Source organism: Drosophila mojavensis, unplaced genomic scaffold (genome assembly GCF_018153725.1).
Source record: "Drosophila mojavensis isolate 15081-1352.22 unplaced genomic scaffold, ASM1815372v1 contig_74, whole genome shotgun sequence".
NCBI classification, from domain to species: domain Eukaryota; kingdom Metazoa; phylum Arthropoda; class Insecta; order Diptera; family Drosophilidae; genus Drosophila; species Drosophila mojavensis.
The window spans coordinates 16,420,444-16,528,772 of record NW_025318899.1 but is presented as its reverse complement, the minus strand read 5'-3'; the positions used below and the strand labels follow the sequence as shown (position 1 = coordinate 16,528,772).

The 108,329-nt window shown below is 38.6% G+C and overlaps 4 protein-coding genes across 10 annotated transcripts; 3 read left to right on the top strand and 1 right to left on the bottom strand.

The window, feature by feature from the left end:
- The first annotated feature begins 6,249 nt into the window (after positions 1-6,249).
- Positions 6,250-32,442, top strand: LOC6582756 (dual specificity protein phosphatase Mpk3). Its single transcript, XM_002008411.4, has 5 exons — positions 6,250-7,148; positions 30,260-30,377; positions 31,281-31,482; positions 31,550-31,685; positions 31,759-32,442. Exons 1-5 carry the CDS (start codon positions 6,719-6,721, stop codon positions 32,247-32,249), a joined length of 1,377 nt encoding a protein of 458 aa, XP_002008447.2. The 5' UTR covers positions 6,250-6,718; the 3' UTR covers positions 32,250-32,442.
- A 3,277-nt stretch (positions 32,443-35,719) lies between these two features.
- Positions 35,720-38,182, bottom strand: LOC6582754 (sideroflexin-2). 4 transcript variants are annotated; one of them, XM_015162581.3, is made up of 5 exons: positions 38,165-38,182; positions 37,313-37,668; positions 36,957-37,222; positions 36,284-36,822; positions 35,720-36,217 (listed from the first exon to the last, which is right to left on the bottom strand). In XM_015162581.3, exons 2-5 carry the CDS (start codon positions 37,323-37,325, stop codon positions 36,058-36,060), a joined length of 978 nt encoding a protein of 325 aa, XP_015018067.1. In that variant the 5' UTR covers positions 37,326-37,668; positions 38,165-38,182; the 3' UTR covers positions 35,720-36,057. The 4 variants fall into 4 exon arrangements, with proteins under 4 accessions (XP_015018067.1, XP_043865927.1, XP_043865926.1 ...); XM_044009992.1 differs by lacking the exon at positions 38,165-38,182 and adding an exon at positions 37,759-37,863; XM_044009991.1 differs by lacking the exon at positions 38,165-38,182 and adding an exon at positions 37,753-37,862.
- A 174-nt stretch (positions 38,183-38,356) lies between these two features.
- On the top strand, positions 38,357-41,321 carry LOC6582753 (UDP-glucosyltransferase 2). Its single transcript, XM_002008408.4, has 5 exons — positions 38,357-39,122; positions 39,184-39,378; positions 39,453-39,666; positions 39,726-39,954; positions 40,010-41,321. Exons 1-5 carry the CDS (start codon positions 38,668-38,670, stop codon positions 40,825-40,827), a joined length of 1,911 nt encoding a protein of 636 aa, XP_002008444.1. The 5' UTR covers positions 38,357-38,667; the 3' UTR covers positions 40,828-41,321.
- A 16,105-nt stretch (positions 41,322-57,426) lies between these two features.
- Positions 57,427-107,206, top strand: LOC6582752 (protein naked cuticle). 4 transcript variants are annotated; one of them, XM_002008407.4, is made up of 5 exons: positions 57,427-58,628; positions 98,748-99,247; positions 101,680-102,627; positions 104,431-104,780; positions 105,781-107,206. In XM_002008407.4, exons 1-5 carry the CDS (start codon positions 58,565-58,567, stop codon positions 106,802-106,804), a joined length of 2,886 nt encoding a protein of 961 aa, XP_002008443.2. In that variant the 5' UTR covers positions 57,427-58,564; the 3' UTR covers positions 106,805-107,206. The 4 variants fall into 4 exon arrangements, with proteins under 4 accessions (XP_002008443.2, XP_015018064.1, XP_032587663.2 ...); XM_015162578.3 differs by lacking the exon at positions 104,431-104,780 and having other exon boundaries at positions 105,781-106,145; XM_032731772.2 differs by lacking the exon at positions 57,427-58,628 and having other exon boundaries at positions 97,645-99,247.
- Positions 107,207-108,329: the final 1,123 nt, after the last annotated feature.

Below are 108,329 nucleotides of genomic sequence, written 5' to 3'. Positions count from 1 at the left end.
GCCGTCGTCGCAGCCGCCGTTTCTGTTACTCACTCACACAATATGCCGCTGCGTGTGGGTGGAAATGAATGGCGTGCTGGAAGCAACGCCGGCAGTGGCGTTAGCGTCAACGTCGCCGTCACCGTCAACGCCGCCGCCGCCTCCTCTGCCAGCGTCGCCCCTTGCGCGCCTGACATGCGTGGGCGTGCAATTCCGCAGCGCGTTATCAAAAATAAAGTGTACACACATTTATATACAGACACTTTGCAGGGGTATATACCTACATACATATGTATGTATGTATATAAATGTAGATATGTATGTGTTTGTTGGTGTATGTGTGTAAGTATACGCATTTTGGCCAGGCCAACGGGCGAGGCTGGCGTTGCCGTTGCGTGGGCCGCGCTGCCTTGCGCTCTGCGGCAAATTACAATATCCAAGTGGCAAGTTTTTTGGGCCGTTGATGACGGCGCACTTTTATATGACGCCCACACGTCCGCACGCTCCACATTTGATTTTTACAAATTACGTGGGTCAACATAATTAACGGCCCTGCCAACCAAATGCGACTGCGAATGTGAATGGCGGTGCCCAATGAAGTGAGCAGCGGAAGTGACAGAAAGCAACAACAACAGCAAACACAGTCAGCAACGGCAATTTCCAATTGAAAAATCAACTGGGAAAGTTCACATTTTGGTTTATTGATTCAATTGGCTGCAATTGGCAATGCGGGCTTACGGCCATTTGTTATTGTTATTGTAGTTTGTATTAATTACAAACACACAGTCAATGGAGCCCAAAGCTCAACTCCACACTCACACACACACAGATATACTTAATGATCGTCATCGTCGTCATTGTTGTCATCGTCATCAACTGAATTTCACATTGCGCTCTCAATTCTCGCAATTAATTTGCCTCCAGCTTGACCCCAAAGGTCAAATACAGCCGCATTAACCTTCGTTAGCCCCTTACGGCCCAATTGAGTCAAGCAGGCAAAGCAACATTTTTCCGCTTGACGCTCTAGTTTAAAAATACATGCCCATAAAATGAAAACCAACCAACCAACCAACACCCAAAATGAGAAAAAAGAAAACCTTAAAAAATGGCAAGAAAAACAGAAAGCGAGGATGGCTTAGACAATTATTGACTAGGACTATAAAAGGGCAGTTACAAGAATAAGATTTAAAGTATCGCAAAACTTACATAAATCAAATTCTAGTTAATCATCGATATGTGCTAGTCGATAAATTGCAACTAGTGCATAGGATTGCACACATATATCGATACTTGAAGCGTGACTTACATAGATATGTAACTATCATAGCATAAGCTCAAATCAAATATCGGTTTGCGAAGTAAACAGACCTGCGAATTACAAATCAATTCAATATTTTCTCTTAAGTGCTGAGTAAATCTTATACAATATTATAAACCTTTCACATGCTTCGAACGTCTTGAACAGCTCCCCGAATGACGTCAAAAGGATTTTTGGCGTAGGTGTCTAAAGCACAGCACGTGGAGAAGCTGTTGGGGCTGTTGGATGATTGCGATTGTTCGACTGACTTGTTAAAACTGAGTCACCCTGCGCGACTTTGCTACAAGAACATTCGCACACACACACACACACACACACATTGACAGAAACAAGTTGAAGAAGCCAGAATGTTTCCCATACAGATGCGCGAGTCAGTCAGTCAGGCAGTCAGTTAGTTGGCCAGGTGTAGGTTTGCTTTATATCAATCGCCAGTTTAGCTGACAAACAAATTGTGGCGTCATTGGCTCACACAACAACACCTTAAACAAATCCGCAAAAGTTGTGGGGGCCAGCTGGAGCAGCCGGCTCTGGTCAAAAATCGAAAAATAAAAAGAACGTCAAAAGCGTTGATCGCCGATTGCCCGACTGGCGCCCACAAACATCCGCTGCATGAATCAGTTTTAGTATTATATTGCTGCACCACCACACTAATGCTGGACAGCCTCCACAGAGACACGCACACATATGGAGTGGCCTGGTATGCTGCCGATCAGACCGGAAGTATGCCAGCTTAATGCGCTTTATATGTATGTATGTGGATGTATGTGTGTGCGAGAGATATCTCCTCTCGTATATCGTGCTTTTTTTAGGTTCTTAATCCCTTTGGCGTTACTTTAGGTCAGTTACTGAAACGATAATGCCACATGGGGCAACTGAATTGCTATGGGCGCTATGCCAGATTAGCCCTACTCTTAGTACTATGACTAATTTTAGAGTCGAGAAATCGAAAGTAAACTGTGTGCACACTTATCAATATATAGATTATAGAGCTCATGTAATGCCAAGGATGAGCACATTTAACTATTTTTATAGATTGCTGTAATTGCTGCCTCAATTAATCATATAGCACATTAAGCAATGACTATAGAGCTTTACAATAGAAAGTTTGAAGATTGTGAAATAATATAAGTACATATTAAGAATAGATATGCCTAGATATCCTAGATATATTAAGAATAGATATATATATACAAATTAATGTATTAAATATAAATAATTTTAATAGTATTATAATATGAATCGAAATAGTAGATACTAGATATTATAAACCTTTACTAACTTGTCTAATAGACTAGTTCCCTAGCTGACAGTTGACTTCGATCTTCACTCACTTCGTAGATTATTGTATTGCTGGGCTAATTAATCAGGTATTCCTTTATTTTCTTTATAATCCTAATAGAATATCTGTCTATTGGATAGGTTACCCATTAATCAATTCCAAAGTTGTATTCAAAGTCTGATCTTCACTCACTTCTAAAACAAATTAGTTCCGAGAGATTTTTTTAACAATTCAGTACTATTTTATGGTTAGTCCAACTTGACGAATTGCAATCAAAATAAATGATCATGGATATTAAATATATCATTTTTGGCATCTGCGTATAATTTTTCGCTAAAACGCATTTATTTTCTTTACGTTTCTTTTTCGCTTCTTAGAATTCCTTGTCAGACTTGGAACTATTTTTGGACGGATGGGATCATACTAGAAAGATTCACTATCGTTCCACTGCTTTAGTCAAGGAAAAATTATTATTGTAAGCATTTCGTTCGAGTTCCAAGAATTTAATAGCCCGAGAACAAAATGCGTAAATCACAAAAATTCACCTTCAACTTTTGTCGATATAATTAATTGGCCGATCCTATACCATATACAATACATAACTGACTAAGACTTGGCAGCGATAAATGCCAGAAACAGCTTAGTCAGTCAGCTATTATATTCCTTTAGCATAACTCAATGACAATGACAATGGCAATGACAATAGCATTTTAGCCATATTCATTGATAAACTAGTTCGCATTGTCTAGAACGGATTTGGTTAGAGTTGAGTCAGTGACGTCATAGCTTGGCTATAGCTCAATGAAATCTGGCTATACATCGAAATGAATATCAATTTGCACATACGCAATTGGCAATATATCGCCCTATTAAAATTCAGTTTTTCAGGTGGCCGGCGAAAATCGAGCAGGTGAGTCACACAAAGCTAAAGCATTAGTCAGCCAAATCTGCTATCGGCCAGGTAAAATTCAGAGCTAGTTAGACAAAAAAAAAAAAAAAAACAAAGCAAGAAAAACCAAAAAAGCGCTATCGGCGTTATCTGTTCGCTGAGCTACTTTGGGGCGCGTCCAGGGACGCACCCCTGTACGGGCTGACCTTGTGGGCGTTGTTTTCAACTTTTTTCTCCTTTTTTTTTTTTGGAGCGTCAAGGCCATGACATAGACTGCACTTTGATGTTGCCAGGTCGCGTAATTTATACCGCAGGGCTTACCTAATTTTCAATTTTCTCTCAACTTGTTTCCAAGTCCCACGCGTTTTTTTTTTTTTCGTTTGCCCAGCTTCTATTTCCAGGCGTGTCGCAGGCTCGCAGAGCCCATGGCTCCCTAGCGCCCCAGCCGGCGCCCCCTTTAGTGAAAACGCGTGGGCCGTGAAGCGCAAGTGGGCGGGCCGGGATGGGCCGCGAAGGGGGTTCGTTCGAGGGCGCTTTGCTGTATTTGCCTTTTGCGTGGGATTTTCATTCATGAAAATATCTGCTTCGAGTCACACTTTTGCAGCTGTCGCCATTGCCTTCACCGTTGGGTACATAAAAAGCACGTTGTGCTGTCTATGAGTGTGTGTGTGTGTGTGTGTAAGAGAGAGTGCCTATATACATATACACATAAGCTTGGGCCACAAGTTCGAATCGCCGCTTTGCCGCTCTGCCTCCCATTAGCAAGACAGCGCCTGCGCTTTGGCGTCGGCTTCAATTGTGTGTGTGTCTCCGTGTGTCTCCATGTGTGTGTGTATGTTGGGTTCTCTGTCGCTTGGTGCCGCTTTTGGAGAAATTTTCTGCACGCGCATAGGCATATCCTTGAAATACTGAGGCTTGTGTCATGTTTGTTGCCGTTGTTGTTGCTGCTGCTGCCTTTTTGCAAATATCAGGGTCACGGTTATAAATTTAAACATTCTGCTAGTCTCCAAAAACGACCCTGTTGGCAACCGATGTCCTTGCGGACATTGTTTGCGTGCTTGTGTATGCGTGTGTATGTGTGCTTCTTCAACCGTGTGTGTGAGAGAGACTTAGCTGAATATTTCAACTTCATTGATGAGTTTTTGGGCGCTGTTCAACTGTTCCATAGTCTATCAACCACTCGAAGTCTGTTAACCGCCCCGCATAACATTTACGCAGTTGAGCTTCCACTTCACTCAGCCAGTTACAGCGCCACTCCGCCAACCCCCACCCCAGCCAACTTTTACTAATGCTCCAATGGGTTCGCATTCATAAGCGCTCGCTGGAGTGTAGACTCAATATATATGCAGTGTATATGTATCTAAATACTTGTGCACATTCATATAAAACATATATAAATGATTTCTATATAACAACACAGCTTGCGGACACACACACACACAGCCACAATGCACACTCAAAGCCATATATTAGGCAGATAGTTTGCTGGGAGCTCAATGAATCAACACACGCATTCAACACATACCAATGCACAAAAAATATCAATGAACTTTACACAAACTTATGAGCGTGTGCTATGCGCACATGCGAGGTTTCTGTTGGTGTTGTGGGAGAGTCAGAGCAAGAGCGAAGCAATTAAAATGAGCGAGAGCGAGAAAGAGAGGCTGTAAAGTAAGCGGAGAGCGGAAAACAGAACCTGTAAAAAGGTAGGTGAGAAATTTGATGAGTATTATATTTATGGCTATAAATACGAATAGTTCAACTATCCATTAATAATTCTCATCATTTCTGCTGCTATATAAATGTATTTATTGCAATTTAAATATAAATTATGATTAAATAAACTTATTGCACAAACCTGTAAGTCATATCCAATTTCCTAGCGGGCTCACTGTGCAAACTCACCTTCTGCAGCTCTCTGCCACGCTCTCTCTTTCTCATTCAACGCGTTTGTGTATGTGTGTGGGTGCTATCGTTCGCTCAGTTTTCGATGCTGCCATCTCATGCTTTAATTTTAACACAGTAAGAAATTTTGAATTAGTTATTTAATTTAAACATCATTTAATAATTACGGGTTTTTATTAAATTTGAAAGAAAAAATTAAATTGTTCAACAACAATATCGCATCATGGTCAAATCTTAATTATTGTTTTATATCACATTCTTTTATCATGTTATTTTCAGTAAGTATGTCGTCTTTGACTTAACTGCTGGGTGTTGGATACCAGTTTTCGCGCTCAGTGTTTCTTAACAGACTCGACACGTACAAAATTGAATTTAACAGTATGATAGCAGTCGACCGCTGAGCACATCAGAGAGAAAACACCTCGCAGAGAGAAATCATTTAAACAACCTGAAGTAACATGTGCGGTAAAATGACTAACGAAATCGAGTCGCGAAAAAGAGAGCGCGAGAGCGAGCAAAGAGTGCAACAGGAGAATAACATTTTCTCAACAGCATGTTAGTGGAATTTTTAACAGTCTGCTTGCTGCAATAGCAAACTGTAAACAATTTTTTCGTTTACTTTTTCATTCTTTCAGCGTATCTGTATCTTGTCGCTTGTAGCCCGCTCGCACGGTGTTCGGTGTTCGGTCAGTGCGCGTTTTTTAGGCTCTGTTTATTTCATTTGCTCAACACTCAACTTCGACATACACATACAGCTACAGTAATACATACACGGTAGTGATTTGGCGGGCTTGTGTGCGTGCGAATGGGGGCCTACAACAAAACATAATAAAAGAATAAAAAAGAATTGAAGTGCGATACAAAAGCACAATAAAAAATAAACGAAGTGTAAAGAAAATATCAAGCAACTAAAAAACAAAACAAAACAAATTGCAATTGTAGTATTATTAAATGCTTTTAGGAAAAACAACAGTAAAGCGTTTGGAAAAATTGTATACAAAACGTAGCTGGAAAAAGATTTCATTGTAAAAATTGTGTTTCGTTGGTTGCTTGCGTGCGCGCGTATGTGATTGTGTGTACGTGTATGTGAATGTGTGTGTCTGTTTTTTTTTGTGAGAGCGAGAAGCACAACACAAAAAGGAAAGCAGAAGCAGCAGAAATACAAAAAATGTGCGCCAGGCAAATGAACCAGCAGCAGTAGATGATGTAAACTTTTTGTTGTTGTAAAGTTGGTGAAAAAGTTATCGAAAAAGAAACGAAAGCGAAATAAATATAAAAAAAAAAAACAACAACAAACTAGAAACGCTTTATTGAGAGTGTGAGAGTGCATTTGTGAGAGCTTTTCAAGATGCCGGAAACGGAGTACGAATGCTGCAGCAAAGAGTGGCTCCAATCGGAGCTGAGAGCCAGCTGCGACCCAGCCAAAAAGCTGATCATACTCGACTGCCGCGGCTCTCAGGAGTACAGCGAGTCGCATATCCGAAGCGCCGTTAACTTCAGCATACCGAGCATAATGTTGCGTCGTCTGGCCGCTGGCAAGATCGACTTGCCATCCACAATTAAGTCGCAGGAGCTCAAGGAGCGCATACAGGCGGGCTACAAACTCAGCCCCTTCATTCTCTACAATGATGTGGGCGTGTCGCCACAACAACAACAGCAACAGCCAGCTCAAGATGTGGCTGGAGCTTTTGCAATGTATGGAAATGGCAATGATGCCACGATCAATGTGCTCTATCGTCGCCTCAAGCAGGACGGATGTCGCGTGCTCTCGCTGCGAGGTGAGTTCCATGAGTCAATCATAAATAAATATATAAATAAATAAGAAATTCCATAAGCCAATTATTAATAAATAAATAACTACAAATATAAAGAATTCACAATGAATTTATGAACCTCGCTGCGAGGTGAGTTCCATGAGTCAATCATGAATAAATTAAAAAGATAAATAATTGCTGCATTCCATAGCCTAGGCCAAAAGTATTTCAACAATCTTACGCACACGAAGAAAATATACAAACATTTTACTCATTTGTTTTATTTTCGTAGCACGGCATTTTTAGCACGAAAAACAAACGCAAAATCAAAACAAAAACTACAACAAAAACAAACAGAAGCATAGATAAATATAAAACAAATCATAATATTGCATATAACAAGCCATAAATAAACATTTGCTGCTCGGCATTATGTATTATTAAAAATATTATTATTAGTACGAAGGCACAGAAATAACAATAGAAGAGAAAAATGCTCGACTGTGATATACCCTGTATAAAATCTACAAATTGTTCTGAGTAGATTGTGACTGAGAATGGATTGTCAATTATTGTAATTATTAGCCAAAGTGTTTTAAATATATTGATTATATATCTTTGATTCTTATATAGCTAAAAAACCAATATACTCTTCCGTCACATTTTCGCATTGTATTTTAAGTGTTATGCAGCCAAATATTCAAATCTACAAAATATATATATTTTAATTGAATAGCATCGCCTTTATAAGGTGTGTTCGATGTTGATAAGCGTAATGCCGTTTCTAAGAATAGATTCAACAGGCAGACAGCCAGATTAATGTATATATGCATATGAATAGACACATACATATACATTCATATATATATAGTTTTAAACGATCTGCCAAATAGCTTTTGAAATACTTAATGTGGCGCCTATAGAAAATAATGCATGTGATGATGCTTTGAACTTGTTTGGCTGGCTAACTTTTATGTCTGATACTTTTGATTGATTTTGACTTGATTAAAATGAATATATAAATGTTTATATAGATGAATATATTACTATACATATGTATATATTATCACACCGATGCGACATATAGTTAACGATTTGAATAATAAATTTCTCATTTCAAAAACCATTCATCATAATTATCTTCATATGCATTGAATTTATATAAATTAATATAAATTTTATAAACTATTTATTTGTATATGTTTATACACAATTTCTTAATATAAACTCTATCAGCTATAATTTCCTAATTAAATATAAATAATATAAATATAAGTAACATATTTACGTTTTGCTTAATTAAAATTCCAAGAAACACAATTAAGTTGCTGAAGAATCTTTATTATATTATTTTGTTTATATACATATAGATTTATAGGAATATATTATAATCTGACTAGTTGCTGATGCTGCTTGACTCTAGCTTCATATTTATTTTTATCACTTCAATTTCCGCTCGCTTACAAGCGCCCAAATATACATGTGTGTGTGTGTATGGTCTCCTTCCGTTGCCAGCTGTCTCAATGCTCCCATTTCCCTCGTCCCCCTTCTCAGATTCTCTCTCTTTCGCTCTGTGTAAAAGCTTGTCGTAGCTTACGTACGCCCGTTCCATTCAGAGTGTGCTAATATCGCAAATTGACAATAGGGCGTCAATAAATGGACCGGTCGGCGTCTCCTCCCGAAAAAAAAAAATTAAAAAAAAAACTCAGTCTAGCTCTCCGTGCCATTGTTTACTCGTTTCATTTCATGAAAATAGAACTTGAAACACTCGGCTGCTAAATTAGCATAAGATAAGGTCATCAAGCGGAAGAAGAAGAGGTAGAGGCCGTGACGTCAGTTGCGTTGTTGCTGCCGAATCCTGTGCCTACCTGTGCTACAGGTAAATTTTGAACAGCATTTGGGTTAGAACAACAGCGAGCGAGTGTTAAGCAGATCAGTTTTACGACTGGAAAATACAACGAACTGGAAAATCCTCATTTGACATTTTGTGTAAAATTCTGGCACCTTTCGGTTCATTAAAAAGGACACCTCAAGTGTCGCCCATTGTCGGACGCTGCTAATGATGCCGGCTAAATAATAAATGCTAAATGAATTTCTAGGCCCTGCTGAATGGAATTGCTGACGTCTGCTTCCATTTCCACTGCCATTCGCAATGCATTTTGTCATGATTATGAATCGCCTTAGTGTTCGTTTGGTTTATTTTATGTTCCCGATGATAAGCGCAATTTGTATTGTAACGCTTTCGTGCTCTTTCATTCCCAATATCATTCCCGATGCCACTTGGCCCAGTTCCAAAATGTGTTGGTGGTCTTATCTTATCTACCAGGGGCTTGAGTTCCCTTCCGTGGTGAATGCAAATGGCAAATGGTATGGAATATACATATACCGTTAGAGCTCGATTGAAATATCAGTTGGATATATATGTAGTGCATGCGAGATAATGAAATGATGGAACGTAAAGGGTGGCCCATTCAAAGATAATCGATGCATTATTAGTTGAATATAAAATAGATTTTGTGTGTAGGAGAATTCTAAAGTGAACCCCAAAAGATAAATATTAAAAGAAAAAAAAAAAACACTAAAAATTATTAATTTTCATAGTATTATTATAATTTTTTTTTATGATTGTAGTTTGTAATCCTTAACGCGTTATAAAAGAAAAAAATCCAAGCCATTTCCAATTACTAGAAATTCTAAAATTCCAACGCCCATTGGAAACATTTACATAGCCTGCAAACAGCTGTTTCTGTCCTTTTCGCACACATGCGGCAACAGGCATTGCAAAGAGAATAGAAGCGCTTACAAGTTGTGACCAAGTTAGCAAACAGTTTAGCGTCCTGTTTGCCAAGGGGGAAATAAACCGATTGTTTAGTTTCCCTTAAAGTTCAGGCCGCTAATTGACCTTGAAATGCAATTATATCGGGCTATTATGCGGCGCTCTCGTTCGTCTCTCCCTCTACCTCCCCCGCTTTTTGACAGGATTGTGTGCGAGGCGAGTTCATTATGGCAGCCGGATGCACTGTGCATTAATGCTGCTGCTGCTGTTGCTGCTGCGAAATTCATTTTAATTAAATGCCACTTTGTATGCATTTCTCGGAATTAAAACAATTAAGATAGGGGCCAAGTGTCACAGTTATGCGAGGAGAGCCAATGCTCGTCTGTCTATGTGCATGTGTGTGTGGGTGTGTCTGGGTATGGGAGAGAGCACAATTGTGCACATCAGTAGTCAAGTTTCGTAAACTAAGCGCTTCCGTTGCATGAAATTTAATTCAATTATTTTTAGCAAAGTTTCAAACCCATCATCATTTACGCTCCTTTTGCGCTCACTCTTTCACTGCTGCTCTCTCACTCTCTCTATCGCTCTCCCACTTACTTACTCACTCGCCCTGGCCCTAGCAAACGTAAAGTCAACGAACGATGCGTTGCGGTCGTCTTCGCAGCCGCCGACGCTGACGCCGCTGCCACCGCCGCCACTTTTATTGGGGAGTTGGAAGTTGATTTAAAATTATAGACAGCGGCGGCGGCGGCGACGTCGGAGAACTTGTCTGACTCTTCTTCTTCTTGCTGTTTGAATTTTTTATAGCCATACGGATACAAAGCTGCTCCACTGTTCAGAGTCTGTGCCTAGTCAGAGTCTGTTGCGTCTGTCTGGCAGCGACTTCTCTCTGCTGCAACGTCGACCCTTTTATAGAAATTGAACTCGGCTGCTGCGCGCATGCGCAGCGACGTCGCGTCGTTGCCATAAAAACAACTCTGTGGTATGCATTTCCACGCGTCGTCGTCGTTGCATTCGCATTTTCCCCAACAAGCTCGCCACTGCATGTATGTATACATAGAAATGCACATATACATACGTACACAGATGCATTTCGATTCATGTATTTGTATTTTGCTGCTTGCGGCTCATTGGAGAGTTGTTTGCCTCATTTGTGAACAAGTTACTTTAATTTTGTTTTTGGGCCTAAGCAATTTTCACAAGTTTTCTACTTGCTTTTCACATACAACAACACGTGGCATTTCACAGCTCAACACACACACACACACATATGTGTGTATGTATCTGAACATACATACAATACACTCTTATTCGTATATTCATTTTTTATTCCCAAGGTCGTCGCTTGCCTCATTACGATTTGATGATAGTTCATCAGAAGAAACTGCGCTGCCTCCCTTCCAGCAAATTCGACAGCTCCTTCTCCTCCTCCTCATTATGCTTCCTCTTTTACTTGCAAGCGCCCAATAACAGCTTTCAACTGGTCTGCCTTCGCCGAAAAAAATTGCCAGCAAAGCAGCTGCGGAGATTTTAAAGCTTTGAACTTGCCAGCAGGCAATATTAACATGTACACATGCACACATACAGACATGCATACAAATGTTTGTGTATTCATTCAAATGCACTGTACTGTACAACAGAACCATAACATTCTGTTGCAGTTTTTAATCTTCTGTACACATTGTACATATGTATGTAAATACATATATTCGTTGAATAGTGATGGATACGTATGTACATATGCAAATATGATATGTACACAGCAGAACCATAACATTCTCTTGTGTTTTTGAATCTCTACAAATTTAAATCTCAGTGTCAACTAAAAGAGATCTTTTTCGTGCAATTGTCACAGTGTGCGGTTCGTTTTTGTTGGTTGGTGTTGACACCAAACAACCACAAAAAACACTGCCCACGTGCAAAATGGACATGAACGTGTCCAGACAGCAACTCAACGTTGGCGTCTTATTAAGCAATCACATACACAACACACACACACACACACACATGAAGACAGGCCGGCAAGCACTCGAAAAAGCATTTGACAACGTTTTGGCGGAGATTCGGGTGGACAGCTGGAACGGAACAGTTGGTTGGTCGAATTAGAAGCGGCCTACGGCTGCACAAAAACAGAGACAAACATTTTTCTGCTGTTGTTGTTGTCGTCGGATTTGGGTCAAAGTTTGTGTGGGTTTTAATTAAACAGCCGCCTAACGGCGAGACCCACATTGAATCTCTGTCTCGAGCCACCTGCGATGGCGGAGGCTGTGAGCAGCACCACCACACACACACACACACTAACTCACTCACTCACACACATGGCGCAGATATTTGCAAGAATTGATGATCGACAACAACAGGAAAACTGAAGAATAAAAAACAAAAATGATAAAGACGACAAGCGACTTCCGGTCAAAGCGCTGCGAGGGCGTTTCGTGGGTCTTTTGTACCGCATACCTCGGCGTTCCTCACATGAATTCAGCGGAAGTTTCCAGGGCGTGTGTTGCACATAACATAAACATAAAAGCGCAAGACGGACTGGAAAAAGTCAAAGAGTCGAAGAATCAGTGGCGCATTGCGAAATACAAACGACGACGACGACGACGGCGACGGCGAAGCTGACGTCTTATATGCTGCTCCCTTTGCCCAACTGCTACCGGTTGACTGCCTTGGCGGGGGAGCTGGACGGGTAAATTGTTGTATTCTTGGAATTAGCAAACAGAAACAACATCAAGCAGCGACAAAGCAAAAAAAAAAAAAAAGAGAAACGAAGACAACGATTGAATTTTTGCTTTGATTCCGTGAGGCGAAAAGGAATAAGAAATGTGTACACATTTATATACACACACATACATAGTATGTAAGTAAAGGCGGCATCGAAATGAAATGGAGCTAAAGGCTGCTGTCGACGTCGGCGTTGCGCGCCTGCATGCATAAATCTACAGTAATAGCAACAACAACAGCATGAACGCATTTCATCAAAGTGCAAATTAGCAGCGTATTCCAAACGAGACAGCAGCAGCGGCTACCAGAAGAAGAAGCAGGCCGACAAACGGATAGCGAACAAGAAGAACGGACAAGGAGAGACCGACAGACAGAGTGAACGCAAGAGAGGAGCTGAATTCCTACAATAATTCTGTTTGTCAGTTGCTCTATGCATGCATGTGTGTGTGCGGTTCGTGTCTTCACTTAATGCGAGCGATGAATGCAGTTTTGAGCCGTTGTTTTTGTTGTTGCTTGCGCTACATAAAATGAATGAAATAATAGGCAAGTTCTGCGCTATGTGCTGGGTGAGAAATATAACGGGAACTAGAGTCAAGTGGGAAAGAGCAGAAAAATATTTAAAGCATTGTGCATACACAAAGAAGAGCAGCAAAATAAAATGTGTCTAAGCTTTGATAAATTTGAAAATTAAAGTCAAACTTCAAAGAGCGCAAAAACGATGAAAGATAAATAAAAAGGAAAACAAACAATATGAATGTTTTATGTCTAGGCAACATTTAATCACAATTATTGAGGATTCGCTACGCGTTTTATAATTTTAATAATTGGAAATTCAATAACGCAATTGATATTTATTCGTAATATTTTGTGACTGATGAAATTTTCTTTTAGCTGCTGCCAGAAGACCTTTGTTGCATATTCGCTTTTCCATTTCTCGTGTTTTTTCATCTTTCTTGTATGCAATATTTATAAATGCCCTGACCCAGCAGCGCCAATGCCCCGCCCCGTTCCGCCCCGCTCCGCCCCGAGCTCTTCTCGTTACCTGTCTTTTGTGGCATTTCATTTCGAAATGAAATTCTGAGCACGTTGCCCAATGGCGGCGCATTCTGATTAAATGTTATAGGGGGAGCTGCTACTGTTTGAATGTTGCTGTTGTTGTTGTTGTTGTTGTTATTGTTGCTTGGCCCTTTGTTATGTATTGACCATTATCCTGGTATAGCTGTAAACAATACGAATTTTGTTGCCCAGCACTTAGCGTAATAAGAAGTTTGATAACATTTTTCTTTTGCTAAAAGTTGAATTGAAGAATATTATGAGGGTATGCCAGAGTCGGTTAGCATGACATTTAATCATTGGTTATACTTATTTAATTATGCTATTTCAATATTTGTTTAACATAGGATATCTTGCCGTCGTTCAATGTTCAGCTCTGACATGATTTCTTGTTGCGCGTGGCGCTCTCTCTGCAACGGAAGTGTCCAAGTGCGTCCAATGCAAACAGAAAATCAATAAATCTGATATAAAATGTAACTCCAACTCTGTCATTATCGCTCTCTCTTTCGCTCTCTCTCCTCTGTCAGGTCTACTCCCTTGCACACTCTCGCTGTTACTCTTTGTCAGTTGGCTGCACTTGTTGCTTACTCGAAGCCGAGAGCAAATCCATCTGCAATTACTGGCGCAGCAGCAGCAGCAGCAGCAACAGGAAGCTGCACATTAAACTTGACCCCATTTGCAAAAACTTCCCCGGTCAAAGGGGAGGCAACATGCCGCTGCGCCCCGCCTGCCATAGCCGAAAATATGCTCAAAATGTTGCTGATACAGATTTACTGCTATAGATACAGATATATATGTATATGTATGTGTACATATATATGTATGTATGTATGTATGAGCATTTGTCTGTATGTATATTCAACAGTTGTACAGCTGTAGATACAGTTACAGTTCTCTCAGCGAGCGAAATTTCAATTACACGCCATTTCTCCACTCCGCTCTCCACTCCATCGTTCCTCTTCTCTCCAATTTGTATGTAATTTTAACAGCCACTGTAAAATTTCTAGTGTGTTCTTTTTTCTGCTTCTCCAATTTTGGTCTGTGGTGCTAGAAAGGAGGCCGCAACCAACGTTGCCGAATTTCATGTAATTGCGTAGCTTGGCAAAATTGTACATAATTAATTAATAATGTGCGGCAGCTTTAAGGCACAACAACAACAAATATAATTTTAAAAAAATATATGCAAAAAGGATGCCTTAGGATACTTGGCTAATACCTGGAAAGCTGCGGCTTGGCTTCTTGTTATTTATAGCTGACGGCTCATAGAGCCCTGTGCCTATTTACATTTTGATTGAATGGCTTATACAGTTTGACAAGCCAAAAAGCCGTAACGACAGCATTGCGAATTAAAAAATCTACCATGCCGCATTTATTCAGTCCATATTCTAACAGTGGCTTCAACTTCCTCGAACAATGAATGTTCTACTCAATGAGTTCATTTAATGTTCGCTCACACTCCCCGCCCACTGAGCGTGGTACGATTAGCATATGCATTAATGTGGAACGAACGCTTCACTTGCTTAGTTCAGCACAGCGCTGGCTATGCGGAAGATGGTGCAGCAACAACAAAGTAACTAAAATTTATGTCGCACGTCCGCTCGCTGTGTGTGTGGTATTTTTGTTATACAGCTACATACATTCCCCTTCCACAATTCACTTCCATTCCCATTGCCATTCCAATGCGCTCAGCAGACTTGCTGCTCTTGTGCAAATTGCATCAAATTGACTAAAAACGAATTTAATTCAATGCATGAATGGAGCGGAATTGAAACGAAATGGAAACGGAATGCAAGAATTGCTCAATATGCTAAAGGCGAAAAAAGGGTATGATTGGTTTGGATTTTAGAGGGTGTAGTAGAGGCGTAGGCATATTAAAAGTTAATATGTACATTCATACATAAGTAAAGATATGTATATATGCACATATTTCATATGTACAAGTTAACACAATCGACCAGCAAAACATAAATGTTCAGATTGATCACGCGCCGTCAGCATGAATGTAGCCGTTCCCAGCGGATATTGCACAACAGCAGCAGTGGCTCCAACGCGCAACAATGTTGTTGCCCGAAGTAATGCGATGCCTCGCGTAAATATGCAATGTCAGCATAATCAGGGTTTAGGGCTAGCTTTGGATATAAGAATTTATGTCACTGTACTTTAGTTGATTTTTGATAATAAAGAACGTCGGTCGTCGCCACGGGATTATTGAAGTCTACTCATTTTGTGCAACACCGCACACTAACATCTAACAACTACAGCAAAAAAGCTTAATTGGCGCCCAACCGAAACGAACCCAAAAAAAAAAAAAAAAAAAAAACGAAATTAAAACTTCGATTAAAACAAGCATTCAGTGAGATAAATACCCCACAAGTGCAAAAAAAAAACAGCAAGACAACTAAAACGCATAACCAAAACGAAAAAAGAAAAAAAGAAAGCAGCATTAGACGAAGCAGTACGCAGCGAAGACACCCACCACGAAGCGGCTCATCAGCGAAGAAACACACAACATACAGTCTACTAACATAATATAAGAACATGTGAGTAGAGTGTTCATTGCAAAAAAGAAATTAAGGAGTAAAAACAAATAAAAATACAATTTCAACCTTTAAATATTAATTATTAATAACAAAAAACGCAGCACGCAAAATTCCCTGTCTTTACTTGCCCTATGAGTGATAGTGAAATACAAGATTTAATAACAAATTTTCGAAAAATTTACAACACAGAAAATTTAAAAATGGCTTTGAATTCAGATCAATTAAAAGCTATAGTAGAAGGCGCAGTCGCAAGCGCTTTAGCTGCTCAAAAAGATAGCTTTGATAGAAAATTAAACGAAATTGAACAACGTATAAATTCAGTACAGGTTAGCGCACCCGAGGTAGAAACTTTCAAGGAGGCAGAAATCAAAATAGGTGTTATTTGCAACGAAACCCTTGACATCATGAAGTCCCTCCCGGACTTTGAAGGAAAAAGCGAAACTTATGTATCTTGGAGAAAGGCTGCGCATATCGCATACAAGGTATATGAGAAATACGATGGTAGCTCAAAGCATTATCAAGCTTTGGGAATATTAAGAAACAAAATTAAGAACGCTGCTGATATGGTACTCTCTTCTTTCGACACTCCTCTAAATTTTAAGGCCATTATAAATCGGTTAGATTTCACGTACTCCGACAAACGACCGATATACTTAATTGAACAGGAGATGTCAACACTCCGCCAAGGAAATTTGACACTACTGCAGTACTACGACGAGGTAGAAAAGAAACTGACTTTACTTATAAATAAGACAATCATGACCTACGACACCACCGTTGCCTCTTCGCTAAATGAGAAATATAGAGCAGACGCCCTGCGAGTATTCATCTCAGGAACCAGGAAGGCCTTAAGTGATGTCCTATTCTCAGCTAGACCAATTGATCTTCCCTCTGCATTGGCATTGGCTCAAGAAGTTGAGTCAAATCATGAACGTTATATGTTCGCCACAAATTTCGCCCGCAGTATAGAAGAAAAAGCGCAGAAGATCGAACAAAGACAGCAAGTCAGAGACAAGACTCTAGCTCAAGACCCAAAACACAACCAACCAGGAAAAAGCCCACACTACAAAAGACCAGAATTCTCACCACGACAAGAACAGGTAGAACCAATGGACGTTGACTCATCTTCTCGCTTCAGACAGGCTACGCAACACCAACAAAACGCGACCTTCTCGAAACAGACTCAGTGGCCAAATCAACAACGACGCACTCAATACGAAAACTACAATAACCAGGGACAGGCAAACAAACGACCAAACAGCGGTAGCGCACGGTTCACAGGACCGAAACAGCAAAGAGTTAACCACCTAGGAACAGAAGATACAGAATACGAGCAGGACAATAGCGAATACCAAGCGATCGCAGAAACCGAGACAGAAGACGTTGACAATGAATTGGACGAATACGACCAGGTCAATTTTTTAGGAATAAATCCCTGCTCCCGTTCATAGAGAGAACGATAGCAGGGAAAACCATAAAGTTGCTAATAGATACCGGAGCCTCAAAGAATTACGTGAGACCATTAAAAGAACTAAAAAATATTACGCCGGTAGAAAAACCCTTTCGATTAAAATCAATCCATGGCCACAACGTAGTTGACAAGAAATGCATAATGCACCTTTTTAATACCAAGACAACATTTTTCTTATTACCAAACCTCACGACATTCGATGGTATAATCGGACTTGACCTACTAAACCAAACCAACGTTTTATTAGACTTCAAAAATAAGAAACTAACAACAAACTATGGTTCTGAGACCATTAACTTTCTAAAATGCCCAGCCGTAAATTTCACAAGTGTCAAAGAAATAGAAGCCCCTCAGGCTATAACAACGGAATTTCAAACAATGCTCAAAGCCCGAGCAGGAGTATTTGCGGAACCAAATGAAGCGCTTCCGTATAATACAAATGTCATTGCAACTATTAGAACAGAGGACGAGAATCCCATTTATTCAAAATTATATCCATACCCAATGGGCGTATCAGAATTCGTAAACACAGAAACTCAAGATCTGTTAGAAAACGGTATAATACGTCCGTCCCAGTCACCATACAATAACCCCGTGTGGGTTGTAGATAAAAAAGGTACCGACGAGCAGGGAAGAAAAAAGAAACGTTTAGTTATAGACTTCAGAAAACTAAACAAAAGACAATAGATGACAAATACCCCATTCCCAATATAGCCTCCATTTTATCCAACTTAGGCACAGCAAAGTACTTTACAACACTAGATTTAAAATCCGGATTCCACCAGATTTTACTTGCCGAAAAAGATAGAGAAAAAAGCAGCTTTTCTGTAGGAAGCGGAAAGTATGAGTTCTGCAGGCTCCCTTTTGGCTTGAAAAATGCACCTAGTATTTTTCAGAGAGCCATTGACGATGTGCTCAGAGAGCAAATTGGAAAATCTTGTTATGTTTACGTAGACGACGTAATCATTTTTTCTGAAAATATGGAAAGCCATGTCAAGCATATCGCCTGGGTCCTAGATAAACTATACGAGGCCAACATGAGAGTTTCACCAGAAAAGTCGCACTTTTTCAAAGAAAGTGTAGAATACCTAGGTTTCGTAGTCTCAAGTAATGGTATAAAGACATGTCCAAGTAAAGTTGAAGCGATTCGTAACTATGAAGTACCAACAACTTTGTTTAACGTCAGATCATTCCTTGGGTTGGCAAGCTACTATAGGTGTTTCATCAAGGACTTCGCGTCTATAGCAAAACCTATAAGCGACATCTTAAAAGGCCAAAATGGCAAAGTGAGCGCCGGACAATCCAAAAAAATTCCAGTAAAATTTGACGAGAGTCAACATGCGGCATTCGAGAAGCTAAAAGAGGTTCTTGCATCCGAAAATGTAATGTTGCTCTACCCTGACTACAAGAAGCCGTTTGATTTAACAACGGACGCTTCATCCTCTGGTCTTGGGGCAGTTCTGTCACAAGGTGGAAAACCAATCACCATGATATCAAGAACATTAAAGGATAGAGAGCTTATCTTTGCAACAAATGAGAGGGAACTACTTGCAATAGTTTGGGCTTTAAAAACCTCCGAAATTATCTATATGGGGTAAAAAATTTAAATATCTTTACGGACCATCAGCCTCTGACGTTTGCAGTATCCGACCGAAACCCGAACGCAAAAATCAGGCGTTGGAAAGCTTTTATAGATGAATATAACGCAAACATCTATTACAAGCCAGGGAAGGAGAACTACGTTGCGGACGCACTGTCACGGCATAATATTCATGCCCTAGAGGACGATGTACAGTCAGACAGAGCCACAATTCACAGCGAAATATCGCTCACATACACCATAGACACAACAGACAAACCAATCAACTGTTTCCAAAACCAAATTATAATAGAAGAAAATAATATAGCCTCTGATCGTACAGTTATCCTATTTGGTAAGAAAATCCGACATACAATTCATTTCTCAAACAGAGACTCGTTAATCAAAAGAGTTTGCGATGTAGTCAAAAAAGATGTCGTAAATGCAATCCATTGCGAGTTACCAATATTAGCATTCATACAACATAAACTAATAGAAACTTTTCCAACAACAACATTTCGATATACAAAGTACATAGTAAATGACATTTTTGATAAAAACGAACAGAAAGAAATAATTGCAACAGAACACAATCGGGCTCACAGAGCAGCCCAAGAAAATGTGAAGCAGATTTTACAAGACTATTTTTTTCCGAAAATGACAAAATTAACGAACGAAGTTGTTTCAAATTGTAAAATTTGTAAAACAGCTAAGTACAATCGTCACCCACAAAAACAAATACTTGGAGAAACACCCATACCTTCCTATGTGGGCGAAATACTACACATAGACATATACTCAACCAATAAAAAATACTTCCTTACGTGCATAGATAAATTTTCAAAATTTGCAATTGTTCAACCCATCGCTTCAAGGACAATAATTGACATACAATCAGCAATTTTACAACTTGTAAATTTTTACCGGCATACCAAGACGATCTATTGCGATAACGAGCCCTCCATAAAGTCCGAAACAATAAAATCTCTGCTAAACAATCAATATAACATTCAAATCGTAAATGCCCCACCACTCCATAGTACATCAAACGGACAAGTCGAGAGATTCCATAGCACCCTCGGTGACATTGCAAGATGCCTAACAGCTCAAAGGAAAATTACTGACACTGTTGAAACGATACTTCAAGCAACTATCGAATATAACAATACAATTCACTCAGTAACGGACAAACGACCAATCGATATAATCCACTCATCCTCCCCAGAACTCGAAATAGAGATAGGAAATAAAATTCAAAAGGCACAACAACTCCTAACAAATAGAGTAAACGAAACAAGACACAATAGACAATTCCAAATAGGCGACACAGTTTTGGAAAAAACAAACAGACGCTTAGGGAACAAACTGACACCACTATACAACGAAGGCAAAATTGACGCAGACTTGGGGACAACAGTCTTAATAAAAGGGAGGGTGGTCCACAAGGACAATCTAAGATAGGCAAAACATTAAATTCCCTTTTTTATCTTTTTTAGGATTTGGACTATACTTCTTTTTGCTACAACGATAACAGCGAAATTGACTGACTATACTAACATGGACTACATACCGATCTTGGACGGATACGTAACCATTTGGACGGATTTCCAATACTTGAAGCACTCAACCAACCTTACCCTATACTCAGAAATAGTAAAAAATACGAAAGAATTAGCAAACCATTTCCCCCGATCACATATGAGAATGTTATTAGACGCAGACATACAACATATAGAAACATTAATAGCTACAGTAAATGTCCACCATAGACATGCTAGGAGTATCAATATGCTAGGCACCGTTCTAAAGGTCGTAGCTGGCACGCCAGACCATGATGATTTCGAGAAACTAAAATTTACACAGAATGAACTTGTAGAGTCAGAAAATAGGCAGATAACCATAAACACAAAAATGCAGGAACAAATTAATAAGCTAACTGACACCGTAAACCTCCTAGTAAAAAACACAAAAGTAAAACAAGTAGACACAGAGCATTTATATGAAACGCTGCTAACAAGAAATAGAATAATTATCTCAGAGTTAAAAACCTTAATACTATCAGTAACACTTGCAAAGGTTGGAATTGTAAACCCCTCCATTTTGGATTCCACTGATTTAAAAAACATTGTTAATGAACACTCTATAAATACCACTATTACTGACTTAATGGAAGTATCTCAAATTAAAGTTTTGTTAAGCGAAAATTTTCTACATTTCATTATAAGATATCCTAAGCCTAGCATAGTATGTAAAAAATTAACCGTATACCCTGTCCAACACAACGGCATCATAATAAATTTCGCCGAAGACTACAATTTAGCTGACTGTGGAAATCATGTAATATCAATAGGAAATTGTAGTACAGCCCTCACAATAACGTTCTGCAAGAAGTCACCCTACACAACATGCGCTCAACAGCTACACTCAGGTGACACCGCACATTGTTCAACTCGGCCCAGCCACCTCGAACCTCTAACCATAGTCGACGATGGAGTAATCATCATCAACGACGGAGCAGCTACAGTCAACGAGCAGATGGTAAAAGGGACGTTCCTCCTTACCTTTGACGACAAGATAAAGGTAAACAACACCGTATACCAAAACCAAAAAAACTACGTGAGGAAATCCCCGGGACCAGCGGTATCTGCGCTCTTAAATATAACAGACCACCAAGAGATACCAAGCCTGCCATACCTGCAGAAGATAAGCATAAAAAATCTGCGGGATATTGCTCAACTAGAGGAAGGGCTAGTAAGAAGGCCAATAGTATCTGGGCTAACCGTGGCCATCCTTTTACTCTCCTGCTACGCTTCGATGAAACTCTATCAAAGACATCAGAGGAACAAACGTCAACGTGATCTTCAAACATTAATTAACAGTTTCAAGAAAGCCGAGGACGTCATTCATCTAAGTGGGGGAGGAGTTAACACAATCGACCAGCAAAACATAAATGTTCAGATTGATCACGCGCCGTCAGCATGAATGTAGCCGTTCCCAGCGGATATTGCACAACAGCAGCAGTGGCTCCAACGCGCAACAATGTTGTTGCCCGAAGTAATGCGATGCCTCGCGTAAATATGCAATGTCAGCATAATCAGGGTTTAGGGCTAGCTTTGGATATAAGAATTTATGTCACTGTACTTTAGTTGATTTTTGATAATAAAGAACGTCGGTCGTCGCCACGGGATTATTGAAGTCTACTCATTTTGTGCAACACCGCACACTAACATCTAACAACTACAGCAAAAAAGCTTAATTTACATACACTTATATATTTTATACATTTTAGACTCACCTCATTGTCAACTTCTTCCAGCTCAACTCTTCAGCTTCGCATAGAGTATTTCATAGTCGCAGTTTTGCAAATGTTTTACTTGTTTTATTACCGCTATGTATTTCGCTTGTTACTGTATACATGTGTGTGTGTACTAGTCACGTTTTCAATGCGAAATTGCTGTTTTACAAATAGTTGCGTGCTAAGCGCTGGCTCTATGTACCATTGCCTGCGCTCTTTATCTCTCTCTCCCACGCTTGCTGTCTCTGTTGTTCTCTTGTTTTTGTTTTTAGTGTTTTTCATTCTTTCTTTCTTTCACCATGTGCGCATAGTTTTTCTACTTTCGCGGCGCATTCATTCATAAAAGCATTTGGCGTTTCGGGCGCCCAACTTTGAAGGCAAGCGAAGCGGCTTATGTAAAGGCAAACTCTTTCTTTCATTTTTGCAATTACATATTTGCGCACGTATATGTGTGTGCGTGAGTGAGTGAGTGTGCGTGTGTATAACAGGTGTACACGCCCCAAAGTCCAATAAGTGCAACGGCAGCAACATAAAAAGCTGTGAGCCGGTTCTTGTCTACGCTAACATTTTGCTCAATTCCGAGCTCAGCGCTCAGCTCTTATTGTCCCTTTGTCTTCGTGTTCTCTCTCCCTCTCTGTCTCTCTGCCTCTCTTCTGTCAGTCAATACACAATACTTAGAGCGCGCGGGCGTTGGTTTATTTAGAATTTTGGTTTACTGTTGTTATTGCTGTTGTCGTTGTGTTGTTGTTGTTGTTGCATTCATTTTAAGCAACGTTCATTTTTGGTTTTATGACCGTAGGTGGTTTAAGCGGCTGTGCTTGTTCTCTTCGCATTTGTTGTTGTTTTTGTTGTCTGCGTGGGCGTTGTTGTTGTCGGCTGCTTCTGGCAAGCTGCTGTTGTAATTGCGCTGTCGACGTCAAGTGCTCAACCGTTGCACAGTGAAGCAAAACAGTCGATAACATAAATCAAATCAAATGAGCTGAGAAATGTTATGTAATTTAATATTAAATTTTAAAGCTAATTGACATCAAGAACTTAATAATGCTACTCCATCATTTTTATTCCCATTTTTTTTTCTTTCTCCCTCTCTCTGCTCATTTAAATTAAATGAATTTCAAATGAGTTTTCTTACGTGGAATTTGCTTAGGATTTAGCTGCACATACTTTGTGTGTTAAAACCGTGCGCATACCACGAATTCCGCTAAAATAAATTTCAAATAACATTCCAAATGGTTTATATTTTGTTTGGTATTTCCAAAGTGCGTTTCTGTTTTGGCTGCGGCTTTCACGTGTTTGTCAGAAGGATGTGTGTGTGTTTGTGTGTGTGTGGCATTCAAATAAAACAAGGAGAGAATTTAATATTACGCATACGCCATGTGTGTGGCCATGTCTATAACATACAACAGCAGCAGCAGCAGCACACGCTCTATCTCCCCCTCTCCTTGGCAGCGCCACCATTTTAGAAATGCAGTCGACCATGTGTTTCACAATGGCGTACTATAAATAAGCGTACATATGTATGTATATACATGCACATATATGTATGTATGTATATACAAATTTATATATAACTGGGTATATAGCACGTCTGTTTTCCAAGCTCCATGAATGAAAAGACAACGACGAGAACATCGCCTGCAGTTCAATGCTGTTTGTCAATGAGTCAGACTCTGACAGAATGGCAGACATTATACGTACATATGTACATACATATACATATAAAAAAAAGAAGCCAACCCCACATTAGTAGTATTTGTGAGTTACGAAAGACACACGCACACACACAGAGAACGGAAAAAGAATCAAAATATATATATATCAGTTAAAATAAAATAAAAAGAAGAACCATCCCAAACCGATGTGGCCCCATTTTGTTTACATTTCCACAGACGCCCCAAATTTTCCAGTTTTGCCCCCGCTTTATTTTTGGAGCAACATTTTTTTAGCTGCTCGCATAAACAAAGTGCGAGAGAGGGAAATATTGTGGGGAAGCAATAATAAAAAACAAAAAGCCAAAAACGAGAACAAATAAAGTACTGGGGGGAGGCCAAATGGAAATGAGTGCCAGCTAAAAGGCGAAAATATTAATGACTGCCACTTCCGCTTTTGATGGGGAAATTATTTAATGCATTGCACAAGAAACTTTTCTGGGCTTAGTTTCAAAAAAGGTTCTCCTCATTCATGTTCAAATAATGTCATCAGAAATTCCCATTAGGCAAAGAGCCCAGTCCACAGACAAGAGACGACAGCCCACAGTCTGGTTGACATTTTAAATACTCGTGCAACTCGGGCTCGAGCTGATTGATTGATTACAACATGATTGATTGAACGCGAACACGAGCCACTGCCCACACAGCCAAATGTCAAGCATGACCTACAGCCTTCCCCGAGCATCTTCTGTTTCCTTTCCTTTTGTTTTACAAGTGCTTTAAAGTGAATGCTCTATGGGCGATCCAGAGAAATTGTAACTTAAAATTGAATTATGGGCAGTGTGTGGAAATATAAAAGGTTAAATGCTAGAGGGAATTATTTTTAGATGTGAGTGAGTTCTATGCGATTCTCATGTACAATGTGTACATATATAAATCATATCTAGTTTATATCTAGTATCTAGTTGATTTCTCTGTATTTTTTGAAGCTCTGCAATTCGATTCTTTATGTTTTTCCCTCTATCTCTCTCTCTCTTTCTCGTTTAGTTTGTGTCTTTCATATTTTGAAAATTGCATAGATAGGTGATATATTTGAGCTATCTATATTTCTTTCTTAGACTCATTGCTCATTTGCTTGCTAGCTCTTTCTCTTTCTCTTGGCAAATTTGACCTTTCTATGCGATTTTCATAGGTTTAATCAAACAAACTAATTCCCTTTTCGAGTGTGTTCACAGTAGCTCAAACGTAACTGTTGCGAATGGCTCAAAGGTCGTTATCTCTTATCGCTCTTCGCAATTGTCTCGCATGCCGACCATTCATATCTTTTGTCTAGCTTCCTTTATAATATAGTATATACAGCATGTATATATATATATATATATATATATATAGCTGTATATCTGTGCTTATCACATCGGCCTTTATATACAACAGAGTGTAAGTGTGTGTGTTTGTCCACGATTCTTTCTGTATTGTTTCATTGATGAGTTCACACAATAATCACAGCAGCGACAAGAGCAACAACAACGACAACAATGACAAGATTCGCGCACAGTGGAAACGACCTTCAAAACGTGAAAAATGTAAACTAAAAAAAAAAAAAAAAAAAATAACAAAAAAATAGGGAAAAAAAATAACAAAACAAAAACCATAAACAAGCGACAAATAACACAATAACAAAAAAATAAATGACACTAACAATTTGTGAGCTAAAACTACTTAAAATACATACAGATTGCCTATTTATTGTCTCGTTCCTTTTGTGGTCTTTAAAACCGGATTTGAACTAAAGCTTAGAGAGAGAGAGCGTTTCACCTCACCTCAGCTCACCTGTGCTTACAACTCTCGCGCTCTGTCAAACACCTGGTTCTACACGCACACACACATATATAAATGTATATGTATATATAGAGAAACACCCACCCATGGCGAGTCTCGTTATTTTATTATTATTTTTTTTTTTTTTGAATATTTGCAGCCACCGCCCACGGGATGTGCTTGTCATGCTAAGCGCAATATTTGGATTATTTATTTATTAAGGCAATAACAACAAAGCCGAAATATCATTATAAATAATACATGCAAGTTTTTACAACTGGCAGATGACAGCAAACAAAAATTGCTCACTTACAAATACCCTGCGGCCACAAGAATGTATAGGGTATATGCTAGTCGTGTCATGTTCTATGCTTGCTGCCCTGGCTCATTCATTCATTTTTTTTCTCCACAAATTGCGTTTTTTTTTATTTTTACAATTTTATTGCATTTATTTTATATTTAATTTTATTTGTTTGTTTTGTCTTTTGCCCTGTTGGGGCTTATCTACCGCGTCTCTCTTCATTTGTTTGCTTGTTTGTTTGACCGTGCGTCGTGTGCTGCGAGCGTGAGTTATAAAATAAATATATAAAATCAAAATGTGTTTTGCATCATGACTTTGAAACACCCTATAAAAAGAGAGCTTTGCAGCAACAATATATTGATATTTAAAAATGTTTTTTAAACTACAAATAATACCATTAATAATACAATTAAATAATACAAAAATATATTTTATAAAATAACTCAAATAAAATAATTTGATAAAAATATAAAATATGTCTTAAATAAAGCATATTTTATAAAAATATAAAAAAGATAATTTTACTCATTTATATTTATATAAAGTGAGTTTTATTTTTTACGGATTTATAAAATATATATTTTATTTTTAAGACATTTTTTAAATTTTTATAAAATCTATTTAATTTTACAAAATATATATTTTATTTTATTTTTTATTTTTTTTTTTTTTTTTTGTATTTAAATAAACAAGACTATATGTTATTAAAGCTTAAAATTAATTTCAATATACTCTCTTTTTCACATTTTAAAATTATTAAAAAAATATTTATTTTATCAAATGAAAATAATTAATTTTGTATTATCTATATGTTTAAAATATAATACAAATTTATTTAAAAACAGATTTTTTTAAATTATTTTAATTTTGGTCTCTAGTTGAGCATAACCTATTTAAACCCTTTTGTAGGGTATACAAAACGTGAGTTAAGTAACTTTTTGCTAACATCGCCGCCGCTTTGACTTGAGATACAAAACACACACAAATACGCACACACACACATACATTCGCACACACTCACACACCCACACAGTCATTGGAGCTGTATTCATTTCATTCACATTTACCTAGTTATTACTCCCCAATGCCAGCGTGTGCCCACCCCTCTCGTAACCTGCCTATCTTCCCCCTCCTCCGCCCCACCAACCCTTTCGTGCTGTTCGAGCGGAAATGACGTAGGCGAGCTTTTGTCGCGTAAACAGTTAGACAAGCGGTCGACTTGGCGGTTTCCAGTTTGAATCGCCAGTGGACTACCCTTTTGGGGTAGCTTGTATACAATTTGGGCGCTTGGCTAATTAATTTGGCTCGCAATTGGCGCTGCGGTCGGGGGGTTTTGCGTTTTGCGCCCTCTCAGCCCGGGCATATGACGCACTGCACTTAAAGTGTGCCCTTTAGTGGAACGCCAATCCGTTGAACCGTGCCACCGGACACGTACGTACGTCCGTCCGTCTGTCCGTCGGTTCGCTCGTTTTCTCGTACGTGGCAACTCTCATGGAGCCGAAAACAGGAAGCGCAACACGCGCAAAATATGGAAAACGACAAACGACAAACAACAAAACAACAATGAAGAAACAATTGAATATCAAATAAATTTCTATTTATAAAATTTCTATTGTCAGCATATACATATTTTTCATGTGAAGTGGGCAGAAAGCACTTCAAGATGGCCAAAGTTAAGAGAGAGCGAGAGAGAGAGAGAGTAATACATAAGACATACACACACATGCATACATATACATATAGCAAAAGTTTGCAAGCCCCTCAGCTAGATTTTAATTTTTGAGAAAATTGAATCGATTTTCGTTTAACCTTTCGAGAGTTTTATGTGAACAAAGTTTGAGTTGCCTTCAATTTCCTGCCTGACCAAATATAGACTCTGTTTGCATAGAATACTTTATATTTGAACAGCGTCCATATAGACATATTCCTCTGTCTCTCCTGTCTGTTTGTCTTTCTATTCTTTGGTGACTAATATCACAGCATTGAAGCTCTCGTCTTGACACTTTTTATAGAATTGGCTTTCCCATGAATTCATTCAGATTACTATGACACATAAGAGTTCTCAAATCTAGTGCCTTATATGAGAACTTTGCTATATTCTGAGAAAACTAAATGAAACAGCTCAAACATCGATTCCACTACATTTATTGAATAGGTATGAATATGTAGCTTAACAGTACGTTTAATTAATGCTTAAAATTGAATTAGTATCTCAGTTCCACATTGTGAAGGTTGTCATAGAACTCGTTAATCTGAACTTTAGCTACCATATGAGAAACTTTTAGGTATTAAGAATTTTCAATAAAAATAATGATAGTATAATTCAATGAAAAACTATTGCGGATTTAAGATTGAAGATCACTTAGCAGAATTTAATATTGATAATGTTATTTTAACAGATATTTTACATATAAAGCAAATCTTTTTAGTATCGCTAAAAATATGAAATAAATTGTATATTATAACTAAATAAATATGTATGTATGAAAAGTATATAAAATACATATATAAATATAATAAAAATAATATAATATAAATATAACTAAATAGTTATGTTCAATAAATAATATATATGATATAAAAATATATTAAAAGTAATATAATAAAACTAAATAAATATGTGTGTTTAAAAAATCAAAAATAACGATTTTCATAGGGAAATTTAATTTGTTGCTAAAGATATATTTTTTAATAAGATTTTCATTTAGTTTTAATTGAAATTAGCAATAAATATTGAAGCACTTTAAAGAACAAAACTCATATAGAAATCTTCTTCTTCTCCTTTTTTTTTTGGTCTTTCATATAACATGTCTTCATATCAAGAAGTACTTTAAGTCTTGGCTAGGTCTTCTCCAATTTGAATATATGCTTTAGCTTCTCTTTGCAGCGGAAATTGCTATCGAATGCATTTTTGAGTTTTGCCATTGCAATTGGCTGCCTCGGCTCTTTGGCTATTGCTGCTGCTGTCAGTTGGGCTAATTTGGTTGCTTGGCCTTTACCTTAAACTGCACCCCTCTCCCTACCTCACTCTCTCTCTCTCTTTTAAATGGAATGCCGGCCTTCTTCATAGCGTATACAACCCGTTGGACCACTGGCTGATAGCAGAGAGTTACTTCTGCTGCTGCTGCTGTCGGTGCCGGTGCCTGAGCCGGTGCTGTAGTAGTCGTTGTTGTTGTTGTTGTTGTTGGTGTTCAATTTCAAATGCGGAATCGCATTTATAATGCGCCATGTAGGAAATTGTGTGCTTCCGTTTTGTGTTATGACAATTCGCAGCGAGCGAACGCAGTCATCATAATATTCAGCCCAGCTCGGCCCAGCTGTGCACTGCCCCGCCCCGCTCCGCCCCCTCGCCCCACCCATTCGATTTGCCGGCTTGCAAACTCGTGCATAAATATAGAAAGAGCATTTCCGTTTGTGCCCCATTTTCCTTTGGCGCTGCGAGTTGCGAGTCGCGTCTCGTATGGCAGCCACTTCCGTTTCTAATTGGAATCTACGACAACGACAACAACAACAACAACAATAGTGACAACAACAACAACAACATTCAACGAAAGTCGTATTTTATGAATGAGCCACGCAAACGGCAAGAATTTCACGCACGCTTCAGCGCACCGGTAGATGGTTGGTCAGGGGCGTGGCTGGGCTAAGCTATGTGTGTCCGTTTGTTGAATAGGTGTTGTCTTACCCATAGAGCAAAAGGACACACTTGGCTAAGCATAACGAAATATTTTTCAAGCGTACAAAAGCCAAACAAAACACGCGCATAGTTCAAAAGAATACTTAAAAGTTGATTTTTTATATCTGTATATATGTATCTGTATCTGTATCTGTACCTGTATCTGTATCTGTATCTATAGTTTGCATATGTATCTAAAGTTTCATATTAATAATATCTCCCTCTCTCTCTCTCTCTCTCTATTCGGTTTCAGATGGCTTCTCCAGTTTTCGCCAAGCATTTCCGGAATGGTGCGAGGATGATAACCAGGCGCACAACAAAGAAATGGAATCTAGTCGCAACACACAGGCCGATCAGTTAATGGGTCTTAAGTGAGTAAACAACACGAATTTGTGCAACTGAATGTATCATTAATTATGATAATATAAATATTGTTGTGCTCAATTCATGTGATGGAGCTTTAATTTGTCTATTTAAGCATTATGTTCTTGCCTGATTCTGATTTGGGCTACTGTCTTGCCTTATAGATGATATGGGTTTTTTTAATCAACATAATATGTTTATAATTTATAAAAGTAGTTTATTTTATTTTAGTATTTGTTTATTTATTTTTAAAATTTATTTGTCATAATTTTTTATCATTTGATTTTTATTGATTATTATTTTATTTCAGTATTTATTCTTCATATATTTTTTATTATTTATTTATTTATTAATTTTTTTTTATTATTTGTTATTTTTTTATTATTTGTTTATTTATTTATTTCATTTTATTTATTTATTTTTTTTATATATTTTTTATTATTTGCTTATTTATTTATTTTATTTTCTCATTATGTGAATATTTTTTATTATTTGCTTATTTATTTATTTTAATTTTCTCATTTGTTTTATTATGTGATTATTTATTTTTAATTTATTTTATTTATTTGTTTGTTTTAATATGTTTATTATTATTTATTTATTTTTAAAGTTGGTATATTATTATTTTTTTTTTTTTTTTAATTTATGTAGTAAAACAAAACAAATTTAAAATTAATTTATTTAAATTTTAAAACAATCCTTTTCTTAACTATTTAAGCTCTTCAACTATTTTCTATTTTTTTTTTTTATTTATTTATTTTTTATTAATATAATAATTATAGCAATTCAGATAGAGTAAGAGATTGTTCCCTATATAACATATATGTACATATTATACATCTATAGTAAATTCTTATATATTAAGTCCCATCATTCAGAAGCAATAAACTTTAATTTTAATTCAATTACAGATCGCTACGCATTTCCACGCCACATTCCGATTCGGCGTGCAGCAGTTCCGCCGAGTCCTCGGACTGCGAGAGCACCTCACACCATCATCATCATCACCATCATAATTTCAATGAGGCGCCCGTTGAGATAGTGCCCGGCCTATTTCTGGGCAATTCCACGCACAGCAGCGACTTGAATGCTTTGCAAAAGTACAACATTAAGGTATGCCTAAACTATAGTAATATATTTCATATTTATCTAATCTGTTCCATTTTTACCTATTTTTTAGTACGTGTTGAATGTGACACCCGATTTGCCAAACGAATTTGAGAAATTGGGCATTATCAAATATCTGCAAATACCCATTACCGATCATTATTCGCAGGATCTGGCGATGCATTTTCCAGCTGCCATACACTTTATAGGTGCGTACATGGAATTCATATCGTTTTCTTAACAATTCTCAACTGGTTCACTCTCCTCTCTCTCACATTGCAGAGGAAGCGCGCTCTGCTAATTCGGCGGTGCTGGTCCACTGCCTGGCAGGTGTCTCGCGCTCCGTAACGGTGACGTTGGCCTATTTGATGCACACACGGGCGCTCAGTCTGAACGATGCGTTCATGCTGGTGCGTGCTCGCAAAGCGGATGTCTCGCCCAATTTCCATTTCATGCAGCAGCTGCAATCCTTTGAGAGCCAACTGCGTCTGAGTCCCTGCGATGGCCAGGCGATGGATGAGAGCGGCAGCGTTAATATGATTGGACCCACAGCTGGCTGCTCCTCGGCCACGGTGCTCTCGGGCAATCCGGGCCTGGTGGCGCGCTGCGGCCGTGGCTCGAAATTCTCATGCAATTGCATCGCTCCCGACTGCAAGTGCATGCAAACGGGCGGGTTTATGGCCGCGCATCTGGCCAAGGCAACTGGCGTCTCGCCCGATTCGGGTATTGAGTTTGATCGCTGGACGCCATCGTCGGACACGGGTCTTAAATGAGATCAGTGTGCGGGAAAGAGTTTTGTGCTGCCCCCCAGTCAGAGTCAGGAATCGACAGCAGCAGCAGCAGCAGCAGTGGCAGCAATGGCAGCAGTCGCAGGAGCAACCAGTTCGCCGCCACCGATTGGGCTGGCATGCGGTAATGCTGACAACATGTCACCAGCCAGCACCACCAGCTCATCCACTTCAACAACGACCACGGCCGAGGCTGTCTCAGTGGTGGAGCTGGTGCCAGCCAATGTGGTGCCAGTCGAGGCGACAAGTGAGGAGCCGTAATAGCTGGGAGCTAAGCAGAAGACAGAACTTCTTTTCCTACTTTGGTTGTCGAATACACACACATTGACAAAACCACACACACACACATACATATATAAATAATATAATATAATATAATTGTAATAATAAAATATAATTTCTAGTTAATATTGTAAGTCTAACAAACAAAACACATGAAAAAATAAAAGAAATAGATATGAAAAAAAAAAAATTAAAATTAAAATTATTGAAATTTATTCACACAAAAAAAAAAAAGCTAAAAGGAAAATATATATAAAATATATTTATATATAATGTATACATACTTATATAAATGAACCTTATGTACATGTTTGTATTTAATTCGTAAGCCAAGTCAAAACAAGTTGAAAGTTAAAACAAAAATAAACAATTAATATTAATAAAATATAATATACAAAAACACGAAACGCGTTATTTATAAAGTTAAATTAAAAAAAAAATAAAAAAAATGATAAATCTGTTTTTATGCGCATGGCTTTTTTAATTTTACTAAAAAAAAAAACGTTTATAAATTTTAAATGTATATTTGTTATATACACGTAAATAAGAATTCAATTTATAAAAAATATATTCTATGATACAAACTATTGAAAGCCAAGTCATCTAAATGTAAAAAATAATAAAACAGATTTTCAACGAAGAAAAATTCCAAGCAAAATATTAAACACTAAAATGAGAAATAAACTACAAGAAATGAATTATGTTTATTATTTTTTATTTCTATTTCAACCAAGAAGACAAAAAACAAAGTGAATGAAATACGAAACACATTAGGGTTTGGCTATTTTTCTAAGGCTTTAGAAGCGCCGGGAAAAGGAGTTGAAAAGTAAATCCAAAAAGCATGAAGAGACACGCCCACTAAAGGGGATGCTGCTCTTTTTAATTTTTGGCATAGTTTTTAAGAGTTTTTACCAAATGAAAAACGAAAAAAAAAAAATGATAAAAGAATTTGAAAATGATATTCTAAACATGCTGAAATATGCAAACTTTTGAAAGTACTCCAAAGCGAGAAGGCTTGAAGTAACATATGGGTTCTTATGTACATGAACATATATGCATCTATATATATATACTATAGCTATATATGTATGCAGTCAGGCAAAGTTGGTACAAAAAATGATCAGGTGTCGTCAACACGAAAAACGGTTTACAAAAATATATAAACTACATAATAGAAATATATATATATATGCTTATATATATATATATATATGAACAATAAATATACAATATATATAAATCACAGAAACAAAGAAAAACCAGAACAAAAAATTTGAGAAAAAAAAGGCTGTGCGCAAAATAAAAAAAAAATATATATATATATAAAATATAACAAGACACAAAACAAGCTAAAATGGTTTTTTAAAGGAAATAAAAATCCATTAAATTAAGTGAAAAAAATATATATATGAAAATGAAATGGGATATGTACAAGAGAGATAGATTCAAGTTTTGAGTACTTTTCGAAAATGCTTAAACAAAAGGCATATATAATGTTTGAACAGAATATCTTAGAGAACAGTGCAGGAGAAAAAGAGTAAGGGTAAGTTAAAGGGTATACAACAAATAGAAGAGATTTACACAGAAGCTAGAGAGCGAATCTGCCGAAAAATAAAAACTATGTTAAGATTGCGACAGCATACAGTCTTTAACATTCTGTTAAGCATTAAACAGAACTCCTGAGCACAATGCAACGCTGTTAACTGTCTGTTATGTTAGAGAGCTGTTAAGCTTCTGATGGACAAGGCGTATACGCAACATTGTGAAAACAAATTAACATAATTTGCAAACATTTCGAACCTATATCAATTTAATTGCAACGATGATTACTCGATTATACTAATGGCAGATTCCCAGAAAAGTTGTGGACAAAAAACAGTCTGAAATTTAAATGAATTTTTAGCGCAACGTTTGTAAAGGCAGCTAAAACGGAAAGAGTTCCTCCATTGAAAGAGTGCACACAATTGGACGTATACCGAAACCATATATACATACATATATAGAGATTGGGTCGTAACTTTTCCACCTGGTTGGACAAGCCCCATTAAATATATATGAAAACCACATAAATCCAATACATATACCAATTGAATAATGAAATTTGCAATAATTTTTATGCGCAATCCAAGCGATTTAATTGTTGAATGCCTCAGTCAGTAAATAAACTTTTAAAAAAATAATGAAATGAAAAGAAAATCGAAAAATAATTTTAAAAATTCAATTTTTAAATGTTCCACGAATGTATATTTGTGTGTATCGAGAATTTTGCAAAAGTTATTAATTATTAATACATATATAATTAAATGTTTGCTAATTCAATGGCACTCCACAAGAAAAAAATAAATATTAAAAAAAAAAATTGTACATGGAAAAATATGGAAAACGAAATTGGCTGCCAGGCAGCAGAATTGTTATTGAACGGCCCTCGCAGCCGAGGCGAGGGCGTAAATTAGTTTTTACATTTAAGTGAAACACACAATTTTCCTTATTGTACATCTGGGTGTTGAATTTTTTCCATCAATGTTTAGAATTTTGCGACAGTGCCAACATTTTTAACAAATAACTAAAACAAGAAATTAAAAAAATAAATAAATAAAAAATCAATTCAAATTGTACCTTAAAAAATGTCCAAAATTAAAAACTAAAAACAAAACAAAAACAAAAAAAAAAAAAAGCAAAAAATGAAAACATAAAAAGAATATTTAAAAACGCAAAGATAAATGCGAAAATTTGTTGTAGTACAAGAGCACAAAACATTGTTTAAATGCCCGATAAATAGTCGTACAATAAATACGAGAGTCTCCACGTAATTAACCAAGATTTAAAGTGAACAAATAATCTAACTAGTTGTGTTTTGCACATTTTGTAAATTTTACAACACAATCCAATGATGAAAATTCCGCAAACATTTGCTAATTACAATATATATATGGGTATATATGTATATATATACTTATACATATATACAAGATACAACAATATACCTAATAAAACCGTTTATAAGCCCGCAACTCGTTTGTTTATCTAATATTGATGTCACTTTATTTTTTTGTTTTTTCTGGGTTATTTCAAGTGTTGCCCTATTGACTTAGTTTTAGCACGCAATTAACAAATTATAATTAGTAGCTGATGAGCTGATGCTTGAAAAACTTAAAGTGTGCCGAACCAACCTGTTGCTGACTGAGTCTATTTATTTAGCTTAGTTTACAATATTCTTGAGAATAGTTTAATATTTCATCTATAAAATTATCTTTCACTTTAGCTTACAGTTTCACATAAATTACAAAACATATTGACTATGTTAATAAAAAACTACACACTTAAAAAGTTTACATAAAACACAAATTATGATATCATTCAGTTTGAGCCTTGACTACTCCGATGTGACCAGGAACGAGGAACAATTACGTTGCGCGTATCTATAAATGCCTATGCAACAACAACAACAACAATCAACACGGTTATTGTCTAAGTGTCTAGCAGACAATATCAGGCTTCAGCTTGGGGCGCCTTACAGACCCTTGTTGAAGTAGACGCGATCGGGCACATTGCCACCAGTGCGCTTGACCATATCCTTGTAGAGTTCCGGCTCGAAGGTGCTCATTGTTTTGGTATCCAAGCTGCATTGCTGCGGGAACAGGGCACAGGCCGTGGGCACCATGAAGCAGAGGCTGCAAATAGCAAATAACTGATTAGTTTAAGTCACTATATTGAGTTAGCCAAATAAAGTTACTCACAAGCAGCCCACCATGAGCGTTTGGAACGGCGCATTGATCCACTTGATGCGTTTGTACGCTGGCAGTTTCTCCAGTCGCTCCATGACAACGGGCAGTAGCAGCATACCCGGGGCTGCCATTGTGATACGCGAGATGATCACCTCGCTGATGCCTTTGATGGCAGCCAAGCGACTCTGGCCGATAATCTCACCGTCGGCATTCTTGACATCGATGCCATTGATAATCTCGTTCTGACGCATAAAGGGAATGTTGACACAATTCGCTGCTGCCACAGCCGCAAACGGAACATAGCGTTGCAGCAATGGCGACGCCCTCTTCGCCCAGTAGTTCTTGCAGCCAATTGCGGCCACTAGAGCTGCACTCGTGGCCGTCGCAAAGGACAGACCCAGTTGCGTGACACTGGTCGGTGAATTGGCATTGCGATTCGTATAGTTGACGATCGCATTGAAGGACTGATTGAGAAACTGCCAGAGCACCACTGCGGGCACGGTGCGGTAGAAGGCCAACATGCCGCCCGTAATCAACATGCCCCCAGGCACCTAACAAACAAAGAAACGATGCAATTCATTATTTGGCAACTGTGCGAGTGACGACAGCAGATCTATATATATATATATATACGTATATACATATATATGTAAATGTGCCTGCAGCTGACTGTCACGCGACTTGCCTGAAAACTCATGCGACCGGCAAAGTTCTGCAGCTCGCCAGAATCCGGATGAAATGCCGAGCTATATAGCTTCAAATTGTATTTCACTTCATCGGGCGTCAGCTTGGGCGTCTGTTCGCCAGCCCGATAGTTCTCCACGATTTGCTTGGCCTGCAGCAAACGGTCGCTGGAGACCAGCACCGTGCGCGGATCCGTCATCCAGGCATAGTACTGAAAGCGATCCTTGAACGTGTTCAAATCAAACAGATTTTCCACATTGACCAGAGCTGAAAATATGAATAAATTATGATGATGATAATGATGATATGAATTAATAATGAATTGAAATATAGCATATTTCTCCTTCAACCACTCACATTGGGCAGCCATGTTTTTGGAATTTAAACTGTGGTCCGTTATGTGCGATTACGTAAAGCTCGCTGTCGGCGTCGCTGCTTTCAAGTGTCTTTGATTTATTGAGCCCCAATTTGTGCTTCGAATCCTATTCGCACGCCACTTAGTTACAATTACACTTGATTTATGTGTACTTAGGGCCGAGTCTAGAGCGACTCTCTGATAAAATGCAAGCAGGTGTTTCGTTCTCAGCTGAAATGCTGCTGTGCTATTCGGTTCAATGCTGCACTTTTTTTGCTTTTGCTGGCGCAGTTCCAATAAAATTTCAGAGGTGTTGTTGTAGAGACGCCCCGCCGGCTGCTACCGTGTGTTAGCACATCTGTTGGTGATTTAACAATTGGGTAATTGGCAAAAGCGCTTACATATATGTATGTATTTAAATTAAATTAAAAGTCACACCTACTCTCACAGATACACACAAAGTAATCAGTCTTAATACATTCTATTTATTCGTAAATCGCATGTTTGTCCACTCTTATATTTATTTGTTTTTTTTTTCTTTTATCCAACGATTAGCCGATTAGGCGGATAACTATCGATATAAGACAATGTACGATAGAGTAAAGTGCGCAAAATCACAATTTAAATAATAACGGTCTAAGACCTGACTTACATGCTGACTAATGTGGTATTCATTTAACTAGTCACATGAATAATGTATTGCTAGATTTTGTGCATTTCATGTGTATATAATAATGTGTTGTTCACGTGTTGTCCTTTATTACCGCAACGCATACATATACACCAAATGATATCATTAAATACTAAGTGCAAATTAATCAGTTTAGTTTCTTTCGAGTTTAACTAATACTTACAGCTACAACTGTTTTTTATAGCTTGAAGTGCAATTGCTTTGCCTTCAGATAACGAGCTTCAGGTAAATTACACTGCAGCAGGTAAACATTCATACTATGATATTATCGATACATTGCTAACTGATTACTCATCGATAACGTATACATTTGTCATTCACCAGTGGCGTACGCACGAATTTGCGCAGCCCTGGCTCATTCGCGATTCATTTGTTGTTGTTGCCGTTCTTTTCACTTTCGTTGCGCATTTTGTACACAAATTTCGCGATTTTTAACTAATTTACATTAATTAGGAAGGCGCTAGGGCGCAATGTAGGATTGTATAAGATTAAAGTGCAACCGTAGCGACAATGAAGTCTTGTTGCAGCGCCAGCAGCAATAGCAAAAGATAATAATAGAAAGGCCGCAACGGCTCATCGTAGCGGGAGGGAATTGGCCGCAAAAACCGGAAAACTAAAACTGGTCCGTAGCCGAGGACACGTCGAGGTTCATTGCACTGTGACGAGATGCGTCTGCTACAACTGTTATCGCTTTGGCTGCTCTGTAGCCATGCTACCGGTGCCAACATTCTGGCGGTGCTGCCCAGCGTCTGGAGATCGCATTATCTCTTTGGACGTCGCCTGCTGCAGCAACTGGTGGCCGGTCCACAGAATCATTCGGTGACGCTGATAAGCCCGCATGCATTATCCGCGACAGATGCGGGAACAGCTCTCTACAGAATACGCGAGATACGCATTGAGGATCAGGATCTCAAGCAGAATTGGCTGGACATGGGCATGAGCTTCGAGGCGGAACAGATGCACGCCCAGAGCGTTATGGAACGCTTCACACGCATGATCTATGCGGGAACCACAAATGTGGACCTGCTACTATCGGATGCACAGGTGCAAAAGTTAATAACTAGCGGAGAGAAATTTGATTTACTTATTGTGGATTTGTTTCTAAGTGACGCATTACTTGGGTAAGCAAAGAGAGGAGAGTGATGATATGTGACAGAGTCTAAAGTTGTTTGTCTCTTTTAGCTTTGCCTATTACTATGGTGTGCCCACCGTTGCAATCAGTCCCACCGGTGCCAACTCATGGCTCAATAACATGTTTGGCAATCCTCAATCCGCCGCTCTTGATCCGAGTAACTTTTTACCCTACACGGAGCGCATGAACACAAAGCAACGCATTACGAATATGCTAATGAGCACCTTTGAGCGTCTGACCTACAAGTGAGTGTACTAGAGAATTTCAACTATATATATATATATATATTGTTGGACTCTGATTTGTTCTGTGTTTGCAGCTTTTTCCACCTGATCTCCCAGCAATCTGTTTACTCAAATCACTTTGAGCTGCTGGTCCGTGAGCTACCCAACTATCGAGACTTGAGCAAGAACTTGAGCCTTGCCTTGATCAACTCGCATCCTGCTATGGATTATCCTCGTGCCTATTTGCCCAATATGCTGGAAGTGGGCGGACTACATTTGCTGGAGCCACAAGAGCTGCAAGTGCCAAATGTAATTGAAATTGCGCCACTTCTGACTGATAAACTAATTAGTTTTTAATCTTTATTTAGCATGTGCTTTCGTTTATGGAGGCTGCGTCGAGTGGGGTCATCTACATGAGTCTTGGCGCCGAAGTCCAAACGGCTCAGTTGCCCAGCGAAAAGCTGGCCATATTGCTGGATGTCTTTGCGCATCTCAAGGAATTTCATTTTCTGCTCAAATGGGAAACGGAGGAGTTCATACAACCGCTGCCCGATAACATAATGATCAACAGCTGGTGGCCCCAGCAGGCCATTCTGGGTATGTTTTCGCTGAATATAGCCTTCAATAATACTCAAACCTATTTGCCTTTCAGCTCACGAGCAGGTCAAGCTGTTCATTAGCAGCTGCGGCCAGCTGAGCGTTTGGGAGTCCATAGCGGGTGATACGCCAATACTTGCCATACCCATACTGGCCGAGCAGGAGGTGCTGGCCAAGCGGCTGCAGCAGAAGGGTGCCGCGCTAACAGTCGCCTATGATGCACTGGCCTATGATGCACTGCTTCACAGCATACGGCAGCTGACGCTGAATGAAAGTTATGCACAGCATTTGGGTCAGCTGAAGAAGCGTCTGAGTGTTGTCAATTCGGAGGCTTCGGCGAGAGCGCTGAGCCACATTGAACTGATATTGAGCACAGGTGGTGCTGATTTCCTAAAGTCCCATGCCAATTCGCTCAACTTTTGGCGCTCCGAGGGCTTGGACGTGCTGGTGATAATAGCGCTGGGCATTTTTGGAATTTTGACTGTGCCATTTGTGGTCACGTGCTGCATTCTGCGTCGATCGTACTACAGTCAAGCTGCACAGGATCAGCAGCAGCAACCGTATCGCACCATGCTCAAGAGCGTGGGTCGCGTGCACAGCCATGGGGATCCGAGCAGCTGTAGGAGCGCTCGCTCAACGGAGCCGTTGAGGAGAACACGTTCGGCACAATCGCTGTCCGCTCGCTCAAGCTGCTCCAGCTTCAGTTCGACAACACCGACTACGCCGTCTAGCAATTCAACAACCCCGCTGGATCTGACACCGCCGCCACCGACTGGTGCAACGCCCGCTATGGATCTGTATGTCAATCAGGGTGTTTATAGCGCACAGAAAGCATCAGCGCACGACGAGAAGATGGAGCACGCGTTCTTATAGCCACATCGATAGCAATTGGCATGACATAACGATATATCTCTAGATTTCAAACCTTACCCACTATACAAACACATGCTTATATATAGGCAAGATATGTAGTTAGTCGTATCTAATATCCCTTATATATCTGCATCAATGTAGCATCTGTGTTGGGTTGTGCACCCGGAAAATGTTTATGTGTCTTTGTGTTATTTTATATAAATATATTTACTTATTCTAACTAGCTTAGCGAGTCGCCGTGATACGAGCTCACAAATGATATTGTGTTAAGTGTAATGTCCGATGTGAAATGGCAACCAAGACACTGCGAAGGTTGTTATATTTTACATTTTATATTTGTTTATTGGTAAATTCGTTTAACGAAATCGAGTGTAGGGAATTTTATTAAATATGGCAAATTGTATTTAGTTCGTCTGATTTGTATAGTTTTTAATCTCAATGTTTAATATTTAAGCAGGCTTCAAGAAATATTATATGTATATTTGCAATTGAAATTTATGCACGAGTTTTATTTGAATGAATGATTTATTGATTGATTCAGTAGGAGCTGGGAAACTGACATATGGCGCAATGCCGCTAAACTGCCGTGATTCGATATTATTTAAACATTCGATATTTATTGCAAGTTTAAACAAATTTTTTTTAAATTTAACATATATTTTTGGCGTTATATTTTTCTGTTTTATTTATTTTTTATTTGATATTTTTGGTTTATATTTTACTTAAAGCACTTCAAGCCTAAACCATTTTATTTTATCAATATAACATAAATATGTATTTGTGCTTTAACTTTGATTTATATTTATTTTTTATTATTATTTTATATTATACTTTCCTTTTTGAATATTTTTTTGTTCATATTTTAATTAAAAAAAGCCCAACCAATTTTTTTCAACATAAATTCGGGTGTCCTAATTTTTATTTATATCATTTTATATATATATATTTTTTTAACATTTTATATATTTATTTTGTATTTATTTTTTTCTTTTTATTGTTTTTAAAATATTTTTTTCTTGTTATTATTGTTTAAATATTTTTATTTTTATACCCTGAACCCATTGAAAATGGGAAATCAGGGTATAATGGTTTTGTGAAAAAGTATGTAACGGGCAGAAGGAGGCGTGGCAGACCCCATAAAGTATATATATTCTTGATCAGCGCGACGAGCTGAGTTGATATAGCCCTGTCCGTCTGTCCGTCCGTCCGTCCGTCCGTCCGTCCGTCCGTCCGTCCGTATGAGTGCGTCGATCTCAGAAGTTATAAGAGCTAGAGAGCTGAAATTTGGCATGCATACTCGTGTGTACCATACGCAGTACGAGTTTGCTTTATTTTTTCGATAATTCATCCGATAACTTTTTTATCGAGAACAATCGAAAAATCGGAATTGTTTTTTCAGCCTAATTTGAACATTTTTAGACCTGGAGTCTTCAAATTTGCGTTGTATATAAAGTTAATTGATACAAAGATTTTGTAATTTACAGATTTTTGATACCTCGCCCCCTTTCCCCCCAATTTGTAAAAAACGCATTTCAAGTACTAGAGACTTGTGCTTTGGAATGTACACACATATTTATCATATGATTGCACTCTGAAAGTTTCATTAAATTCTTATGTTTACAAAAGAAATTATTCAACAAATAAATTCTCATAATATTGCCCACACTGCAGCGCAGCCCAAGCGCAGTCGCTGCTTACTGCGCAGTTAGCAGAGCGCAGGCTTATGCGTGCGTGTTGATGCATGTGTATGTATGTGTGCATAAAAATGCAGAATGATTAGAATATCAGCTTGGAGGGTTCAGGGTATCTCCTAGTCGAGCAGTCTCGACTAGAGCCTTCTTACTTGTTTTATTTTGTAATTATATGTTTTCTTTATTTATTTTAAACCTATGCAGATTTCCTTCACAATTCCTATACAAATTTAAACTCCCATTAACGCTTCAAGTACAGGGTATTAAAATTAATGATCAACTTTAGCTGGTAGCACCTCAATTTAGCGTATAAATCGAACTTCACATTATTTTCGATCGTTTGTTTTTATTTATTTTGATTTTTACTCGCTTGTGCAACAAAGCATAAAATACAACAACAACAACAACAGCCAGCGGATATTATTAAAAAAGACTAAAAACAGAGTGAGTTGTTATATATATATTTTTTTTTTTTTTTTTTTGGGTAGCATTCAAGTGTGAGTAACAGTTAATGTTAATTACGGGCGGCGATGCCAATGGAGGCGTGTCTAATTAGCTGCCCCAGCGGCGGCGTCGTCTGTCGGCGCGCTTTGATGTGCATGACGGCGTGTGCACTTCATTTAAGCCGAGTGCGCCTCAAGTGTCTCTAAAGGATGTGAATGCCATGCCATGCGATGCGATGCGATGCGACGGATGCAGCTGGGACTAGCTGTGGCCAAAGCTGGGTCTGGGTGCAAAGAGCAGCAGCAGCAGTAGCAGGAGGCGGAGGAGGAGGAGGAGGAGGAGTAGGAGTAGGAGGCGCTGCCTTGGCACCTGTTTGCATTCAACATTCAAGCCATGCATGCTAGAGGCGCACACAAAGAGAGAGACAGAGGAGGAGTGTGAGAGGGGGTGGGTAGTGTGGCAATAGGGGCAGAAGTGGGTTTCGGCAGTTGTTGGAACGTTAGGGATTTGGGTGGCACAACTGCCAGCCGAAGCGTCCACAGCAGGGGCAATTATTCAGTTGGCTTCCTTCTTGTTGCATGTTAATAAAAGTGTAATTATGCTGCACGCTTATGGGGCATGGGGCATGGGGCATGGGGCATGGGGCAAAGGCAGCGACTGACTTTTCAACTGCCATTCAGCTTTTAGTCCCGAAGCCTTTTTATGCGCATATTTTTGGTTGGATCTGTGCAGGAATTTGATATGCAGCGCGCACAAGGTGAGGCAACAAGGTGGGCCGCAAGACCGCAAGCGCTGCGCTGTGTGCCGCATATCTCATTAGATCAGAGCATTGACAGCGCGAAGGTCGCACCGCACCTGGCAAGGTGGGCCGCAAGGAGCTCAGCCGGCGGCTGGGATGCCGTCAACCGCAGAAAAAAATGAAGACAGAGCTGAGCGAAAAGAAAACCAAGTCAGGTCTTGACTTTGACAGCAGCAATGCATTGAAGCGCACAGGCATACCAAAGTTCTCGGATTACCACTGGGAACAGAAAAGAACTGAACAGAACAGAGCCGAACAGAGCAGAGCAGATCGAAGAGCCGGCGGCCCCTTCAGAGTCAACAGCGACCATTAGCGCGCCTGTCAGCGGCGACGGGCGACAAATGCAGCTGCAGATGGGGGATGCTGCTGCAGCATCAGCATCAGCATCAAAGACCCATTGACAGCGGCGGCAACGGCCCTTGCCACAGCTGCCCCGCCCTCATTTTCGGTTGCAATATGCGTAGCGGCTGGTGGCGCCTTTGAAGTACAAGCTACAAAATTAATTGCATGCTACATGCGGCCACAAAGGGAGCATGGCAACAGCAGCAACAACAACAACGGCAACAGCAATAGCAACTGCAACGGCAACGGCAACTAGAACTTTAAACTGTAAATCAACAATCATCATAACTATAACTTTTTGCCCCAGACATGGACAGGCAGCCGGCCAAGGGGGAATGCTGTCAACATGTTGCCAGTTGCTCTGTGCGCTTCATTCCCTTTCAACACTTTGTAGTTGCAGCACTTGACTTTTGCCTGGCCAAATCCCACGCACATGCTACAAATCTCCGCACCACTCGCTCCCTCTGCTACTGTTCTGTCTCTCTCTCTCTCTCACACACACTTTCTGTTTGCTCCATTGTGTGCAGTTTGCAATTTAATTACTTTTGAGTTACGCAACAAGCAAACGGCACAAAGTTGGCCGAAAAGGGGCTTACAGGACCCGGCCAGTTGTGAGTGCGGCACATGCAGCAGCATGTGGTGGCCCGGCAGACAGTTTTCCATTGGAGCCTCTGCGTCCATATTTAAAATTCATAATACACAAATTTAAGTTCTTGTTGCATAAAATTTGAGCTCTGTGCGACCAACAGACAACAGCTACAGTGGCTGCCTCTCGGACGTTCTGTCTCTGAAACAGTAAAAAAAACAACAACAACAAGCAAAGAACGCTGAACAAAAAAAAACATTGCCAGCTGTTGTCCCCATTTGCATTATCGATCCGCTGCCCACTGCGAGCTCCCCAGATTTTTGTTGACACACACAAAAACAACAACAAAATTTGCATAAATGTTCACAGTTAAAAAAAAAAAAATTCGGAATTAAAATATATACAAAACAGAAGCAGCTGCTGCTGCTGCAGCAGACAAAAATAAAACAACATAGCAAAAAGTCGGAGGACATGTGAGAAGTCAATTTAAAAACGGATCGAGGGGTTCGACTAGAAAGTACCCTGTAAAAAACTCTACTGAGATATGTTTTATATAAACTATCAAATGTAAATATATCAAAGTTATTTTATATTACGGCAGTCTAGGCTATTTATAGGGTATCACTTAGTTGCATAGCTCCCATTAAAACTTTTATTTTCCAGTTTGTATTTGTGCTTGTTCTCTTATATTATTTATGAATAAAGTTTGCTCTACCTCTATGAAAACTATGCTGGCATTCAAAATTAATAAATTGAAATGAACAAAGTGCACTCTTCAACACCGCTCTATGTGATTCTCATGAATTTCAGTGACCTTAGACTATAAATGTTTTATATACTTGTATGTATATATCATATAATTTTTAAACATTTCATATATTGAGATTTATGTATATCTCATTTGAGATTTATATCTTATTTCATAATTTGAGATTTATGTATATCTTCATCGAAAACTTGATGAAGTGATGAGTAAACTTTACTATATTTAAAATTAATAGCTTAGGACAAAGAAATGTTGTTGGTATGTGCATTATTATTTTATATGATTTTTCCTTTTTTTTTTCAATGGCATATCAAGTAATTCGGTTTTATTGTTTTCCTCTATGAAAATTTATTTGAGAACTTGAACTCAATTTTTTTTATCGATTGCCTAAATATATTGAGTTAGCTTTGGTGGTATTCTAGCACATAAATCAATTATTGCTATCGCCCTAAAGATTGAGAGAAACACGCTTGCCCATCTCTGCGATTCTCATATATATATATATATATATATATAGGATATATATTTATATTGAATATTTAATATATATGTATTTGAATTAAATACTATTAATAGAACTGTGTTTTATAGTATGTTCAAACTGTTATGTACATATGTACATATAATTATATAGTGGATATTATATGTAAATATAAATGCACATTTACACCTAAATATATAAAATTGCATATTCTACGCATTGCCTATATCAGCAATTACACTATATTATGTTTTCTCCTCTTAATTAGATTTTCATAAATCCATTTCCTCCCATTATTAACACACTAAAAAAAAAAACATTCATTTGGCATTTATTCAAATTCCTAATTCCAACTTGATGAAATGACAGAAATCTATTCAATTGTAATTGATTATTAATTATTCACTCTGCGCATTCCTTTCGCCAATCAAATGACCATTTGCCACGTGTCCGTTCGCTCAGCTAACTGTTAAAGCCTGTTGTTGTTATGGATGTGCGATGAGCTGGCTTGATTAGCTTAGCAGCTGGACGCATTGAATCACGTCGATCGCCCGCGCTTATAGAGTTACTCTGCGTGTGTGTGTGTGTATGTGTGTGTGTGTGCCCCGCCTCCTCTGTGAACAGTTTCATGTGCATGTGCTCATTTTAGCTTGGCCCGAAGGCGTCTCTGGTCTGCAGCTTTTGATGTATGCCGCCATCCACAACACAGTTGACTGGGCTAGCTGACTGGCCAGAGTCTCTCTCTGTCCGTCCGGCTGTCTCTTTGTCGTTGTGGATGTCCGCGCCACCCGTGCGAAAACTTTGCTGTCGGCTTGCTCTTATCAACTGTCCAAAGCTTTTGCGCTCGTTCAAATCAATTTGAAGCGGTCCCCAGCCACCAGCACCACACAGGAGGCAATGGAACTGGGCAATGGGCTAGCAGAGCGCATGCGCGACGGCAGCGGCAGCGGCGGCGGCAGCGACGGCGGCGTTTAAAAGCCACTTGAATGACTGACACATAGAGGGCGCTCGCACGCTCCTCGAATGTGAAGGCATGAGGTGCTGCACTGTATATCTGAATCTCCATCTACATCGGCATCGGCATTGGCATCTCCATCCGCCATCCGCCATCCGCCATCCGCTAGCCGCCAATCGCCAGCTGTTGTCGGCGGCCTTTTGGCCTTAGCTGTTGCCTGTTGTTGGCTGTGTTTGCCTTTGTTCTTTGCCGTCGAGCGTTAAATGCTTTTTGCGGCTTTTATTAAATTATTATTTACTTTTATTACAAAGCGCGACGGCCGGCATGGCAAATTTATGTGATATTTCAATTTGTGACGCTTGACGACGCTTCGTGTATTCATTTTTGATGTGAACATGCGTATTTATATACGATATAGAAATATACAAATAAATATATATACATACACATACATACATACATATCGAATGCTTAGTCGCTGCTATACTTGAACTTCAAAGCGCACGTTCGGCCAACCCTTTGCTAATAAAATTGGTCCAAAAATATAACAGAGAGTGAGTGAGAGAGAGAGAGAGAGAGACAGAGAGAGACAGAGAGAGCGAGCAAGAGCCACAGATAAATGTACAGTTAGAGAGACGGTCTCAACTTCAAAGCAAATGCTTTGCCTTGTGGGAGGGGGGAATTTCTTGTTCAGCAACAAAGGCAATTGAAATGCTTAAAGATGAAGAGACGAAGAGAGGGAGAGCGAGAGCGCAAGAGAGATTTGCCAAGCTTATTCTTGCTGTGGCTGTTGTTGTTGCTGTTGTTGTGTTTGCTACCTACTTAAGTTCGCAGCGACGATGGCGAGCCCCGCCCCGCGGCCCGAACCAATGCAGGCCGACACATTTTAATTGTTGTCAACCCACACACAGAGATGGACACAAAAAGCAGCCGCACCCAAAAACGCAGCCGCCTCTCGCTCGTCCCGCATACGACAGCGTTCGGCATCGCAGCTCGTGCTGCGGCTCGGGTTCGGGTTTGGGTTCGGGTGCGCTTCGATTCAGTCGGTACATGAAAAAGACATCAAAGCAAATCTTGACAACGTATATGCCTGTTATCTGCATCTAGCAGTCGGCAACTGGGTGCGGGCTCTCTTGCTCTATCTATGTGTGTGTGAGTGAGCGTGTGTGTGTGTGTGTGTGTGTGTGCATTGCAACGGATGCAAGCAACACAACTGCTCTGCCGGCACTCTTCACTCAAACACACACACACACACCCACAAACACATGCATGAGCGCTCCTTGCGGAAACTCGTACATTTCCTGCTCTGCTCCAGCTAACGATAGCTGTTCGAGTGTGGAGAGCTTTCAAGTTGCTTTTCCACTCAGCCAAACAACGTCAAAAACCTTCCTTCGTTAACCAAAACCAAAGCCAAAATCAAATGCAACTCCACAAAAAGTGGGCGTATGGAAATGACAGAGGAATAGAAAGGAAAAGGGCTTTCATTTTGGTCAGTAAGTTGGCCAAAAAGGAGACTTTGGAGTGTGTCATTGTGTTGTCAGTTGATAATGTTGCCAAGACTAACATTTGTTAGTCTACATTACCTACACTTGGATAACTTGGAAATCAAAGCAGATTCAGCCCCTCCCACTCTTACTCTACTGTTTTAGTAGTGTTTGAAGTTCTATAAGAATATATATGCATATTGGGATATCATAATGTGAGAGATCATTTGTATACCTATACATCTTTATATGTAAAGCTTTTAAATACGTTTAATAGTGTGATTTATATATAGAGATAAGGCAATCAAGTTTTTGCATGCAAATTCCATTTTTGATCTATGATACCTGTTAAGGCATTTGAGTAAATTATCAATAACAGCGACATTTGCATTATGAATTAGTATGTATGCACCTCTCCTCTCTCCACTGTCTTGTTAAAATGGGTATGCCAGTGCAGTCTTCCCTCTGTACTCTCTACTCTTCTCTTCATTTTGAGATTGCAACCAAAGGCGATCGCTCGGTCGTGGTTGACTTTTGCTCCCAGAGAGAATCCAGAAGAAGCCTTAGTGTGAATGCTAGACTAAATCTAATACTAAAACCACAAAGTGCTACTGGATATGCTCTAAGATATGTCTATTCGAAAATAAAAATAATGATCTTAAATATAAAATTGAGATATGATATTAATATGGATGAATTGATATCTTACAAGAGCTCTCAGCTCTATTTACTAATCAGTTAGGTATATCTACCATATACCCCTGGCTACACATTAAATGAAATATTTAACATCCATTAAACACCTCTAGATATGTTCAGCTGCATGCATATGTCTTCATTATTCATCATCAGCTTGGGCTCTCGGAATGCATTTCAGGAACTGTGCGCATGCGTGAGTCTTGAGTTATGACAATCAAATGGGCCCATGTGTGGCCGGCCGAGAAGGCTAGTAAATCAAATTTTTGGCGTGCCGTGTAAACAATGTTATAAATCAGAAAGCCGCAAGGCAAGAGTCGGCACAGCCGTCGGGACAGCCAAAGGGGATACGCCCACACAGACAAGGAGAACGTCTGGCGGCTTGCAGTGCGCCAGGATGCAAGTGACGCATAAGGCTATTAACATATGAGATAGGGGCAGGGGCAGAGACAGGAGTGGGGGCAGAGACAGGGGCGGGGGCAGCAACCGGTGTGTGGCATATGGAGACTGAGGCGTGGGCGTACAAAGTTAAGATTTACAGCAACGACAAATAATTGCAATTGAGTCGGGGACTCGAGTTGAGTCTGAGTTGAGTCTGAGAGACTCTGTTGATTTACCCACTGTCATCTTGGGCTAGCTCAATTAATTTTTGGACAATTGAAATTAGTCAAACTGTAGCAACGGCTATTAAAACTTATTAAAAAACATCTTCGGGCTAGCCCCACAGCGTGTTTTATTTATATCTTTTCTTGTCTTTTTTTTTTTTTCTTTCTTTCTTTTTTTGGACTCTTTTTCCCAAGCGTAAAACAAAAAGCGAGCTTTGTCTTCTTTCTGCTGTCGGTAAGGAGAAAAAAATCTGTCTGGTTTTCGCCGAGATGAATAAAAAACACGACCAGCCGCAAAAGTCATTAACGCCCAGTCAAAAGACCGACAAAAAATAAAAATATTAATACAAAAGTCGAAGTGTAGAGACAAACAGAGACGGCTGCCCAAAAGCAAAACACTGGACGGGGGTCAAAGGGAGACTTAGGTAGATGGGAAAACGAAATATGATAATGATTCATCAAATCAGGTGCAACCAAGTGAGTAGTTAAAGCAATTAAGTAGTAACGTGATTATAATTCATATGAGAAATGTGCGAGGTTTGTAGAGGGCAAAGAGAATTCACAACTTATAAATATACTAAATACAATCAAATAATTTCATTTTAAATATTAAAAAAAGAGAATTCACAACTTATAAATATACTAAATACAATCAAATAATTTTATTTTAAATATTAAAAAAATTTAAAACAATCAAAAAATTTTTTTAAATAAAAAGAAATACATCTTGAATATTTATTTGATATATTTTATTAATATCTATGTTTTTCAGTATCTTTATTATGATTTAATCATAGTCTAAGTAAATATAAGAATATTTAATAAATAAAAATATTTATGTATATAAAAATTAAATATAAATACTATATTTTATTAAATTTTAATATTAATATTTACTTTTTTAAATGTAAATTAAAAATTTTGAATTTAAAAGTTTTGATATGTACTTATTATTAAATTTTTTATTTATTAAAAAATGTGATAATAAATGAATAAAATATATAATATTAATATTAAAAATATGATGAATATATAAAAATATAATATGTAATATTAAAATTAAAAATATGAATAAAACATAAAAGTATAATATGTATAATATAATTTATTTAAATAAACATTTGATACACCGCATAGAACAGAATTAATTTAATTTTTCTTAATAGAACATCGTATGTATATTTTGAATGTATATCTATTTTTTATATAATATAATTCTCCCCATCCCATATTATAACATTATTGAACTTGAAGACTCATGTTCCATGCTTTGATATTGCGAACACACTCACTGTTATTCATTATTCATTAGCACATATTCAAAAGGGGGTCTTCACGAAATATTACGAATCGACTCTATAAACAATGTGGGGTCATATGTTGGGTATGGTCATATAAGTGTTGGGCATTGTCTCGCAGTTTCTATCTGCCCGTCGTCCGTCCCTTCGTCTGCCTCGCATTGCACAACAAATCAATTTTTTACGTTTAAAAATTTAACATTTTTTTTATTCATTTGCGTTTTTTTGGTTTCTCTTTTTCATTTTTATTTTTATTTTTTTCTTTAATAATAAAATGACGAAAGATGTGCCACAAAGAAAAACTTTTGAAACGCAGCAGAAAATTGATTTTCAAGACTTTGGGCATGGACAGCTAGACAGATGATGGTTGGGATAGATGAATATGGATGGGCTATGGCTATGGAGAAGCACACATACATACACACACACATACCCATACACACTCAACTAGGGGGTTCTCGGCTGCGTGTCCGTTGAGTGATGTGCGCATGGACAATGAAGCACTGCCTGAATGAGAGGCGGCTAGCGGCATGGGTCTGTGTTGTGTGGCATGCCCCCGCTTTATCATCCCTGCCTCACTGGCTCGCTTCATTGCCGCCTGTTCGGTTTGTATGACACCGAAATGAAAAGCGTCAAAGAGTCAGCGCCGACGCGCTGCACGACTCACCGACTCGATTCGAAGACTCGTCTACCGCCTGATCGGACTCCCAACTCTCGACTCCCGCTCCAGCTTCAACTGCGACTGCGACTGCGGCTGCGGCTTTAGCGTTTAATTAAAAGGCAAAGGCGGTGGCCAACGGTTGATCATTATCCATGACAGTCAGATAATGCCCCGGCGACTGGAGGCTGCGGGCTACGGTTTTGAAGTTTTGAGTCTGGATTGGAGTTTCGGTTTGGCTTTGGGTTGGGCCACTCGGCCTGGCTGTCGGACTGACTGACTGAATGGCTGCCTGGCTGTGACTGTGGCAACGCCTTGCAGTGTTTTGTGTCCGCACTTTAAAAAATGATTTTTATTTTTGGTTTTTTTTTTTTAATATTTAACGGGCGCCTCTCTTTCCCACTGCCTATAATTTATAGCGCAAATGTAGTATATATTTAGTTGAGGGCATGTGTTTTTAGGTCTATAATGGAAATGCAGGAATATGTTTGTGTAGCTGCAGCAATTGAGTGGAGTACTACACGTAATTATTATGTTAGAAGTTGAATTTCAAAGAAAGAAAGTTGAGTTTTGATATATCCAACTTGGGCTGTGTGTGGGAAAGAGATAGAGAAGGTCTAATAGGTCAAACTTTGCATCAATGAAAGACTTTAAGCAAGATGAGAGAGGGAGGGAGAAAGAGAGGGAGGGAGAAAGAGAGGGAGTGAGAAAGAGAGGGAGGGAGAGAGAGAAAATGAGAGAGAGAATGAGAGAGAGAGAGAAAGGTAGAGATAGTGAAAGATAGATATAGGAAAAAGTGGAGATAGGGATAAATAGAGATAGAGAAAAAAGAGAGATAAGAATAAAGAGACAGACTAAGAGAGTGACTAATAGAGAAATAGAGAAGATAAGTAGCGAGAGAGAGAAAGAGAGAGAAATAGAGAGTGAGAGAGATGAAACTAATGCCTTAAACAATATACTCTGGTATAGAAAGAGAGAGAGAGATGGAAAAGGAGTAGTTAGGAAGGAGAAGTTAGGAATACTTCTAGTCCCAACTTTGCAACGAAGCTAAAACTTCGAACACACCTCAAACCAAGCAACGCCGGGTAATTACGATTTATTCATTTCAAAACTCATAAATAAATAATTATTTTACGCATCAATTGCTTTTTATTTATTTATAAAGAACTTTATTTCTTTTGTATATATTATAGCAATGTATATTTCTTTGGCTCATAAATGTTTCGTTTATTGCCTTGAAAATATTATCAATTCCCAAAATTTAATGTTTATGCCCGATTGAAAATCAAAATAAAATTCCCAATCAGCTCTACACTTCATTGGTTTCCTGCACAAGCAAACGAATTCTCGTTAATTTCAATAACAATTTTTGCTTTTCGCTTCAATATTTTTTGTTTCTTTTCATATTTGTTTCAATGATCAACAATTCGTGCATTTTATTTATATATTTTGAAGGGTGCAGCCAAGCGAATGAAACAACAAATTAAACAAGAAAACTTAAAAAGCACAAAATATTTTCAATAAATTATGAGCGGGGCATAAATTAGATATAGATATAGATTGCGCCATAGAGACTCTGTGTGTGTGTGTGAGTGTGTGTGTGTGTGTGCTGCTCATTAAAAACTGTTGGAGGAAGAGACTCAAAGAAAATTATACACACATATAAATACATACATATATATATATATATGTATATATTTATTATATGTTTCTTTTGATACTCGTAAAATTGTTGTGCACAGTGCAACTATTAAATAAATTAACTTTGTTGTAAGTGCTGCTCATAAATATTTATGCGGCTGTCATACCCAAATTCAAATGAACTTGTCGTCATCGTTGGGGCCTACGAAGCGATGGGAGGGGGTTGCGTGGGGCGCCTTAAAGCAAATGATGAAAAACAATTATGAATTGTCTGTTTGGGGTCATCCGGCTGGCACTTGACAGGAAATTATATTGTAAGATCATTAAAGTGACAGCCGAGCCGAAGCAAAAATTCAAAATATATCCAGAAAAGTGTGTGAGAGAGATAGGGATAGTGAGTCGATCTCTTCGGGCTGTACATGTGCAGCTCCGTGTCTCCTTCTGATGTCTGTGGCTCATTTTCCAAAGTGACTTTTACGCAGAAGTCGTTAAATATCAACGCACAACCAAATTTCCAATTAATTTTGATAAACGCGCCCTGCGCACGCTCATTTAACCAAATGCAACTCCTACTCAAATAGAAATTGGAAATATAATAATAATAATAAAAAAAATTATTTTTCGAGTTGTTCTAGCGATTGCTGCAACGACCAATTGTTGCTTATTAGGCCGAAATCGTTAAAAATCTATACAGAGTGCGATAGAGAGAGAGAAAGAGAGAGAGAGAGCGAATGGGAGAGTGTGGCTGACACACACACACATATCGAAAATTGTCTACAAAATAAAGCCATTCGATTTGCTGGCGCATTTTATGAGCTTTTTATTTTGGGCTGATTTTTGGCCGCCTTTCTTTGATTTTACGATGCTCGGGCACAAGTTACAAGAGAGTTTCGTGTCCAGAGGTTTATCATCAAACGATTAGGCCCTTCAAAATTGCGGCTCGACAAGTTTATGGCGAGATTAACGATGCCAAAAAAAAAAAAAAAAAAAAAAAACAACAACACGATGCCAGCCAGATAAGCCAGTTGTTTTTTTTCCTTCTACTCTCTGTTCTTTTTCTGCTTCTTCTCGAAAAGCTAATTCGATACTTAAGCTGCACAGCTCACAGGGTTTTTGGAAACTAATTGAACACTGGAAACTTCCCGAAGTGCCATCATAAAACACCAAACACCAGAATGTGCATCATTAGAGCCGCGAGATCTACGACATCGGTGTGAGAAGAACATCTTCTAGTAGTGGCGAGAGAATACTATTCAAGTGGATACTAAATAATTTTGATGTTCGTGCAGATATTTTTTAACAAGCAGCCATTAAATCAAGGCGAATTCTTTAATTAGCTAGAGGAATCTATGCGACGCATGATTCATCTCAAGTTGCTTAAGTTTCATTAGGAGTTCCTTCTGATATTATCTCTGGATATGTTATTAACCTATTAAACTCACTTGACGACTATATTTTTAATAGGTAATCGCCTTTCTATACGATTTTCATAGTGTTACGATTAATTAATACAGAAATGAGTATATTTTCTTACTCTTTTAGTATTTTATTTAAATAAATTTGATTTATTTCATTTTATTTTATTTTATTATAATATTTTTTTTCTTTTCTCTCTCTGTCTGTGTCTTTCTCTCCCATTCTCTCTTTGGCCCTTTCTCTATTTCCCCTTTACTTTTGATATATCTTATATTTTATTATTAGTTATGACATTATCTCTCTAACTATCTTCCCACGCTTCTGGCTTATGTTTCATTCTATTGTCATAGCTTATTTGGTACCCACACTCATTCTATTTGTCCCTTTATTTCTCTTTTATTTTTACCATAAATTATTATTTAATTACATTTTTTTTCATTTGGATAAAAGAGAGCTGAAGTGCCTCCAATTTGCTGTCTGCTTTATTGCTTTAGTTTAACATTAATTACTTACTATATATTTCCACTCTCCTTCTCTTCAACTTTCAATAAAATTCTTCTTCAATTTCTAATTTCCTTTTATCTCTCCACTTCCATTAGATTTATACTATTTCAACTCTTTCTTTCACTCTTCAGAATACCGCCTTTCTATGCAATTTTCATAATCATTAATTGGAGTAAAATCTTCAACTTGAAAGCAATTTATATTTATAGCTGTATGCATATATAATATACATTTCAATTATCTAAGTTCTTTGACTCTCCACGCCTCCTTCTCTTTTAATCCGTCTACCTATCTATCTATCCATTTAGCTATGCCTATATAATATTCACATTAATTAATTGTTTATTCTTATCGGTTTTCCTCAGAGCGGATTTTCTTTCGCAAACTGATTATAAAATGTCATTTAGCCTAATGAAGTGCCATCAACAAGTAAGGCGCCCAGTGGCTCGTCCACGCCAACACATGTGTGACAGTCGCAATCCCTTCCAGCTCTATGTAGCTCTACACAGCCCATGTCAATTAGAGTGACAGTTGCCATGGACAGCATCGATAGGAGTAGGGGGAGTACGTTCCCTACTCTCCCTCTCTTACTCTCGCTGCAGGGAGTGCTAAAACTCTATGCCTTGCCTATGAGCTATCCAGCTGCACATCCACTCAGACACGCCCACTTTTTACGCCCGTTTTGGGTAATTACATTTGTGAGGCTGCAGAGGCCAATGGCGACATATGACAGCGGACGGAGGACAGCGCATGGACGGACAAAATGTTCATCAACTGTTGTCAAACGCATTGCGAAAATTGTGCGAAATTTAACAGAACACATAAAACATAAATCAATAACTGGGCAGGGTTTGGGCAACAGGCAGCGGGCAACGGGCAACAGGACAGACATGGGACCGACATCAATCAAAAGGCTGTAGTAGGTTAAATGAGCGTAGGGGAACAATCGAAAATTGCCCGCATGTCCGAGAGAGAGAGAGAGAAGGTGTAGGAGGCAGAGAGAGGGTTGAGGCAAGGTAGCAGAAAAAATTATACAAAAGAACATACATGAAATTAAGACGGATCATTGATGATGCCGATGATGAGCATCACAATGATAATGATGATGATGATGATGATGATGAAAGAAGCCAGAACAAAGGCGCTGCAGGAAAGTAAACCAAAACCGAAGAACCAAAGAACCCACAGCCAAGAAACCCTTCCGCTGCTTTATGCCTGTTAGACACAGAGAGGAGAGAGAGAGAGAGAGTGTGTGAGCGGGAGAGGGCGTCTACTCCTTTTGCGGGTCCCGCTGCGATCGCGTGTTCTTCTTCAATTACAGCGCCATTATACGAATGCGGAACGTTTACGGTGTCGAAGCCGGCAGCCGCAGGCCTTAGGATTGAGGCCTCTGGACGCACAAAGCCGCCGTTGCCGACGACGGCAGCTTCTCCACTTGCCAGGCAGAACCCCTTTTTTTCCTCTCATTTGTTTTTATTTCTTTTCTTTTGGTTATTTTCTTTTTTTTTGTGAATTTGCAGCGTAATTCAGGATTCTGGTTGCTCTGTTATTATCGTCGGGCTTCGAGTCTTGGAGCTGGGGCAAGTTTTTGGCGGCTTCTGCTGCTGCTGCTGGGTAATTGCCCCGATGTCGAGCACAGCAGGCGGCGATATTAACAACAACATCAGCGCTGCTCTACGCAGAAGCCCAAAAACCGAAAGCCTGGCCGCTGAGCCTTCAAATTAAAATACAATCAAATTTCGAATAAAGGAATGTAATCAATATAACACATATAGACAAACATAAATGCTATTATATATTAAAAGAAAGCTTGAGTTCCTTATTATTTCTATGTGTTTATCTACAGGGTATCTCACTCGCATTATACTGCATTTCGTATGCTCTAGTTACAGGGTATAAGGTTCACTGTAAAGTGGCTCTTAAGCAAATAAATGTCAATCGCATTTGAGTCTTGTACCTACATATGCATGTATTTACATCAACATTACATGCTTGTAACGCTTAACAGCAGTCGATGGTACGCTTGCTCTATTACACCAACAAGAGCAGCAGCGATTGCTGTTACAACTACAACAGAACGCCCGTTCCGTTTCCAGGCGTAGCATGCTCTGCTCTTAGCTCTGTTAACTGGCAGCGGCATCAACCGAAGAGAGTCAATGTTTTTGTGTTTCTCTCTCTTCCATTCGTCCCCAACTCATTTTTGGTACAAGTCTAAAGGCAGCATTTTGTGTTTCGTATGTTCAGTTCGTTTCTGTACGCCCATCGAGTTGGTCGTGTCTTCGCTTAAGACTCGCATACGTATCGCGTTTTGTGACTGTTCTGGAAAATACGCGGGCAAACGTGCGTCCTTAACAAATCATAAATAAACACAACAATTGACTGAAAATTTGTGTGCCAAGTGAATGAAAACCGGTATGGAAAGTGTTTACGAGAAGCGTTAAACATCAACAGCAACAACAAAATATTGGAAATTTATTTCGTCTGTGCATTGTGTGCAACGAAAAGCAAGTGCCGTTAAATACAAAACCGCCCCGCAAACAAAAACAACCACATAAACAACAACAACAACAACAACAGTTACACCCCAAAAAGTTGCCGCCGCAATCGCAGTCGCTGTCGCCGTCGCCGCCGTCTCAGTCAGCGTCGCTGTTCGCATTTGGAAATACAAATCGTGTTTTGCGCTTTAGCATTTTGCAGTTATTGTTGTTGGCCCGTAGTTGTTGGTGTTGTTGCTGTTGTTCATTCGCCAAGTTATTTACGTCGCGTCGCGCAAGCAAAAACAACAACAAAAAATTTACAATTAAAATTACGCGCGCTACGTCAAAAAGTATCTGCAAGATACACACACACACACACACACCCAAAACATACGCACGCCAAAAATAAGCGAAAGAGCGAGAGGGAGAGCGCGAGAGAGTGGGTGTCTGTGTGAGCGAGACGGAACAGGTCGCACAATATGCGCAAAATTCAACTAAAATGCAGCATATCAAGGCTGTAAAAAGTTTTACGATCCAGCCTTAACGCCAAGCGAATCCCCCTCAAAGCCCCCGCCTCAACAAAATAATGCCAGATACAAATTAAGGTCGCCACCTACGTTGCGTTGTGGCACCTGAGAGCAAGTGTAAAAGTCTTAACAGCAGCAACAGCAGCAGCATCAACGAGGATAACCCACCCACAAAGGCCGTAAAACATTTTGGCCAAAGCAACATTTACAGTTACACTCGCTACACAGTCGCTCGTAAATAGTCAGGCAGAACCAAACACAAATAAACCAACAACAATTGTAGTTGCAAAAAGCAAGCAGCAGCAGCAGCAGCAGAAGAAGAACAAGTAGAACAAGCAGCGGAAAATAAATAAATAAAACAGCAGAGATGGCGGGCAATATTGTCAAATGGTGGAAGCACAAAATACTCGGCGGCTATAAACAATTCTCAGGTAAGTCTAAATTGCACAGCTATGAAACTTTAAGAATCGTGTAGCTTAGCTGTAAACAAGCAGCGGAACATATGTATTGCAATCTATAAAGAAATAAATACATATGTATTCAAATGCTACATATTGTTGTATTTATTGAATTTATAGCTGCATTAAAAAAATGTTTGTCTATTTTGAATTTTCAATATTTTAAATTATTTTATAAATAATTAAAACATATTCAATCATCAATTTAAGCACTGCCCGCTGACAATTTTGGTCTGAGTTATAAGTGCTTTAAGCATGCGTCTTACATGCATTCGTATATGATCTTCTATATGTATGTGTGTAATATACATTTGTATTACTTCTATATGAGCTCTAATTTACTCTTATATTCAAGTGTTTAACATATAAGCTTAAGCAGAGCTTCAGTAAGCACTTACAGACATGAGTTGTATATAACTCTGTTAAGTTTCGAATATGCTCTTATACTTATATTTATATGCGTCTTGTATGCATCTGTCCAATGCCGCTTTCAATATGCACATATTACATACATATATGTACTGCTAGACGAATATAAGCTGTTGATTGATTTGATTTGTTACAAAACTGTATAAGAGTATTCTTATATTTGCAACTATTATCCACATGCATTCATACTAATATCTTTATAAGCTGAAGTCTGTCTCGTCTGTGTATAAGCTGTGATTCTAATAACTGCAGGTCTTATACATATGACATATGCTGTTATGCATTGGCAGCTGGCATAGCAAACAATTATGTTTTTTTTTGTTTTGATTTTTCATCAATTTTCTTTATAAATTGAAAATTTCTAGGAAAAGCAGCTGTTTTTAGCCACTCAAACAGTTGCTGAAAAACAATTCAATTTATTGTTATATGTATATATTTTTCTTTCAAATTATTTAAAGTAAAAATTCAACATTTTCTGTTAAACGATCAGCATCAAAGCATTTCCATCTAGCTTAATTCACACTATAAATATTAATTAACACGAGAACAAACAATATACAACAAAGCAATATATGTAGGTATCTCTATATATTTTAGCAATCTATATTAGTTAGACTTCCATATGTCTCTAGAAATGCTTTTCCCCTTTACTCAACGAATGCAGCAGCTCGATCTAGATGTGTATAGGTGTGTGTATTTGTTTTTGTTTTTCTGTAACCTAGTGCTGCGGCACTCAGTGTGCTGCTGTCTAAGATATAAATTTGAAGATTCATTCAGTCAAGGGCTTCTCCCACATCCTTTTCCAATAATTACACACACACACACACACAACGAGAATAACAACGGCAAATGGAAAAGAAGAGGAAAAAAAGAAAAGAATTGTAGGCAATCGACAGAGCGCTGCGTTCTTTATCTGCAAGATACACAGAACAGGGCGGCGTTCGCTTGTGGTCGATAGAGTAGAAGAAGAAGAAGCAGCAGCAGCAGTGGAAAAGACGCGAACAAAAATAGAACGTAGAAAATCCAAAAACAACAACAGCAACAACAACACCAACAACAACTCACAAAACATCAAAAGAAAACGACGCACGAAAAATAAATAGAAAATGGAAAAACCAAAGAGCACCGACCAAGTGGCCAGAGAGAAAGAGAAAGAGAGAGGGTGAAAAGGAGAGGGAGAGGGAGAGGGAGAGCGGGAGGGTTGTAGAGCAGCTGCTGCTGCAGCTAGAAAAACTGATCGAATTCATGATCCAATCGCATAGCTGAGAGACTCTCCAAGCGCAGAGTATCACAATTGTAAATAAATACAAGCTGCAAGCGACCTTTCTGCACAAACAAAACGTCGCGTTGTGGACGCGACACATCAATCAATCAATCAATCAACCAACCTTTTTGCTGCTTCTTCCTTTTTGCTTTGTGGCAATTCGATGGAAACGTTTAGCTGCAGCTGATTGTGGTGTGGTTGATGGTAGTGGCAGCAGAATTTGGGGCTGGGGTTACAATTACGGCATCAATTAAATGCCAGGGCAACACTTTGAACCCTTGGCCAAGGCTCTCGCTCGAGCGGGTTGCCTGGCATACCGCAAGAGGCCCCAATACACTAATTGCTTGCAGATGCTGGCCCAGTAAAGGACAGTGAACAGAGAGAGAAGAGAGAGAGAGAGGGACAGAGGGAGGGAGCGAGAGGGAGAGCGAGACAATTCAAAGGAAACCCAAAGGCACGCCGAAGCATGCAACAACTTCAAAGAAAGCAGCAGCAGCAGCAGAAGGCACAACAACAACAACAGCAGCAGCAGCAGCAGAAAAAGTGAACTGAAAAGAAAAGCAACAAAAAAAAAAAATCAAATAAAACAGCCTAAAGAGAAGAGCAACAAAACACATTGAAATGCCGAACGAGCGAGCGAAAATTTCTTACCTGTTGCAGGTAGAGGCAGAGCGCTAGGCAGAGGAACAGCGGCGCGGGTAAGCGGAGGTACAAGGCACACGGGCAGCTGCTATGCCACAAAAACCTTTTAAAGCCCTCACGTTGATAAACAACAACAACAGCAGCAGCAACGAGCAGTTGTTGTTGTTGTTGTTGTGGAGTCGCCGCCACAAACAAAAATAATAATAACTGAGAGCGGCAAACGTCGGCGTCGGCGCGTTGCAAGGCAGCGGCAAAACTCCTCCATCTACAACAGCTCTGAGCTTCGTGCTCCCTGCTCTGAGCTCTCGGCTCGCAGCTCCATCTTCAGCCGCAGCAGCAGCAGCAGCAGCAACAGCCGCAGCTCCAACCAGTTCCGCGCTTTCAACTATGCCAAACATCTCGGCGGCCATACACAAAAGCGGTTTAGAGCCGACGATCGACAGACGGCGGGACGAATGGACGGACAGACGGATGGACAGAGAGACAGATAAACAGAGAGACGGACAAACGAGCGTACGTTGTTTTTGTTTTTCGTATATCTTTCAGATACACACAACACGCGCGACTGTGTGCCTATGTGTGTGTGTGTGTGTGTGTGTGTGGCTGGGCATGGCCCGAGCTGAGCCGCGGGACAAGCTGCGCTTTGCGCACTGTTCAAAAGATGCGCTTTTTGCTTGAAGTTCGGCAACACACAGAGGCCGTGCACCGCTGCACAGTGGGGCAAATGCAATGCGAATGGGAGAGAATATGAATAGATTGCTTTTATTTATTTCTTTAAAAAAAAAAAAGATTTATATGCATAGATTTGAAAAATCTTGTAAATTGCCTATGAAAAATTGGATTTACTATAGTGAAGAGTTCTGTATTGTCACAGTTAAAAAGTAACTTATAGGGAAACTTCTGTGTTAAGTAATTAAATTTACATATTTATACAATAATTAAATGTTTTTTTTCTTTTTTTTTATGATTATATATAAAGAAGATATTTTATGTTCATAATTCATTAATAATATCAAGATTTTTAATTCACTTAAAATTAAAAAAAAAAATAAATTAATTTATGCTATTCTTATATAATTTATCAGCTTTCCATTAAATAAATTAAAATAATAAAATAAACTAAAATTTTAATATCCTTATATTTATTTATTACTATTAAAATTATGAATATTTTTATAATCATTATTTTTATATAAATCTGCAACAAATTTGATAAAATTTTCTATAAAAAAGAGTATTGTTATTATTTTATTTATTTATTCAAATAATTATATAATAATAAATAAAAAATAAATGAAATAAAAAATTAACTAATATTAATGTAGCAGTGCAGGACTTATTATTAGGTAATTTATTAATTTTTATTAATAATAGTGTATTTATTATTATAAAAATCTCTGCCAATAATGGGACCTATCTATAATTATATTTTTATGTATTTATACATAATATATATATATATAATTTCGCTTAATGTTAATCAGCTTTCTACCACTGTGACTGCTGGCGAGTTTCGCAACTTTTGCCTTACCTCTGGCTTAGTTGTTGTTATTATCGTTGTTGTGAATTACGGTAGAAGGCAACAGGCGATTCCAATGGCATTCAGGCAACGGCAGAGGCTGAGGCAGGAGCAGAGGCTGAGGCCGAAGCCTCGGCAGAGGCAGCCAGTCGAGCAGGCAGACGCTTGACAGGCTCAGGCTTCAGTCTTCGCGCCGTGGTGCAGTTTTGTTTTTTGTTGTGTTTTTTTTTTTCGGGTTGATCCTACAGAGCGAAACTCTCTTTAAGCAATTTTCGTAATATTAGCCAGGAAGTTGGCGTTGCTGTTGCCTTTGTCTTTGCCGTTTGCCGTTTGCCGTTTTCCTTTGCCTTTGCACATTGGCTTTGCCAGTGCCATTGCTTGGCATGCCAGCGACCTTATAAGGCCTGGACTGGAGCAACCCCAGCAAGCCGAGTGCTGGACACCAGGTCCAACTGGTTTTTGCTGCCTTTTGGTATTCCTTTTGCATTTTGGTAACTCTTTTGGCCTGGGCCGCCAAAAACAATGCCGCCTGTGGCTGAGATAAAAAGCTGTTAGCTTGTAGCTTCTGCATTTTGCAGAGCGGCGGCAGGACAGAGAGAGAGAGAGAGAGAGCGCAGATAGAGGGGAGAGGGAAAGGACTGTCGGGGAGTGCCTCAATCAGAAGATATATGTAATGACTTTTCGAGGTTTTTGTTTTGCTCGTCAGAGTTTGTTTGTGTTTTTGTTGATTTAGCAATTGGCTTCTTGGAAATGTGCCGCCAGAGTTCAATGCGCAGAGCGAGACCCCTGCCAGTATTAGAGTGAAAGAGATAGACTCTTTAATATATAGCCTATATGTAAATTGTTAGTTTAAACATGAACAACTGTCGGCTAACTTCTTTTCAGTTACTTTCAATGAATATGATGGAAAAATCATGTTACACAGTCAACTGTTAAATGCTACGGCCACCCCCACCCATTTACAGCTACAGTTACCTCTCTCCCTCCAGCCCCGTACACCTCGTCGTGCTCTGCAATTTGTGCGCGGTGTCGGTGCGTCTGACGTCTGATTGATAAGCGCGCTTCGCCTTATCTAAATAATATTTAATGCACGACCAGGCCGCTCCAAATGGAGTGTGTCTAAGTGTGTGTGTGCGACTGTGTGTGTGTGTGTGTCTTGAGAAGCGCACATAGTGAAAATGAAATTGAAAATAATACAAAACGCTTTGTCGGTCATTAGCTTTGAGTGGACGCCGCTGCCGCATTTGGGGATCGTCGTTTTGGGGGTCCGTTGATTGTGTCAAAGCGAAAAGCCGCCAAAAACACATTTAGCGAGAGAAAGAGAAGGTAGAAAACGGAGAGAGAGAGAAAGTCGAGAATGCTTTGGGTGATCTGTCAGCCCCAGCTAAAAGCTGTGCACAATTGTAATGCAAAGCCAAACTGCAAAACCAAAAGTGGGCAGTTGAGAGAGTTTGTTTGATTGAATACCCTGTAAAAATTACGTAGAATAAGTGAGGGAGGCAAAGTTGTTTAAATAATAATCAATAATTATTATAATTAATTGATAATTAATTATAATTAATTATAATAAAAATAGTAATAAAAATATTAATAAAGATAATATATAAAAAAATAATAAAATCGACAAAAATAATAAAATAAATAAATATAAATAAAAGAAAAAATAATTTAAAAATAAAATAAACAATATTAAAAAGTGAAAACAAATATTAAATATTAAATATTATACATACATTATATACATCATAAAAAATAATAGTAATAATTGAGATAAATATAAAACTCAAATAAAAAATAAAATAAAATAAAAACAAAACATTAAAAAATTATTATTAATATAAGTATAAAATAATAATAAACATATAATAAAATAAAAATATTAATTAAATTAATTAAATTAAATTAAAACGAAAAATTAGAAAATTCGTATAATATTGATAAAATAAAAATAAACCTATAATAATATAAATGTATTAAAAATATAATATAAATAATAAATAAATATAATATAAATATAAATAAAAAAATTAAATATAAAAAAATTATATATAAAAAATTTTTTTTTTTTAAAATTAATCAAACTAAATCGGCATATATTAAACTGCTTTATTATAGGGTATTCAGGGCAAACATATTTGTGTTTCTGCTCAGCTTAAAATGTGCCACCAAAAGTATTCGCCAGAGAGATAAAACTAAAAGCGTCCAACAAACCAAACCGACGACAACAAAAGCGTACTATAACTGAGTGTGTGTGTGTATGTGTGTGTGCGGGTGTGTGGGTATGTGTTTGGTTTTTTGTTTGTGTGCTATTTGGGCGCTTGTCTGTTTTCAGTCATTGTGCGTGTGTGTGTGTGTTTGTGTGTGTCAACGGCACACAGACACTTTCCGCTTTTGAAGTGGCTTTTAATTGATAAAAAGCAAAAAAAGTAAAAAGAGAAGAGAAATAAAACCAGCTGAACTAAAAATAAAAAAAATAAACCCATAGAAAAAGGCATTACACATACGCCATGGTGGCCATGCAGCTGATAGCAAACGCATCAAGTGACAGAGACAGCAGCGACAGCAACGACGACGACGACGACGACGACATTGATATTAATTCCCACGCTGTTGATGTCCCATGGGCGAGTGGGTGGATGGGTGGTTGCTTTGGCTTTGGCTGCTTGGTGGCATTCCAGCACCACCAGCGAGTTAAATGATAAAACGTGTTGCAAACGCTGCTGCTGCTGCTGCTGATGTGTGTGTGTGTGTGTGTGTGTGTGTGTGGCAGTTATAAAATGCAAAACTGGCCAAGTTGATGCTGAGTGCTTTTTTGGGCAACTGGTCGACAACAGATAATGGATGGCTAAAAGAGTGGGGGAAGGAAAGCCTATGCAATTGAATACAGAAATTTGTTGAAATCCACACAGGATTTTTTGGCATTAGCCTAGGGATCAAAGGCTTTAAGATGAGTGAATGAGATTGGCTATAGCTTGAGCTTGTCTTCTATATAATAACTGAGTACAATACATACAAGACTTAATATTCATTTATAGCTTCAATAGTTATACGCTTCGGTTAAAGCTAACCTAGCCACGCCCAGCTTGAAGTTCAACTTCAGCTCTTTATATATCCGTATATATATATATTCATTCCTCTGCTGTGCCATGCGGCGTATGCGTAACGAGGTCCTCCATTGTTATTATGATTATTTGAAATGGATGTGAATTATTTTGTGCGTCTGTGTATCTGTGTGTGTTTGTATGCGTTGCTGGCCACACGCATACAAACACACACAGATACACAGATTCGATGCCTTTAGCATTTGCTCTCCAAACGGTTTATTGTTTTTCTACCATGTGCGTGTTAATCATGCTACATTGCAGCCCTGCCACAATAATCATAAGGAATAACAACAACAACAAGAACAACAACAACAAGAAGAACAATACCAGCAACAACAACATCATTATTTTAGATATTTATGTATTTATGCATGCTGAAGCGGGTTCTTGTGGCTGGTCGCTCGCCCTCTCTCTCCCACTCTCTTCGTCTCTCTCTCTCTCCTCAGCTCTATTGCCATGGCTCTTGATAAAAATTTAATGTAGCATGTTAACAAGCGAGCCGTTATGATTACACACACACACACACACACACACAGAGTAGAGGGAAACCCACAACAATAATAGCAAATGGCAACTACAACAGCCAAGCAATTCCAATATAAAAAAAAATTCTGCAGTCCAATTTGCCATTTCAATGATGATGGCGACGTCGTCGTCGTCTTCAGTGAAGCCAAAGGCGCAAGCGAAGCAATCGACATACCCAGACCCAGGCCCAGACCTCTACACAGTCCCCAGTCTCCATTTACCCATTACCATTCGCAATCGCATCAACATCCGCATCCGAATTCGTTATAGGTGCGCCGCCGTCGCTTCAGGAAATGAATAATCAATATTCAAAATTGAAATTCTCTACAAATTGGCAAAAAAAAAAAAAAAAAAAACAAAAAACAAATATCAAGAAAAATGCAAAGAAATCAGCAGCAAGATAAAAAAATTAATAGAATTATGGCAGCTATTGTAAAAGAAATTTCATTTAAATTGGGCAAAGAAAACGACGAGATATAATATTATAAATTAATTCATTGAATTGTTATGCATCCTGTTGGATTTAATAGACTTGGAGCTAGCTGAGAAATTGAAGGTTATATATGGTTTTATAGCTGATTTTCATAAGCTTTTAATTAATGAGCTCATTGCTTACGAATTTTAGCTAGAAAAAGGCTGAATTTGCTCTGAAGCAAGCTAAAGCTTTGATGTGCTTTTATAGATTTTTAGAATATAATTTTATATAGCTTCTGCTTAGGTAATTCAGGATTGAAACTTAAGCTGAATTAAGCTTTAATGTGCTTTCAAAGCTGTTGCCAAGCAGAAAATGAAGTGTCAGCTTGATAGCTTTCATGCCCAGCATAAACTCTATCTAAATTTATGTGTATCAAATCATTTACGATTAGACATTAGTTGGCTCTATTGATGTGCCATGGAGTATATAAGAACAGCCCCCAGCGTTACCAATAAAAGCACATATTACGCAATAGGGCCCGTAGCGCCAAGCCCTATGAGACTTTCATAAATAATTATTATGGCATATAATTTATTGCACAGCAACAACAACAGAAACAATAACAATCATCGTTACAGAAACACACACACACACACTCACACATATACTGCATTATATGAATGTGTGTGCTTTGTTGTTGTTTGTAAAGTTGAAGCTGCTTTTGGGTCTGATGAAAAGTTTTAATCGCTTCGAGCTTCAATTGTGGCATAGAGTAAAACTCCATCAATGGGCTTTATCATACATTCAACTCGCTATCGGCGTGAAAAATCCAACGACGTCATAAATTTGTAGCGCCAATTAATCATTTTTCTGTGTGTATATACATATATAAGGGTATATATACATACATACATATATACGGATTGAATGCAATCTCCCGGGCGTAAAACTTTTTAATGCATCACAATGTAGTATATTAAATAATTGATGGCGTCTCTTGCAGATACATTTAAAAACTCACAAAAGTGCTCTAGGCGGGCGTGCTGGACTAGCAGATACCCTGTCTTATACAAGTAGTAATGTTAACTTAATATATGTTAAGCATATGTTGACCTCTATTAACATAGTTTATGTAAATTTTCACTACTTTTAGCAAATGTTATCATTTATCTGTTACATTTTCATTGCCTATTTCGGCTTCTCAATATATCAAGGGTATCATAGAGTCCGCATCAGTTGTCATATTCCATTTCAATTTCAGTTCCAGATATATATCTCGCTAACGTTGACGGTTTGTTGCGGGGCAACAAGTGCAAACTGAAAGCGGGTCAGCCACAGTCAGCGCACAATGTATTCGCACCATATTCCGTAACCGGGGTAATGAGCACGCGCACAGCATTTCGTTGTTAAATGGGTAGCTGGGTGGGGGCCGCAACGGGGCCGAGAGAAATGGCAGCTCGTGCCTTTGAATTCATTAAAGGGTATATCATAAAACCGGTCACAGGTCAGTGCGGCAAAAGGCAACAAAGATGCCAACTCCCGGGCCAACTATGATAAGAATGCTTATCAAAAACGAAAAATGTAAAACGAAAAAAAAAACAACAAAAGGAATAGCGGAGAGAGGAGAGGAGAGAAAAGGGTCCCCGAATGAGCCCTAAACAACAGAAGCCCAACAATTTTTATTACTTTGACAAATGCGCGAGGGTCTGGGATATTTTCCAAGAATTTTGAGTGTTATTTATGTGTGTACAGTTAATTTGCATCCCATTGATGTCGCGCCCGCTCATTCACAGAAAATATGCTGAAAGAGGCTGAAGGAGAGAAAAAGGTTGAAAATATATTTGATGCGTGCATAATTAATACTTGAGCGAGCGACTGTGAAGAAAGTGAGAAGAAGTTGGGCAGTTAAGCGGCTTCGACCTAAACGGAAATGCGCCATGAAAGATTCTTTGAATACCAAAAAACTGAAAGACTCAAAAACTCGACACTCACTCGAACCCACAGCCCAACCCAATTCGAACCCAGCCAAACTGAGCTGAGCTGAACTGAACTGAACTGAGCTGAGCTCAGCTGAATCGACATATTTTTTCAATGCTCTCCCGCTTGGTCATTGTTTGTGTGTGTGTGTGTGTGTGTGTGTGTGTTGTGGACTAAGCTGGCATTAAATTTTCATGCTTTAAAGAGCGGCTCGAAATAGGCTTAGGCCAGCGTGTCTGTGTGTTGGGCCCGAAACCGAATGGTTTTCACTTGAATTTCTGTCGGCGGCCATATAATTAAGGCGCACACCGGCAAAATATGAGTGCAACACTTTGTGGCACAGCGAAAGAAGAACCTGCAATTTGCCAGTTGCCCGTTCAGCTCCGACTCCGACTCCGAACCGAACCGATGCGATGCGATGCGATGCTCATTAAAAAGCAAGAAAACAAAAATAACATACATGCGAGCATAAAGCCCAGCCATGTTGGCTGCCTTCTGCCTTCTGCCTTGTGCCTTCAGCCAGCCTGACTGCTGCCAGCTTCCTGCTGCCTTCGCCCAAGTCGGGCTGCTGCTGCTGCTGCTTGCCGACTGCAAACCTGACCAACAAATTGCGGCGCGCTGCCCCCAAAAGTGCCACAGTTAATGGGCACCAAACAGCATCTACCCAAGTTTTACCTCAGCTGCTTGTGCGCACCCCCTTTTCTCGGCCCAAATGCTTCGTGTCTGTGTTAATTTGATATGCTGCAGGCGGCAGGAGCCATCGCCATCTGTCAGTTCTATAGTTGCAGCCCGAGTTGGACGCTAGATGGCGTTTAGCCACAGAGGGCGGCTTGATAAATTGCTGGCAAACACTAGACCTAATGGCTGTCATACTAAACTACTACTCTATCAAGCTGCAAATGAAGAGGCTATGTTAATAGCAGCTAACCAAGTATGGCTAACTTAACAGTGTGCTTGTATGTTAAGTTAGCGAGCTCTTATAAAGTAAGCTGTTAAGGCATAGTGACTGCTCTGTTAAGTTCTTACTCTAGCTGCCATTTAACATTTGTCGTGCTGGAAGGCTAACAGAGCTCTTTAAAATCAAACTGTTAAGTAACATAACTTATGCCAGAATTATTCTATAACATTCTAGCAATTCCATTCAAATTCTTATAATTTTTGCAGCAACCTTCTGTAATCAGATCGGTGAGTGCATTGCACTAACTTTACAAACAAACAAACACACAAATTGTAATTTGTTTAATTAGTTTTCGTAGAAAGCTTCAGCCGCCCTCACGTTCCATTCCATATATACACAGGCATCTATGCACATATAAAGTTGTTGATGTCTGCATTATGTCCTATGTGCTTCCGGTCTGAAATAGCTTAGTCACTCAAAAGTCAGTTCGGACACGGGCCAATCGTCGTCGCCTGTCGGGAAAATGAGGGAAAATTCTACGAAATTGCCGCGACGAGCCACATAATTCACTTTACGATTGCCGATTGTCGATTGCCAAGGGGAGGGCGGCAGGCAGCAACAACATTCGTTTATTTTGCTCTTCTTCTTCATTTTGCTTTCTTGACGTATATGAATTGATCATTATGTAAAATTATGATTTGTTGCGTTCAAATTACAAAATTTGTTACATATTCTGGCGCGTAGGAAGTCACAGCTCGCACGCATGACTGCCCCTCCACGCCCCCAATAGAGGCCCCATCCCACTGGCAGTTGCGCCAATTTCAGTCAACCACAAATCATTTTTTCTCCTTTTTTTTTTTTTTTTTTTTTGTGCGTATATTCAGCGGGTTATATGACTCGACGTCCGTCGTTTGGTGCGTTATAAAAATTGACTTTTCGCAAAACGATAAACGAGAATTATTGCGCTGCGCTGAATGTGAGCAGAAGTAGGAGCGGGAGCAGGAGCAGGAGCAGGAGGAGGTGGAGGTGGGGCAATGGGCGGAGGAGCAGGGAAAAATATCACATATTTACGCATAATTTGTGCGGCCCTCAGTCGAGCAAGGCAACATAAAAATAGTCTATGGGCCAGACCAAAAATACGTATTTATTCCAACTCACATGCAATTTGTGTATGCTCTACAAAAAAAAAAAATAAAAATAAAAAAAATAAAAAAATAGAAGAGAAAAAAAATGAGAAAAGATAAAACAAATAATACAGAAACGATGCTTCCTTGAGGTGCTATAAAAAGGCGAGCAGCTGTAGCCGATAGAGCGGATGCCGCTGAGAGCTCATCAATGACCAAGTAATGCCTAAGAGCTAACTGAATAGCTACTAAATGCAATGAATAATGCTTTATGAATAAGTAGAGTATTAGCTGATATATGTTTTATATAAGCTAAAAACTAGTTTTGAAGAGTGAATAATACAATTAATATGATAATGATTTTTATTGCTCGTTTTATATTCGATATCTGAAATTGGGAAAAGTACCAACATAATATTGCATATGTCATATGCCATCTATATATATCTATGTATATGTGTATGGTATCGGAACAATAGACAAATTATTATCTACCTACTAAAAGATAAGATGCCATAAGAAATATAATTTAATTTATATGTCTATGTACGTATACACAGTATATCCATCTTTATAGCGATGATTATTTTATCTTTCCATCATCAATTTATTCATCGATCGATCTTTCCATCTACATATTTATAAATTTATCTATCAATATTTCTAAAAGATTTTAAATATTTTTCTCCTTAGTATATTTATATACTAATCAATCATACTGATCTTAAACATATTAATCTGAATTTTATATAAATTATTTTAGTCGTAGCTCATGCCTTAAATTCCATTTACATCAGATTTGAGCTACTAAAATCCATTGAATAGTTTGGCCTTTATAGCCACTATACACTGTAGTAGCAGCAGTAATTTATATGGATATATCTATCCCTCTCCTTCTCTCTCTGTGTGTATGTGTAGTTTTTTTTTTTCAAAACAACTGCGCCTAATTATCAACCCAGGGATGAGTCGCCTTTTCGGCTGCAGCAAGATACGGATATTCATGCCACAAGGCTCTGAGGCACTCAGTCTCATCGTGAGTTCTAAGAAAACCTGACACATTGTTAGCAGCTATAAAAACGTCAGCAGGCAGCCAGGCGGACAGACGGGACAGGCAAGCCAGGAGATATAGAAGCGATACACGGCCAGGACACATGGCGGGCAATCTTTCAGTTTGGTTTTTCGGGATTTTCGTGGCAACAAAAACAGCATGCAATCGAGAGAGAGAGAGAGGGAGAGAGAGAGGGAGAGGGAGAGAGAAACATAGCGACGCGACTTCGTTGGCGACATAGCTAATGATGGGTAAGACGAAATGATGGCAACATCGTCGTGTGTGTCTCACTTCAGCTGCTGGCAGGGGGTAATAAGAATCAACCCCTCGTCTTTACACTCAGCCACTGCAATGCAATTGATTTGTGTGTGTGTGAGTGTGTTTGTGTGTGTTGTGTCGAGCAGTTAAAACTTCCGCCTGCATAGCTCATAAACCGCGTGCACAGCTGCTCCAAATGCTGCGGCTCCTCTTTGGCTCTCATTCTCTGGCTTGCTCTCTCCCACTGCCTTGCTCTCTCTCTTTGCAACTCCTTCTCTGCCCATGCATTAGCATTGCCTTTGATATCAACGAGAGCTGCTGGAGCCGCACTTCCGCTCCCAGTCCACAACGCCAACACAATGGCCACCTGATAGGCAGGTGTTGTCCGTTATGCCGGCTGCCTGTGGTCGGCCCGGACTGCTGCTGCAGACGAGAGAGCTCCGGCTTTGGCAATTCGAGGAAACGCTTTGGGTGTGGTCGCATGCTTGAGTTTTGTTTCTGTTTCAATTTCTGTTTCAGTTTTGGCTGCCAGCATTTCATAAGCCAAACTAAATTTCAATTGCCCCGAAACTGAAATTCTCGGTCTGGGTAACGTTGTAAAGTTCTCATTAAGCTGATTTGCCAGTCAGCCAGCCAGCAGTGTCTCCGTCCGGGGCCGTTGAAGGGATTTACTGAAATTGCTTGCCCGAAAGAGACAGATAATTGGTCAGGTCGTTCAAGTTGCTTTGATGTACACACAGGCACAGTATCTTAATGTCGTTTGATTGATTTGAGGAACTTGTCTCTGTCCCTGTCTGCCTGTGTGTGTGGTCAGCTGAAGATCAAAGACAGATTTATTGAGAAATATTGTGTAGTTTAATGAGTGTCAGAAATTTGGATTCATTAAATGTGAAGAGTTGTCTGAAAATTTAAATACTATATATATTTATAAAATAAAATTTTATTTTATGTTAGCCTATGGTACCTAACTAAACTGAATGAGTGGCATTTCATATGAATACAACCTTAATAATATTAAATTTCTATTTGTCATGGGAATCCATAGCTGCTGTTAAGCTGTATTTAACTGAACATACAAATGTTATGGAATGGGCTTAGCATAAAAGCTTAACATATATATGTTAGTGAATGGGCTTAGCTGCCGCTTAACAGTTCTATGTAATTAGAAGAAATAGTATCATGTTGATTCAATTAAAAAAGTATTAAAGGGTATATAGATCAGAGTTTTTGCTCGCACTCTACGTTTGACTACATTCTCATTTGTTTAACTATTTTATTATATATAAATATTATATACATTTATTATATTATATACACTTACTTACATATCCATCTTTTTCATATACACAGCTGGACTGCATTGAATACTTAAGACCTTTGAACTACTTTGAGGAGCTTTGAGCCCTCGATCAATTTGTTTTGCCTTGTTGGCTGTGATTGCAACGCTTTGCATAGACATACAGTGGACACTTGCTAAAGTGACTGTTGCTGACAGTTGCTCTGTCCCCACTGCTGCTGCTGTTATTGTTGTTGTTGTTGCTGTTGTTGCCTGTGTGTCGCTTGCCACTTGCTGGCTGTCATTTGTAGAATTTATGACTTCTTGTCAATGAAATGCCACCCAAAGCGTTTGCCATTGTTGACACCAGACACAGATACACAAACAAACACATACACGCACATCTATACACAGATATAGAGCCAACACACAGCGAGACATTGAGACATTGCCGTCGCATAGCTGCACATCTTTTGCTGCCATTTTCAATTTCATTTGTGCCACAATTTAAAATGCAAAACACATGAAAAGGCGAGCGGACGGGCGGGCGGGCTGACTCCAAAGAGCTCCATCGCCTTCTTCATTGCGCCCCTCTCGCATTGTCAACGTCTGTTGGACTTTGACAAATGCCGCAGCGTTTAGCTAGGTGCTAATGGGGCGTTGGTGGTCCGCCGGACCTGCACGGCGGATGGTACGTCGGCGCTGATCCGCTGGGCCCGTTGCTCGCGTTTATTGAAATTGATGAGCGGCCAAGTACGTGGGGCAGCTTAGCTTAAATCTACCCAAAGCCATTGCGGGCCTACGCCACGGCCGGTGCCCGTTGCCTGACTTTGACATTGATTGATTGTTCGGGCAGCGTAATTTATATGATTGTATTAGAAGCGCATCAGCTGGGCCGCAGTTTCCTCTACGTCGCTCAGTTATTAATCGTAGTTGCCTCGGCTCATTGTTATTTCAACAGCAACAACAACAGCCTTTCCTACAAATAGTTCGGTTTTTTTTTTCGTTTTTGTTTTTTGGTATTTCGTTCATCAAAAGTGCGTTGGCATATCATTTTTAATGATCCCAGCAGTAGCAGTCCCCTTACTCTCTTCGCTTAAGCCAGTTCATCGAGGCCTTTAATAAAAAAATAGCTTATAAATTGTTATTTATGAAAAGGTCAGAGCAAAAGTTACAACAGCTTTTAATGCTCCGCGTAAAATTTGACCTTTACTCTAAATAGAAATTTCATTTAAATTAGATGAGGATTTAATTTTTTATTTTATTTTATTTTATTTTTTTTGAAAATATATATATCTTAAAGATTATATTATTTTAATATGATACATTTTTTTAAATTATTTGTTAACATCTTTTTTTTTTTTATAATAGATACATATGTATATACTATTTCTACCCACTGTGAAATATATATTTGATTTGAGACAATATATTTCAGCTCTCTCATTATTTACAATTTTATTGAAAAACAAGCAATTAACATAAATTTCAATTACACTGCACTAAAAGTCAACAGATTTTTTTGCCAAGTGTACTTTATGTAAAATTTGTAACAAAAATATTTCCCAATAGAATTTCATCGAGCTGCGAGCGCATTTTCCGCAAAATTTGATACTGAAAATATGTTGCCGATAACAAAAACACGTACAGAAACCACAGCCAGGAGCAAGAGTAACAGCAGCAGCCGCAGCAGGAGCAGGAGCAGAAGCAGGAGTTGGAGTTCTGCCTGGCTGCCTGTTCTGTTGCTCCTGTAGCAATCCTTGCAATTTGGTTTGCCGGCAAAAATTTGCATTTTATTTATGGCTAACGTTTAGTGTGTACAGAGCGGGGCGGGGCGGGACAGGGCGGGGCAATAGACGCGGCTAGATTTTCAATTTAGCAACTGCTTTAAAAAAAGTGGCGCTCGAATATTTTCCTCCTTTTTTTTTTTGTGTTGCACTAACTTCATTAGGCGTGGAGGCTGTTGCAGACTCTTGAAGCAACCCGCAGGCAGCAGTTCATCTGCGGCACCGGCGAAAGTTTAATGTCTTTTCTGGCTAATTGAGTAGCCGGACAGACGGCGGGCAGTCGAGGAGGAGCAGCAGGCGCACGTTAAAAGGCGCTGCCAAGTCATGCATCTAATTATGGAACAGCACTAAAAAAATAAACTTCAACTTTAAAGCTATTCACTGCAGCGTGAGTGCTTTACTACTCCATAGAGATAGAAGATTGGGCGGGCAGTTGCCGTAGCTGTGTCTGCCCCTCTCTCTCTCTCTCTCTCTCTTCCCCTCTCTGTCTGTGCTGGACTCTGCCCTGGTGTTAAATGCAATTAACGGTTACTTCGACTGCTATACGGTTTCGTTGCGCGGTCTGCCATTAGGATGGTGCAATGCCAATGGCCGAGGCAGCCATAAATTATATATGTGCTTATATATATACTATATAATGTACATATATATTATATATATATATATATTTGAAAGTTAATTGAACAACTTTTTGGCTGCGAGCTGCTGGAAATTTACCATCAGCATTTTAATGAACTTTTCGCATTTGATTAGTGTGTAGTTTGTTATAGGTAAATTTTAATTGGAAACCGTCTATAAAGTGTACGGATTGACATACCTGATTGATTTACAGGAGAATAATTAATTTATTTATTAGTATACTTTATAACTATATAACTATATAATATAAAAAAAGAAAAAAATGAATAAAAAAAAAAAAAAATAAAAAAAAAAAAAATAAATAAAATAAAAAAAATATATATGAATTCGATATATTCTGTGTTGTTGTTTAAATGTTTTTTTTTTTTTAATATTAAATCATATTGTAAATTTGTACACACAACATTCAATAAACATACTTATTTATATATGTATATAAAAATATATATGAAATTCATATGCATATATAAAAAAATATATTTAAAATTATTTTTTTGTTGCATATACATATATATTTTTCACATTGATTAACTTTTATTAAAAAAAAATATATATTTTTAAATAATATGTATGTATACTTCGTATTATCAATGATATTATTTTTTTGTTAGAATATTATTTTATATTAAATTTGTAAATATTTTTTTTTTGATTATTTTTTTATATTAAATTATTTACTATTTTTTTTTAGAATATTTTTTTTATATTCAATTAAAAAATATTAAAATATTATTTGGTCCATATATTGTTGTGCGCCCCAATTTTCTCGACTTGAGACTGCTTCGTGTTTCAGTTCTCTCAGTTTGACTGTCGAACGGTTGTCTGTGTAATCAGAAATGTTTTCCAGCTCCAGTCAGACATCGCAAATCATCTCTAAAGCCAGCTGTCGCATTTGCTCCACATCAAGTCTAGATGAATCTTTCAATCTCTGTGAACATTTTCCATTTTTTTTGCAATTTTTTTTCTGTTTTTCTAATTTATCATTCAAAGGCAGCCATTAAATAGCTGCTGTTCATTCCGAGTGATTGGAAATGCTTAAATAAACTCTTTTAATTGCCTGGGCGTCTAACTCCAGACGGAGGCCGAGGCTTAGTTTATGCCAGTTCGGCTATTAAGCCGGCTGGTTCATTGAATTAAGATAACGGACGTTCACAGCGAGTAATGGACAGAGTCAATTGCTTCATTGCTTTTAAGCCAAGCATTTCTCTACCTCTTTCCATCTCGCTCTCGCTCTTTTTTCACTCTTTGCTCGCCTGTAAATACTAGACTAGAGCTTAACGGCAGGTAGAGGCAGCTTCTGCTCTAGCCCTGGCGACAGGCATCTGTGCGTCCGGTCCGGCCCGTCCGTCCGTCCATCCGTCCGTCTGGGAGCCAAATGGCGGCCACATAGCGCCCATAAAATCATACATATAGCCGGTGCGGACGCGGACCACAGGCAGACACCAATGAAAAGTTGTTGCGGTTGTATCTGTATTTTGTATCTGCAGTTGTTGCTTGTATCTGTATCTGTAACTATTCCAAGCTGTTGCTCGGCAATTAAACTTTGTGTCTGCATCTATTTTTTTTTTATAAACTGCCATCAAATAAAATTAAAGTTGCTTTTGCTGGCACAGATGGAGTTGTAGAGGCTTTGGAGAGGAGCTCGGCGCTTCAAGGGGCGGGGCTGGCCAATCCATGGCTCTGATATTTCCGTGCACTTAAACACTTAACGCCATTGTTTATACACTTGAGTGCACTCGGAGCGCCGTCTTTTGATGTGGTGTGAAAAGTCGCTGGGCAAACAACACACAAACACACACACGCACACATACATTTGAGACTTTGAGACATTTTCTTTTTAAAGAAAGAAACACGCAGCAAATCGAAAAAACATATCCGTAGCAATGCTCATAAGTGTTCAACTAAATGGAAAAGCATTTCTTTTAAGCGTTGACAAAACAATAAAATAAAATACAAAAAAAAAAATATATATATATATAAGGAGACGCTTATGCTCCAAGCAGATTCGAGTGTTTGCCATATGCCGCATGCCACATGCCGCTTGCCACAAACCGTTTTGTGGTCCCTACACGTTTCGATGCCTGGCCGTTCGTAATGAAGGTATTGTTAAGTCCTTCCCGATTGTGCCTTGGCGTGAAAAGTGCCACTGAAGAGATTTCCGTTAAGAAAAATGTCGCCGCCGCCGCCCCCCGGGGAGGCGTGGCAGCGTTGTCATGGCCAATTTGAGGCAAGCAATTTTGGCGCTAACGAAAAGCTATAGAGATAGCTGTCGGAAAATGCGTACTGTGTGTATCTATTAAGCTGCATGCATCTGGCTAAGTGGCAGGGAAATGGATGGCAGCCGCAGTGCCAGGCGACAAAGTTGTCAGTGACAGTTTGGTAGTAGACAAGAGAATATAAATGAGGGACCATTATTATAAAAGAGAAATAAACGATTGAGAAATGGATAGAAATAATTTGGAAAATCATAAATATTTATTTATTTTTTATATGCAGAAAATTTGTTTGTTTTTTATAAATTAAAAAAAAAAAAAATATATATATATATATATTTTTATTATTATAATATACTATATTATAGTTTATTTTTATTTATAAATAAAATATATTTTTATTTTAAACTGGTTAAATAAAAATATTTAAATTTATTAAATTAATTATTTTGAGATATAAATATATTTTATTTATTTACTTCATAATTTAATTTTATTTTCGCTAGCAGTTATTAATATGATATACTTTTGTCAATTGACGATTTGATTTAATTTTGAATTCGATAAAAATATTATTTTTCATAAATTTGATTTCAATAAATATTAAATTTAATTTATATTGATTCGGAGATATAATTATTAATATCTCTTATTTTATTAAACACTGAATTTAAAGTAGAATATTAATTTTAAAATTTCTCTTAATTTGCTTTGCTGCAATTTAAATTAAAATGGTTTTTATGTCTGCCTTAAACCAACATCTATTATTTCGCCACTCATGTCGGGTGTATCAAAGACAAAACTGGGTCAATTTAATGCCATTTTTGTGGCAAACAACCATTTACTAAGCAGCACGTTTGTTCTGGCTGTTGTGGCAAAAGTGAAATGCCAATGTAGCCAATTATGGGCCTTACTCCATTTTGGATACCAGTTTCTTATGCCCTTATATCTGGGTATTGCTGCCGCATATCCAAATGCCACCTATCGGAAAGGTAACTGCCAACTGCCAACTGCCAACTGCTAACAATGCAAAGCCTCCTTTGCTTTTACCGTTGTTTTTGCGCTTTGCGTTTTGTGCTTATTTTGCGTTTTGCTGTTATCTAGCTGTGCGGCGGGATCCTGGATCCTTGTGCCCCAGCTGGCAACAGCTGTCAACCAGGTTACGTGCTGCCGGGGCATAAATTTAACCCATGCCACGCCAAATGCGAAATGAGAATCGCATAGAAGACGCAGCAGCAGAGCGCCCAGGCACAGGCAACAGCACATGTGTTGTGTTGCCTAATTCGATTTCAAAGCACACAGCACCAGCTCCTGCGCTTCCTTTTTGCAACACTCAAGACAGAGCAAAAGAGAGAGAGAGAGAGAGATTGAGAGTGAGAGAGAGCGAGAGAGCAGCTATCCAAAGTCAAATGGCAGCAGCAGCAGGAAAAGACAAACATAACATTGAAACGCAGCCACATCGATACGTGCCTGGCATTTGGCAAGTCGGATTAATTTCATTTTGTATCTGGCAACTCGAAGCAAAAAATAAGGGGAACTCCCCCACACAGTGTTGCCCCCAGTCTGGACTCGATCTGTGCCTGTGTCTGTGTCTGTGTCTGTGTCTCTCTCGGTGCTTGTGTTTGTTTTTCGCATTGGTCTCTCAATCTCGTCGGGGTCGTGTAATGCTCACATTAATTTGAATTGCATAATTTATTCCGCTGCTAAAGAAAAGAAATTAAGTCAATGGCCCAAGCAAAATAAGCATGAATATCGATTACAGAGACGAGCTCAAATGGCCCCATTTGGCACCCGTTCCACCTCCCTACTCCTGCTTGCACTTGAAGTGCTCTGCTGTCCATGAGACTATGTCAGACATTGTTGTCGCTCGGACTGTGAAACAACCCATTTAATTGGTTAAATTCAACACGTACGCACATTTGTATTCATTTTTGGTCTCATGTCTCTGGAAATTGGATTAAAGACATTAAAGACTGCGTTGAGCTCGTCTCCTCGTATCCATTGTCCAACTGTAAATTACATTGCATACACGCATTTAGCACAGAATGCCACAAGAAGTTGGTTAGTATGCCATAATCGTATGGCGACGCTTTATTTATAGCATTAGCGCATATTAGGCCTAATGGGCATAACATACGGCGTTATCCATACGAAATGAGAGAGAGAGAGAGAGAGAGAGAGAGAGAGAGAGAGAGTGCGAGGGAGAGTGAGTGATATATATAGAGACTAAATTGCTATTAAGCTTCGTGTGACAGCGCTGTGAATGTGATCAAAAGTTATGCAGGAGGCTGTTGGAGCTCTAAATAGGATGAGAAAAGGAGAAAGAGAGAGAGTGAGAGAGCGCTAAAGTGAGTATATTATCTTGGGGATTCATATTTGTGTTATATTTATATTCTAATAAAAAAACCAAATATTAAATTTTGTAATTGATTTATGCTTCTTAAAATTAAATTAAAATTATAATTAATTTTATGTGATTAAATAAAAAAGTTAAAAAGAGACGTTAAAGTCATCAAATATAAAGTAAAACCCTATTTTGTTCTATAAAATATTTCCTTTTAACTTCATTCCCCCCCCCTCTCATCTCTCTCTCCCTCAGTCCTGCACTCTACCCAACTTCTCATTCTCATTCTCATTATCCCTTCCCATCAAACTATCAGCTGAAATGATTTACCACATATCCCTAAATACATCTCAGCTCCATCTCTGTCTTTGTTTTCTGCTTATGCCATAGAGATTCACTGAGGCATTGAGTCGAGTCACCCTCGCTCTATTATTTTTCTTTTATCTGATTAAATAAACTGATTGATGGCATGCCTGATTGAAGACTTCATTCGGTTGTCATGCCTCAGGTCTCAAGCCTCAACAACCTTTTCCACACTTGAAAACTAATGCAACCCTTTCTCTCCACTTCTTCTTCTACTTGCAGGTGTGTACCAGAGTGGCTTAAAGTTTGAGCCCTGCCTTTGGGAAAGTGATTTGGGCCACCCTTACAGATGTCTGCGGCATGGTCTAGGGCGGTCGCATGCTTCGATTTACTTTAACATGTGCCCTGAAAATAACTGAAAATGGGTGGATTGGTTTGTCTTGCTATATGTATATGTAAGAGTTGATCAACAGACTACAGAGTGTGCTTGAGTCGTGCATACTCTACGGTTTTGTTTTGGTGGTGTCTTGCACGCTTTCACAAACTGGAATCTCAGCGTGAACGAACTGCGCTCAAGAATATTCTTAGCATTATAATCGCATTAAAGCGATAAATGACCAAAATCGATTGAGGCAAACGCCGAACGCTGAACGCAGTCGACACTTTTGCCTATTTAGTTTATGTTTTTTTATTTTTTCTGCTTCGTTTTCGCTTTCGAGTAATAGAAATCTGTGAGGGTGACTTCTGGCAGCTCAGCCACAAAAGCCACACCGAAAAATAGTCACGTACGTGTTTTTAAAGCCAGCAACCCTTAGCCAGCTTAAACGTCCCCAAATTTGAAGAGAGACGGCCAAGAAATATGACAAGAGGCGAGGATTTGCTATCGCGGGCATTGCAGGCGGCGCTGCAGTCAAACGACCCGCCCACGACCCCCACATAACGGGGGGGTTGACTGAGAAACTCCCCCTGCAGTGTGCGGCCTTGCAGCGGTGTCGCAGGCGAGGGTTGGGCTAGGGTTTTGACTGAGCTTCAGACTTGAGCTGATGACGCAATGCGTTGTCCTTTTTTTTTTTTCCTCACAAAAAGGGTTCAGGAAATGCGCCATAATTAAGTTCAAGCTGATGGCAAACCTTACGCCCACACACACACACACACACACACACGCACACGCGCAGATATTTATTTGCTTTGTGTTGTTCATTCACCAAATATTTTTTGAAAGTTTCCTTTCACACTCTATCAAGTTGCGACTTCCTTTTGCTTTCTTTTCCAAGTGCAAACAAAATTTATTTTCCATTTAGTTTTTTATAAAGCGCAAACAGCAAAACACTAAAACAACAAAGAAAAATTTACGAAATACAAAAGTTGTGCAGAAAAGTAAAAAAAAAAAAAGAAAATAGAAAAGGAAAAGCAGCTAAGGGCAAAGCCAAACAAAGTTCAATCAAGTTAACTTTGTTGCCAATGCCAGCACAACAACAACAGCAACAACAACGGCAACAACAAATAGCTAAGCAAAAGTGCTTCGGGCATTGGGGTAGAGGGAGTATCCGACTGCCCTCGGGCTCTGTGAGCAAAAGTTCAAAGCTGGCCCGCACTTTTGACTGAAAGTCGTGGCCAGTTTGACCGTGTGCCACGCCCGCCCACTCCTTATGGAAGACGCCAGACCCTGCCCACTTCTGGTCGGAGATAGAAGCGTGGCTGGCTGTCTCTAGGGTCTTATCACTCATCTCACCAGCAACTGCTTACAGTCCAGTCAACCCCCAATCAAGTTTAAAGCTGGCCAACTTTTCCTTTTCTTTTTTTTTTTTTTTTTTGAGTTACTTTAACGGACCCATAGCCCCTGGCGCATGGCCAAGTAATGTGGTTAAGTGGGTGTCAATTTGTTAGGTTTGTCACGTTCTGTCATGGTGACAAAGCAAATAGCTCATTTTAGCTCACAAACTATGAGCAAACTACCAATCTATATGTGGTTAAGGCAAAGGCGAAACTAGAAATGAAAGGATTTTTGTAGTTTTAAGCAGGCTTGAATGATATATGATGGGTCTCTATGAGAAGATTCTTTATATAGACGTTTATGTATATGTTTGTTTGCTTATAAAGTATGACAAAGTGTGCATAATAATGATAATGGTCAGATAGTTATATTGAACGCATTTTGTAGTAGTAAATCTGCCTGAAAGTCAACTTGAGTGATAAATCTGTCTAAAAAGAAGGACAACATATAAATGTGTTATGGGGGATATGTATTAAAGTCTGACGATTTTGAATGAAGTAGGCATACGAAATGTAATAGGAAATATGAGTTAACGTCTAAGAATTCAGTAGACAAAGTTTGACAACATATGAATAGTAATAATAATACCGAGCTAAAATATCTACTCAATGGTCTCTATGGTTAGTAAATGTTATTCGAATCAAATCTACAAAATGGAAAAAAATGAAGTAGTGTAAATGCAGAATTCCTATACAGATAATTCCATAACTAGAACAATGGAACTGTTATACCTATGTATCTAGGTACAAATAATCATAAACGAATAATAATATAGTTGACTTTTATATTTAGTATAACTTAAAAAAGTCATGTAGACTAATTTTCCCGAGGGATCAATTGTTTGACTTGTTGGACTTTTTTCCGAAGGAACAATTGTCTGATGATGCAATTAGCAAAACTATTTTTTATTCATAATAAAAAAGCGGATACAAATCAGCCTTGGGTTGTAACATATGTATAACATATGCATGTATTATATTATAATTATGAGAACCCTTTAGACCGCTTTGTCAACCAAGTTTAGTAGCCCCAGCGAATCTCGATTATCAGCTTCCCCAATGAAAAACCCTTTTGCAGAAACTATCGACATTTAGTGAAATGACTCTAGTTAATGGAGCACAAAGGCTTTAAAGAATTCCTTTGGCTTGCCAGCAGAATGTGAACGATTTCCATAAAGTTCTGGTTAAACAATTTCCATTCCTCGCTTGGCCCTCTTAACCGCAGCCAAACAATAAACATTGCCATTGTGTGTGTGTGTGTGTGTGTGGAAGTTTTATAATGAGGCGTGCAACAGCTTTGGTAAATGGGTCAAGTTGTGGAGGCAATATGGTGAGACAGATAGATAGATAGCTATGGGCATACGAAATTGATTATTGCACTGGGAATATATTTGCATAGCACTTTGGTGCGTCATGCGGTCGACGTGTTTTGCGGTCTGTGTCAGGCAATTAACTGCAGAAAGAAAATCAATTACAAGACAAACTCTCGAGTCAACGTGAAGAGCTAAACGACTTCCGCCAGAAGAAGTTGTCGGGGCCTTAATTGCTAGCCCACTGAGAAGGAAATACGGACAGTGAGAGGGAGCGAGAGCAGGAGAGAATGGGTGAGTGAGTGAGTGAGATGGGTAGAAGTAATTGTAAACGCTGTTGAAAGACGGGCGACCCTTTGCCTAAAACGGAAATCATGTTGTGGACGCGACCAGCAACAACAACAACAACAACAACAACAACTACAACCACAACAACAATAACTCATAAATATCCAGACATAGCTGGACTGGGGGCAAGGGCAAAAATATAATGACAAATCAGAAAAACAACACAAGAGGCTGAGACAGAAGCAGAAGTAGAGGCAGCGGTAGAGGCAGCGGTAGAGGCAGCGGCAGCCGGACAGCAATCATAAGAAACAAAGCTGATGAAGAGGCTGTGCTGTTCCTGCATTCCCCAGACTCGACTCGGACTCCACGGCTGCTGAGTCAGAAATACTACATATAATGGAAAACAATTTTCGACTCGGACAGCGGGAAAATGTCTGAAAGGAAAGCGAACGATGCGAACCAGCACCATATATAATAGCCAAGCTACGAGCAATAACAATTGAATTTTCAAACTTCGCTTATTGTTTTTCCGGCATAGCGCAGAGAATTGAGAATTGGCTGGCCCTTGTTAAAATGCAATCAAATTGAAGCTCAAGTCGAGACTGAAGCTGAAGCTGAAAACCCAACGGGAAGAGCCGCTGCAGACGGGCCACAAATATTTTTTGCGGACTGCCCCAAATGCGGGCCAAGCGAGCCCGAGCGAGTTTCATTTTGAATCCATTGGAGGCCACAACAATTCCCCCAAAAAAACAACAGCCCCAAACAACAAAGCAACTTGCACAAAAATCAACTGAGAATGCAAGAGACGAGCAAGTGGGGTTGAAGAGACTTAGAGATACCCTAGTAAATGGAAGGATATATGGGCGTATGTGATAGATTGGAAGATATAGTAAAAGAGGAATAAAAACAGTTTTGACTTGAAAAAGAGGCAAGCTCAGATAAAATAGATGTAAGATATAATACTATACGTAACTAACTACTGAGAGAGTTTTATGTTAAGGGTTTCAAGAATAAGGGTTGAATATGTGTGTAAAGCTCGTGTGTATAAATTCATTATTGATCTTCATCTGTAGATTGATTTAAGAGTTTGTACAGATCCCCGTTCCATCAAAAATGTTAAATAAGGGAAGAAACCATTGAAAACAAATATTTCCTACCTGATTATTCCTTCTTCAGACTTTGAACTTAATTAAAAGCTTAATTGGGGTCTGAAAAATTAAAAGTATTCTCACTCTGTCATCTTTCTCTTGAGCTGTTATAAGTGAAAGTGGAGTATGGATAAAAATCTGTTATATAAAACTTCTTCACTCTTCTCTTCAAAATTTGACACGAAACTGCAATTATTGCCTGTGTGAAACATTAAGACTATGTATCATTCCCATATTCATTTCTAGCTCTCCTTACATACTATTGCTCTCTCGCTCTCGCGTGTCTTATTGTTAGACCCATAATTTAGCATTTAACTAACTACAGGGTATTTGGCCCGAAACACACACACACACACATACACAACTACAAAACACATTCTCTTGGTCGGCACTCGAGTGCAACGTGGCGTGGAGCCTGGCATTTGGAACAACTGTGCGAGGCGAGGTTGCCTCTTGGCTACTGGTTTTGCCGGCAAGCCACAAACAGAAAAAAAAAAAACAAAAAAGCTTTACTTGCCAAACAGTAGCCTCGTTGTCAGAGTTTTTAGAGTCTCAGAGTTGGCACTCCGTGCCGTGATCCACTGCCTGCACGGCCCACATGTGTGGGGCTGGCAAGCAAGGCGAGGCAGCTACAGCATGTCGCATGTGTGCCTCCGGGTTGGCTTCAAAGTTTCGTACGTAAATCTCGGGGCCTTTTAAATACGCTACGTGCAGCGAGTGCGATTGGGGAACGTGCTGCGTGTTGAGTATTTGTTGAAAACAAAAACAAAAACAAAAAAAACAGGAAAAAAACACTCAAAAAATACAAAAAACGGCAAAGAAAAATAAAAATTTTTGCCAAGAAGTTGCCGACAACGACGACGCGACGTCGGTTGACTTTGTCATATGAAATGTAAACAAACGACAGCCAAAAGGCTACCAAATCGCTCACGAGAGACGAAGAGTGGGCATAAGGGAGGGCGAGAGCGAGAGTAACAATATGCTGTGAAATGCAGGGGCGTAGCTTAGTGATAGAAGTCAAGCTAAGTTGCGCTTAAGGCGAGCGAGCGTCATATAGAATCTATATTTAGAGAGAGAGAGAGAGAGAGAGAGAGAGAGTGAGTGAAGTGGAGAATAACAGTTTAAGGGCAAAGCAAATACGTAATTAAGGGAAATTCTTATTTCTAATTAAATCAGGGCACATTAACTGTATATCCCATTGCATTTATGCATAGTTCGATGTGCTTCAGCTTAATTTAAAACTTTTACTGACAATGTAACACAGACATTTTACATGCCATTCTCATCACTCACTCACATCGCACCTTAACTCATTTGAAATCCCTTTAATGCGCACGCCACTGCGCTGAGTACTTTGTCACATAGTTTGCGAGAGAAACAAACTTCATATTAACTCCTTGTGCAGAGCACACACGTAACTTCTCAAGCTTCTACTTGACTGTCCCTCTCTTCTTTTTCCCCTCGTCCGCTGCTCGCACGGCTTTCACGTTCGACCCAAGCACAGTCGAAAACAGTTAATTACAGGCAAGTAGCTTACAGAAAAATAGCGACAATGGAGACGGGGCAATAAAACTATTTTATGTCCAAAGTTTTTGCCCCGGCAGCGCAAAAGTTTATTTAATAAAAGTTGGCGGCGAAAGTGCTTTAAGGAAATTAAATATGGACAGATATAAGGAAGTGTAACAAATGTAACAAACGCAATCAGCTTATGCAAATCTTGTTGATTTTAAAATAATGAAAGGGGGCGTGGCAGTCGAACTCCTTGGCCATAACATGAATAATAAACGTGCCACCAGATTGCAGTAAGCAACGGCTGCGATTCCTAATGTAATTGCAATTTGGCCAAAAGCAAAGACAGAGACAAAGACAAAGACAAAGACTAAGGCGCAGACACAGACAGAGCCAAAGACAATGCCAAACATAAACACAAACAGGGATTCAGTAACGGGCAAAAGTACGCATAATTTCATAAAATATTTAGCCAAATGGTTGGCACGTTCCCTCTCTCTTATTCTCGGCTCGCTTCCATTTCGGATTCAATGGCCAACAATTTAATTTGACGTCGTTTGCGCAAAAATGTGCGCCGTGTCAATTTGCATTGTGGCATATGTTTGTGTGCTTGACGTAATTGCACAAACAAATCCCTAACTGCGTGGAGGAAGAGAAAAGTACCTCGCTGCTTGCATAGCAAAATCAACAACTAACTACAGTTATCCATAAAGGGATATTTGTTTTTGGGGTAATTATCTTGGGCTCTTTTTTGCAGACAGCCCAGTTGGAAATATGCAAAATGAAAAAATCAACATTTGAAAATAGCTAGCATATGCTGCAAATAATTTTCCATATACAGTACATTTTATGTTACGAATACTGATAAGAAACTAGCTCAAATTAAATACAGACATTTATTTGTTTCAATAACATAATTGTAAAGCAAATTGCTTGTCGATTGTCTACTGGGGCAGCGACGTAAAGTGTGTGTAAGTGAGTGAGTGAGGCTATGCCTCTCTTCAACTTCAACGGGAAGTGGGAAGCGGAAAAGAGATAGCAGCACTGCACTTGAGTTGCATTTAAGCTGACAGACAGCAACAACAACTACAACTACAATTGTAAAGCAACTAAACTGAATGAACTGTCTGCGTGGGCAATTTAGTTGTTTTTTTATACCCTGAACCCATTTTCAATGGGAAATCAGGGTATAATGGTTTTGTTGAAATGTATGTAACAGGGAGAAGGAGGCGTGGCAGACCCCACAAAGTATATATATTCTTGATCACGGTGACGAGCTGAGTTGATTTGGCCCTGTCCGTCTGTCTGTCCGTCTGTCCGTCTGTCCGTCTGTCCGTCTGTCCGTATGTATGAACGCGTCGATTTCAGAAGATATAAGAGCTAGAGACTTCAAATTTTTTTTAAAATGTCCGTAATTACAGCGCGCATATCAAGTTTATCATTAAAAATCGATAACTCATCTCGATCTTTTTTTATCGATAAAAAACCTTATCGAAACCCAGTTATAAAATTATATCTTCTACACCTTTATTGCTAGAGTCTCCAAATTTTTAATTTATGCTTATATGCAATTTATACAATTTCGGTTTTTGTTAAAATTTACCCCCCACCTCTAAATTCACCCCCTCACCCTCACTTTTGTAAAAAGCGTATTTCAAATACTAGAGACTTGTGCTTTGGCAATTACATACATATTCATGTTATAATCATAATCTAAAAGTTTCATGAAGATCGTACGTCCATAAAAAAAGTTATTAAACAATTAAGTTCTCATAGTAAGCGCACACTGCAGCCCATGCGTGTTTATGCGTGGTTGCTTGTATGTGTATGTGTGTGTGTATGTGTGTGTGTGTATGCGTTTGTGTCTGTATGCGTTTGTGTCTGTATGCGTGTGTGTGTGTGTGTGTGTCTGTATGCGTGTGTGTGTATGTATACCTGTGTGTGCGTACGTGCGTGTGTGTGTGTGTGTGTGCGTGTTTCTTGTGTAAGCTGAAAGTCGCGAAAAAGTATTGAAATATCTATTGCTCCAAGGGTTCAGGGGATCTCGTAGTCGAGCAGTCTCGACTAGAGCTTTCTTACTTGTTTGCTTTTTGTTGTTGTTGTTGTTGCCGTCGCTCTCTTTGGCAAATGAATGAACAATTTATGCGTGTGACGCATTTGTGCTCTCAAAGTCAAAGCCAAAATGAAAAAACAAAAACAAATTATAAATCTTCAAAGCATTTTAGTCCAGTGTTGTTGCTTTCGTTGTTTTTCTTTGCTGTTTTTGTTTTATTTTGGCAATAATAGGAAGACGACCCAGGAAGCTGCACGCACAACCCAGGCAAGCAGGCAGACAGGCTGGGGGGGCAGCAGGGGGCGTTGCCTTAGCCAAGTAGTTGGCAGATAAAAGCCGCTATAAAAACTGTCAAATAAACATCAAAGCGGATGCGCAACGCTTGACATGCTAAAATATGCTTTATAGTCAAGCATAGCTATGTGGGTAATCTCTGTACATACATATATACATATATGTATATATATATATATGTGTGTGTATGTTTGCGTGAGGCCATGTTAATGTTTGTCGGGTGATAGCGGAGGTACCTAGCAGAGAGGAGCAGCATGCGGGAGGCGGGAGTAATGTGCTATGTTTATATGTGGGGCGTTGCCAATGCTAAAGTAATAGCACATGGCATAACAGAACATATAAAAACATTGATGGCTGCGAATGATAAAGAGCAACTCAGTTGGCCCAGTCTCTCAGTCTCCCCAGTGAGTGGCAGAGGCGTAGCTTGAAAAATGCAAAAGGTACTTACAGATGCAGACTTTAAGAGGGAACTAATATTCCGCATGGCTATACAGACAATATGTATATATATATATATGCCTATATAATATATATATGTTTTGTCTTTGTAATGCTTGTCACATATTCCCTAAATGAATTTCAATTTCACACTTCCACATGACAAAAGAAGCCCGTGTCAAACCCTCTGCTCAAGCGCCGCTGCCCGCGGCATTTGCTCTAGCTCAGAAAACAAAGCAGAGCCAGAGATAGAGAGTGGGAGAAAGGGAGGGAGGTTGGTGGAGAGAGATAGCTAGGGAGTGGGGAACGACTCCTGCTACGACTGCCCCTCCTACAGTTGGCAGCTCCTTTGGCACATTAGAAAACGTGACAAAAATTTCATATTGATGTCTTCTTTTTTGTTTTTTTGATGATGCTGCTAAAGGCAATACATAAAATTTTCACACACACACAACAGACAAAAAAAGAAAAAGAAAAAAATGTGTGAATTAGGCGCAAAAGTTGAAAGCAGCGTATAATTCTGTTGTAGCTGCGCGTCTATATATTTTATTATAGCGCTCCGAATGCTTTTGAAGTGTCGGCAAAGAATGTGTGGGCATAACACCTACCCACACACACACACGCACACAGTGTTAGTAGGGGCAGTGGGTGGCTGGGTGGGTTGCTTGGCTGGCTTCTATATATACATATTAAGTATACGTATGTATATGGTTAGCAAAAAAAAAAAAGAAAACAATTTTTGGAGTGCATATGTCAGAGCAGCCTCAGAGACAACTTCCGACACATTTGTAGAATGTGCAACAACAAACGACACGCTTCCAGCTCATAATTTGTATAGAGGAGTTTTACGACTCTGCGACGAATGCGGACAGATATTACGCTCACCTTCTTACAAGCACACACCTTACAAACACATATATACACATATGCGATATATGTATGTGTGTGTGACAACATTTTTACACTCTTCTTTTTTTGTTTTTGTTGCTTACTGAATTATTTATACAAATTTGTATATTTTTATCTGTTAGGCGGCATTGCAGGTGGCCATCAAGAGATGCGAGCATTTGTAATAATAGCAGAGCATAAAACTTGAGATGTTTCCGCCTGCTGCCTCCTCAGCTTTGTGTCGAGGTGGCTCGACTTGGCTCGAGTTTCAGTTTTGACTTTAGTCCGCGCGCGCGCTCTCTTCTGGCCAACTTTTGAGTTGGCCATAAAAGGGCCAAGAGACAACGCCGCAACAACAATAAAAGAAGCAGCAACAAAAACAAAAAAAAACACAGCACAATAATTTAGGTAACTGCCTAGGCAAACGTATGTTTAACTATATGAATATATCTATACGATACTCACAGAAGGCTCATATGCGAGGGTCACGCGATGGGTTAGGCTAAACACAATTGGGTTTTTGTAATGGAAGCAATTATGTGTATATAAAAATATAAAATGCTTTATGAATATAAATAGCATGCGAAAAGTGGATTGTTTGATTGATTTGTATGGAATTTGGCATATAATAATAATATGGAATTTGCTTACCTAATAAACATATATTTATTACGAGCATTGATTGTATTCACAATCATAAAATACATAGAAATTGATTATATAAAATATGAGGAAATAGTATTAAATGTAATTTGTTATGCCTAATACATTCATTATTATGAATTACATGCGAGGGTCTGGCGAGAGGTTGCCATACATAGGGGCACATTCCGTAAAGTCTAGAGTTAAATATACTTCAGGAAATATGATATGTGATATTGATACAATTAATTGTTACTCGTATTAAATTGACATACGAGGGTCATATGACATGGGAATTAATTTATAATATTATCGAAATCTACTATTAATAATAATTTATATATAAAATAAAATAAAAATGGCAATTTATCAAAAAAAAAAAAAAAAAAAAAAAAAAAAAAATCATAAGTTATGAATATATTAAAATAAAAATAAATACCTATAATAATAATACAAATGTAAAATTATTATAATATTTATTTTTCACATTAACACATAAATATACAATAAAAATATATATTTAAATTTATAAAAATTCAACAAATCTCTCATAGTCGGGCCTTTGAAACTTGATATTTGTTTGCCTGTCCCAATGACTGACACGCCAAATTAATTATAAATTTAAACAAATTTATACATCAATCAATTGTTGGCCTTAGTCATTTCTTCAATTCACCCTCGCAGCATCTTTTGCCCAGACACGCCCATGCGTACATACATATATACACATATTTCTACATATCTTATCAATTGTCGCTTGGCTGTCTAAGATGTTGCTGCTGTTGTTGTTGTTGTTGCTGTTGTCAGTGATATAAAGTACATGCATATTTACACAATTCGTCGCAGCTTCTACGCTTTAGCAATCAAATTACAAAAGCAGCAGCAGAAAAAAAAGCAAAACAAAATAGAACTAGAACAGTGTTTGATTGACATTTGATTGACAAAATGCCTGACGAACTGATAAAATGCCAAAACATTGAGACGGCGCCAAGCAAAAATAGTAAAATGAGAAGCGCAAAAAAAATGAAAAGGCGACAACAACAACAAAAATTTGCTTAGGCTAGAGTAACAAAGGCCTTAGAGTTAATGACTGACAGCAGCAGCAACAATAGCAGCAGCAGTAATAACAGCAACAGCAGCAACAACAGCAAAGACAGCAACAACAGCAACAGCAGCAACTGCCCTCAGCAACATAAATACATCTGTCCATTGGCTTCAATATGGCAAAGCAAAAAGCCAAGCATAGCAGCAGCAACAACAAAGAGCAATTACAACAACCTTCACTCATTATGCCGCTCATTCATTTTTATTGTTGTTGCTGTTGTTGTTGTTGTTGTTGCGGCAAGTTTAAGCGCGCTGTTTGTAATTAATTTCCGTTTGTGTTTAGCCGCAACAAACTTTGGCGCAAAAACTTAAATAAACCGCAGCAGGAGAGACCCCAAAAGCCGCTATTCAGCCAGCCCAAGCAACACACACACACAGACACAGACAGCCAATGCAATCATATAGAAAGAACAACGAGAAAATCTGCTTCAATCATCGAATCGAAGCGTTTCATACACTAACGAAAGGTGCATAAATAATAATAGTGTTTATTTTTATATAACATATATTCATGTTTATGGATATATTAGTGCTGCATTACACAAAATAATAGAATATAATAATATTTCTATATAATAATATATAATAATATTTCTAGAAATATATCAGTAAATATTTAATTCCAATTCCAAGCATTTCAAGCCTCTCTCCATGCAATATCCAATACAACAACCACCTTGTGCTTAGTCAAGTTTCCCACCCAAGTCAGTTCGTTCAATTGCCTCACTTGAGAAAAGCTGATCAGCGCATTTATTTGTACTCATCTCTTTTAGTTTCGCCAAACACACTTATTTAGCCCAACGACCCTTTTTCATAAATTTGTGGGTCGATATGGAAAAAGAAACACACACACACACACATAGACACAAGCAATACACGGATAGTATGTACATTTTATATGGCCAGCAAACCCGTTTCGAAACACGTTGTGCGGCGAGATGAAGGCCTCCGTGAGCGACACGCGCTGAGCCCAAACAGAGCTGAGCTTGCTGTGCCGTGGAGAGCTTCGAGCGTCGAGCGTCGAGCATCGGCGGTTAGGGATTGTGTATACTATATCATATGAAAGGCACGCTCGATCTGGCCGACAGCCAACGTCGGCGATGTCGATGTCGGCATTTGTTTCACTTGATTTGTAACATTAACATTAAAGCAAACTTTACAAAATGCCGACACAGACAACAGCGACGCCGCGGCGTCGGTTCAAGTCTTGGCTAAAATGCATGCAAGCCAAGCTCCTCTCGCTGGCTAACGCTATCTCTCTCTCTCTCACTCAACTGCAATTCGTTGGCATATTTAATGGTACCCTTGGGGGAACGCAGACGTCGCAACATGGATGACGCGTGACGACGCGACGTCGACGTCGCTGTCGCCGTGAACTTCATACGCTGATAAGAACATTGACGCCAGCGACGGTGCGGCGCGTTGATGACGGCGAATTCGTCGTGTAACTGTTTTCCCATCGATTATCGGCGTTTAATTAAACCTGCCCCATTCCGCGGTGGGGCGATAATTGCTACCGGTATTTAGCAAGCGTCTCAGATAGCGCAGCAGGCAAAAAATAAAAACAAAAAATTATAGGAAAAAAAAAAAAAAAAAAAAAACGAAATATGGTAAGAAATATACGAGGCAGATTTCTTTGGCTGATAGTGAAATATTTTTGTGTGCGCCTTTTGATTTTTGCCGGCCTCTGCGCCTGGCCAATTTGTGGTTGTAAATTATCAAGTGGGCCAGGCAAAAAGAAACGAATGCCAAACAAACAAACAGAAAACAACTGAAAAGCAATATAATAAAAAAATCATAAAGGAAACACTTGATTCAAGTTTATTGTGAGCAAATGCTCTATCAAACTCTACAGTTCGATCGGATAGCTATCAAGTGATCAGTTTAATAATCGCTGGCTGATCAACTACTAAAAAATGTTCTGCAAACATCAGTTATTACTAGAGCTAGAGCTAGTAGGATAGAGGGAAGAGATAGAAATTAACTCTTAAAGATTTTTTTTTAATAATTAATTTTTTTATAAATTTAATGTTTCCTTCTATAATAATAAACTTTTAAAAATTATCACCAAATTTCACTCAATGCGCTTGAAATTTCTTTACATTAACAGTAAACTCACATTTTATTCAAACTCTGATTTCGAATTTGAATGGAACTTATGATAGAAATTATTAATACATAAAACGCAACCGAAAGCATTTGAACAATTTAATCAATTTGAAATCAATTTAATCGGCATTTAAATCTTTTGCATAATATTTTAAAAGCAGTATCATATATCGCAGCTATTTAGCGCTGATTAATCAGATACCGTCCGATATATGTATAGCTGTAAATTAGCTCGATTTAATGGCCATATAAATAAGTCTTAAATATTTATAAAACGTGAGCAATGCAGCCAGCGCGATTGGCCCAATGTGTGCACAAAGCAAACGCCACCTGTTTTATATTGAATTTCATGTTAATTTTTTGGCGTCGTGTTTTTTTTTTTTCCTCTGTTTTGTTTTATTACAACGATTTATAATATTTAACGAAATTATGCGCATTTTTGATTTGCACTATAAAAACCAAAGGTAAGCGCCACAAAGAGAGAGAGAAAAAAAATGATATGAAATGAAACGAAGAAAAAAACACACGCCAATTAATTATGCAAATCCTCGCTTTTGAAAACTAATCTACAGCATCTTGAGAAAGCTTTTGTCTGTTTTTCACATTTGATAAGAAAATATGTTAATGAAAGCTTGCCCAATAGAAAATCTCTATGGCTTTAATTATGCTGAGCGCTAAGATACATTACTCATACGCCACGTACGCCGCAACCGAAACTTTTTGATAGATAAGCCTCGAGCCGTGACGTTCATTTATCATACAAAATTCATGAGGCCGCTCAACATAAGCCTCAACGACTTCCCCATAGCCCCTGAGACGACCTGCAGCTATTAGGCAACGTGCGTGTTGCGACCGTCTAATGGTCTCGAGTGCTGGAGCGACGGCCGTATAGCCCATAGGCTCTCTGTTCATTTTCATTTGTTGGCTTTTCAGCATTTGCGTAATGTATAAATTCAATTCAATTCATTGGCCATGGCTAGAGATATAACAAACTACTTGACTGACGAACTGTAGTACATGTGCTTGGTGATTCATTTGGTGACGCCAAGGAAATGAAGTTGTGAATATTGATTCATATTGATTGAAATCTAGCTAAATTGAAATTCTTAGGCAAATACTTAAAGAGAGCAAACGAAATATAATATTATATTATATTATTCATTCACAATATAGATAAAACTAAAAATATAATTTTAATTTAACTTACAAATGAAAAGCTGGCCCAATGTGTGGAAGTATAGTGATATATTGCAAAAGCTCAGTCAAATATATCAAGCTAATAACTCTAAAAATATCAGCTAATATATAAATATGTTTAATAAAATATAGCTTAACTAAATAAATCACGAAATGAGTTGGAATTATAGGTGGAAATGGAAAACTTTGATATAAATTGTTTAGTGTAAAAGTCAAAGTTTATTAATGATTTTTGTAATATTGTTATTATTTATATAGTTTGTAGAATATGGAGAAATCCTAGGATTATTATCCTATGTTATATATCATGATATGATTTGACAGTATATGACAAAAGTATAAAATAATAGAAGACCAAGCTTCCCTCTTTGATTAGCTCCGTTAAAAAAATATGAAAGTTAATAAATTCATGCTTTATTAATTTATTAAAAATTTTAATTATATACCAAAAAAGATCTAAGATTCACCAGTCTCTCTCTTTTGCTTTATAGAGCATCTCGCATTGCTCTTGACTGTTCCCAATTTCCAATTCATTTTGCGCCTATAAGTACATACGATATGTATCTTTCAGAGTGGCTTAGGCCAAAGTTAATTTGCAAGGCGGCATGTTTCATATCGAAGGCAAAAAAAAAAAAAAAAAAGAATGCTTTCAAGATGACTCAACAACAACAGAGAATCGAGTGGTTGTTGCTGTTGTTGTTGGTGGTGCTGCTGTGGTCGAACCACTTGAGAGAAAAACATGTTCTTTTGGTTTATCTTGGCGCCACGATCGTTCGGCACCGGGCGCGGTATTTGCTCAAAAAACACAAAGGCGATAATTAAACGCAAAACAAAGCTGGTCGAGAATACAGAGAGTGAGTGGGGGAGAAAGAGAAAGAGAGAGAGAGAGAGAGACAGAGAGATAGAGTGAAACGGAAAGGAAGAGAGCTGCAGATATAGAGACAGAGACCAGAGACCAGAGACTTGAAAGAGCAGAGCCAGACACATCAAGTGGTCGGCCTTTAATTAGAAAAGGTGTAGAGCCCAACAAAGGCACACACACACACACACACACACGCATACACACAGTCAAAGATCTTGAGTCAAAGTTGGCTTTGCAAAGTGCATAAAAAATGACGACAGCTAATGAATGTCGGATGGAATCTGAATCCAGCTAAGACTACGTGCAGCAATTTATTAGACAGATGATGTGCCAACAAGGCAAACTTTTCAAAATGACTACAAACAAAATAAAATAATAATAATAATAAAAGCCCAAAAAAAAAAAAAAAAAAAAAAAGATATAAACTAAAGATAAAACTTCATAATTGTGGCTGTGTGGCCAAGAAAAACCAAAGTTGTTGTTGCTGCTGCAGTTGCGCTGGCTGTGAGTCGACGACTAGAGTCTCTAGCCATATCTCGCATGTAAGTGTTAATGAAGTTAAGTGTTTCTGACGCGAACGACCAACAAACAGCAACAACAACAACAACAACAACAACAATTAATGAGAAGTCGCATACCAAACAAAAACTAAAAAAAAAAAATAATAAAACAACAAAAAACTTCAACGAGGGCGAAACGCACAAAAATGTTCGAGCCACATGATTAAGATCAACAATAGCAAAAAAAAAAAAACAGGCAGAAGAAGAGGTATATACAGATATACATATATATCTATGTATGTATGTCTCTCGCATAGGCCAAAGACCAGGCCAGCGTTTATTATGTCTGGCAGTTAGCTCAAGGCAAACCAAACTCAAAACTCCGTGCCGTCGAGCCCATGCGAACTGCCAAAGTGAAACCGAAATCCAACTTAATTGAAAGCTGACTGATTTCCATGGAAAACGGCGACAGGTTAAGCTGAAAAATAATCACTTTAAGCAAATAGCACTCGACAAAGGCTAATTAGAAAAGGATAATCAGCTCTGAATAGCCAGAGTCAGGTTTAGGCAGTTAGAAGAATGATCATGTGCGTCGAACTAAGAGGTATGAGACGAGATGTATAGAGTTAGGCAGGCAGACGAGCTGGATTCAATTGTCTCGGCTGTTGACTCTTCCCAAGAATATTTATGCTTTATGTGCTCAGCAATGTTGCCTGCTGAATGTTTCATTTCCATTTCATTTCATCTCATTTTAAACTGCAATGCATTCAAGGTACAAAGAGCTTAACTCTTTGAGCTTGAATAAAAAAAAAAAATAATAATAATATTTATGTATATATAAATATTTCTTTAAATTAATAAACATATATTTATTTTATTTTCTAATTTTAAATAAATTATTTATTATATAAAAAATGTTTTCAAATATTTATAAGCCATAAAAAAAAAAAAAAAAATTAAATAAATAAATAAAACAAAAAAATAAATTAAAAAAAATAAAAAAATAAATTCAAATTTATATATATTTTTTTAAATATTTAAAACATATAAACTTAGCTAATTTTAAATAAAAATCTAGACAAAGGCAATTAAAAAAAAAAAGTACAAATAGAAATAAAACTGTTTATAAAAGTCTATCTAAATGACTGACGAATGGTTAATCTTAACCTTCCAGCTGATATCTTAAATTGCATTTCATAATGCAGTCAGATAACCCAGAATTCCATATTTTCCATTGTGTGTGTGTTGAAAGAGAACCAGGTCAGCCGCTGCTCGGCTAAACAATGAAGTCTACTTAGTCGACTCCATGGCAAATCTCACTCGCACTTGGCGGGCAACAAAGCAAGCCGAACAACTCATTTTGCACAGCACTTTGGCTAATTGTCTTCAATTGTCGTGGCGAGACGAGGCGAGACGGGTTGAGTCGAGTTGGGTTGAATTGTGGAAATGACAAAGCAACTAGCTGGGGACTCCTTTTACATAATGCTTATGCAATTAAAAAGCGTGTCCTGGTGCAGAGCGAAAAAAAAAAATGAGAAATTGGGTCAGCTTAGCGAGAGCTGCAGCAAAAAATGAAAATCGTGTGCTACTTAATTAATTAAAAGGGCTAACAAAAGGATGGCAGCAAAAGAAAAGCAAAAAGCAGAGCTGGGCTTAAGTTTTTGGTATGCGCGGCTTATGCGGCGTATGAGTAATGAAATGAGAGGGAGAGCGAGCTCAGGGAGCTGAAGGGAACTTCGGCCAGCTGTGGCATTTTCAATTAACTAAAAATATACTCAACAGAGATGACGACGCCACAGAGACTACAACACTTTACAGTTGACGACGTCATTAATTAGGAATGCTCGAGAGGCGGCGCAGTCGCCTTTCAAGTGTTTTGTCTGGCGCTTTGTGTTGGCGTTGAGGCATAAAAGTTTATTTTATTTCTCATTTCATTTCATTTCATTTATATTTTTTCTTTGCTTCTTTTGTTGTCGCGTAATGCGTTCTTGTGCAAATTGCAAATTGCAAATAAATTGCAAGCAGCCGCAGCAGACAAAGTCAAAGGCAAAATGTGCCGCCAAAAGAAGAAAGGCAAATGCCAAGGGACGGGGGGGTTGGGGCAACAACATTAATGCTGGCAGCGACATCAATTTCATGGCACTTTGCATTTTAATTAAAATGGCATCTATAACTCACACTCTGTCCCACACTCTTGCTCTAATTCTTACAGTTCAGGAATGCACCACAGACTCGGAGGAGCTGATGTACCATCAGGTGCGCGCCTCATCCTCATGCAGTGCACCGCCCGATTTGTTGTTGGTCAGCGAACGTGACAATAATATACAACTTCGATCGCCTGTGGTTAATATAATCACCACGCCCCCGGGCAATGCATCAAACGTCGCAGTCGCAGTCAAGCAACAGCAGCAGCAGCAGCAGCAACAACCACTCCTGCCGCATCAGCATCAGCAGCAGCAGCAACATCATCATCATGTGACCCGGCAACAGCAGGAGATGAGCAGCAGTGGCAGCCATAGCAAACACTTGCGCATCAGCAGCGCCAATGGCAAGCATAACAAGTATGTAAATATGCCACAACAGCTGGAGGAGGATGTGGTCGATGCAGCCGCAGCCGCAGCAGCAGCGGCAATGCCCCTGCCACATGCAACACATCCGCAATATTCGCGACATTTGCATCATCACAGCAAGGAGGAGCGCATACGCTTGGAGGTGAGTTCGAAGATAGTTTGATTGAGAATTTCCCAATGGAAATTCCACTTGAAATGAAATTTCATAAGTTTCAAAAGGGGTTTCGAGTAAATATGTAAATATGCCATTAAAAGTGGAGAGTTAGTTAAATCAAATTAAATAAAAAAATAATAAACTTTTATTATAATATAAAAATAATAAATTTTTTATTAACAATAAATTAATGAATATAAATTAAAAATATATTATATTTGAAAAAAATATATTATATATATAAAAAAAAAATAATAATAATTATAAATATATATTTATTTTTATTAATATAATTTTTTTTACTTCAGTAAAATCAGAAGAAAAAGTTTTAATTATTTAATTAAAAAATATCAATAAATGTTTTTATTAATTTATTTAATTTTTTTAATTTAAAGCGCTACTAAGAAATATATAAAAAAAAATAGTTAAAATTTTTTAACTTGAAAATAGTTAATTCATAATTAGTTTTCTAGCACTTCAAATATATGTATATAACGAATTTTTCATATCGTTGGCAATGTTTCTAAGCTCAAGAGTTGGCAACGCTGAATATCTCTTAGCCTACATCTTCTCACAGTCAAGGGAACGAACTGGGAATGAAACATGTAAACATAAGAGAATTCAAATGTTTGGCTTAACCAATCGCTGACTGAACTTAATAAATACTTTATGTATAATTTTAATAGACGTATCATATATTCATATTCCATATGCGCCAGATTGCAGTTCAGCTAATAATTTACATTTTCATGCTGTTTACAAAACTAGCAAGTCCCATAAAACAAACAATTTTATGCGCAAAACACTCATTTCGTACGTAAATGGAGTTTCAATTTCAAATGCCAATTATTAAAATCGAAAGTTTATCTATGCATAATTCAATTTACAACATGCACAGCAAATAGAATTTCGATTCGCCTAGGCTTTACCGATTTGCGATTGCCTTTGTTGACTGAAAAGCATATAAATTAAATGATGTTTGGTTTTCCATTCTCTAATGGACCCCCAGCTAACTGAAAATGTGCTGCTACGTCTTCTGCTTATTTTTCCTTAGCTGCTGGTCAAGTTTAATCAACTCAGTTTTGGTTGCCATATTTCACAGTGCCCACTGTGCCGAACGCATAAACTCAACTTTTAAATGTGCTTTTAATTAAATTTCCATTGCTTTTCTATACAAACAAAAACAACAACAACGAGAGCAATTGCATTAGGCTGTTGCTTTCTCCATTAACACAATGTTGCTGGCAATTTTCAATTACCACCCACTGTAACAGGCATTCCCCTGTCTGTGGCCAAAAAAATATCAAAACATTAAAATTCAATAAAACCCATTAAAAGCGCAGAAAATACAAAAAAACAAAGAAACAAACACATACACAAACAAAACAAAAACAAAATGCAAAAACCAAAACAAAACACAGGCAGCAAACTCAAAGCGAAAGCACTTAAAGGCAATTAAAAATCTTCAAGCCAAGTAGCTAGAAATTATATTTATTTCCCGCTCTCGCCGCCGTCGCCGTCGTTGCGCCGCTCTCAGTTTCAAGTGGAAGTTGTTGGGTGGTGGGAGAACGAGTAAAAGAGAGTGAGAGAGAGAGAGCAGAGCAGGGAGCTTGGTGGTGTTGTCTTTGCCCAGCACTTTATCAATGGCAATGGCAAATGCGGAACGATGGAAGAGTGGGAGAGGGAGAGGCTGGCAGGCGGCACGTAGTCACAGTCGCTGTTGGTTCTGTTTCGGTTACATTTTGTTTCGTTTCGTTTCGTTTTTTTGTTTTGTTTTTTGTTTTTGTTTTGATTCCCGCTGCAGTTGGTGGCGCAGCGTGCGAGAAATTAAATATTTAGTCAAATTATGGCCACAATTTTCAAGTCTATTTGCAGACATTTTATGCCTTTTTGCTGCTGTTGTTGCTGTGGTAATTGTTCTGCGTGTTTTTGCGGCACACACACACACACAGAGCCATCGATGCATGCTCCAGCTGTGGCAGCAAAAAGTGCTGCATACTTTTTGGCTGGCGCTTTAAATTGCACTTTACTCGTGTCGTGCGCTGGGGCAACTGCTGCAGCGAGAGAGAGTTTAGTTTGCTCTTCTTATTTCACTTGATTTTATATGTTGACTCTTTAAACAAGTTAAGTATTGCACTCTATTAGCATTTTTAGCACTCGCTCAGCTGGCAATATTTGCGCATAGCTTCAAAGTTGTGGCGCTTGGCAAAGTTTTGGGAAAGTGCAGAGCTAAAGCAGCTCTCATAAATCGTGAGAAGCTCTTTCAACACGAATCTTTTAGGAGAGTTTTATGATTGCGCAACTAAAAGGATTTGATTTAACATAAAGCTCAAGCAAATATTCATTAAAAAATATCTTTATTCATATCAATCTTTTGTTCTCTTTCCCGTTTTATCTATTTCTATTTTGCTGCGAAATAGGAATTCACCTGCGACGTATCCGTTGAGGGTGGTAAATCGTCGCAGCCACTGCAATTTTCATTCACATTCTACGATCTGGATGGGCATCATGGCAAAATAACAAAGGACGACATTGTGGGCATTGTGTATACCATATACGAGTCCATTGGCAAGTCCGTGGTGGTGCCGCACTGTGGCAGCAAGACAATTAACGTGCGCCTCACCGTCAGTCCGGAAGGCAAATCGAAAACGCAGGCAGCTGCCGCAGCCGCCGCCGCCGCTGCTGCTGCGGCCTCCACATGCCACAACAACAACAATAGCAACACGAACAACAACAACAGCAGCAGCAGCAGCAAACTAAAGAAGCTGCCCACGGGTCTGGCGGCCATGTCGAAAACAGGAGCAGCAGGAGCAGCAGGAGCGGCAGGAGCGAATGGCGTGGCACTAACGACATCCGGCGGCGCACGCCGCCAGCATCGTCATCGACCACGCAAACTGATTAAGTCCGATGACGAGGACGATGACAGCAATAGCGACAAGGAGAAGGAGCTGGCAGCTGCTGCGCTCGAGCAGCACCAGCCCAGTGGCAGTGGCAGCGGCAAGCCGTCAAAGTCCAGATACCAGAGGAACAATACTAAATTGGAGCCATGCTGCAGCGGACAGGCACAATCACAGTCGCAGTCACAGTCGCAGTCACAGTCTCTGTCGCAGTCGCAGTCGCAGTCGGAGCAGCACACGCCGGACAATGGGCACAGCAATACCTGCGAGAATATGCTGAATCTCAAATGCTGCAGCATTGCCAACAAGGAAGCAGCCGTCGATGTCCTCGACCACTGTCCACAGCGGGCACAGCGACATCAGCACCACAGCAACAGCAACAGCCACCACAGCCATAGCCACAGTCAGGATGTCTACATGAAGCAGGCCACACAGCGCGTCAAAATGTTGCGAAAAGCGCGAAAACAAAAGGTAAGCGACAGTTGGGCAGTTGCAAATCACATTTAGCTGTAAGCCAAAACTGTGAGCCTAGACTTGAGATTGGAGACATAAGAGTAGGATAATCAACAGGTGTTCCCAAGGCGAATAGAAGTGGAGTCAAAAATTAAATATTATAAGCAAAACCATTAAATAATGTAAAATATATATGCCTATAATACCGTAGAATTAAGCCTAGGAAAGAGAGAGAGAGAGAGAGAGAGAGAGAGAGAGAGGATGAAGAGACAGACAGAGAGGGATAGTTGAAGGGAAATGGAAATAGAAAGAGGCAGAGATAGTTGAATAGAAAAAACAGACTTGAAGAGTATTAGAGATAGAGAGAAAGCCAAATAATAAAGATAGAGAGGGAGTTGACGAGGAATAGAGAGAGAAATATTTAAAAGGGAGTGAGAGAGTTGAAGAGAAAGAAAAGAAAGAGATAAAGAATGAATGATATATAGACAGAGAGATATAGAGAGAAGCAACAAGAAAGAGAGAGAGAGAGAGAGTTAGAGACACAAAACGAGAAAAAAAGCATAGGGAGCAAGAGCTAATGAGAGGGGGAGAGAGATTGAGATAGAAATATATTGACAGATAGAGAGAGAGAGTTAAATAAAGAAAGGGAAAGGGAGAGCGATACATTTATGCAGAAGAGAACATGCTAAGTATGGGTTAGCTAGAGCAGCAGCTCTGATAGTAATATTGCTCACAATATTTTTATACCCTGAACCCATTGAAAATGGGAAATCAGGTTATAATGGTTTTGTTAAAAGTATGTAACAGGCAGAAGGAGGCGTGGCAGACCCCACAAAGTATATATATTCTTGATCAGCGCGACGAGCTTAGTCGATTTGGCCCTGTCCGTCCGTCTGTCCGTCCGTCCGTCCGTATGTATGAACGCGTCGATCTCAGAAGATATAAGAGCTAGAGACTTGAAATTTTTTTTCCTAGGTCCGTGAATATCACGCGCATATCAAGTTTTTCTTTATATATCGATAATTACTCCCGATATTTTATTATCGATTAAAAACCTTATCTAAAGCTAGTTATTTAATTATATCTCCTACACCTTTAAAGCTAGAGCTTCCAAATTTTTAATGTAGACTTATATGAATTTTATATAATTTCGATTTTTGTTGTATTTTACCCCCCACACTTATATCCACCCCCTTACCCTCACCTTTGTAAAAGGCGTATTTCAAGTACTAGAGACGTGTGCTTTGGAATGTACATACATTTGTAGTCATATCTACGCTCTAAGAGTTTCATTAAGATTGTACGTCTAGAAATTAAATTATTCAACAAATAAATTCTTATAATGTTGCCCACACTACAGCGCAGCACAAGCGCAGTCGCTGCTTACTGCGCAGTTAGCAGAGCGCGTTTTAATACGTGCGTGTGTATGTTTCGAAAAGAAGTGCAGACTGATTAGAATATCAGCTTAGAGGGTTCAGGGTATCTCCTAGTCGAGCAGTCTCGACTAGAGCTTTCTTACTTGTTTTATTATATATTGTATATTGTAAAATATTTAATAAATTATTCGGTGTACGCACATACCTAGATAGCTTGGCCTATAAAATAGTTTGTAACTTTTCGGCAGAGCAACAAAAGCTAGCCGAAAGCCATTTAAAGTTGTGCTTCAGTTGAATTCATTTTAAATTTAATCATTTGTATTATTTAAAATATTTGATTTGATTTGCTTGATTATAATTTGTTTGTACTTTGTTCTTTTCGTTTTTGGTTGACTCGCTCATTACCTCGCATCACTTCGCTACTCGTGTAAACGCGCCATCCCAGTATCAGGATCACTGCCTTGAAACGCGTCAGCGCAGCCTCTCCGTGGGCAACGACACCTGCTGGCAGAATCGCCATCTGCAGCCTCAGTCGCAGTCGCAGTCGCAGTCGCAGCAGCCGCAGCAGCATCTGAGCGGCGGCCAGGCACAGAAGAGCGGCTCTTCGTCGCCGCCGTTGGGCGAGCCGCCGATGCTCGATGGTGTGCAACTGCGTCAGCCACGCCCACAGTCGCTGCTCGCCCAACAGCAGCGGAAATCGGCCGAGTGCTGGAAATCGGCGCTGAACCGCAACGATTTGATTAGCATCATCAGGGAGAGCATGGAAAAAAATCGCTTGTGTTTTCAGCTAAATGGGTAAGAGAAAGTGAGGCTCAAGCTAGATAATATAAATGCAAAAATCTAGAAGCTAAGATTCAGATACAAACGATTGTATACTCCAGAAAATACAGAATATATACTAAAAAAGAAAGAGGAACTTAAAAAATACTAAAGATGAAAAATGCAGATCCCAAGAAAACAAAAAAGAACATAGAGTAGGTGGAGATTATACAAAATTATGTAAAGAAATGCTGTGGAATAGACTAATGTCTAGAAAAAAAAAAAAAAAAAATAACGAGGAAATAATATAAGAAAAAATAAAAATAAATGAAATTAAAAGAAAATAAAGAATTAAAAAATAAATAAGAAAAAAGTAAATAATGAAAAAAAGAAAAATAAAATAATACAAAATAAATAATAAAAAAATAAAATAAAATAAAAATAAAAATAAAAAAAATTAATAATAAATAGTAAAAAAAATAAATAAATTATAAAAAATAAAAATAAAACAATGAATTAAAAGATAAAAATTATATGGTTGATATATGATTTGAGAATGCAAATAAATGGTTACTACTTCAGATCTAAACAAAATGTAGAGATATTTTAGATAAATATATTATGTAAAAGAGTTATAATTTGATTGGTGAATATAATAGATGGTTGCGCTAGAAGTTCACTAGTTGGGTTTTTCACAAAGATAAAACAGCTAATTAATAATCGAAGTAAATTTACTTTCATCAAGGAGAAAGTAAATAAATTCCAAGCGACGATTTTATTTATTAAATCCAATTTCTTGATTTTATTAAATTTAATTTCCTAATTTATATATAACTTTTTTTGCAATTATTCCAATGGAAATTTTCTGCAAAAAGTATTTAAATAAAACTTGAGCTTGCCAAAAAATAATTACAATTCGCTAAAAGTCAACGACTTCTTGTCGTAAAAAGGCTAAAATAGTAGCTAGCAATAGCAGTTAATATAAAACCCAAGGCTAATCCAATTCCTTTTCCCCCTTTTCTTCTTAATTTTATAGAAAACCCCAAGCCAATGTGAGTCCCATACGGCAACCGGCAGCACAACAACAACAACAACAACAGCAACAGCAACGCCAACGCTGCAATACCGGATCGAAAATCCCGACACTAATTGCGAATCACAGTCCACAGTCCGGTCCATCGCCGCTCAGCTGCAGTCCGCCCACACAGTCGCCGGTGCCGCATCATATAGAGGGCGGGCACGATACGGCCAACAGCAGTGTCTATCATCCGCAGCCGCATATACCCATCTACCATCAGCAGCTGGCCATTAATCCGGCCGTGGTGGCGGCACAGCACAGTCACAACAGCGCCCACAACAAGCTGAATCTGTGCGGCTACGATTCGTTTCTGCATGCCACCATTTGTGGCGGCGGCGCCGCCCACTCGCCACCAGCCACGCCCAGCAATGTGGCCACCGTGCAGCCCATACCGAAGAAGAGCAGCAAACAGCAGCAACATCAGCAGCAGCAGCAACATCAGCAGCAGCAGCAGCAGCAGCAGCGCAGCAGCAAGGATTACAAAAACTATGGCAATCTAATCTATGCTAAGCTCAGCGAGCAGCTGCAGCAAAAGGAGCGCGAGCAGCGACGCCAGCAGCGACACAAACAGCAACAGCAGCAGCAGCAGCAGCAACTGCAGCTGCAATCAAAGTCATCAGCCATACGAGAAACAACACGTCCCATGGCCACCTCCAGCTCCAGTTCGGCTGGCTCGAAGATCTATGGCGATGCGCTTGAGTGTGCCCATTTGCTGGCCAGCGAGGAGGAGGAGCCCGCCAGTCCCATGCTGACGAGCACGCCCAGCAAAGTGGTCTCCACGGACACGCTGATCGACCTGAACGACGAGGTGGGCGAGGCGGTGGCCGAGGCAGTCACGGCCAAGGATCTGGAGGAGCCGTCCGCGCAGCTGGCGGCAGATGTTGATCTGGACACTAGTGCGTCCAGCTCCATGATACATCGCTATGTGCACGAGCACATACATCATCACTATCATCACTTCAAGGAGCAGAACGATATCTAATCCAATGTTGCTTAAGCGCCGCGATTTTTTTTTTTTAATTTTTCTCTCTTTTTTATTTTTTTTGTTTAATTTTTAATGTAGCGCAATTTGTAATTTATTGATATTATTTGTACGATAAAGTTGCATTATATATAACGTATATATAGTATATCTAGTTATAGATATATAGACAGAAAACTGAATCTGAATTCCAAGTCCTTGAATGTAGAATTCTCTCTCTCTAGCTGAAGATTAAGATTTTTGCGCCTTTGCCTTAGCAGCAGCATTTAGTAGCCATCGATTGCTTCGCTTATGCACCACAGCCTAGCAACATATCATTGCTGTACTATAAACAACAACAACAACTACAACAACCATAAAATATTAATTAAACAAAAGCAAAACACAACTAATTAATTGTTTAGAGCAAATTATTGAAATATGAATATTGAAAAGAAAAAAAGAACTACATATATTTGTTGTCTATATTATATGAAAGGAAAATGTTTTATTGCGCCCGCTTTTAAGTGTATAGAGTGCTAAAATTTGTCTATAACTATTATCATTATCATTATCATTATCATTATCATTACTATGATTATCAATTATTATTAAAATTAATATTATTTTGTAAAACCAATCAACAAACAAGACACAAGACATCAATGCAACCACAACAACAACAACAACAACAATTTACCATAAATGATAGTTCAATTAATGTTTATCATAATTATAATTAATTTTAATTTCCGTTGATTAATCCGATTTCATTTCAACAATCAACAACAAACAAAAAAGCACAACAACAACAACAACAATGCATTTAACTCTTATTTAAATAATAAAAAAAGACTGATTTCCAATTAAACAATACATTAATTAACTGCGTATAAATATATAAATATAAATATATATATAAATGTGTATATTTATACATATATATGCGCATTTATGCATATAGACAATTTATGAGAAATACTAAATAAATTATTGAATTGCTAAAATTGAAATGCAACAATTGAAGTTTTTATTGAAATGGAATATTGAATACTCGTATATGTATATTAGGGTGGCTCAAAATTGAAAGGTAATCAAATCATTTAAGAGTGAATTAACTATTCAGAGTATAAACTAAATATAATACTCCAGCTACTCACTCTCTAACTAGGAATTGTGCTCAACTCTAAGCTGAGTTAGTTTGGGTAGATGGGTCAAGTAGAGGAAAATGTGTATAATACTTATGTATATGCAGTCAGCTGGATCGTAGCTCTGAACGGAATTTTTGACTGCATTTCTTATTGCTCCGCTCTCTTGGTTGCCGCTCACCTTGCAATCGGGCATGGCTCAGCCTTAGCCTTCAAATTGAAGCACTTCTATACGATTTAAGTGCGTGCTATACTTTGGAGTTTTTATTACCATTTCATATGTCTCTTCGAACATCAAACCGGTAAAAACATGGCACATTTGATCTATTATGGCGCCTCCGTTGACGTTGATCTATAGTTTTGGTTAAATGGTTAAGAAATTAAATTCTATTTTGTAT

Excerpts from the sequence above, each read along its gene's own strand:
- LOC6582756 (XM_002008411.4), top strand. The coding sequence starts at position 6,719 with ATGCCGGAAACGGAGTACGAATGCTGCAGCAAAGAGTGGCTCCAATCG. Across the intron at positions 7,149-30,259 it reads TCGCGTGCTCTCGCTGCGAG|ATGGCTTCTCCAGTTTTCGC; the intron begins GTGAGTTCCATG and ends ATTCGGTTTCAG. Across the intron at positions 31,483-31,549 it reads TGCAAAAGTACAACATTAAG|TACGTGTTGAATGTGACACC; the intron begins GTATGCCTAAAC and ends CCTATTTTTTAG.
- LOC6582753 (XM_002008408.4), top strand. The coding sequence starts at position 38,668 with ATGCGTCTGCTACAACTGTTATCGCTTTGGCTGCTCTGTAGCCATGCT. Across the intron at positions 39,123-39,183 it reads CTAAGTGACGCATTACTTGG|CTTTGCCTATTACTATGGTG; the intron begins GTAAGCAAAGAG and ends TGTCTCTTTTAG. Across the intron at positions 39,667-39,725 it reads AAGAGCTGCAAGTGCCAAAT|CATGTGCTTTCGTTTATGGA; the intron begins GTAATTGAAATT and ends ATCTTTATTTAG.
- LOC6582752 (XM_032731772.2), top strand. The coding sequence starts at position 98,516 with ATGCGTTCTTGTGCAAATTGCAAATTGCAAATAAATTGCAAGCAGCCG. Across the intron at positions 99,248-101,679 it reads AGGAGCGCATACGCTTGGAG|GAATTCACCTGCGACGTATC; the intron begins GTGAGTTCGAAG and ends GCTGCGAAATAG. Across the intron at positions 104,781-105,780 it reads TTGTGTTTTCAGCTAAATGG|AAAACCCCAAGCCAATGTGA; the intron begins GTAAGAGAAAGT and ends TTAATTTTATAG.
- LOC6582754 (XM_015162581.3), bottom strand. Across the intron at positions 36,823-36,956 it reads CCGGTCGCATGAGTTTTCAG|GTGCCTGGGGGCATGTTGAT; the intron begins GCAAGTCGCGTG and ends TTTGTTTGTTAG. Across the intron at positions 36,218-36,283 it reads ACGCTCATGGTGGGCTGCTT|CCTCTGCTTCATGGTGCCCA; the intron begins GTGAGTAACTTT and ends TGCTATTTGCAG.